The following is a 111,843-nucleotide window of genomic DNA, read 5'->3' as shown; positions in this document are numbered from 1 at the left end:
ATCCGTTGATCAATTTGTTATCATTTGATGTCAAAAAATATATTTTTTATTATAAATATGTGTTAGGATTTAACCGTTTCATAGATTACGATCCGTGAAACTGTCTCACAAGATAAAAACTTATGCGATATATTTATTTTTTCATTTTTATGAAACTTTTTTATTTTATTTATTTCCTTCCTCTAATGTTCGTTGTAAACTATGTTGCCGTACAATCGTAATCTAAAAATCAAAATATAGCACGAGTAGATTTGGAATATTCACCAATGAAAAATTACACTTTCACAAACTGTTGAGTATGAAACAAAATAACCAATTAATTAAATGTTTACTTTTTGAGGTAGGTAGCAAAAGAGGGTAGGTAGTGGAAAATGCAAAAACTTGGGCTCTAAAAATTAAAATGAGCAAGAAAATGATGGGATCTGAGAGTAGAGTAGCCATAATATTAGAACCCTATGGAAACCTATCGTTGAAAATGTTGTTGCTCTTTTAGGGTTTGCCAAACGTCATTAAATAGTCGTTGGTTTCTTTACAAATATTATTTGTTTTTTTAATACTATTTCAAATTATTATTATTATTATTATTATTATTATTATTATTATTATTATTATTATTATACCTAAAATGTACAATCCAAGAGTCTTTAAACCGCTAACATGAGAAAGACTTCATATGTCGATACCATTTGATTCAGGTGATGAGATAAATAGTATATGGATAAGTAATGTTATGTAATAAAAAATAAACAAGAAATGATAGTTAATATAATATTTGATTTGATTGATATATTATAGTTTATTTGATTTGATTGATTAAATTTTACATAAAAATGATAAATTATCATTTTGTTTTTTTAATAATAAATAAAATATAAATAATATTATTCATAAGGGATAATATAATAATTTATATTCAATTAATTGATTAATGTGAGATAAATAATTAATGATTTGATTGATGTAAAATAAACAATTAATAGATGGATAAATAATATGACGAAAAAAACGCGAGATTGGACAAGATAAATTATATCGAGATTACTAATAAACGTATCAAACGACCTAAATACATTAAATTCAATTATAAGAAATTTTATTTATTTATTTTTTATTTTGACAGTCTTAATTTTAAAAAATCCTTAAAAAGGCTTCTTAGTTTTTTCGTTAACAAAAATTTAAAATTTTGTAAAATTTTATTAACGAAAAATTGAGAAGTGCTTCCTAGAAGCTCTCCCAAACACTACCTAAATATATTTATATTAGCAAACAAAGAACGGAATGCATGCTACAAAATATAGACATTTGGCTACATATGTTTGAAATAAATCAAAAAATAAAATATATAGACAAGAAAATATATAAACATCTAGGTGATGAACTGAATGACATATACCTCAATTTTGAGATACTATAATTCGTGAAATATTATCGATCCATTTAAACGAGAATGAGGATTTGGTTAGAAAATAAATTCTTTTGGCGAAAATCTTCGAAACGTAAATATACTCTACTTTTGCACCAATTAGATGCCATAATAATTTTTTTGTTAACCAAATTAAAATTAAAATTATTATCTAGACCGCTGCAAAAAATCTAGTAATTTGAAAAGTTTTGTGTAGCCCCAAATTAACATGTGATTGCTCTAACTTTTATATTATTTTTTCATTAACTATATTGTTCTAACATTTAATACGTCGACAAATATAATAATGTAATAAATTGTATTTGCATTTCATGTCTCGCGTTCTTTCTTTCTATCTTTTTTATTTTTTGGAGGTCTCTATCCATGAAAACAAAAAAAAATTAAAATTATTCTGACATGTTGTGACTGGTCATATGAAAACAAAGACAAAACGTATCTGACTTTTTTTATAAAAAAAAATGCAGAGGCAGAATTCCAAACACAATAATTATAATAAAATAAATAAAATAATAATAACTCATCAAACAAATGAAGATACATTTCCCCAAATAATTAAAAGGTAAGTCGTGTTGCGAATGGGACATGTTTTAAATCGTCAAAGTCGTCATTTGCACAGTATATATATGTTATTATTTATTATAAATTGATTGAAATTATATTAAATTCCTCCATTATACAGTTTATTATTTCTTATCAATGTTATTTATGAAAAGTATTGGTAGACATATGTCAATCTTTATAATATGAACTGAAATCAACAACATAATTACATACAAAAGCGAAGAATTTACACGCTCATATAAAGAGTAGTAAATAAATAAAAAAATTTCGTCCTCTAATCCATTGCAGCATGATTATATCCAAAGTAAATCCCTGAAAAAATAAGAACAAAAAAACCAAGAGAGAAACAATAATTTAACCAGTAAATACTATATATATATAATATACCTCCAAAATGGGTTAATTAAAGATCGTTTACCAGCATCAATGACTTGCTCCAGAAACCAAAAATGGCAAAGTAAATCTACAAGTAGATTCACTGGAGTTTCCATGCAGAGAATACAGTTGGAGGTTGAAGTTTAAGCACACAACTGCGGCAATAGAAATTAATCTTTTTGCTGATAATACACAAAAAAAAAAAAAAAACAAACTTACCCTTTAAATTTGAACATGACAGAAGATTAATGGTTGACTAAAACAAGGCAAAAGTGTAGAGCTCCCTTCAATCCAAAGAAGGTGCAAGTAAATGGGCTAATTTCAAGCTCCTGATATATGCAAACCACAAATCCATCCAATGAAAATCAAGAAATATTGGATGGGGCTGAGGGATCCATAGATCAGCAGCTTAATCTTCCCACTAATATCCTCTTTTGGACTTCAAGGAGCTCCACGCTCTTACTCTAAATCTTCCAAGAAAACTGCACATGGAATCTTGGAAACAGATGGGGAAAAAAAAATCAAGGGTTCGAAGCAAAAGTTCTAAATCTCTAGCATGGATACAAAGATCTTCCAGATCTAAGTGATATTGGAAATGAAAGCAAGAGATATATAGAACTCCCCCATGTGACTTGTGATACACAAAAGCCATTGGCTTCTGGAGATGAAAGATTCCAAGAAACATGTAATATAAATTTATAGACAGCGTAGCTAGCTAGCTAATACCCTTTGGGCAAGGCAAACCCTAGGGAGAAGAGTGATAAATATTTATTTAATTTGAGTCATAAATCTTTCGTAATAATATTCAATCAAACCCTAACTATTTTTATTATATATTTTTTTGGAAAAAAAATGATAGTTTGTTAAAACTTTTATTCCCATGTCAAAATTGATATACCCATTGTCTCCATTAATACTTCACGAAAAACAGTTAAATATCAAGTTTACGTTATATCTACGATGAAGTTGACACATACGATACGACTATACGTACGTTACATCTGAAAATTTAAAAATATTTATACAATAAAACATATTTATTGAAATAATTTTATAATTTAAAAAATAAAGTGTAATCGAGTGTATAACTAAACACCGTAAATGTCATGGGGAGACGAGAATGGGTAGTGATTGTCTGATTAGATTCCCTTTTGCTAGAAAATCACATGCGTTTGTCATAAAAATACATGATGATGATGGCCCCAAGAAAAGGAAAAAATTTCAGATGTCGATTTAATTTGACTTGCAGGGAATAGTTGTGAATAATAAATACCACTGTATAATATGGAGTACTATCTTTGAATGAACGTTTGAATTCACTTTATGGTAATAATACAGTTTCACGTTTGCTTGGCCCGGTAAACCATATATTAGTTAGAGTAACACTTTTGTGAGACGGTTTTGTTTGTGAGATGGGTTAACTCTACCCATATTTATAATAATTAGTAATACTTTTGACATAAATTGTAATACTTTTTAATGGATAACCCATACAAGAGACCCGTCTCATAAAAATAACCCTTGAGACCGTCTCATAGGAGTTTTTGTCTATTAGTTATTAACTTTTTTTTATATATAAAAAAGAAATATATATAAGAAAGAAATTGTATTTTTCTTGTTGTCTCACAATTTTTTTTATATATATTTGTGAGATTATTTTTTTTCAGATTTTTTATTCACTTTATAATATTATCCTCGTTTTTGTGATATTTTCTCAATCATTATTGTAATTTGTAAACTATATGAAATTTGAGTAACACTCCTGTGAGACGATCTCATTCGTGAGATGGGTCAATAATATTCATATTTATAATAATGAGTAATATTTTTGGCATAAAATATAATAATTTTTAATGGATAACTCATATAAGAGTCTCATCTCAAAAAAAATAACTTTTGAGACCGTCTTATAAAAGTTTTTGTCATGAAATTTATACTCTAGTAGCTATCTATTAACGTAATACTTACTGGTTAGTGGTTATAATCGATAAGTCATCAATTAATTTAAATTAACCGAATCTGATTTTGTCGCTTTAATTTTATGATACTTATTTATTTGTTCATCTCCATCTTTCAGATTAGCAAAATTCAATAAATAAATTATTCATGGGTCGATCATCGGGGTTTATTAAACAAGTTCAATTTGGAAACTAGGCCCAAATCTGAAATGGGCTAAACAACGTCTGTCGCGATTGTTAACGTTTTATTGGACCAGCTATTTCCGACCGTGGGCCGAAATCCGCAATTTTATTTAGGGTTGCATAAAATAATTATTATATTATATTATTCATAAAGTTAAATTTTTTGTAGTCATTTTTAAAATTAAAGAATTTTCAGAATAATTTATGGACCTTAAAAGAAAAGGAGTCGCATTTTCATTATTACTTCGTTAATAAATAATCTTCCTCCTCTGGCCATCGGAGGTGGCTGCGGAAAAATGAAGAGATCAGTTGTCCTAAACAATCTCCACTAGAACCATGAGTTTACAGAATCTTGGAATTCAGGTGAAATTTCCTAGACCCATCAAGATTTTGGCATAATTGGAGCCGGAGCGTCGCCTGAAACGAGAGATTCGGAGGGAAAATGGCAGAAGTGGAGCAATTACTGAGCAAGAAAGTAGCCGATCGTTACCTGAAGCGGGAGGTCCTCGGTGAAGGTACATACGGTGTCGTTTTCAAGGCCATCGATACCAAGGTATGGAATCCATTCTCTTTTGTGCTGTCCCTTTTTTAAAGTTATGCACAGTATGACTCTAGGGTTTTAGCTATACTTTGGTTAGTTTTGGAGTACCTTGTTGAATGCTCAATTGTCATGTGTTGGTTGGGAAAAATAGATTTGATTCGTTATATCTAAAGTACATTCTACTGAATACATCAAGTGGATAGATTAGCTCAAATGAGACGCAGCAAATTGATTGAAGTTATTGCCTTGTGCAGACAGGACAGACAGTTGCTATTAAGAAGATTCGGCTGGGGAAGCAGAAGGAGGGGGTGAATTTTACGGCTTTAAGAGAGATTAAATTGCTCAAGGAGCTTAAGGATGAAAATATTATCGAGTTAATTGATACCTTCCCACATAAGGGGAACTTGCATCTCGTGTTTGAGTTCATGGAGACTGATTTAGAAGCAGTTATCCGGGATAGAAATATAGTTCTTTCCCCAGCTGATATAAAGTCATACATTCAGATGACCTTGAAGGGACTTACGTTTTGCCATAGGAAATGGGTCCTGCATAGGTGCTTTGTTGTTCCAGGCATTTATTTTCGAATTTTCAACTTGCTCAGGATCTTTTTGAGCTTCCTCTATTAACTTGAGCAGGGATATGAAACCAAACAACTTGCTAATAGGATCCCGTGGGCAGCTTAAACTTGCTGATTTTGGTCTGGCTCGTTTATTTGGGAGCCCTGATAGGAGGTTCACTCATCAGGTATACCCATGTCCGACCGATTCACCCTGAGACAGGAAGTTATGTGCAACACATTTTAGATTAACCGAAAATGACATGTGCGGAAATCCATGTAATGAAGCCTGTTTATTGAACTGGTACAATTTTTTGAAATATTATTGTCTGTTGGCATTTAGTGAAAGTTTACAGCCTTTTGTTTAATGCAGAATGCAGTTATTTCGGTCTCCAAAAAAAAAAGAAAAGAAAAGTAAAAGAATTCGCTTATTTCTGGGTTTGATACAAATTTTCTGGTCTTTGGGGTCATTCTGATGAAACTCCATTTTCAGCAACTCGTTACGTTTATCTTGTGGCTGTTAGTGTTAATGTTTTTTTTAGAGTTGTTCGTGTTAATGTTAATTAAGTAATGATGACTAAATTATTACAAATTAAGCTTGATGTGGAACTTATTGCGCAAATTCATGAACAATTGTTTTTTATTTTCAGGAATCTGCGTTCCTTGCATTTTTTTTTAAAAATCAACAGTCTACTAAACCTTTTGAATTCTGTGCAATCATAGGTTTTTGCTAGATGGTACAGAGCACCTGAACTGTTGTTTGGTGCTAAGCAATATGGTCCAGGGGTAGATGTATGGGCTGCAGCTTGTATTTTTGCTGAACTACTCTTACGTCGACCATTTCTGCAGGTGACTCTTGCTATCCTTGTGGTTATTTATCAACTAAACTGTTAACCACTGTTGCTGCTATATTTTCTTCGAGGACTTCTGTTATGAATGTGAGTTTTGAGTGTTACTGATTACCCTTGTTATTCGACCCTGTTAAAACAAACCTTTGATATATAGGAATTTACAAATGAGGTAGACATGCAGATCATTTATTATATTTGAGTGACTGAAGATCTGATTTTGCATCTTTTTAGCTTGTGGGCTGTTAATCATAATGGTGCAAAAGTTTGTCTTCGATGGAGATCTTTTGAGAATGTGATGTTGCAATTTTGTGTTGGGACTGCATGATCACTGATGCAACTCAGCTGTGCATGATATTACCTAGTGTTAACAAAAGCTGTTCACCTCCTTTATTCTTTTATGCTAACTGTGATTTGTTTGCTGGGAAACATTCTCATGCTCATAGTTTGCAGATATGCTGTTCGTTTTGCACATTTACTTGTTTTAGTGGTTAATTATGGGTTAAAATGAGTTGATGTAGGGTAATAGTGATATTGATCAACTGGGAAAGATCTTTGCCGCTTTCGGGACACCAAAGCCATCTCAATGGCAAGATATGGTATATCTTCCTGATTACGTGGAGTATCAATACGTTCCTGGGCAACCATTGCGCACATTATTTCCCATGGCTAGTGATGATGCCTTGGACCTTTTATCTAAGATGTTTGCATATGATCCAAAATCAAGAATTTCGGCACAACATGCCCTGGAACATCGGTATGTAAATTAATGTTTTTATGGTTACGTTGCAACATGGGATTGATTTTCTTTTCTATAGGTATTTTTCTTCCATTCCTCCACCTACCGAACCTGCTTTGCTGCCAAGGCCTCCACCAAAGAGGGAGTCCGTCAATGCTAAGGTTTCAGACTTCAATCCCCAAGAGGGTCCAACTGTATTGTCTCCTCCAAGAAAGGTAAGAAGAGTGATGCCTCAGCGGGAGGGATTTGATCTAAATGCTCACCACATGGATAAAATGGATGTTCGTGGCAATGAGATAAGACCAACAGCTGGAGAGAGGAGTGGACAGGCTCCAACATCTCTAGATTTTTCAGTTTTTGGAATGAAGCCACCTAATAGACCGACTATTAACAGGTATCTATCATCCTGTTGGCATTCGGTAACCTTGGATTTCTGAACATACCAGCTTGCACTTGTGAACCGTTGGCCATACTTTATCTCTTGAATAAACTAGCATGGTAGAATTGCATCAGCTAATTTCTCATCCTTCTGATGCTTCTTAAAGAGAAATATTCTTAACTAGAGAAAAATCTTCCCATCGACACCCCTTTATGTTTATTATTTATTTGGAGGGAAATTATTGGAATTATCTAACTCGCAATTAGAGTATGCTATTTGATTTTTTATGCAATGAAACGGTGGCAAGGACCTAAATTCTATCAGGCTAAAATGTTAGGGAGAATACTGAGTCAATATCTTGTTTTTTTTAAAACAGGGGTGCCTTGGAGCATGTAACCCTCTATAAAGAAATCACAAAAAATATTATTAGGAATGGATTCTTCTTAAATTTACGGTTTACCTACGGCCTTCCAATTTTCCGAGGTTGATTAAAGGGCTCTTATATCCTTAAACTTACAGAAAGATAACTTTATAGAAAAAACTTCAGTTTTCAAAACTTTTTGTATGAGTTTTTTGGTCCCCTTTTTATTTTCGTTATGGTTCATTACCAGAGTCTCCCGTGGTCCTAATTTTCTAATTTTCTGAACCCCTTTGGGTCTTATTTCAGTTCTGACAGATCTCATTTGAAGAGGAAACTTGATCTTGAATTTCAAATTCCTGAAGAATAATTTGTGGACAACTATCTGGCATTTTAAGCTTTTGTGTACAAATCAATCCTGTCTACTACCAGAGGTTTGTGATGGCTCTCCAGCATAATCCTTCTTTTAGCTTCATTTTGTATTTTGATTCTCTGTTTTCACTGTTAAATTGTTGGTTCTTCTTTTTTTATTACCAGTATATCATAGCAACAAAACTTGTGTTGTGAAGAACAAGGTCAGCTATTTGATTCAGAATGAATACAATTGAATGAGGCGTCTGTCATGAACTCAGAATGTGTATCATATAGCAGGAAGAGCTATAATTTCTTTTACTCTGTTATTTGACAATGTACACATGATTTGAAACGTGAATTTTGGGTATTCAATTTGGAAGGTTATGTACTCGTGTTTTGAGTTGTAAAAGGAGATCCAATATTGTTTGCGGCAACCTTTTTCTTTTAGGGAATTTTTTTCGCAGAAATGTGCATCAAGATTTGACGTTGTATCCACTATCCATTTATTTTCAAGAATGTTATGTTAATTGCCCTATCCAAGTTTTATGTATGGATTGTAATGTGGCCGTTTTGGTGGTGATTAATATTAAGTGATTTTACCAGTTCATAATTTAAGAATATCACGTCAGTGCCAATTCATCGGTGAAATAATACTTTACTTTGTATTCGAGGGTCTTATGGTTGAATTGATGGCCATAGTGACTCTTCATTTTAAAGTTGGTCTCAATTTTATGATTGTTATAAAACGCAAGATCCGTCACCATTTTGGCCTCTCTGTCTCCTATTAAAAAATATATATTTCTTGTGTAATTTTCTTAAAAATCTTCTGTCTATTTTAGTTTATTTGTGCCTTCATTAAAACTGAAATTTCTTGGTTCGTTCTTGCCAACGAGTACCTGCACAACTTAATATATGATGCTTAGAATTCAGTTTTGTTTGAGAACAGAATGAATTAATTGTTTTTATGTTTTATTTGTCGCTGCTAACTTAATATTGGACTCAAATGACTTGAGCTTGTGAATAAAAAAATCATGAAATCATGAAATTTTTTATAATTCTAAAAAAAAAATCAAGAAGTTTTTTGTAGCTTTTAACCATACAAATGAGCTTGTGAATATTTCTTTATCCAAACAATTAATATTCCAGTTGCTTCATCAATGCATTAAATTTCATTATTCACAATTGTTATATTCACCATTAACCATAACACAGACGTCAAGCATAGGTTTACAAGTAAATAAATGTAGGTCTCATTTTTACATATTTTTGCCAACGAGTACCTGCACAACTCAATTAAATGGATACTGATATATTTAAATATGAAGTATTTGTGATAAAAGTAGTATTTTAACTAAAAAGATGTAATCAAGTAAAACATTTCTATGAATTTCGTACTAAATTAATACTCATGCAACAATTAATTTGTTTCGTACAAATACTATTTAATCAATAAATATCATAATAATTTGCGTACATAGACTGCATTTTTTGCATGGATATAATTATAGGATTTTCTGGGCCTAATCTAGCCATGGCGGAAAGGAGTCAAGTGAGACAGCTAATGTTCGCTTTGAATGAGAAAATATTCAAACTTTCTACCCAAAATTTGTTAAAATATGAAACATTCAAACTCTATTCTGGATTCCTTTCAGCAAGTTGCAAATCATATCTTCATGACAACATGTCCACAGGAACCGTGGAGTCGAAGACTCTATCTTCGGCCTTCTTTGCCTAAACAAGACAGTATAATTTTCCAGATCAAAATTAATTTTATGGTAGGTATCAAGAAAAATGGATATCTCTAGAGTATCAAGGACTTGAACTGTGAATCACATTAAGGTGAGAAGAGATGTTTACTTCGAGTTCCCAATTTGTGCGCGATACAATAGCAAGAAGAGATGCAACTTGCACCAGTAAAGCGCATAAAATCCCCAACCATAGACCCTACAAGTTGTGGAAACATATCAAATCGTCTGCGAAGAAATAAATGTGGAAAAAAGGTCGAGTATCATTAAAAATTTACCTTTCCTCCAATGTGTGAAACAAAGGCCAACAATATAGCCAACGGAACACCTAGAAGATAGTATGATCCAAGATTGATATACGCTCCAATCTTTTGCCATCCGCATCCTCTAACCGCTCCTATGCATAAAAATTAGCAATACCAATCACTTACTCGTGCCTCATCTACCAAAAGCTATAATTGATAATAATAGCACATCTCAAGTAATTTTGGCCTTGGAAAATCAAACACAGTGTTTCAATTATAGTGATATACTAGCAATCACCTGCTTCATCATTTACTCTAAGAACTCTTTAGAAATCTGTGGACTTAGTTTGATACCAACTCTGGGTCAGTGTAATGGAAACTATGGTTAGCAATGAATAATGATGCAAATCAAATGTTTCAAAATTTGCAATCAACAAACATTAGTTTTTTTTACCAATATGTCGACAATAAGAGAAATTGACGTTTATATAATGTATATCATCATCATCATCTTCATTTGGACAATGTAACAAGTGGTGTCATAGAAAAACCAAAAGAAAAATCATTCATCTGCTAGAGAAGTTTAAGATCTTGGTCTATTTAGAAGCGTATACCTGAAAGAACACACTGAAGCCCATCCACGAAGTTGGATGCTGCAAGAATTGGCATCATGATTCTAACGTATCTCACAACTTCTGTTTCGTTGCTGTAAGCATATCCCCACACATTTCGTATCAGTATCAAAATCAAGCCTACTAAGGTGCCCTCGCCGATAGCCATCACTAGGACTACGCCAACTGCTAACCGTGCGATACGTGGATGCCCAGCCCCAAGTTCATTTGAGACTCGTGTGCTACATTATAAAATACAGCAATTATCATCTTGTGTAGATTGTCTAACTAGATGAATGGATCAAGTGGGTACAAGCAAGGGCAGTTGTCACTTAAGATGATAAAGTAATCCAAAATTTAAGCATTCATAAGTTATAAGCTTCTTCCTTTTCCATCTGTTTATGGTTAATATTATTGGAGAAGAATATTTGTTGCATGACTGACCTGACTGCACAACTGAGTCCGAAAGGGATCATCCAAACGGTTGCAGCTGTGTTAAGGCTGGAGACGGAATATGTTGATTCAGATAGCATCATAAGTAATTTTCAACACAAAGAATTAAATCAAAGATTTATTGAGTAAATATGCAGAGAGGGGGAAAAGGTTCAAACCAGATTGAAAGCACCGATGTTTCTAACTCAGGATTTGGAAGTAGACCAGAAAGTAGAACCATCATTTCAAAAGACCATGCTTCCAAGCTGTTAAAATTGCAGAATAAATCTTCACCTACACGAAGTATTCTATTTGACATAATATTAATGCTGCGTACACTTCATACACGAAATGAATAATTAACATCCATTACTTCCTACGTGCCACCTATCCAAACATGTGGCTTAGGCTATTATTGTACATATTTGAGTTATATCTAACTTGGAAAGAAGAAGGCACTTACCAAACCATGATCGCTGAAGGAATGGCAAGTCTAACAAAAATAAGGACATCATGTAAGGCTTCTTTTGAAAATCCTTTCCAAGTCTTCACACATGAAGAAGAAAACTTGATGAAAAGCGACAACAACAAAACATTCATCCAGTAAGACACCGAATTTGCCACCGCAGCTCCTCGAGCACCAAGCCCCGACTTATAAACAAGAGCCCAACACAAAGGGATATGAAAAGCAGTGGTGATTCCCGAGCTTATCATCATGGGGAATACATTGTTTTGCGTTTGAAGGAATTTGACTTGACATTGAAGAAGGCCATACCCAAAGATGCTGGGAATCATGAAACGAGCATAACTTCCGGCCTCCTTTGATATATTTGGATTTTGGCCTAAAGCTGTTAAAATTGAAGTTGTGTTTGCCCAGATGACAGCGAGAGGTATGCACAATAGTAGAAGAACAAGCATGGCTCTTTGCACGTGGATGCCGAGCATATGATACTGCTTTGCTCCATAAGATTGGCCGCAAAGCGTGTCTAATGCACTAGCCAAGCCCATCTAGTTGGCCACCAAAAAGAGTCAAGTATAATAAGAGAATATTCAGGAATTACGATCTGCTAACAATATAGATTTGTTATCCCTGTTTTTCAAGTCAAGAAACAAAATCATTTCTCTAAGAGCTTGTTTGTTTTTCATTTGAACAAAGTGGAAACAATAGGTGTCCGTTGTATTTATCAGACACAAGCCAAATGGATATAGTTCACCACTCACTATCGAATATAATCTTGACTATACATACAAAAGCTACAAATCTTCGTGATATACCAAATGCTAACTAATGAACGCAGCATTTTCAGAATTATAATCAACCCACGATTATTAAGCTACTAAATACGAATACTTCCATAACAAGGGCGTTCCCACGAACCAAAACTAGTGTAAAGTTATCGCAGATGCGAAAGATAGATACCATTCATAAGGGGGATTTTCTAGTTCTTCAAGCTAGCCACCACCATTCAAAGATTTTGTTTAAATACCCAATGCTTACATCAATGTATGAAGCCAAAACATGCTACAGATTTCTCCAACTTTCACCTAGTAAATGTATATTTTCAAGTTAATTCATAATTAACCCCTGCCGCTTCTCATCTTGCTTAACTAGATTATCAATCTTGGGACCTCTCCTCTGCAAATGGCGAAGGGATTGAAATAAAGAGCTTACCAACAAGGTGAAGCCGGTGACGGAGGAAAAAGAAGTGGCCATTGAAGCGCCGGAAAGAGCTAACTCCCCCAAGTGACCCACGAACATCAAAGAGATGAGCTGCAAACAAAACTGCAACAAACTGACCAAAACCAGAGGACCCGCCAACCACAGCTGCTTCTTCACTTCGTTCCAACAACCATTTTCTCGATCTGGGATTTTCGCAAGCAAAGCTATGGTTTCATAATCTGTGCACTCCATGTGCTTGTTTGGATGATTCACTTGAAATCGATCACGATCAAGCAAATAACTTAATTGATGTAGCTTGAATTAGCGTGTAAATGGTCATTCTTCTAGAATTTGCAATCTGCATGTATGTGAAAAATGCCTTGATCACCACGGTTGAATGCTTGGTCACTATGAGGCGGCGTTGTTGGATGGGAGACGAGCAATCAAATTAATGGAAATCTGAACAGCAAAATGATTTTGTTCTCAATAAATTCGTCATCGTGTTTGTCTTCTTGTGGAACTGGCATATGCTCAATCATGCATATATATATGAGCTCACGTGTTTATACAAATTTTTTGTATATTAATTTGATTTATGTTAAAACAATGATAATATTATAATTATAAAAATTAATTATAACTCATATTGCAACTTGAGTTGAGATGAACAATATTAAAAATAGGTTTTTTTTTGATAAAATATTAAAAATAGGTTGAAACACCACATATAACACAAAAAATCTCACTTCTGCATTAGTTTAGAGTTTCTGCAGTGTGCACCGAAAGATAACGACTAGAGCTGTCAAACGGGCCAACCCATGGCGGGACGGGCAGGCCCACCAAAAACCCACCTTTTGGCGGGTCGATGGCGGGCTGGAAATCCTCAACCCAACCCAACCCAATGTGGGTTGCGGGTTAGGCGGGCCGGCCCGCGGGTTGGATCACGACAAATAAAAATAAATAAAAAATATTATAATTAATTATAAATATAATTTCATAAATAAATATTAATAGAAACATATTAATAAAATTTTAATTATTGATTTCATGTGTGTAAATTTTATATAAATTAATTAATACAAAAAAAAATCACAACTTTTATTAAAAAATACATATATAACAATAAAAATAAAAATAAATTATTAATTTTCAAGACACGCGGGCCAACCCGCGCGGGTCGCGGGCCTAGGCGGGTTGGCCCATCTAGGCCCACATTTTGTTGGGTTGAAAAAATTTCAACCCAACCCATTTAAATTGTGTGGCGGACTGGGCCAACCCAACGGACTTAACCCAAATTGACGGCTCTAATAGCGACTACGGTCATGTCATATAAAAAATCTCATTTAATATGATATATATTAAATAATATTTATGAGTCTCTTTGGTTAGAAAAGCCAAAGGATAAAATCATTTTTTTTTAAAATTAATTATTGCATTTGGTTACAAAAGCTTAAAAACTATAATTTCCGGTTTTTGATGTTTTACTTCTAAATACATTTAAAATAAAAATAAAAGTACTTTTAAATATTTATTCAAATATCAAAATAATTTTTGTTTTTTTTTTAATAAAACCATTTTAAAAAACTGAACTTATTTAAGCTTTTTTTTAAAGTTCAACTTCAACATCTAAACTGACTCTATAACATCTGAAGTTTGAAAAATATAAGTTCATGAACTGAAAATAAATGTGATAATTGAAAATATTGGTTTTTTGCACTGAAATTTTTTTCAGAATCAATTTCTGCATAGTTGGATTGATTTCAGGCATGATGAATTCGGACAATTGCACTACCTGCAAAACTTTGTACTTTGTAGGGTAATTGGACAAACGTCCATTTGCACCATATTGGGCTGGCCCAAATGTACGGGACTTACATACATGGGCTGAGCCCAATAGTTTGGCCCATACAGTCATTTCCTTTTCTTTTTTTTTTTTTTTTATTAATTTCGTTTACCATATACTCACATAAGCAAAACGGATTTGTACTTATAAATCAAAATAATATAATCGAATTTTCGAAAATAATCTAATCGAATATTTCGAAAACCAAAGAAAGAAAAACGACAAGGAATGTCGAAACAATTTTCTATGTTTTTCTTAATCCGATTTGAATCATTTTTTAATGTTTATGACTTTATGTAGCATAGAACTCTTATATTTTATAAAATTAGAATATAAAATTTGGATTTGTGGAACTAAATTAGGGTCTAGTGTTTCTACTTGACTTCTTTTAAAACGATTGGAATGTTTTTTAATTACCGATTTTAACAAAAAAAAAAAATATTTTGAATTTTTTTTAAAAAAAAATTCCTTCGAGATATACCCTGTTGAATAAATCAATTAAATTAACCTCTTCTTGAAAAATAAAATAGATAGAGTAGAGATGCCAAAATAAAAATATTATGATATGGATAACATATGATATATAACTTTAATCATTCATAGAACTTAAATACAAAATTAAATGAAACAAAAATGTACGATAATTAATGACATCTTTCATATTAAACGATGTCTTATAACGTGTTCGACATTTCGAGACTAACTTTTCACTGTAAATAAATTGAATGTAGTAATTAATGATTGAGACAAAGATTATCGTGTTCATTTAGTGCAGCTGTGAGCTGACAGCTGTTGAAAATTCCATACATTTATCATAGCTTAGCTTTAACAACTCCTCCTTCAAATGTCTATCATGTATTATGGCCCATTAACCCATTCTTAATTAATTGCACAATGAGGGGGGCCAATTAATGAAACAAATTATTTTGCACGTTACAACCATAATTATTAACAAAAAAAAACGTATGGCAAACCCTGTTGGGCCAAATTTAGATATTTATTTTGAGCAAGAAAAATAACAGAATATGCCAGATGAATTTTAAAAGAGAAGTAATAGTCATTAACAAATATTTACTGATTATAAAAGATAAAAAAATAAATTCAGTATACTGCTTTGCTTATCTCATGTGTACTATTTGTTATATAATGTTCTTAGTTACGAGTCAATTTATTTTTTCATTACAATTCATTCGTTGGATCGTACAAAATAATTTATTGTCGTCATCATTTTTGGAATAAATCATCTTCAAAAGACTCAAACATTTACGGTTTATCTTAAGTCTTTGATCCATATATCATGCAAAGAACGTTTGATCAAATTCAGAATATTTCTTGTGCTACTGTTTTTCATAAACAAATATAATATCTTTTGTAAAGTGTGAATAAGTTGTCATATGAGAAAATAATCTTTTCCAAAATTTTCAATATTGATTATCATAGTGTGTTGCTTGCTAGGAGTTTCAGTGGTCAAAGGTAAGATTGTTGAAGTAGATTTAATTTGTGCATCGTTTGTGTCTATCAATTTAGATATTGGGAACCAAAACACATAAATATGATATAGTTGATATTTTATTTAAATATATAATTTAAACATATAATTTATGGTTAATGACTACAAGTAGAATAAAGAAATTATAAAATTAGAAGATCTGAAAAAGACATATAATTTTATTTAAACATATAATTTGTAGCTAATTGTCACGAGTAGAATAAAGAGATTACTTCTTGTGCGGTTTAAAATATTTGAGTTACACCATTACCACCAGCTATAGTTTTTGGTAAAAAAAAAAAAAAAAGTGTTCGGGCTTATGATTATATTGTAATATTAACGGAAAAATAATACTGTGTAATAAATTATTAAATATATCTGTAGGAAAAATTAAATCAAATAAAAAAAGAGCAAATAATAAATATCTAATAAGATAAAGAGAAAATAATAAATAGTAGATGCAAAATATGAAAGTGTACGTACAATAGAAAAATAGTGTAAAAAAATAAAAAAAATACTTAAGTTAATTTGCAATCGTTACTCATATGTTTATAATAGTAAGAAAATAGATATTAGATAGATTATAAAAATTAAAATAAAATAGATATTAGATAGATTAGAAAAATTAAAGTACACTATACAACTTTTTATTTTAAATATTCATATACTATCTTATTATTAGTATTACATGTACTTGTTCATATGTGAATTATAATATCGAATAAAATAAATTAGAAAGTACTGTAAAAAAATTTAAGAGAATATTAATAGTTTTTTTTATATTTAAAAGAATGCATTATATAATTTTTAAATAAATGAGTGCATGATATGTTTTTTAAATAAATTAGTTAAATGTGAAGTCACATAAATAAATTATTGAAAGATAAAAATACATTGATTATTTAATAATGAAAAAAAGGTAGTCAATTGAACTCACATAAATAAATTATTGGAAGAGAAAAACACATTAATTATTTAATAATGAAAAAATAATAGTCAAGTAAATTCACAAATGAATTCACATATTTATATGTGTAATGTAATAATAGAATAATAAATAGTAGCAAAAATATGCAAGTGTATAATAGAAAAATAGTGTGTAAAAAATAAAAATATTTAATTTAATTCACAATTATTACTTATATTTAAATAATAATAATAAAATAGATATTAGATAGATTATAAAAATTAAAATAAATTAGATTTTAGATAGATTAGAAAAATTAAAGTACATTATGCAACTTTTTATTTTAAGTATTCATATACTATCCGTTTGGTTTGAGTGATAAAATAAGTAATACATGGATAAGTAATAAAATGTAAATTAAAAATAAATAAGAAAAAATAGTTAATACATTATTTGATTTGATGGATGGATTATAATTTATTTGATTTAATTGATGTAAAATTATTAATTAATAAATAGATAAATAATATGATGAAAATAAGGCGTAATTAATTGAGATAAGTTATACATAGATTAATAATATATCAAACCAAACAATGCCCATTATTAGTAATCCATGTACTTTTCATATGTGAATTATAGAATCGAATAAAATAAATTAGAAAGTATGGTAAAAAAAATTAAGAGAATATTAGTAGTATTTTTTTTATATCTGAAAGAGTACTACATGATATATTTTTTAAATAAATTTGTTAAATGAAGTGTCACGTAAATAAATTATTGAAAGAGAAAAACATATCAATTATTTAATAATGAAAAGAGAGTAGTCAAGTAAATTTATAAATGAACTCACGTGTTCATATATTGAATAGAAATAGATAGATAATAGATAAAATAGATACACGTAATACATTATCATCATAATTATAATAATAATAAAACAAAAAACACATTAATAAATTGAAGGCATTAATGAGATCCAAAAAAACATATGAATAAATTCACAATTCAACTCACATATTTAGATATGTAATAGATAATAAATATCTTACTATATTATTATTAAAGAAGAACACCACTTAGTAATCAAATTAAAATTGATTTGGTGAAGCCAGATACGAAATATCTAAAATACCCTTCAAAAGGAACAAAAATTTCTATTTCTATTTTGAACTTCATATATGTCCGTCATATTCTCCATTTTTCGTGCCTTCAGTTTTATTTTAAATTTAAATATGTTAGAAATAAAGTATAACAACAAGAATAATAATAAATATTTATGTTTTAACAACACACGCATTGTGTGTGCGGATGCGACTAGTATATTGTAATATATATGTATGTATTGTCTAAAATATTATTTGATAGAGTTCCTAAGAAGTACTTTTTAGTTTTTTCTTAATAAATTTTTAAAATTTTGTTAACGAAAATCTGAGAAGTGTTTTTTGAAAGTTCTCTCAAACACTACCTAAATCGAATTCTTCATCTTCAAGACAATATATATATAGCATGTTGGCTTGTTGCTACGCGGGATTATTGGTGGTAACTCTTCTTCAAAAATAAAAAAAAAACATGGGGAATTAAGTTTTTGATTTTGTAAGTCTATTTAGAATTTTTCTTATAATTTATAAAAATTTGATTTTCATCCAATAACTTAGATTTTTTGACTTATTTGACATCGGTTATCTTATTTGTGGTTCATAGTGCGATAATAAACCTTATATATATATATTAAAAACTAGGTAAGCAAAATGAAACTTTTTTCCTCCTGTTTTGAATTTTGCACGGCATTATAGTTTATTTTTATTTTTTATTTTTTCTAATATGAATTTTAATTTACGTAACACGGGTTTTATTTGTATCATATGATCCATTTAAAAGAGAATCGATATCAAATAATAAATATTCGGTAAGTTTAGTGGCTTACAGCGAAAAAGACCAAAAAAAATCTAAATTATTGGATGAAACTTAATGCTGATAAGTTATATGACTAAAATCCAAAATTTGTCAAGTTACCTGAAATGTACTTGCGAAATATTTGAGCTTTCCCAATTTTAAATTTAATATTTTATATTTCAAATTTCAAATCTAAGAGTTTAATTAGTTCTTAGAAATCGGGACAAACATGAATTACAGAATTAGAGGGACAATAAAATTTATTTAGATTTCATGATGTAGTGATGCAAATAAAATGGGGATCTGTTTAATTATATACTAGCAAAAAAGCACACACACGTTGTGTGTGAAAACTACATAAGATACAATAATTGAAAGAAAAATTTGAGTGAAAAAAGATAAAAAAGACATGAAATGTTTTATATTTTTATAATAATATGGATGAATGATTTGAGTATTACTCATATGGTAGGATCTCATTAACCATAATAAAGATGAGCGTGAGAGAGGTTGAGAAAGTGAGATAGTGAGAATGAAATATTACTTTCTTATATCCTTCTTGTATTGTTTTTTTTAAAAATTTAATTAGTATAATTAGTGGTATTTTAAGAGCTTCATATTAAACTAGCAAATGTAGTTGTTATGAACCACCCTTCGTTTATTAAATAATAATAGATAATTGGGTGAGAAGTTTTACACCTTTTTTACTATAAAAAGTTGCACACCTTTAGTAAATTAATAGACTCACTATTTGGCTGTCAAATTTAACCATTTAAAGTGTTATGTTTTAGACATTTTCTTATTCACCTTGTATCGATTTTGAGAAATTAAAGATAGATTAAATTTATCTAAAGAATTTAAGAAATTAATTTGGTTTGATTATGTGTCCGTAAAAATTTACGAATCTCACATATTCAAATCAATTTTGAACCATTAAATTTAAGAGTAAGATCCTATCCTTACCTTAGAATGAACTAACATGTATGCATATACACGTATTTGCCTGAACCTGTAAAAACTAATTTTAAATTAAACAAGGCAAACCTGTAAAAACTAATTTTAAATTAAACACAATGTTTAATTAATTGAAACTCAACCTACAACATGAACGTTATAATAAATATATTATATTGCCATTCGAATAATCATGTCAACGAATCAATTTGCAGATCGAACCGGCCAATGATATTAATATTATTAACTGCGGGAGATAATTAGTTATCATATTATAAAGGATCATAATTGAAAATATAATATCAATGGAAAGGCCTATAAATTTTACAATAACATAATTAACAATATAGCTATAATATTTAATTAATTCCACATTCGCAATTAATTAGGTCAGCAAATTCATATTGATTCAGCTTATGATAAAAACTCTAATCAAACCAATATTATTAGTTTTGCAAAATTGCAAAGCAAACCTCCAAATCAAACTAAACCAACTTAATTATGTTTTGGTTCGACTTGGTTTTGATGATCAATTTTTATTTCGTTTTTCGATCAAATTTTTTTGACTATTTTTAAACATGATTTAAAATTTCTAAACTAGTTATATAAATAGATAAAACAATTTAACATTATAATGTAATTAAGATAACGACATTATGAATATCGTAGACAAGTTCTCAAAATGAAGTAATTCAACTTTAAAATAGAATACCATCAACCGCTATCACTCTATGAAAAAGGAAATATATTTATATTCGATTTCCATTCTAACTTCGGTTAAATAATTGAAAATCTTAAAAGTTATAAATATTTGAAATTTCATATACCAGTAACTATATATTTATAAAATCAGTTTGGTTTGTTTTTTTTTAAATAAAATCTTTGATCAAAAACTATTTTTTCGATACGATTAATTTTAAAATAAATGTAAACCGTGATCGACTGAAAACTAATCCGAATCAACAATTTGATTTGACTTTATAATATCAACGTCGCCAATGACCAATTCATGCCATCCCACACCAACAAATACTTCTCCAATTATCTTTCTATCGACCGACAGGAGGTGGTTAAATTAATTATGAAGAAACTTCATAAAGTTGACAAAATTATATAATTTTAAAAAATATTTAAGATGGAATTGCACAAGAAAGAGACACACATGATTTTACGTAAAAAATTTCTTGAATTCTTGATCATGATATATATATATATCATATTGTCTCACCAGCTACCTTTTCGTGCTCTTCTATTTAGACTTTCTAATCATCATTGGCACGATCAATCTCGGAAATTATTCATTTCCCCATTTCTTTAATACCATTAGTTGAATTACTCCTTTCAATGGATTAAACTATTCAATTAAATATAATTATTCAGTAACCACCACTAACATAAGTAAACTAACAATAATAATTTTTTTTTAAAAAATTAAAGTAATATGATGAATTTCATCCTACTGATTAACTAGCTAATTATTAGTTGTTGGGTCTTCTAATTAAGCGCTGATTGCTCTCCAATTGGTTATTATTATATATAAGAATTTTTTAAATCTAGCAATAATTCGAATACCGTGTTTATAAGTTTTTAATATTTATAAATTTCGATTAAAAAAATAATAGAAAGGATGTATAAATATTAATGTCTTTGCAAAGATACGTGACATCAACTTATATATAAACATAATCTTTGAGTTATTACATAATTTAAATGATTTAAAATATTACAATAATATAATACAACTAAAAGCTACAATTTTGCATACATAAGCACACGCATTAATTCCATATGAGTCCACACCTTGCTCCAAATGTCATATTATTTATAAATTACTATATGATCACATTCTCACCATTACGAATCAATTAATTACATGATATATATATATATATATATATATATATATATATATATATATATATATATATATATATTCAATAAATGATGATGCATACGACTTCTTGTTCATCAATATGGGCTTCTGACTTTTTAAGTTTCGTGATTCCAATTAAGCAATATTTGTGAGTGGAATTAACTTTAGTCGTCGCCATGCTCGGATCATAGAAACTCCATGCATATTTGTTCTTGATCAAGCTGCAAATTAAAATGTACGATCCCATTTTATCAAAAAGTTTTAGCCGACACGAACGCAAAAGATTTGGGTTCATTGCGCTGATTTTGTGCTTGGTTTTCGCATTGAGTATTTGTTCTACATCTTTCAAGAATCCATTGCATCCCTTGTCACTGAGTAAGTCTTCTCTATACTTTCAAGAATCATGAATCTACGTCATAAAATTTTAGAAAAAAAAAAATTTCGTATCCGTTTCGACCATTTGAATATGTTAAATCATCATATATATTTTTTAAAATTCCCATCTTTAATTTTAGGGTCAAATTTTGTTTAATTTAACCTCAAATTTTGTTACGAATTATTGCAGTTGGCGATGGTGTTGACTTGGATTTGTCCATAAATGATGCAGAAGACATGATTTTAGAAGATGATCACAAGAGTAAATATTCCTCCGAGCCAATAGGTAATTAATTAACTGCATCACGAGCAAGATTTATATACATATATATTACATGGTAATTATAATTTTTTCATCTGAATATAATGCATGAAATTTGTTGGAATTATTTATATTTTTGGCATGGCTACAGTTAACAACGATTCAAATTTCCAAGCATCCATTGGGATTAATGAAAATCTAGTCCTTATTGTGAACACAAGTACTGCCATCTCCCAACAAACAGGTATGTAATATGTTCGCTATTGCTGATCAAAATGCATCCGTTTGTTCATTAATCCGTTAGGAGATGGGTTAAAAATTTTGGTCTTTAATTTCTATTGTTATTTTTGTTTTTCAACAATTTTTGTCATTTTTTCTAGTATTCGCTAGTTGATGTGCCGACGTTGACGTTTGTACTGTTAATTATATCAACGATTGCGATGAAAAATTACTAAAAATAGTAGTAATTAATTAGTGAACCCAAATTGCGAAGAACTAAATATACATGACTAAGAAAGTGCTTGCAATCACTAAAAAAAAGTTATTATTAGATTTTGACTTAAAAAAATCACTTTTGTGTGTTTATTAAACCCAAATTATGTGTTAGCTTATGCTTAACTTAATTAAAATCCAAAATCTAGTCATATGATGATTATGATTCTCCAAAAGTAGTTATAATAAAAAAAAGTCAATGTTAAAATCACTCTAATCACTTATTTATCAAACACTACCCATTTTGATTTTTAAATTTTCACATTTATTTCCAAACACTACCAACTTTTGATTTTTCTTAACTTTTTTATGGTTTATAAATTTAATTACTTCTACAAAAACATAATATTTTGCAAACACTCCCTAAATATACAATTTTTTGTAATAAATATATCACTATAATTATCTCTACTAATTTTTTTAGGTTGCGCTTGGATTGAAGTATTTCAAATCCATGGATTTCAAATGCAATTTTGTTTTTTAGAGAAGAAACACCATAAACATCAAATACACTTCTTTTATGTTTGTCAGTATGATTATTCATGATAGTTATGATGAATTTTAATTTCATCCAATAAAGTGGTGATTTGGAATCCATTTTACTGCATCTAAGTAATGTGTAAATAATTAAATTATGAATTTAAATTTTTTCTATGTTTCATTGTTAACACTAAAATAATAATCAAAATCCATGGATTTGAAATAATTATATCTCAGCGCAATCTTAGGGATTTCTTAATCTCAGTCCCTAGCATCTTTAAATTTTCCTCGGGGTTTAGTTGGTTGGATATAAATTGATTAAAATACAAGTTAGATAAAATATTATGGAAATCGTCAATATGTTAGGAGAATTTATTAGAGGACGGCAATGGAAAAATTTTAAAATTGAATTTTGGACAATATTTAGGGAATGGGGTTTTAAATTGTAAGGAATTAGATTTACTAATTTTCGTTCACTTGGAATATAGAGTACACGTGACTGATTCAATTCACTTTAACTAATAAATTCCTTAAAAGCGATCGATCTAATGTAATAGCTGCATGTACAAAATATCTTACATATATTTTCAATTTTTTTAAAAAAAAAATCATAAATTATACGAACTTGAAATCGCAAAATTCTTAGAATTTCATACTAAAAAATATATAATTTATAAGCTGTGGAAATATTTAGACGACACGATCCAAGAGTCAAATCTTGAAAATTAATTGAGGATATATATGCCCACCACTCATCTCAAATTCTTGATCTTTGTAACAGCTGTCAATTATACAAATTTGCCCATATCTACGACTACTAGTGAAACCGGAGAAAATGTGCTCGTTGTTAACGACACTAATAATGTGAATATCCCCCGTCCACAAGGTAAATATTCGCTCTCTATATTTCCATTTCATAACATTATATATAGATATATATTTGAGTACATGCAATATTATTTTTCACTTATATGTTGTATATGAAACGCGAACTTATAATATATAAATCTATAGAATTAGATTGAAAATTTCATAATTTAAATATCTTGAACATTTTTCTCATGAATTTATTTGTGAGAAATTTATCTTTTCCACCAACTTGTTCAATTTTAGTTTATGTTTTGGTTAAATAGCTGATGTGAATAATGTCGGGCAATACAGACATCATGATCATATCTAAACCCTATAATTGAAACAAAATAGTCGAAAATTGAAAATAAGTGTAGCAAAACAAAACTTTGAAATCTCAAACAACTAAACCAAAGATTGGATTGAGAAAAAAAAATTTAATTTTTCCTTGTGAATTTACTTTTGTAGATGCAAAATGGACAGATACCTTTTCTCGTCACATACGTGAAAGCAAATGACATATAATTCGGACTAATAATTAACCATGGCCTCTTGATTTTGCAGATATAGAAACAAAGAAAGTGGAACCTATATGCAGAGTACAAGAGACAATGGCTGATTATTGTGAGATGGAAGGGGACATTAGAGTTCAGCCCAATTCCACCACAATATATTTGGTAACACCTCCTTCCAACACACCAAATCCAACGAATTCTTGGACCATGCAACCTTATCCCAGAAAAGGCAATCCATACGTGAAACATTGGACTGTAAAACGGGTATCGGACGGGGACGGGGACCGGGACGGAGACATCCCGACATGTACACAAAACCACACCCATCCCGCCATAATTTTCTCGTTAGGGGGTTTTTCTGGGAACTATTTTCACGATTTCGCGGATTTGATAACTCCATTATACTCAACCTCGTACCGTTTCAAGAGGGAAGTTCATTTTCTAGCAAGCGATCACAAGTCGTTTTGGGTGGCAAAGTTCCAAGGATTGCTCAACAAACTAACGATGCATGAAATAGTCGCTATAGACACAGAAAAAGAAGTTCATTGCTATGATAAACTTGTTGCAGGTCTCATATACAACCAAGAGCTCATAATCAAGCCGGTTCTGAAGCAGTCTAATGAGCCCTCAATGGAGAATTTCAGGCGACTCCTACGAAGAACTTTCTCCCTGGAGAGGAAAAGCGCGATCAGGTTAAAGGCTAGAGACGGGACAAGGCCTCGGTTGATGATCATAACGAGGAAAAGAACACGAATCCTAACAAACGAAGGTGAAGTTTCAAGTTTGGCACGAAAACTAGGATTTGAGGTGGTCTTAGCAGAGGCAACTTCGTCTAGCAACATGTCAAGATTCGCACAAGTCGTGAATTCTTGCGATGTGCTGGTGGGGATCCATGGGGCGGGGCTAACTAACATGGTTTTCTTGCCGGATAATGCAGTGTTGATTCAGATAGTTCCCTTGGGGGGTATCGACGGATTTGCGAAGCTCGATTTCGGAAGCCCTTCTGCTGATATGAATATCAAGTATTTGGATTATAAGATACGAGCTGAAGAGAGCTCTTTGAGCGAAAAATATGCAAAGGATCACCCTGTTTTGAGGGATCCTTTTTCTTTCCATAGAAATGGTTGGGAATCGCTTAAAACTGTTTACTTGGATAATCAGAATGTGACTATTGATGTACATAGATTTAGAGGCACGCTTGCCAAGGCTTTAAAGCTTTTGCGTCACTAAGTTTACATTTCTTATTTTTTTAAATCGTTCTATTCTTGTCTTCCATCTTCTAAGTTTCTGCAAACTTTGCCATTAATTCTTCATCAGGTCAAATTATGCTTAGTGGGAGAATGCATTTCGTTAGCGTATTCACATAAATGAGACCTATACGCCAGCTAGCCTTGACTGAGGGGTTAAGTAGTCCACAATAGTCATGTATCAGTATCACTACAACAATAAAATGTGTAACAATAAACATACACGATCAATGACACAGGGGCGGAACAGAATACGCGTAGAAGGGTTCGTTCATCAGCTCCACACTAGCGCATAACATGTATCATGTGTCAAATTCCAATCTTAGTCCGATATCATTTCAGTTTTTACAGTTCTAATCTTTTTTAGTGCATGCTAATGCGACGACGCTCTTCATTAGAGACGTCTTCTAAAATTGAAAAAAAAAAATAGTGAACTAAGATTGAAATTTTCCTAGCCGCTATCATCCCCTTCTCGGCACTGTGTCTTGTGTGATAACCTTCGCCACAAGGTACACAACACATAATCGCTCCAATGGGCCATGGCAGTGTATAAATTACCTGTGTCGTACAGAAGGCCATACCAATGAATATGATTAGCCGCTTTACTTCAAGGACATCACACACTACAATACCAATGAATATGATTAGCATGTAAAGTAAATGAGATTTTGTGTACAAGTACAATTCTGATGACGTCTCCATCAACATTTCCATCTGTAAACCCATGTATATTTTGTGTCTAGACTCGATCACACTCGAACAAGAGTCGGAAGTGCTACATTGGCTGTCATTGCATTTACATGTGACATGCATGCACTTCTGACTCCCTTTGCTGGACAGATTTGGTTTCCAATCATCGAAATAGTAATGGTTCCAAAACAATTAAAATAAAAATTCGTCACTTCACTTAACCACTGCCTAACATGGACCACCTGTGCTTTGTCCCCCTAACAATGTTCAACTTTTAGTCAACCTGCAATCATGTGACATTTAAATCTACACCTTGGTGGATACGAGATTACATTCAAGATGAAGAAGCTTTAAGAAACGATTTCAACTAAAAATAAATAAACTAAATTTATTGTACGAAACAAATAATATATAGTTCAAACAATGCATTGTGGTAAATAATAATGGAATTGAATTATTGGTTTGCATATGCTTGCTCCAATAATACGAATAAATAAAATTGTCTCGTTAATATGTTTACATGTATATAAACAATTCTATCATGTCATACATTCGGAACACTTCATAACTAAAAACCCAAATCGAAGAAATGTGTGGAGGAAAAGTTGCGTCCGAGAAAATGAAACTTGTTATTTCAGTGCTCATCTTGCAGCTTTGCTTTGCAGGATTCCATATTGTCTCAAGAATTGCACTAAATATCGGTATCAGCAAAGTTGTGTACCCTGTATACAGAAACATTATTGCACTGATATTGTTGGGACCTTTTGCCTATTTCTTGGAAAAGTGAGTTCACACACACACACATATTGTGGAATATACTAGTACTAATATTTGCTATATTTATCATTTTTTTCAAAAAAAATTGCAGGAAAGAAAGGCCACCTCTTACAATCTCATTACTGGTTCAATTCTTCCTTCTGGCATTGGTAGGGTAAGTCGAACTCAAGGCTATCCAATCTCTTTTCTAACTGTCGTCATATCTCCTATATTGGCTATGTATTACACTTTCCATCTCCAGTGTTGTGCCTATAACTATAAGTCGATAGGATTACATATACCGCAAAATATTATCAGTCTGGTTAAACAGGTCGATTGGAGGGTAGATGAGCACTGCCATTTTCTTAATCATTTCCCATTCAGATATCAGACTTGATTCAAAGTCAAGCATATGTCCCAAAATATGGACAGCTCCACCGCTGGGCTGGCGGCGTGGACCACTAAACTAAAAACGTAGCTGCATGAACATCATTCAAGTATTTTTTTTTTTTTTGTTTATTTTGTTGTTGTAACTCAAAATTCTTTAGCCGGCTATGAATTTCGCTTCACAGAATCACTGCAAACCAGGGATTTTACATACTAGGGATATATTATGCAACACCAACATTTGCATCGGCAATGCAGAACTTGGTACCGGCCATTACTTTCATTTTGGCAGCACTTCTCAGGTACATATTGCTTGTTTAAGAGAAGGTCAAGGTACGTAAAAGACAATTAAAAGAATTTGCAATTTTCAGGCAAGAGAACGTTAACATCACGAGAATTGATGGACTAGCAAAGATTCTCGGAACAGTCGCTAGTGTAGGAGGTGCATTTATAATCACTATGTATAAAGGCCCTCCTATTTTAGATCAACCATCAGAAACAGCCGGGGGTAATGTCTTGGAAGAAGGCACGTTATTTTCTTCCAAAAGAGTACAGAGCTGGACATGGGGTTGTGTATTTCTTCTAGGTCACTGCTTGTCCTGGGCTGGATGGATGGTCCTCCAGGTATGCTAAAAACTATGGTACCACCATACAATTCTAATTCGTGTTATAGAATGTACAAAACACACGGTTAAATGTAAGTCTTTAGATGCCCAAACGATGCACAAGATGCAATTCGTTGGTCATTGTTTGGAGACCCTAGCACTCATCATACCTGAAGAGAGATCACAAGGTTGTAGCATGTAATTGAGCCGTGACAACTATATTCACTTCACCACCCATCTCTTGTATCATGAAAAAGTATAACTAAAAGAACCATGTTATTTAACCATGTGGAGGATTACATTATGTCTGCGTTCTGCAGTCTGCAACATACTTGACTGCAAAATTACTTGATTATCATAGTTATGTTATAAGGAATAGCAGATTAACTGCATACATCCAGATGTATTCACAGGCCATTTAATTTTCAGTGATGATGATGGAAGAAAGGGATAAGTTATCATTTCCGATGAAAGTCTGATAATTGTAGATTTGTAGCAAATCAAACACCTAGTTATCAGTGGAGCTATGGCAGTTCCAAGAAATAATTTTTATGACAACAAAAGTACTAACATGAAACTCCAAACATTAAACATGCAGGCTCCTATTGTCAAGAAGTACCCAGCAAAGCTCTCGCTCACAACATTCACGTTCTTCTTCGGATTAATCCAGTTTCTATTCATAGCAGCTTTTGTAGAAAGGGATCCGAAGCATTGGCAAATCCAATCCAGTGAAGAAATTTTCACTATCCTATATGCAGTAATACTACCTACACACTTCTTGTTTGAATACTAATGTTAGTGAACTATTAGCATCATTCTTCTACTGTAAATGGATTGCAGGGAGTTATATCTTCAGGTATTGTAATATCTTTACAGACCTGGTGTATTCAGAAAGGAGGCCCAGTTTTTGTTGCCAGTTTCCAGCCAGTTCAAACAGTTTTAGTCGCTGGCATGGCATTTGTAATTCTTGGCGACCAATTATACTCTGGAGGGTATGTTAAGACATTGGATGAAAAATATTGTATGCATATAATCAACGAACGAACTTGAAACAAGTTGAAGTTCATCCAGACAAAATTTTTCCCAAACTAAATAAATTTTCCAATCTGCAGGGTGGTTGGAGCTGTCCTCATTATGATTGGCCTCTATCTAGTCTTATGGGGTAAAGCATCTGCAGAGACAAAGATTCAAATCCAACACAATGATGAAACATTGACAAAACATCTGCTACGGAGCAACAACAAAGGCCAAGAGTGCCATGGTGAAGCTGATATTCCATAACATTCTTAAGCCAAGTCAACACATGGTGATTTGCTCAAAAGCTACAATCCAATTTCATGGAACATAAATCCAATTGTTCTCAGAAAACCTTATCATCAAATATCTTAACATGTGTATCTTAAATGGAATGTTAGAATTTTCTGCACTTCAGAAACATTACCCGTTTTCTGGCCTATAAAACAAATAAAAAAGGCCACAGCAATGAAAACGAGCTGCACAATTACAAACTTCAAATGAAATGAATGCTGCAGTTTTGTGAAGTAGCATCCAAGCTCGGATTTGAATTTTCGATTCTAAAACTTTTCATAGTTTGGGTCAAGGACAAGCACGAGGAATTTATCTGTTTGTCCAGTTGATTTAGATAAAGAAAGATTGTAGAGGACGTGCAGTCATCACAAGGGCAAAAAGTTCTTTTTAGATAAGTGATCACAGTTTACCTGTGAACTTCATAGAGACAATGCGTGTTGATTAAGTAATAACAATTCTGAATAAACAAAAGATCAAGATACCAATCACTGAGAAAAGAAAAAAGGACAGTTTTAATTCAAAACAACCCAACATACATTAAACTGAAAGAAAAGCACACATAAATGTAACAATAGTATCATAAAAAGCAGTTTTCTCAATGACCAAAACATTTTGAGGCACCAATCAACTCTACCTCACAGTAACTATGTCATCAATCTTCAGAATCATTCGAACACACTCCGCGGCCAATGTAATCGCACTTGTGCTCACCAAGAGAGGCTGCACCACATTCTCCTCCAAAATATTAGTGATCTGGCCCTTCCTCACATTGATACCTGCGTTTATCTCACCCTGTGCATGCCTATTCCTCAGCTCGGTCACAATAGCAATTGGGTTTAACCCTGCATTCTCAGCCAAAGTGTATGGGATAACCTCAAGAGCTTCAGCGAAAGCTTTCACGCAGTACCCTTCCATTCCGTGTAGCACCTTCGCCCATGCACCCAATTGCCTTGATAGCTCGATCTCAGGAGCTCCACCTCCAGCAATCAAAAACTTTTTGTTCACCAAACACCTCACCACACACAAAGCATCATGCAAACTTCTCTCAGCCTCATCAATCACCAATTGATTCGATCCCCGAACCAGAACACTTCTAGTCCTCCCCATTTCCTTAATCCCTGTGATCTTCACCAGCTTCCCACCATCTCCCAATGATACCTCCTCAACCAAATCAGCAAACCCCAACTTCTCAGCACGAAAATGCTCGATGTTGGAAATAGGCAAGCAATTCAGTGTCTTGGTAATGAACTCTATCTCATCCCTCTCCACATCCTTGAGCACCAAAATCTTTGCCTTTGCCAAATAATGCAATGACAAGTCTGTAACCGCATCCCTCAAAATACTCTTCTGAATCAATAATACGTTGCAGCCGGTGGCTTTAATTTTCTTTATCATGCTTAAGATATAGTTTCTCTCCTCCTTCAAAATCCGATCCATTTGTGTGTAGTCAGACACCACAATGCTCTGCTCAATATCAGTTTTGGGGGGAGAAATCTGAAACTGTATCACCCCAATCTTTGCATTCTCCACCCTCGTCAATCCACCAGCAGCGTGACTAACCTTCTTATCAAAAACCAAACCTTTCACCAACACCGTGTCATCAACAGTACCCCCAAGTTTCTTCACAATCTTTATATCTCTTAGGTCAACCAGATCCGGATTCTCAGAATCCACCACAGAAAGCACGGCATCAACAGCTAAAGGGGCTAATAGTGTGGAATATTGTGAAACCACCTTTGAATTTAATGATGTGGATGCAGATTTTATCAATGAATCACGGTCTGTTAACTCAACAGGCACAGCCATTGCAGACAAAATCTCGACAGCTTTAATCGAAGCCTTGTTTAGGGCGTCGGATATGACAGTGGGGTGAATGCCGGAGGTGAGAAGGGAGAGTGCGGATTTGAGTAGAGAACCAGCGATAACAACGACTGTAGTGGTTCCATCACCGGCGACGACATCCTGAGACTTGGACAGCTCGACGAGGAACTTTGCGGCGGGTTGGAGGACTTCCATCTTGTTGAGGATGGTGGCGCCGTCATTGGTGATGATGACTTCGCCGGAGGAAGTGGAAATCATCTTATCCATGCCTTTGGGACCGAGGCTGGTGCGAACGGCGTTAGCAACGGACTGAGCGGCCGCGATGTTGGCCATACGGATGTCATCTTTCCGCTTGTTGTCCATGAATGTCTCCGTCTTCGGCTTCGATACCGCGGGTGCCGCCATTTTTGGCTGGATCCGAAGTGCGAACAGTGAAGTGTAAAACCCTAGAGAGGGAGAGAGATTTGTTTTTTAGAACGTTTACACGAATTTTACTATTGGGGATTTTCTAACCAATAAATGTGAAAAGTGATATATAAATACTAAAAAAAATTATATTTGAATATTTTTTAAAAACGGTTGATCCCGAAGGGGACCCCATCTCATATGAGTGAGAGGCCCATTGGCTCATTCGGGGGTTAAATCGAGGGATGTGCACAAGTAGGCAGAGACCTGAGGGAGGGAACAATATTGTCCAACCCCCAGAGCATACCCCCAATATTTCAATGAGAAATATGCTCCACACGACCGCAACGCTGGGGAATTTCTTCCCATGTCACCTCAGGCCTTACCAACTCGGCTATGCCCCTGTGGGCAATTATATTTGAATATAAAGATTTAAGGGCGTGGTTTACATTATTAAAGTTTTTAACTTTATAAAAACGATGCAAATCGTCTATAACAACATTTATCGTAACACTCCTAAAATGATGGTGCTTAGTTAAAAATTTAAACTTCATTTTACTCTATTTAAAAATGATAATCAATAACTTAATTAAATGAAATGAATTTTATTGCACTATATATTGAGTAAAAGAAGCCTAAAATACATGAAATATGCTTCTAAATAATCCAAAATAAAATAAATAAATATTAAGTGAGAATAAATAAATTAATAAATATATGTCATTTTTTATTTTTTTTTTATTATTATCTATTTGAACTTGACATTTTTTAGAAAGAGTAAGAGAGAAGTAGATGAAAATTAAGTGTGGAGACAATAAATTCAAAGTAAAATACAAAATTTTATCCAAAAATCTCCAAATTTCTACACAATCACCCTATTTCACCAAGAAACATTTTGGTGAAGAAAATCCAAAACCCCATTTTCGAAATAGGCTCCAAAAATCATATAAAATCCAAACTTCGTTCTTTTTTCGAACCGACTTCGAATACATGATCTATGCTAGCTCAACCTATCATGATCATCAACCAAAATTTCAGAAATCGATCAAAATCACGGAGAAACTGCTGGAAATTTCCAAAAAATCATATTTTAGGTAGCTATTTATGTCTTGTTTTTATTCTTCTTATTGAACAAATTTTGCTTCGGTCACAAAACAAAAATTGTTCATAATATTTTCTAATTCAAAAACATGTCGACCGATCATCCTAAATGTTATCGGAAGTAATGTTTTTAGATGGCTAAAATAAGCTTGATCACCATCTTTGTTTTTCGAAATCTGGGCACGATCGGCTTGGGATTTTATAAACTTTTCTGAAGAAAAGTTGTAGGGCTGGCCAAGAAGAGGTTCCAAAATTTTTTTGGACCACGCGCCACTTCATTGGCAATTCTTTCGAATTCCAATCACTTCTACACTATTTTTAAGCATTTTAAGAAAGTTTGCTGATTTTTGAACTTTGCGTGTTAATTCATAATTGTTATAAATTTTTAAAGTTTTAATCAAGATTTCCGTTACAAGTCTTGCCAAAAAAAATGAGTTTAAAAGGTTCCAACATCCACTTCCAATCCTAACCAGTGTAAAATAAGTTATTGAGGTGAGCTTAATTACCGATTCTTTCGATATTATTATTTGGCATTAGGCCTGGAATTTACTGTAAAGTTTTATAAAATATAGTTTATTCATATATTGCATCATCTCGAGCATTTGTCGTCTTATTGATCATATTGACGGACATATTTCATATTTGATCTGTTGTTGGTTCATGTCTAGTTACCAATTGGTTATTGGCTACTAACTAAATGAATGATTGAATAACTGAATGAATGAAAGATTGGATGAAATGAGCCTGGAAAATGGTATATGTACCGAATTGTTAGTCTACTAAACAACGTGACATCAGTCCGAAAATGTGAGTTTATATTGGCTCGTAAATGATCGATTGTACATATCATACTTAGTACATGTACTGGAAAGTCAAGAATTGTACATGCTTCCGTTATTGTAAAGTTATTGTTCTGATTTTATCGCAAGACGGGGTCCACATTTATTAGCCAAAAAAGAAAATTGTCACGTTCTCATACAAAAGATGAGGGAGAAGTAAATAAAAAAAATAATAAGCAATTAAATTTGCCTTGCAACGAATATGATTCAGCTTTATGTAAGGGCGACAAAACCTAATAATATTGATAAAAGGAATACTAAAAAATCGTATTAAATGAATAAATAATAATAATTTTAAAATTTTAAAACTGGTGATGATCTTGAAATTTTAAGATCAATAATATTAATAATAATATCAAAATTAGAGAGAGACAAAATTCAAAGCGATATGAATGATATAAAGTTGGATTATAAAGCGATCCATTTGGGCTTCAACTTTCAGCTTGTGATGGCACCAGATGTTTGTATACCCATTGGGCCATTTGGGTGTTCATATAATGTTTGGGCTTCAACTTTCAGATATGGGCCCAATCAAAGCACAATTCCTCCTCTTTTTGGGCCACGACGGGACACAGTTTGGTTTGATCAAAATTTTTATTTCTTTTTAATGTATATATATTATAGAACCTACTTTAATTTGTATTTTTTTTACCTAATTAAAATTTTACACTTATTTTTATTTTTTTCTTGGTAATTGGGAGGGATTTGGTCTCTCGTGAGACAGTCTCAATGATCTTTATCAGACGGATCAAATCTATCCATATTTAATATTTACAACAAAGAGTTGTATGTTTGACTTAAAAAATAATACAATATAATGTGTGATCCAATTAAAATATTCATCGCACAAAATTTACCAGTTAGATTATCTCACAAGAGTTTTTTTGTGATTGGAAGAACCGATGGTTACTACGAGCCTCAAACCTCTTGTCAACAAAAGAAAGCTAATGTCACTCCGTTCGTACAATTAGACCTATATACGGACGGTAAACTAGCTACACAAGTAGGCAGCACATTAACTCGAAGCTTAGTCAACTCATAAAATTAGTTAGAAAGTGAATCTTTTTTTAGCTAATCCTATAGTTAAATGGATTGATAGGATTATTTGATAATCTTATATATTAGATATAAATTCGTCCAATGATATATATCATATTAATATGAAACAAGCCATTAAAATATCAAATACAAAATAAAAATACTAGTATATATTTCAAACATAAAAACTGGAAACTTAATCAATGCAGATAAAGCCAAAAGGAATGCTAATCATGTAGTTAGTATTTTATTACAAATACATTGGCCTATTGATTAAAGAGATGGAAACAACTTTTATCATTTTGAGCAGAGCAAGTCTCCCACACGATACGCAAGAAGACAAACCAAACCCCACTCACGATCCAGTCAAGCCAACCTAATTATGTCTGGATTTGGACAAAATTCGTTTCAAAAGTTTCATTGTTGTTATTATTATTATTATTATTATTATTATTATTATTATTGTTATTATTATTATATTACAGAATTATCTCTAAAAACTAGTCAAGTGTGAAATTAAGTAATGAAAACGTAATAATCATAGAACTATACATTAATTATGCACAACCACATCGCATTAAAAATATTGGAACAAAAATATCAGGAGTTCATTTTAAAATGGGCATGGTACTTCACCAAATTTAGTCAAAGAAGAATAATAAAGTACTTTTTTTTTTTAAGAGAGAATAATAAAGTACTTCACCGAGGGGTTCTCCCTGTTTTTCCTTTTTTCCATGGAAAAAAGAGGAACTTTACCAAAAATAACAAATGAATAGCTAGCTATATAGTAATATTCTATTATTGTATCCAATTATCTTTGTTCTTTGTATTTTATGGAGAAAATCACGAAGTTTATGTATAAGAGAGTGTTTGTAACCGTTAAAAAAATTAATTGTTATGTTTTGAATTTAAAAAAAATTACTTTGGTATGTTTTTTAAATCTATATTGTGCGTCAGTTTATGTAATTGAAATCCAAAAACTAGTATCAAAAAGTGATTCTAATAAAAATTTTAATATTAATCACTTTGGTTCTTTTTGGGCACGTACTTTAAAAACATTTAGTGTTTTATAAGTAAAAAAATTAAAGTATGTTTTTGGATAAATTTTTTGTAAAATGTTTTTGATTTTTTTAAAAAAAAATGTTATACAATTATAGTTTTTAAAGAACAATTGAGATGTATTTTTAGATGTTTTTAGAATAAAACTATGAAAGATAAAGATTGACAACATTAATTTTGTGATGCTAAAATATTTTTATATAATATTTGTTCAAATATATATTTATTTTAAAACAACTTTTAAAATATTTTATATAAAAATTTTAACAAACACTTTTATAAAAGAGTTTTACAAGTACATGCCCAAACGAAATCTTATTTATTAAACACTACCCAACTTTGTTTTTTAGATTTTCACATTTGTTTTCTAACTATACCAAGTTTTTGATTTTTCTTCACTTTTTTATCTATAAATTTAAATTCTGCAAAACACAATTTTTTTTTTTTGTAAACACTCATTGAGAATGAATATGGATTATTCGATACACTTTCAGCAATATCCAAATTTATAGGTTGGACTCAACCATTAAAACCGTCATCTTCTCTGGTTATTGTTATTTTAAACCCATTCCGTTGATTAAGCCACATTTATTGTTCTCTCCATCCAATGTTTTGTTAACATCATCAAACATTTATATCACAACAAACACGAAATATAGATTATAAAGCATCCATTTTGATGTTTACTTTCTAGAAAATATTTTGACTAGATAAAACATAATTTTAGAAAAGGTTGAAAATTTACAAGATTGTAACGGAGGAACTAGATGCAAATCAGCAAATGTCGAAAATAAAGCTCAATCAATCAATTAATTGATAATTGATATAGTTAACCGAATAGTATTACGCTAATCGTTGTTGACCTTTATTGTTTGTGGTGTTGTATTGTATCGACGAGTATTTATTATAATTTTTTAAATTAATTTATCAGTGTTAATTCAGAAGTCATTATGCGTTAAATTTTTGAGATAAATATTTTATTTATTTGACACAAAAAAGTATTATACACATAGATCGGATCGACCAAATTTTTTAAAAACAGTTCTTATTTTTGGCAATTATCAACAAATATATATAACCTCAATTTATATCTTTAACTTCCAAATTTCACACACAATAATAAAAAATTCATTAACTCCAATATACTTGCGTTTCATGTTATTACTTAGGCCCCGTTTGATTTTAAAAGCCAGGCCAAAAAGCACTTTTTTAAGTGTTTTTCAGTTAAAAAGGTGTTTGGTTAACCAAAAAAGTGCTTAAATAAGCATTTTTTAAAGTCAAAATTAGAGCTTTTTTAAAAGCAAAAAATTATACCTTTTAAAAGCACTTATTTTAAAAAATCACTACAAAATCCAAACGGGCTCTTAATATAATACTAAAATGGATGATCTTATCACAAATATCTCGACATTTAAAATAAACAACGAGTTTAATAAATGATAAGTGATAACTAAAAGGACAATTTTTTATGAAGGAAATTACAAAAATAAAATAATAATAACTATATTTAAAACTTTTTTCTTTTTTAAAAAAATGTGGATGTATTTTTACAGATACAGGTATCAGCATCTCTCAGTTCCCATCTTTCTTCCCTTCCCTACATATGACCACAAGCATACTCAGCTTCTGAACTCGCAAAATGTCTATGTTGGCTGCAGAAGACTCCACCATTGCTGAGCCCACCAAGTTCAGAAAGCCCAGAAACGCGAACCCACGAACAGATCCGACTCTTCTCCCTGTGAACCCAACCATTTCATCCATTCTCATCCCCGATAGGAAGAAAAACCTCACTTCTTCCGCTTTCAGAGGACTGGGCTGCACCTCCTCCTCACAGGTCTCGGTCCCCGAAGCCATTAGAGCATCGGCCAATTGGGAAGCCAAGAAAGTGAAAAAGAAAAGGCTCAAGACCACGAAAAGTAGCGTCAGCAAGTTGTTCTGTAATAACCATTCTGCTGTTGCGAATGATAGCAACAATAACTCCAACTCACTATCTCAATCTTCGTTCTCATTGACACTGTCATCAAGCTGTGTGGGTGTTCCTGATGTTTGGTGCGGTCCTGGAATTGGGCTGAGCACTGATGTTGCTTCTGTTGATTGTGCTGTTTCGAGAAGGCCTCCTTCTGTCCCAGCTAGAGGCAAAGTTGATGGCCATGGGGTTGACAGGATTGTTCTTGGTCAGAGGGAGGTGCTTATCTTTTTCCTTATGTATTTATTTTTCTAGGTTGTCTGGCTTTGACTTTCTGTTGTTCAATTGCAAAAATAAACAGTACTGAAGCACGTTTTTGGCTTTTCTGGTGTTCAAGCATCTGTTTTTGTGGTTCCCTATCTCGACTTATTACTGATTGCTGGTGTATATTTGGCTCGAGATCGAATTTTTATGAGTAGTCTATGTCTGTTCTTCAAGAAATTGTAGGGCAGTGCTGAATTTGTGATTCCCTTGTTGAGGTACCAAGAAAAGGGCCACCTTTGATTTATTGAGGAACCTATACGATATACTAATTGGTGAGCTTTGAGGTCGGTAGTACTACGAGCTAACATAAGCTATACAAGAAAACACTCAACAAATTTGTATCTTTGTCTTAGCTCCAGTTTGGACTGAAGTATCTTTCTTACCCGTCCTTCCGAAAAGGTGTTTGAAATGGCATTCCGGGGAGAGGTCTGAAGTGCTTTGAAGGAATAATATACCATCGGTGACTGATCTCACCATTGGAGTTGGGTATGGATAGCAAAACGAGAGATATGACCTACTAATCGCGGTGCCAGAAAGGCTTATCACTGTGATTTGGTGAACACTCTGCATTCTCCATTAAATTCTGGTGGAGTGGCATTGTTGCTGGGCCTATTGTTTTCTTAAGCAGACGAATGACAATTTTTCCCTTTTGACTTACTCATACCTGTGTCCAAGACTGGACATGTTCCTTTTGCGTAACTTATGTTCATTAGTCTTGTTCACAATCACTGGACCATTTTCCATGTCTAACCATTTCACCTGCATGCATGCCTTTATTTTGCATATATGTTCATGCTTTCAGTTTTTAGATAATCAAGGGTGCTTGGTTGCTTCCTTTAAAGCTACAGCGTTAAATATTGAACCCCACACTTTTACTTTTGGAGTGGATGCTACGGGCACGGGTCTTGATTCACTTTTGTAATTTATCAGCGCTCACCATGTTCCATGAGGAGATTGGTTGCCTCTGATGATATTCCTCTTACTGAATCTGACACAGCAGCAGGAGTGCAACGCTTTCGCTCCGATGTTACTGGAATTATACATCATCAGCATGCCAGACATGGTTTCAGTGAAGGTCTTGCTGAGGTTTGTCTTTCATTCAGCTTTTCCAGTAGGAATCAACCTGTTTTGCGTCCCAGAGGATATTTTCACATAAAATATATTTCATTTGCTGAAATTCATAGCACACAATTTTCTGCAATGAATTAATCCTACGTTAAATATCTTATCTTGTGATAAACCGAAGAGTGTTCAATTTTGTGATTGCTAAGATGAGTTTTCTGTGCAGTTGATCATCCTAATTCTTAGTCTTTATCAAGGTTCATACAACCTGCCCAGAGCTAGAAAGTTCTTACACCATGAAAAACTTTTGAATGTTTAAGATTTACGTTTGACTAGTTATGTTGTAGGACTGTGACAAGTCTTTGGTATAATTCTTGTGTATATTTGCTGAATAGATTTCTCCGCTACAAATCTTGGCAAAAATAAGAAAAGACATCTAATTAACTTACTGTCTTTCTGTAGATCTGTTGGGTTTGATGTTGCTTATTAGATGAGTGTTTGATTCATGCCTTTAACTTTTGGCCGGACTTTTTGAAAACTGTTAGAAATGAAACTTGGACCTAACTCACCTCAAAAGGTGGCTCAAGAGGGGAGGTTTGTCCTAGTCTATATATTAAACTCCCAGACAATTCATCCAACCGATGTGGGACAAACTAAACACACCAACACACCCCTCGCACGTCCAGGAATGAATTGACTGGAACGTGCAGATCAAATTAAATGGGTGGCCCAATTATGGGACGGGTGAGGCCAACTATGGGCCGTCCAACACATAACGATGGAACCCGGGCTTTGATACCATGTTAGAAATGAAACTTGGACCTAACTCACTTCAAAAGCTAGCTCAAGAGGGGAGGTTTGTCCAAACCTATATATTAAACTCCCAGGCAATTCATCCAACCGATTTGGGACAAACTAAACACACCAACAAAAACTAAGAGAATGAATTTGAATTCATCCAATAACCGAGATTTGAACTTGCAGTCTTAATGTGAAACCATCTGGCAGGATGCAATTTATTGTAATGGAAGTGTAGAGATCTTAACAAACACCTGTTGTGACGAAAAAATTATGCAAGTGGATTAACAACTCTCTTTTCTGTAGTGACTAGTGATGCAAGGCCTTAACAATCTCATGTTTGTTAAGGATCTTAAAATCTTACACTAAATTGATGCAAAGATGCTTTCTGTTTCTTTGGTTAGGTAAAAGAATTCATTCATAACATAAAATTTATAGAAATACTCTGGGCATACCTAGGTGTTACATCCGAGTCAATAATTATTTCCTGAAGAATTATTTGGTGTAAGGTAATCCATTGATTTCTATAATTGCACTGTGATCACGCAGATAGTGATGCTGCAAACTAGTCTTCTTGTTGGAGGACGGCCTTATGGACGTGACCAATTCAGGGATTTGAGGCTTGATGTCGATAACATGTCCTATGAGGTTTTTTTCATGATTCCATATTTAACTTTATTTATATTATTGACTCGCACAAATCTTAATAGATATCCCTATATACGCGTTAATGCAGGAATTACTGGAACTAGGAGACAGTATCGGATACGTGAATACTGGGCTACGAGAGGACGAGATGACAAAATGTCTGAGAAGTAGTAAACTTGCATTATCTGATCATTTGTCATCCCGTTTTGTCTTAGACATGGAAAGGAAATGCAGTATATGCCAGGTTGGACGGTCTTGCAAATTTTATCTATGTTTCTTGAATTTTAAATGGCAGAAATATAATGAAAAGATAATGCAACACAATGTCGGATTTACATGTCTCAGCCATGAAGACTAGATCCAGTCACAATGTCCCTAAAACTGTCACTTAAGAATACAATAACCCCATTTTTATGCGAGTGAATCTTGATTAAATACGATTGAAAAATGTTTTTAATCCAGGAGGAATATGAAACGGATGATGAGACGGGGAATTTGAACTGTGGACACTCCTTCCATATCGATTGCATAAAGCAGTGGCTTGTGCAGAAAAATGCTTGCCCCATCTGTAAAACAGCAGCTGTTTCTCAAATATGAGCTATGTTTCTTGCTCACCTCAAATTCTTGTGGCACTTAATTTTTTCTGTACAGTTTTCTGTATCATTGAATGAAAGTGTGTGAGATTATAGGTGCTGTGATGTATTGATGTTTCTGGATATGGTTGCCATTTTTTCTTTTGGTTTGTTGGAAGTATTACTCAAGTTAATTTGAAGCCGGTATTCATTGTAATCGAATGGATTGGTTTCTTTGAAGAATTTCCTCCATATTTGCACCTAATGCAAATTCATGTTCGTTTGAAGCACTTAGTTTCCAATCCGTTGGAGAAACTTTAATCTCTATCAGAAATGTGATATTTGACTGTCTGGAGACTATTGTCAAGTTCGACAGTTTCGATGCACAACGTACAAGAAATATCATTAAATTTGAACACAATTCGGAACAGAACGGTGCAAAGAAAAAAAAGGCCCGAGGCAAGATTAAAATAAAATTTTCTTATATTAATTTTAAAAAAATTGATATTTACGTTCTATTTTTTATTATTTAAATCCTATTTGTGAATAAATTTGCACTGTATTCTACATATGAGTGGAGTGTATGCAACACAAACTAAAGTGTAAATATCAACTCTGGTTTAAAAAATCAAATATAATTGAACTATATGAAGTTATCTTTATATTTGTGAATATAATTATGAAATTATCCAAAAAATCACATTGAACCACCAAAACTCACGATTTAAGTGCTAATTTAATTTAGAAGCAGTTAATTTAGTCATTCAAAGATAAATTAAATAAAAATTCCAAATTTCAAAATTAAGTTTTGAAATTCGTAGCTTCAATTTATAAATTTTCAACCACGACATAAAATTAATTATAAGTATTAAAATCTAACATTAAATCAAAATTAGATTGAATGAGTCATAAATCAAATTTTAATGTACACAAAAGCTGAGAAGAAATTGATTGAACATCAATCTATAAAACTCAAGACTAAGAAATTCGATGATCAAAAAGAGACAATGGAAGTGTCGACGAAAAACAACGCCAAAATAAGAGGTGGTGAACGAATTAAAAATTGAACATATGAGTTTAGGGGATAGCTTTGTAGTTGACAATACATAAAATTTTTTCTATTTTTTAATAAATATTATAATATAATAATTAATCAAGATAATAAATAATATAATATTTATAATACATATAGATATATAATAAAATTTTTTAATAAATTTGGGGCCCACCCATTGTGGGGCCCTGCCAGTCTCGCCCCTGATTCGGAAGAAAATAAGCCAAAAGAATCTCACGTTCAATTTTCTTTTTACCAAAAAAAGTTTATTTTTTCCTAAAAAAAAAAAAGTTTATTTTAAAAAATTAGTTCTTTCAAAGAGGAAAAAAAATTAGTTGAAAACGAACTAAGAAGGCCCGGCCCAGTAGAGTATTAAGCCCAACTGCGAAATGGTTGATGCATACGTCGGTCCAGTTCGATGTTAAGAGGCCTGCAAGTACTCCAACCTTCTCCACTGAACCCTCGGAAGAGCTTGTCCGCCATGAGAGGAGCTCTGCTCAGAAATTTATATCTATGCTCTCGCAACTTCCAAGTCAAATCTACTATTTCCAATTGTTGTACGAATTGTTATGGTGGCTACAGGACTGAAAATGCGCCGTTGATCCGCCGTTTTCCTGCGACAATTCGATTTTTTTCGTCTGGAAATGACAACGATGAGTCGGAATCCAGTGTGGGGAATTCAGAAGACAAGAAAGAGGCGGGGAATGATGCAGGAGATGTGAGCAACAAAGGTAAATGATATTTATCTTTTAATTAACTTCGTTGATTGATCTTTTCCGGGTGCTGATTGTGAGCTGCGTGGTTTGTTATATGTTGTGTGTAGAATTAAAGCGACAGATAGAGGACTATTTCCACAACTTTAACGAGGAGGCACTTCCGTCGATCCTCGAGTCTATTCTGAAGAGAATACTCGTACGGACGCATGAAGACACAGATGATGAGTTAATGGAAGAGCTCCGCCAGAAACCGTTGGAAAATGTTAAGGATGAAGATTTCGAATCTGATTTTGAGGAGGCTCATGAAACTGACGAAGAAATTGATGATCTGTATAATACACGGGAAATTGTGATGAAGCGGATGACTTCTGATCCTTATGGCAACATGGATGACCGGAAGTGGGATGAAATGATCAAGGAGGCTACGGAGCACGGTTTTCTCAAGGATACAAGGGAATGTGAAGAAATATTGGAGGACATGCTTCACTGGGACAAACTTCTACCCGGTACCATTTTGCTCGTATTTCCCATTTCCATCTTGCTTTGATAAAATAAGCATTAGTTAGTTTGTTCTTTTTCATTGTTTATGCTTGTCAATATCGATCAGTTAATGAAGGTAGTTGGGGCGGTGAAATCGTTTAGTTTATCTATTATGATGTGTGATTTACTGAATAGCTGAACCGTTTTTCTGAAATCGATCTAATTTGTTATTTTTTTGGGGTTTAGCTTCCTGCTAGTAATATGAATACACGATTTACTTTCCAGCCGTAGAAGTTAGTTGCATACTTGACTATTGTCCTTTTGAAGAGATTTAACTGGATTTGCCTATTCCTTTCAGATATCAGCTGCAATTATTAGGCTTGTTTTCTAACTCTTTGGATGATGTGTTCTTGTGACCAGACATGTTGCATGTTATTTGAATTTATATGTGATTATGAGCTATGTGAAACGCAATACACCGAATTTGGGGAATTTCTAAGAATGAGTTGCCCTTGGGGATCAACTTGACAAAATCTCAGAAAAATTCCTTTTTTATTTTTCATTATGTGATATGGAACTGTTTTGGTTCATCCGTGTTATTTGAATTTTAACTTTAGGATTTGAGCCTTCAATTCTTTGGCAAGATTGTTCTCAGTTGACTTCATTTTGTGGTACCTTGGCAAATTTTTATAGTTTTCCATGGATTTCAGTATGTTATAGTTAAAACACTAGTTATTTCCTGGTGATGGATTTTTTGCAGACAAGATCAAGAAGAAGGTGCAAAAGAAATTTGACGAGATAGCTGATAGGGTTGAAAAAGGTGAGTTAGAAGTTGAAGATGGTTATGCATTATTTAAGGAGTTTGAAGATCAAGTGGTGTTGGAATGTACGGAACTGATGGAAGCAGAGGAATCTCCACAGTTTGACGGGACTGTTCCTGATAACAAAAAGGAACTTGACGATCCACCAGGTGAGGGACCAATTCTTAGGTGGCAAACTCGTGTCGTCTTCGCTCCTGGTGGTGATGCATGGCATCCCAAAAATAGAAAAGTGAAGTTGGCTGTTACTGTAAAAGAGCTTGGCCTATCTAAGCATCAGTTTTTGCGGCTGAGAGAATTGGGTGGAAAACGGTATAATCCTGGGAAAGATGAACTTACCATCACTAGCGAAAGGTAAGTCCCATAGCTAGCATTTTACTTTATTTTGTACATCAGTTACTAGACAGTATTCTGAATTTCTTCTTTAATAATTTGACCTTTAAACTTGCACGTTCATGAGGCTCTTCTGTTTTGAGATCGTGTGTATTTATGTATACGTACTTTATGAAAAGTGTTGCAAAAGGTAAACACTATCACTTCTTTATAAAGTTCCCGCGATGGCTCAAAACCTGCATGATCAATTACATGCTTTGGCATAAGATGTTCATTATATGCTTTGGTTCAGGTTTGAACACCGAGAGGAAAACAGAAAAGATTGCCTAAGAACCTTGTTTGCTTTAATCGAGGATGCTGGAAAAGCTAGGAAGCTAGTGGAGGATGCTCGAATTTCAGAAGTGAAGAAGAGGCTTGTAGCTAATCCGAAATTCATGCAGAGGTTGCAGGCCAAGACAGGAATAGCAGAATCTAGTCCAGGAACTACATGCTAACAACTGGGCTAAAGGGACTTCATGAAGAAATTGAAGATCAAGCATCAGTCTCTGGATCGCCCTCTGAAATATTGGCTCATTCTTGCAGAGAATACACTTGGCTGTATTAATAAAGACCGGCTGTGAAAACTATGGGTTTTAATTGCTTCATGTAGCTTTTGTAGCAAATGTGAAAGTAGATGAAGATTAATTTATTTTACCTTGTAAAAATATTGGTGTCCTTTCGAATTTCTGGCCCTCTCTTCCGCTACCAAGCTATGCTATGGTTCATTTAATCTCCAATTTTTCAGAATTTTAGTCTCGAATTCTGAACGGTCGAGTTCATAAGTTTGTCCCTTTTTCATTGCCTTGTCCTTTTCCATGAAAAATCTAGTTTTACCAACGCCAATTGACCACCTACATGAAACATGATCTTATTGAATTCAGCCTTGTATTAATTGCTTTGTGTGTATTAAAGAATGTCACCATCAAATTATCTATCATGCATTATTGCAAACCGATTATACTTGGTTATTATATAAATTGATTATATTAAGTATTTTATAACAGATATGTAAGATATTTTATATCTATTATTTTTCTTTTGTAGTTCGACTTGGGTGTAGTGGGGATATTATTTGTTTCACTTGGCTTTAGAACGTAAAAGTCTCTCAGATTAGGTTTATCTTAACTCATCTACAAGATGGTGACATATTTAAATTTTAACCTATAGCCAGTCTACGCCAAAACGACAAGGATGGGGCCGAAATGGTTCAAAAAGGAAAAGATGAGGAAAATGATCTAAACCAGCTCAATTAAGGTCCAAAAGGCCAAAACACTAGCCTAGCTTAACCACTTTGTTCAAGAACCAGATATAAATAAGGCATATCTAGCCAGGGGCACAGCTGGACTGGCAAAGGCCTTGGTGAAAAAGAAGATGACGAGTGTTCGAATCCCGTAAAAGGTGTATTTGGCCTTGTTTATCGCGCTTGCGAGCCTTCCTCTCCCTGGGTACTTACCTGACCAAGCATAACCCTGATTTACCTCCCTTCACGCCGGGGCTTGGGGCGACTTTGTGTGGGGCCCTTGGGGTGGGGCTCACCCCCAGATATAAATAAGGCAGACCAAAAGAATCTGGAGAGGATTAAAAAATGGTCACACTCACCTCCACCAAATGGCCCGAAAGAAAATGTCTCTTTCAGGAAAAAGGACAAACAAGTGGTGTCAATCATTGTTTATTCAGGTGGAGACATCGACAATTATAATTGTTGTTGAAATAACTACAAAGTACAAGCAATGAACGATACCAGCAGCTCTTCGAATCATTCCCACCCGTCCAATAATCACAAAAAATGGTTCCATCATCCTTGTTTTCCCCAAGTTCCACCGTCAAAATCAAGAATCCCATTTCCCAGTCCATCAAATCGTGCATGGCCACCACCCCTCCAGCTGTGCAGCTATCTACATCATTTGGGTTCAAGAGTTTGACGGAGACGTTCACAATTGATGTTCACAAAGCAGAGGGGAGGCCATTGAATGTGCCTTTAATTTCCCCCTTCACCATTGCTTCATCAAGGCTTGATAAAGTGGAGAACGTGGCCATTCGAGTTGAGTTGAATAATGGGTGTGTTGGTTGGGGGGAGACTCCCATTCTTCCTTGTGTAACAGCCGAGGATCAGCCACTTGCTCTGGCAAAAGCTGCGGAAGCTTGTCAGTTCCTCAAGCGGAGTCGTGGCAAGACTCTGGGGCAAGTTTTGTCTGAGATCAATCAGATTATTCTTCCTGGCCATTCTTTTGCTTCTGTGAGTTTGTTTATGAGTTTTATTTATCTTGTGATCAACTAGTTGACCTTCACTTCCTTGGTTATTGTTTTGAGTGTTCTGTTTTATTTGGAACATTGTGTTTCGAGATGGCTATAAAAATTTACGGAAGACCGATTTTTTTTTTTTGGGTTTGGATCATAATTTAACAAAATTATAAATGAAATTTGTGTTTGTTTTTGCTTTGGGTGCATTCTGTTCAAACTGTAGTCCAATGGTTGATGGTTATTGGCCAGTGTATTTTGGCCTTCTGACTGTGCATATCCCATGGGTTTATTATATGGTCCATGTTTGTGTGTCCGAACGGAGGTAGAGGTAGAGGGGCTACCAGTCCAGTATACATCTCTAGAGTACAAAGTCTTGCAATAGTTGTCATAATCTTTTCTGAAGAGTGAAGAAATGCCTCATTCTTATGAAGATCGTTCTTTATAAAAAAAATTTAGATCGGCTTTATTCGGCTAACGTTTGAATTCCTTCTAGTTACTTCTGGGCTTGAGGTCACATCTTTGAGGAGCATTTGGTATTAATTATTGTAGTTTTTTTTGTTATTTTTTTTCCCATTCCCAGTTGCACCTATTTTCTTATCTCGAAAGGTTGCAAGAGCACACTTAGGGAAATGTTCATTATAAATTTATAAGACTAATTGATGCAACAGCTGTACTGTTGCATGAAATTATTAATTACTCACATTCACCAGAAATTCCTTTAGAATTATCTGATTTTACTGCACAAACTTGTAGTTGGACAGCAAAGTCTCGACTTTTTGGCTCAACTTGTTCATTTCTTTTTTAAACAGCCCTGTAGTGGGAATGTAATTTAGGTGAAATATGAGTTTATTGATCTTCCTTTTGTGTTCGATCAGAATTTTCTCACGCTAACAAATATGTATCCGATGATGAAGGTTAGAGCAGGAGTTGAGATGGCATTGATTGATGCAGTTGCAAACAGCATTGGACTACCATTGTGGAAACTTTTTGGTGGATTTTCAAATGAAATAACAACGGACATAACAGTATAGTTCATTTTTTAGTTTCATGTTTTTTCTCTAAAATGTGTGTAATCTTCTCAAGAAATCATAAAACTCTTAAACTAGCCAATATTCATGCAAATTTTCTAGAAGGAAGGAGTCCTTGAAAAGAATATAAGAAGAAAAAGATGATGTTGGTGGAGATAAAAGAATTTTAAAGGACAGGATGAGCATATCATTGCCAGTTCAAACTAATTGATTATTATTATTGTTTATAGATTCCAATAGTTTCCCCCACCGAAGCGGCTGAGCTGGCTTCAAAATATAACCGTCAAGGATTCAAGATTTTAAAGCTTAAAGTTGGGAAGAATCTGACGTCTGACATCCAAGTGCTTCAAGCAATACGCACGGTCCACCCTGATTGCTTGTTTATTTTGGATGCCAATGAAGGTTATAATTCTGAAGAAGCCATTCAAGTTCTGGAGAAATTACACGGTACTTTATTTCTTTCAATCAAAGTTTTCATGCAACTGAGATCTTGTTTAATTTTCTGTCAAGAAAGGTATCATTTTGTTATTTCTCTGCAGAAATGGAGGTGACACCCATTCTTTTTGAACAGCCAGTTCACAGAGACGACTGGGAAGGTCTTGGTTATGTTAGTGAAGTAGCAAGAAACAAATACAGGGTATCTGTAGCTGCCGATGAAAGTTGCCGTAGTTTAGAGGATGTAAAGAAAATAGCAAAAGATAATCTTGCGGATGTAATCAACATTAAACTCGCTAAAGTTGGAGTTCTTGGAGCTCTGGAAATTATTGATCTAGCAAGAGCATCAGGACTGGATCTGATGATTGGAGGGATGGTTGAAACTAGACTTGCGATGGGCTTCGCTGGCAATTTGGCTGCTGGTCTTGGATGTTTCAAGTAAGTAATATTTTGTTATTATAAAATTTGAATGCTAGAGTAATTTACTCAGTTCTATTATATTGTCTAAATCTATGAAAGCATGTCGACCTAAATAAATATCTTGATTTTATGTACAATCATCACCCTTGTACGTAGATTGAATAAAACATTGTCGTTCCAATTAAATCTTTATCCTACTAAGTACAAATCTAGCATGCCATGTTTGACATCTTATATATTCAGCACAGCAAAAAAAATGTGCATTAACGGTCAAAACAATATTGCCATGTCAATGCTACAGTTCAGCTCATCCTTACCTGAATTAGAGTTAGAAAATGAAAGCAACTTTTCCTTGTAAGATAAGAATTCGTGCCCTCCAAGCTGATTAATACGTTACCTTGCTATCATGCCTGAGAAATTGTTTGTTTGCAGATTCATTGACCTTGATACCCCCATTTTATTAGCCGAGGATCCAGTTCTCGAAGGTTATAAAGGTACTTGTAGTTCTCTGCCAAGTCCCACCTCTGTTGTTACAACAGTGATGTGCTAATTGCTGTGTTTCTAATAACTCATCATATCCTTTACTGTTAGTTTCCGGTCCAGTTTACAAGTTTTCGAATGCTAGAGGCCACGGTGGTTTCCTACATTGGGATGACACTTGGTGGTAAGTTCTACTTGGTGTTACAAAAAAAGAATTGGAAATAAAAGAACATGAATGTGCATGTACTTGTACACATGTAATAGTGGTATCAAATTCATGAAGATGACTCACAATAATATAATGTGTTTTAGTAAAAAAATAATCCAATATTTTGTGCTTCTGCAGAGAACAAGATGGAGCTCACCCCCTTCAAATCAACTGTGCGCCCCTGGATGGATTCATTCTTCTTTTCTTGGATGTGTAGGAGGTGTTTGTATTAAAGTTATTGCACCCAATTTGGAGATACGGAGCCCAAAATAATGTGTTAAATGCACATATTTGTGGGTTAAAACAAATAATCTACGGATATTGATAACAAGTGTTAAGATCTGAAAATCTTAATTTTTTATTATAATTTTTATGTTATGAGTGACACAGTCTAAAATTCTGAGATATAAATATTTGATACTTTTAAGGATCAAATTAACCCCATATTTTTAAGTACATCTCTAATGACCGTGTAAAATTTAGGTTATGAACTGGGGGAAATAAATTTGGTGTCTGCCACACAATAAAATTATTGGGGTCTGACCTGCTAATTTTGTGGGAAATTATTGTCAAGAGATAATGATGTGACAAAGCTAATCAGAGATGTATTTTATCACCGGTTAATTTGACAAGTATTAGGTACCATTTTGATACAAACAAGCGGGATGGAACAAAAACTAATTAATAAATAAACAATAAATATAAAATGGGTACTTTCTTAATTTCTTTAGTAAAAAAAAGGGAAATTTCCCCTTTTTTTTAAAAAAAAAAACATTTTTTTCCTTAATTTTTTTTAGAAAATTGGTAACCTAATAGAGATGTATTTTGGTTGGTAAATTCGACGAGTATTAGGAATTTTGATACAAACGAGAGGATTGAACAAATTAATATACAGACAAACAATATCTATTACTACTATCTCAATTTGTTTTCTTTTTTTCATTTAACTATTTATTCCATTTTTCCCAATTTTTGTATTTAATATATAGTACAATCATTTTATTTGACAATTTTAATTGAAATATAATTTTATTATAAAAAACGAATTGTTTAGCACGCAATGCGTGTAACAAGACGCTAGTATATATAAACAAACAATATTTTCTTTAAAAATGATATTTCCCTCCCATTTTTAACAGGTATTTTCCTTAATTATTAAAAACTTGGTACCACTTTGAAAAAAAAAAGAAAAAGAAAAAACTTGGTACCCAAAATACAGAGGGATGGAGCCAAAAAAACCATAAACAATACATATAAAATCGTTATTTTCTTTTATAATATACTAGTGGTAATGCACACGCATTATTTGTGTAACGTAATACATTAATATTATTTGTTGTGTGTATATTATATAACATTTATTTTTAAAGTGTTTGATTTTAATATGATATGCATTTTTTGTAATTTGACATTTTTATGAGTTTTTTTTTGTAATTTAAAATTGGGTATATCAAGAGATCAATTAAGATGCTTTTGTTTAATATATAGTACATAAGATATAGATATAGTCATATAGATATGTATAAGTTAAAAAAAGAGAGGTTAATTTCCTTTTTCAATTTTTTTTTTATTTTTAAAAATTGATATTTCCCAAATAAAAAAGCAAAAAGAGAGCCTGGCCATTTTTGCCTTATCCTGCAGACTCCTAGGCGATTGAGCGATACGTGCTCCACATTGTGAATCTTTTCTACCCAATTAGCCTCACGCGCGCGTGTGGAATATTTCTCACGCGCTTTGGGGAAATCTTTGCCCTAGTTTATTTCTCATTTTTATACGAACCACCGCCTGCGACTCCGACCACCACCTTCCCATCTCGCTCCAAATTTCTTCCTCCGTTTTTTGCTTTTCGTCGTCTTGTCCTGTTAGAATTTCAGATTCACAGCCTTCGTTTCACCTGTAAGTCAATGAATTTTACAGTTCTTCGTTTGGAAAAATGCATACGGTCAATTATTTATTTAAAATCATTATTTTCAAACTACCGCGTGTTGCTTTTCATGTTTGATCTTTAGTTTTTCTTTGGTTCCTTCTGATTTTGAAGGTCAATTATGGAACCTATGGATATTGTCGGCAAGATTAAGGAGGATGCTTCGCTTCCTAAAGGTTAGTTTTGTCCCCGTTTTTTTCCTTGTTACCCCTAGTTTACTCTAATTGTTCGTTTTTTGTGTTTGTTTATCTTCGAAGTTGGAAATTTCGTTTTGCTTAGTTTGATTCTTCTTAGCGTTTAGATTTTTCGTCTTATTTTCGCAAAATTTTAAAATTTTGTTAAGTAAAAGCCGAGAATAGCTTACTACAAGTCTACAAGCCTTCTCAAACTCTACCTAAGTATCACATAATAACAGTCAAAGCTGGTTTGCTTATCAGCTTCCCTCGGAGTAGGCGATAATTTTCATCTACCTTAAGTTGGAATTCCCACTGGTTTGACCGAAATTGTACCTGTTGTTGTTTATGATTCGAACTAGATGTGTCAGCGACCAGAATTTCAATAGCATTGAAAAAAGGTAATCAAAAGAAAATGGGACTATGTAAACTGAGCGGAAGAAGCGTGGAAATACATCTCATCATACATTTAACAAGGAATTGGATCATTCTTTGGCAGAACTTAGAAGCATTTAATGGTTAGGGATTCTTGCATGTCAAAGTGGGATTCTGTAGTTGGTTAAGTGGCATGCCTCAATGTATAATGAAAAATAGTAAATATTATAAAAGCAAATAGCCGAATATTAATCGGGGTCGGGTTATCCATGGCTGCTCTATCAAGGTGGGACCGGCCCTACTCGAATTAAGATTTTTTTAGCTTCTCTTCTCATAGTTGACTTATATTTTCGTAAAGCTTAGATTAGCTTGAAGATGAAATTAAAGTCTTATTGTAACATAACCGTGGTTTTGTTGCTTCTCTTGGCTGTGCAATCACTTACCAATTCTCTTGATATTGCATTGCTACGGATCCATTTAGTCCAACTTTGATTCCCTTTGATGTCTATATGTGTGTGTGTGTAAAGATTCATAAATGGTTGTTAATGGAGTTGATGTTTTCAAATACTGAGGAGTTGATATCAATTAATACCCAATTGATCCATTTATAGTTCCTAAAGCCTCAATTTCTAAACGATGCCCGGACAACCTGAGCATGATCTTGTAGACTGTAGACATGTCTGCCTAGGCGGCCGCCTCGACCGCCATTTAGAACACAGTGTAGACATAAGACATGATCAGGTTATGGAATTATAATTTGTTTTGCCAATATCAAGTGATTATTGTGTTTTATTCAGATTCCTGATTACTGCTAATAACATCAACAAAATAATTCCGAATGTCTGCATATTCATTTGGTTACTAAAATACTAACACAGCTGCTGTTTCATCTTTATTGGTACTGTTCTCATCCAAGATACATAAATGCTGTTCTTTCAGCGACTATGACAAAAATTATCAAAGAGATGCTCCCCCCAGATGTCCGCGTTGCAAGAGATGCTCAGGATCTTCTGATTGAGTGTTGTGTAGGTTTGTGTTTGGTGTTTGCTTCAATTCAGTGTGTAACATCTTTAAGCGATTAGATTGTGCACTTCATAACTGTTTTAGTGCTTCTAGATTATTTCATATTTTAAACGATTTCGATGTGATTGGCATCATAATCTAGAGATGTAAAACTCCATATGACTTGAATTTTCTTTTTAATAAATAGTGCAACCATGGCCTAATGTAGTGTTTGAGAGAGCTTATAGGAAGCACTTCTCAGCTTTTCCTTCACAATATTTTGAAATTTTGTTGAATTTTGTGAAGTAAAAGCTGAGAAGTGCTTTCTAGAAGCTCTCCCAAACACTACCTAAGTGTTGATTAGGATAGCAACAAACTTTTCCCTGCTAAGTGAGCAGCGTTTGATGCTCCTAACTATACTATAACTCCTTTTGTTCATTCACTTTGGGCGAAATATACCTAATTTTTGTTAAAAGTGACTAAGGTGGACTTGTTATCTTGTTTTCTGACAAAGTGATTTTTTTTTTAAACTGTGAGGACATTGAGTGGGTAATGAGGTTTGTTGGATGGAAACATAGATTTAAAAGTACAAATGTTTTTCTTTTATCCATGACTTTTTACTAGCACCAGTGGTGATCTACATCCTGTAAAGGCCTAGCTGTTTGTGGGTTAAGCGCCCATCCCACCTCTTATGATTGCTTCATGTTGAAAATTTCAGCCAGACCCAAGGCCCTGTAATGGCCGTTCTAGGTGGGGTCCAACAGTCAAAATAGTCAAATGTTGGACTCTGATGAGTTCGGTCAGGATAATTAGTTACCTAGCTATTGTTGTTTGTTTACTTCTCAGTGCATTGGCTCCAACAAGCACCATCACCATGATCCAAAAAAGTAAGAAATAAAAAAAATAAGCCACGAAGAAGTGATGATAATTGATATGTTATTAAACTGGGCCTCTTTTTTGGGGATTTTTTCTTGACGGTGTTATGAGTAGGAGATGTTTCTCTGGGCATCAGCGCAGTTCACAACCAACTTATTAACTGATATAATTCACTTCGGACCAAATTTTGATGTGTGTATTGTCGTTTTCAAATCTTATACTGCGTTTATTGGAGCTCTATCTTATGATTTATGATAAATGATTTTCATGTTTCGCAGAATTCATCAATCTAATCTCATCAGAATCCAATGAAGTTTGTAACAGGGAAGACAAAAGAACTATTGCACCAGAACATGTACTCAAGGCTTTAGAGGTTCTACCCTAGCGTTTCTTTCGGTTTTATCTCTTATGATTATTGTTGATTAATATCTCAGCAGTCAACATCATATAGAGTCTCTAAGGGGTTTTTCATGTTCCTCTGGAATGGAATCTTCTGATTTTGTTCTTTATTTTTGCTGAACATCATTTCTGGATTGGAATCTTATGATTCTACAAATTTGTCTAATATCTATTCAACGTTGAGCTGCTATACCGAGCAAGGGATTTTCGCAAGTCGCATGCTTTGTTGCTGTTGCATTTACGATATTTTTTTGTTTCATCTTTGATTATTGAAAATTTTAAATTATAATTAGCCATGTGAATTGGTATGTTGCACACTGAGATCCACATGAATCCAGCCAACACATTTTTAGGCATTTCTGGCCAAATCAATTGGGAAGCATCTGTCCGAAAATGTTATAGAAGTTACTGTTATCCTTCTTTATTTTCGAATTAAGTTGAATATAGATGGTATCATGCCTGACACCCATCTGACTGTACGACTCGTGATTTTATGTGTCATATTTTCTGAAGACAACTTTAGATTGATTAGCATATTGGTATAAATTTTTACTCGAACTTGATCTTCTTTTGATTAAATGTCTTGAGACAATTTTGTGGTATCTTTTTTAAATGATATCGCCTCAGTGTAGAGTATGCCATATTTTTGCAAATCTTAGGTGCAATATGACATGGATATTGTCATATGGTTCCTTGACACTTTATTTCTAGGCTGGATGGTGCATTTGAGTCCAAAAATTGATCTGATAATACATGCAGTCAAATAATCAGTGAAACCCCTGAATAAGTTTACCTTTTTAACTGTTAAATTTCCTATCTATTTTTGGTGCTTATTTTTCTTATCTGTACATTAACCTTGATATGCTGTCTTGTTTTCTCAGGTTCTTGGATTTGGAGAGTATATTGAAGAAGTTTATGCCGCATATGAACAACATAGGCTTGAGACTATGGTGAGTTTGACTCCCTATCCCACACTGACTTGGACCTTGTGTCTTTTAAAAACTCTTGAATAAGTTTATTCTGCATATGAAATTATAGAAATTCAATTTTTATGTTTATAAATCACCTAAATCTGGGAGAAACGATGTTCTAAAATTTTTGACCCTGACCAGAGCAGATAGACTCTCTTTGGTCAGTTTGTGTCAGCTTTCCTTCCTAGAGTATGCTCAGTTACATGTAATGATCATTGCTTCATGGGAACAATGTGGTTACCCTTCCTAAGATGCTTTTATTGCTTGTGGGTGAATGGTTAGACACAGGATACCATGAGAAGCGGTAAATTGAGCAACGGAGCTGAAATGACTGAAGAGGAAGCACTCGTAGAGCAACAGAGGATGTTTGCAGAGGCACGTGCTCGAATGAATGGAGGCGCAGTGGTTCCCAAGCAATCAGATTCTGAGACTCGACCAAGTTTGAGTAGCTAACTTTTATTTCTAAGTTTTCTTGAACTCTTTACTAGAGAATCCTCGACTCCATCATTTCTTTTTTAGCCTTGCCTAATGTACAAATGGTTCTTGCATAACATAGAGGGGTCTGCTGTGTACTATGTTCCTATGTATATGTAAGTAGTAATTTGTTGGCCTCTTTAAGCAGTCTTTCAAGATTGTCTCCGTATGTGCTATTTTAGTTAAAAGGTACGTCATGTACGTTTTTTCAAACGCGCTATTACTGGTGGGTAATCCTTTACCTCGATATATGTTTCTTTAATTCTTTATTTTCTCCAGGGGCAAATAATGATGATATTGATGAATATGTGAGCAATTCCATTAAATTAACTGAGGTAAAGTGGCTACAGCCTACAGGCAGGCATGGAAGACGAACTCGAAAATGGTATTAGGTGATTAAAAAAATTCAAGTTAAAATACCAAGTTAACTAACTAGTCCCACTGAGGATGAATTCATTAAACTTGGTGGATTCTTATTTTTGTATTTTGTTTAGATTTTATTGGGCTGTTTCTGGGGTATGGATATCATCCTTTGTTTTGACCATTTTTTGTAAGATGCCATTTGAATTTAACAAGGTTCCATGAAGGTATATTCTTGTATTCTCCATTATCTCCATCAGCAACAAACGGTGCAAAAGTGGGCTAACACCTAGAGACCAGTTGTGCAGTGCATACTTTTTGGTATAAACAGTTCTGAGGCAAACAAAATAGCACACGGCCTGAACGTAGAGACTAAAATCACTCACAGAATGAAGTCATGAACACTACAAATTGGTGTCATCCTGTATTTGCTGATTCAAAACATACACCATCACTCCATCAACCTTCATACATGCAATTTTTTTTTTTTTGGAAAGAATACATAATTAATAGTTTAGATATGTGTGTGTGTGTGTGTATAAGCACAGTATCCAAAAAGGAGGAGTTTCGAAAACTTATCCCAGCACATCTGAAATGCGCCCCAATAAATATGCAACATCGATGTAACTCTACAAAGTACAAACCTTCATTATGAGATTAAAAAACCAACAGTTCTCCAGTTCTATTCCTTCAATTTGAAAATTTTGAGATCAGCCTATCAACATGAATGATAACATCACCAATGCAGGGCCGAACAGCGGGCTGAGGCTGCAACATCCATGTCACAAACTGGTGTAATGCCTCTGGATAAGGAGGAGTAGGTCCAGTTGGCCATTTTATTTGGGCATTTACAATGGCCAATTGCAAGCTCCCGCCGGATTCTCCAAGTGCAAATTCAAATGGAGATACACCATACCTACAATTCAGATACGAAGCAAAAGACGTAAGAGGTTGCAAACAACACAAACTAGCAGAGAGCCTAGTAAAACATAATAAAGAAACTGGGCATTTTAGATCCTGGCAATTTTTTTGTAGGAATATAAGAATAAGGGGGTAAAAGGAGATGATAGGTACCTCTAAACTAGACAACTTCATTACAAGAAAATTGTATTAAACTTGATTAATGTAAAAGCAACCTGGCCTTGTCGATGCAGCGACCCAAATGCCATAGAGAAGTTAATTCTCTCACATAAATGTCGCATTGGTTACATTTATTTTCCTTAGCAGCATCCACATATCCAATTTTGATTTGACTTAAAGCAATACAATTTAAGATTGGCTAAAATTTTCTATGCACAATGCTAAAGTTAAAAACCTTCACTCGTATTACATTCTAATAATCTTCTTAAGATAGTAAGGGAGTGTTCGAGGTTGCAAACACTTCCTTGATATATTTCAGATTATCTAGGAAACTGGGATTAAACCTAAAATCTTATACTCAACGGTTTGGCACAAATAACAATTCATGCTCATAGTGGTTTCACAATGAGCATAGCTCACGAACAAGGTGACATTAGGTTTCTTCAAAAATAAGATGAAAAGTTCCAGAAATGAAGGAAACATTCTTACATGATGGCAAACAAAGTGCAGCCTAATGACCAGATATCAGTTCTCTCGTCAATGTCTGCATGGCTAGGACAATCCCAAAACTCAGGAGCACGAAAAGGAGCTGAACAATGCTCAGATGCCCATTCCTGCGTAATAACAAACACAGATCAAATCAAAATATCCTGATTAACCACAAAAAAAGGCCTGAGATGCAAAACTGGCACATCGAGGTAGCTTGACAAAGCAACAATGAAAACTATCTCTCTCTCTCTCTCTCTCTCTCTCTCTCTCTCTCTCTCTCTCTCTCTCTCTCTCATTTCTTTTCCTTGGGATTTGGAACCTTTTTGGAGCTCTCCTACTCTCCCTTCATTTCAAACTTCATAATTTAACTTTTTCTTGCTTATTAGTTGCAGTCCTTCTATCTTTCTGCCAAGTGGGACTAACATTTTCAAGTTCGCTATTTTTTCAGTTTTGTACTTCAAACCATAGAGTCAGAAAATATAGTTGCCATACATATTTATAAATTTTATACTAATTCACATATCAACACAAGTATAGTCGAAATACAGTACAACTTATTGCAAAACTATTATTGACTGCCACTCATTTTTGGTGGTATTAATGTCTGATAAGCGGTTGAGATTAACAACCACCTAGCCATTCTAACAATTCAATGAGTAATCTGGGAATTGAGCACTGCCTTGACACAAAGCTGATGGTATAAATCCATGAAATATCTGAAGTTCTAAAAGGAACCTGCAATTGTAGTGCTTCTGAACGAGAACGAATTTGCTTTCTTGCAGGACGAGCACTTCCAAAGTCCATTAATATTGCTATAGGTGGCTTTCCTTTCCTGTGTGTCAAAAGGACATTGCCAGGTTTGATATCATTATGGGCGTATGGAGGATCAAAACTGTGCATATGGTCAAGTCCTGCACAAAGCTGATCAACGGTTTCTTCAGTAATTTTAATCCTTCTTGAGCAAGAAAGTAGATGAGAACAATAATTTACTGCTCGGGAAACCACCAACCATAGTCACAATAAAATCTATAAATGGAAGTATAATTTCACTTCAAAATTTGTGTATACTATAAAAATGCCCATACAACATGTTTAAAGGAGACAGACGTTGGAATATAGCAAAAAAAAACTTTCATCATTAAAGACAAAAGTAGTGGTTTAAGTTCATACTACCTATGTAGTATATTGACACGACTTAGACAGGCATGCAGCACAAATAAAAATTTCCACTAAAAAAATAGTGCAACTTGTGTCATCATGAGATAGGAAAACTTGAATTATACACATAAAATGTTGCTTCAAACATATCCTTCGAAGAAAAGCGAATAAATCTTTATAAATCATGTATCAACGGGCACCAAAAACAACTCGATATATCCTTCGAAGAAATGTGAATAGATCTTTATCAATCATGTATCAACAGGCACCCAAAACAATTCATGTGCATCATAAGCTCATTAGTTGTACATGTTGCAAGCACAGTTCAACAAACCTATAAGTAGGGAGTATTTTCATTATCTACCTGGCGAAATATTTGAAGCACATCTGAGGTAGAAAAGAACTCTTTCTTAATTTTCATAGCTTTGGCATTATCCAATAATGTTCCATCTAAATGGACGGGAAACAATAAGTACGCTTCATTTTTCCAGGATTGATCTTGTGTAACCTGGCCAATTAAGATTTGATTTTGATATAAACAACCAATCTGATGAGGAATAATGAACTTAGTATGCAGAAAATACTAGCACATTTAAGTAGACAACAAAAATAAAATTCAACAACCACGTTCTTCTGCATGTTTTACTTCAGAAAATCTTGGCAGGATATTTTCCAAACTGATATTTCAAAAGAATTGTTTGATCATACATATGCTTTTTGGGCTATTCATAATTTCAGCATTAATACAAAATAGAAGTTTGCCCTTCAAAGCCTGAGATGGCCCAAGCCTCAATAATAAAAAAAGAAAATAGTACATCTTCAAAAGATTGCAGTTTTTCTCCAAAAAATGATGTAATAACTCTCCGTGCAGTTACCCTTATTGTGTGAAACAACAAAGATAGATAGTGCATTTCATCACTGCATATTTTTTTCCAAGAGCATCTAGAGGCAAGTGGCAACTATTCCATGCATACCAGACATGTCTAAGCCACTAATACAAAACTAAACACGCTATATTACTGGTTGTGAAAGAGTAAATATAAGACTTGGGGACAATGGATCAAAGAAAAATTACCTTGACTGCAATTATTGCATGATCAAGAAGAGGAAGCAGATTGCGGTGGCTAAACAAAGATGAAACACGAATTTCCTCTCTTACCAACTCCAGTTGTTCATTGTTTTGAATGAGAACCTTCTTGATTGCATATGTTCCATCATCTGCAAATAAAATGATCCAGAAGAGTACCAATCAGGTATTATTTAGTCCTATTTGGCTCAAAATGACCATCGCTTCCGAAAACATAAAGGAATAAACAATAAAAATGTCGGCAAATACTTGATTTGTACAGTTTCCTTTATCCCTCACCCTGCAACAATTTTTCCATTACAAGAAAGCTTTTCATCAGATATACTTTGCAAAATGGCAAGAGTGATCCTTAGGGTAATCCACATTTGCTTCTTTCTTGTTTGAAATTTTTTTCGATACCTTCATATCGTCTCTTTAAGATGCATTTAACTACTTTATATAGTAAGAGTACTTTGGGATCCCATTTCATCTCTATTCTATGTTGATGACAAACCTCTATACATTAAAAGCTAACTTTTATTCTCAAAAAAATAAAATTAAATAAAAGTTAACGACAATAAGAAACTTGTCAGACTCACTTGCATTGTATCCCTTGGCTTAATAGTAACTCTTTTGTCCTCCAAAAACATACTACAAAAAACTCTACTTAAATTGTAACTTGATGTACTTATCTTCTATATAAATCTATAACTCTTGTAATTAAATCAGGGGCAAGTAACATCATCAGACGCTTGCTACGTTTTGCTAATTGGCCTACAGACTACAGTAGTTAACCTTTTTTTTTTGTCGAGCGAGCAATATCTGCATATTTACTTATTTGAAGGACAGACGATTGATTGCAAATTCTGTAAACCCACCGATAAGCCTAGTATCTAAACAAATGGCACCATTGTGTCATCTCTTTTTTATGAACAATACATTTATGCATTGAGAAAATTCACCACAAATTTAATCAAGTCATACGACTTTTGGCATAGATAGACTTTCTATTTCCTGCTCAGTTCCACCACCAAAAAGAAGGCGACATTAAATCAGACCGATTACCACTTAATTCAAAATTTGCGAATCCAATTAAACCCAAATTGACAGATCCTGACTACAACTGAGTAAAAGGGCCTTACAAAAACAAACACATAATTCAATCACGGATCAGTGAGTACCAGAGATGTGAGAAGAGTCCTTGATCTTCTTCGCAATGCCAGTGGTCGAAGGATCAGCAAGCACCTCCTTGACAAGGAAAACGTAGGCGAAACCACCTTCCCCCAGCTGCCTCACAATCCTGAAACGGTTCTCGTTGATCCACACGTCTCCGCCACCGTTAACGGCGTCGTACAAGGCGTTCAAACCCGAGAACGAGCAGCCCATGCCTCCCAATATAGCAACGATCCTTCCCTCTCTACAAGCAATCTGAGAGAGAGAGAGACTGCAATTTTCTGCGGAGAATCAATCGATTATTAATTAGATCTTTTTCCATTGTCGTACGCCAAAATTAACTCACTACCTAAGCTGTTCGTGTGTGGTGTTGACTTTCTTTTATTCCCTTTATTTTTTCTTAGCTAGATAGCTACTGTGTGTTTCAAATTTATTTAAATTTATTGAATTAAATTAGAAAAATAACTTTTTTTTAATTGAAAACTTTTTATTAATACTTTATAGATTCTACCGGTTTTTTTATTTAAAAAATCACACGGCTATCATTCGATGCAAATGGGGTAAATCTTTGTAATAATGCAACAATCTGCAAATGACTCATTTGCACTGAATAAACAACATTTGATAAGCTCGTCCCATAAAGAGTAGTTAGGTCTCTTGTGAGAATTTGATACGTGAGATGAGTCAACATGCTCATATTTACATAAAAAATAATATTTTTTACGAGTGATCTAAATAAGATATTCGTCTTACAAAAATGACGTTTCACAAGAGTTTTTGTGCTAAAAAGAATATTTATAGGTTCTATCACCTTTTATATCATAAATTTTAAATATTTTGAGCTATCGAATGAATTATTAGGATGAATTATTAGGATGAATGATGTTAGCAAATTATTTAACTATTTGTAATGAATATATGTCATGCAGATGTGCACGTATTAAATGAAAATATTGAGTTAGGTAATGTTTGGGTGAGCTTCAAGAAATTCTTCTCAGTTTTTTTTAACAAATTTTGAAATTTGTGAAATTTTATTTAAAAAAAAATGAGAAATACTTCTTAGAAATTCTCCCAAACACTACCTTAACGTGTTTTGACTTAAGTTTTGCTCATGAGCTCACTTGAAATTCAAATGTATCAAGTTTAACAAAAATGAAATTATTATGGACCAAAAATATGAATTTCTCATTGTATTTTATTAGATGAAAAATATAGTATTTGTGCCACGATTCTATATATATAATATTACTCTCCAAATATACCCTTATTATATTTATATTTATATGTAAATAAATATTTTTGGGACAAGGCAAAGTTCCGGGAAGTTGGACGGCTTCGGCGGCGGCTCAGATCTGGCTCTCTCTGAGGCAACTCTCTCAGCTTAGCTTCAAAATCTAGCCTTGTATTTAAAAATCCCAACGACTCCATTTCACTTTCTCCGATTCCCTCCATTTTCTTTGCCCATTTCTCCTTCTTCTTCCTAATTATCTTTCCTTCCCTCTGATTCCCTTTCTACTGGATTGCTTTGACTTTTGTACAACTGCTGCGCCTCCGCTTAGATTGTTGGATCGGAGTTTTATCTCACGTCCCTGTTAATTTTCCCTGATGTTGTCTGATTCGATCCGTTTCTGAGCCGGTGAGTATGAGCAGCCTATCAGGTCGGATTCTGTGTCTGTTTCTTTTGGAATGTATAAGATAAGATGAGAACCTGGAACAGCCTGGAATTAGTTAAGGGCTTAGCGGAGTGTTTTTTTTTTTTTTTTTTGCCAAAAGTTTGCATTTTTAAACGATTGATCGAAAATTTTAAAAATATTATTTTAGATCGGCTGTCCTGCGCGCTATTTGGGTCAGTTCACTGATGAGAATTCTGAGACATTAAGCTGTTTAATGATTTCAGTTCTGGGTTTAATTCAGATTTCAGACAGGTATAGTGGGTGGAAAGGTTGCTGCCAGTGTTGTGATGGATTGGAGCGTCAATGGTTCTTATGATAATAATACCAATCAAAACTTAAAAGGTTGGCATTTTCTCTTAATGTCGCGCGTTATACAAAGATTCTATTTTAACGATTTGCCAAAGAATTGCAACTTGTTCCAATGCTCCTGATGTTGATATGTGTTAAGTTTATATCACATTACTCGCCCTCGTTTTACTGTTCTTTTACTTGTTTCAGAGATCATAAAGTTGTTGCCTTTGGTGTGTGCTTCGATGGTGCTACCATAAGAAAATAATGAAAAAGAAGATTTCTGTTTAACGATGTCACAACTACTTAATAATAATCTCAACAATGGCTCGAGAGCTTGCATCCTCAGCTCTGATCTCCGAGTTCTTTTATTCTAACTTCCCCAAAGAACGTGCTTTTTTGTCTGATACACTCTATCTGGGGCATTGTTAAAGAAATTATCAGGATAATAGGAAAGATATTGGATAAATATCTTTCAAATGAGCACATTGGCAAGCTTGTTTGATAAATTTGATCTTAAGGAAGTGTTTCTGTGCTTGAAATAGTCTGAGAGGCATATAAAGCAGGCAATGCCGGGTAGAACTTGTTCATATAAATTAAATATTCGAATGGGTATAAACTGTTTTTTGGAGAGGGTGATTTGAAATCACAAATGAAGTGATTAGAAAGGATTTAATTCCTTATCGTTGGACTTTAAAGGCAACCTCGCCATATTGGAGATGAATAAGACTATAGTTGACTATCCTTGTATTGACATTCGGATTTCCAGTTTATGCTCTTACCTCATAGTTTTTTTTCCCCTCTTCTATCAATACCATTATTTCTTTTGTTGAATGTAGCAGATTCGGATCCCAAGCCCCGGACAGTAATGACCACAATAATCTCCAACATTGATCTAGTGGATACAGAGCTGCATTCGGAAGAGAAGGGAAGTACTGTTCTCATGCCAAAGAACAGGAAAAAAACCATGACTTCAGTCTATCTGAAGTATTTTGAAACAGCACTAGATGGAAAGAGTCGAAGGTGCAAAATTTGTGGACAAAGCTATTCTATTGCTACTGCAACTGGTTAATTTCTCAACTGCTGTTATCCCCTTTTGGTTCATTTAAAACTATGCTTCATTAACTAAACCAGATATCAGCTGTCATCTGAGCATAGGCATTTTGAATACTTCTGCCATAGGATCAAGGTGAATGGTGTCTTAATGTTCTCAGCTCAAGTTTAGATAAATGTTGAGATTTTAACTCATATTAATTTCCAACTTATGATTTGATTTTATTCTTCCTGCTAATCCAACCAGAGCATCACCTTGGTTTGCTACTGTTGCAATAATTTTGCATTTAACTGGAAATGGTACCTTAATATTGACGACCTGACTCTGTTTGCTGAAGGAAATTTGGGAAGGCATCTCAGCAATCGACATCCAGGCTATGATAAAATAGGGGATTTTGCCAACAGTCCTATTCTGCAGCTTGTGACAGTTGCTAAGAAGCATCCGAGTCATGCCAACTCACCTTCAATGGAGCTGGATCATTTGAACTGGTTGCTCGTTAAGTGGCTCATTTCAGCATCCCTTCCCACGGCTACTTCAGCAGAAAAGTGGCTGACAAATGCATTTAAATTTCTTAATCCTTCGGCTGAACTTTGGCCATTGGAAAAGTTCCAAACAGTTCTGTTTGAAATTTTCAGAAGCATGCAAGAAGAGGTGAGGTTAATGGTGGAGCAGGTTCCTCCCAAGGTTTCTGTCTCTCTTGATTTCTGGACTTCCTACGAACAACTTCTATACATGGGCATTACATGCCAATGGATTGATGAAAACTGGTCGTTTAAGAAAGTTCTCCTTGATATTTGTCACATTCCAAGTCCCTGTGGGGGGCCTGAAATTTATTATGTTCTATTGAAAGTTCTAAGATTTTACAATATTGAGTCGAAAATTCTCTCTTGTACGCATGATAATAGTCCTAGTGCTTTGCAAGCATGCCATACATTAAAAGATGATATGGACAGTCAGAAAGTGGCTGCCTTTTGTTATATCCCTTGTGCTGCTCATACTCTGAATTCAATCATAAATGATGGGCTAAGTACTACGAAATCTGTAATTTTGAAGATTAGGGAGTTTTTGCTGGAACTGAATTCATCAAAGGAAATCTCTGATGATTTTGTGCAATTTACTTTGTCATACCAAGAAGGGAACTGGAAGTTTCCTCTTGATGCCTCAGCAAGGTGGAGTGGGAGCTACCAGATGCTTGATATCGCATTCAAGGTATATACTGCTGTGTCCTCTTAATCAATGAAACTTGAATTCAGTGGCACTGTTTAGATTGATGACCTTAGAATAAGCAAGAGAACTATGCAGTAAATTTTTTAGTTCAATGATGTTGTCCTCTCACTTTCTTTGTTCCTTATCATAGTAGTAGTTCATTAACGTTGTCCTCTCACTTTATTTTATTCCTTGGTGTTTAGTATTTAGATAACTGTTTAATTACATAATTATTCTGAGTTCTAGAGAGATCCGGGGAGACGCTACCATGAACTGTTCTTTTGTGAAGCTAGTGCTACTAGCTATGTCAGAGTTGAGGTACTAATCTGAGGTCACAAAAGCTTGCAAAAATGGTCGACGTTCTTGTTCTTGCGTGTCTATAGTTATTAGGAGTTGTAATGTGTAATAGCTCAAATACTGACTTCATCTGGTTGGTTCCTTTTGATCAAGTGTAGCCGTTTGGATGCTATTACCTTTATTAATAAAGTTAACATTTCAATAACTTTAATCGGGGTTGCTGAACAATGTTGAATTTATAGTCCTGAAGAGAACCATTTCTTGATGAATAAAGAGCAGAAAAATATCCTTTGTGGACTAGTTTTCAGTAAGGGGCTCTATTTTTTCTTTCAGGCTGGTAAATCAATGGAAACTGTCATCAGAAAGTATGAGGAACAACTGGGTAGTAGGTTGCTGCTGAATTCGGCCGAGAAAAATGTGGTTAAAATTATGCATAATTATCTAGAACCCTTTTATAAGACCATCAATAATATATGCACAAATCAAGAACTGACCATTGGACTGGTTCTCTTCTTCATGGAGAATATTTCTGAGACGGTTGCATTGTGCAAAGACTCCAGGCAAAGCCCTGATTGGCTTAAGAGTGCTGCTGAAGAAATGTGCACCAAGGCGCAAAACTACAGTGACCAGGTTTGCAATGTATTCATATACATGACTGCAGTTCTTGATCCGCGAATAAAACTTGAGCTCATTCCCGAAAGCCTCAACTCAGAAAGCTATATGGAGGAGGCGAGAAATCATTTCATTAGGAATTATTCCAGTCGATATTTTCCATCTATTCCCAATCCATACACTGCACAAGAGCTGGAAACCGATGGTAGCGTTTCTTTTGCTGAGGAAATCGCTCGTAAGAAACGAAGGGCGAGCTTGAACTCTGCTACAGATGAGCTTACCCAATATTTATCAGAGCAACCTGCTCCAATACAAACAGATGTTCTTGAGTGGTGGAAGGTGAATAGTCCAAGGTATCCTAGGCTATCTTTAATGGCACGAGATTTCTTGGCCATGCAATCAACTGCCGTGCCTCCTGAAGACATATTTTGTAGCAGGGGCGATGAAATTGATCGGCAGAAGTTCTCGATACCCCACCGCGATACAAAAGCTTTGCTTTGTGTAAAATCATGGTTGCAAAGTGGAATCAAGCTGAGTTACAAATCGACTGAGATTGACTGTGAAAGGATTATGGACCTTGCGGCTGCTTCAGCAACGGAGAGCAGCAGTAGAAGTTTTGACAGAAAACATATGGGATGACTTGAATTGGCAAGGAGTTGACATAATGATGAGGTGACACCCTTAATTTACTTATTATGTTGTGATAATGTATGCAGTTCACTCACACCTTTTAGCTGTAAAAATCTAGCAAAACAGCTGCACTTTCATTGTAAATTTCTTTTCTAATATCTAGACCATGATTCCACGGAAGGCTCATTAAATTGATAGAGTGGAGTCGGAATGGCTACATCTGCTCCAGCTCCATGTTCTTGAAAGTTAATTCATGTACAAAATGGAATTGTGATGGGCCAAAATCCGATGCCATGGTTGTGTTGACATGAAACAGCTCATAGCCGATGGAGCGGTCACTCATGTACAGAACGGGAAATGTTGATGAAAAACATCTTTTTTCCTCGATACAAGTGGAATTGGATGTTGTTTTATACATCTTCCTGAATTATTAGTTCGATGAAGTGAAGAATAATAGACTTTTTATAGTTATATGCTGCATGTCTGCTTTTGGTATTTACTGTAAAATATAATATCAGTTTTGTCAAATGCGATGATGAATGAAACACTGGTGATTGGTAGCTGCACGCTTGTATATGCTCCACTGACACAAGTAATTGTTAAAAAAATTACATACACTGAGAAGTGAAATTTGAGAACCAATATGCATAACAAGTCGAGCAGGAAGCATATGCATGGTCCCAAATATGGATCCCACTGCCAGCCAGATTTCACAAGGGAATCAAAAGCCATAATGTTTGTACACTGTAATGGAGGAAAGAACAAAAGTTTTGTCTTCAGACACTCCCCTCCATATCTACTTAGGCTTTTTCGTTTTTTTTTTTTTTTTTTTTGTGATAAAACTACACATTCAAAATCATCACTTCTGAAAATCTTGAAAATGAACCACTAACGCCATGGTTTTCAACCCCACAAGAAAACAAGTCCTGAAAATGCAAGCATTGTGGAGGATACGGTGCTTTTTCGGAGCCGAGTATTTCCACCATCACCCGCGTTGGTGTTGAATCCCGTAGGGCTCAATCCGTTGTTCGACCCTCCTAGGACTCCATTCGGCGAGGTCGTTACGAGAGGCGAGCCACCATTTGTCGTGGTCACGGGTGTCACAGATGAAGCACTAGACAGATGAACAAACAGTCAGAGTCTCACATGAGTTACTGTTTTGAACCAAATAGAATGGTCATAGAAACAAGTTCAGCATTGAGAAATGATTGAGAATTTTCATGTACATTTTGCAAACAACACCCATGGCCATGGGCATGGTCCATGTGCTTGTGACCCATCATCAATCACTTCATGATATGGCACAAATCAATTACAACCACATTATCATACATCCCCAATGAATTTCATTCACAAAATCATACCCGAGTCGCTATTCGACTAAGTTTTTTAGGTATTGTTTGAGAGAGCTTTTAGGAAGAAGCTTCTCAATTTTTCTTTTACAAACACTACCTTAGCATGTTAGATCTTATCAAGATGAAAACCCAAATCATGTTCATCCCATCTTCCATTCAAGCTAAAAAATTAAGCATTAAGTTTTTTTTATACCATTCATTTAAATTTCAACATCATCATAAAAATCCAATACAATTATTGGACCCAAATGATTTATCTATCCACCACACACATCGATTTTTGTACCATGGTTAACTTATTTTCTATGGGAAACCCGACACGAATATCGATGCATGGACATTAGAGACCCCTCTTTACAATGTGTATTGGTCACTGGACATTTAATCTGATGATATCCATCACAACTTTTTTGACCGATCGATCCAGAGTTATTAATGGGACATATAAATATAAACATAAATAAATAAAGTGGGTAAAAGGAGAAAATATCGTGGAATTCTTTTGGACAGCAGAGAAACTAAATATATATAAAATTTCCTAGGATTCTCTCTCGTGGAACTGTTAAATGGAGCATAATTCTCAAATGATTCAAAACTATCATCAAGTTATTTATACCTTGAACCCTTGAAAAGCTAAGATAATACAAGTTTTAGGCAGCGAATATTCTACTGTTTATCAAGAAAATTTTAGAAGCTTTTTTTTCAATAATTAAGCTTAATTTAAACTCATTCTGCGTTTTTTTTTTTAAAAAAAAAAATGTTTATGGTAGAAAAAATTATATATTTTTTAAAGCCATGCACGATTCTATATATATCCGAATTAAAGAGTAAATTGCACAGCTGAACAATAAATTCCGTGACCGATCTCAATTACTGAGACTCATAATTTGGCGAAATTATTGGTCCCATCCAACACAGAATAAGTTACCGCGTCAGCAACATTTGTATTATGATACCAAAAAATTATTTTTTAAAAAAATCTTGGAAATTACTAATGATGCCAAAATTCATCATGACTAAAGTGAGTGATAAATATGTGATTCAACGAATGAAATTGAGTGTAAATTGACCGTAGTAGAAAATATTGGGGCACTATTAGATCCTTATCCCACACCAAAGTCTGATAGGGACCCGACCTTTAAAAATGACACTCCAACTCTAAAACCATTTCCGAGATTTTAAAAATAGAAATGTTCTTCGCGCAAAATATAGATCCCAAGATGCTATGTAGGATCCATGCAAATTTTCATGCATCTATCCGTTAATGCTACACAAACTAATATTCTACAATATCTAAAGATTTATAATAAAATGTCATGTAATAGCCCCGTTTTCCGACCAAAAAAGTATAAAGAAGCCGAAATGGCAGATGAGTGGGTGGAGGGCAATTTTGGGTTTTTGTTGTCTTGTGATGGAAAAGGGTTCAAAATCAAGACATAATAGACGTAGAGACTGAAGTGTCACAATCAAAGAATTGACACCACACCACAATTAACCATATGCTGTAATGGCTTTTGATTGATTTTGTACTATACGTATAATATTAAGAAATTTTTCCAAAACCTTCAAAAGTTACCTTGCAGTAGAAGGATACGTACAGCCAGCTGCACCTGTAATTAAATCCAGCAGAAGACTAAAGATTATAACCGAGACAAGAAAAAATAATAATCTTGAGCCAGATCTAGTTGTCCAATGCCTGCATTTGGAACTCTCCCACAAATTCTTTTTGGGCTTTTTCTTAAAGTAATTAAAATGTCTGATATTATTTCCATATATCACATTTCTCTACTTTTTATTTGTTTATTCTAGATCTCAAGATTGGATTTTGGCCATTCTTTTGCATGAACAACAATGATATACATAAAATGCTGGAAATCAAGAAATGGCAAGTGGGTCAATAGATATATATATAGTACTCACTGGGGTCAGAATTGACGAGCATGGCAGAGCCTGTGAAATCACATGCACTCGGAGCTTGTCGATTTCTTTGGAAATAGCTGTTCACTGCATAGCTGCAATGAGCCCGAACGGTGTTGGGGCTAAAACAGGGTCCGTTTTGATGGGTCGGGTTGCAATCCGCCCCGGCTCCACAAGCGTAGTCCAGTGTCTTTTGCAGGACTGCTTCACTCATCCCATCTCTGCAAATGCACCAAGTGGCACCTACAATGCAAGTCAAAAATAGAATTAAAGAATTTTCTTTCTTCTTTAGAAAATCTTGGAACTTGGTCATGAGATTTGGGAGCTTTACTTCTCAAGCTTCAATGAATATATATCGATCTTTCCTTAGAAAGAACAAGTTATGTATAAAGTGACAGACACTTGTTGAGAAGAAGTAAAAAAAGGGTGGTGAAAATTAAATTAAAGCTTACTTGAATGGCCGGCCATGGCCAAGAAAAGCACCATGAACACTAAACCAGCCATGAATAATGGAAAGGGTTCGGTGTATATCAACACAAGTAGAAGAAGACAATAAATGCAGTTTGAGGAGAAATAGGATCCGAGTGATATATTTTCGTTGGAAAGTAAGAAGAGAATTTGGTGAATGCGTAGAGACGCAGCAAATTTTGTAGATAGAGAAACCAGGCTGGTGTGTAGTGTCGGTTTGTGACTCACATTTGATTTTAATTCAATCTTATAAATTAATTTTTTATGGAACAAGACTCATATTTGAAAGAAAATTAATCAAAAATATTATCTAAATTAAGATGATAATTTTTTTTAAGATTTCATTTTCCATTCCGAATAGATGTGATTAAGGTTTATCAAATCTTGAGTTTTTTTTTCTCTGTTCTACTTTTATTTTTCGCATATCGATATTTACATATTATATGATTGTGCGTAGATAAATCAACTTTAGTTCAATATTTTATGTTCAATTTCTAACATAACCAACTTCCCTTGAAGAAATTCTCAATGTATGAAATATATATTTGGCAAAATATTTACCCATATGAAAAAAAAACTAATATCTATAAAATATTAACTTGATGTGGTAAACTTAATAACCGATGAATGAACAACCCATCATTAATATACCTACCTACCAAACTCGAGTAAGTTCTTGTATATATACAGTTCCAAATGAACCATATCAGTAATTCATAAACTCATATAGAAAAGAATAATTACCAAACCCTTTTGTTTTAGCCTTGGCCTTAATCAATATAATTAAGGGGCAATTATTAATGAACACCTTCATCTATTTAAAAAACATTTCATGTTTGTGCAAAATGAATCAATTCCATGATTCGTTACACACTTAGAAGAGACGATGAGGAATATTGAGGACCACGATCCTAGACAATGACACCGGATCGGAACGAGAGATGATGAACGGAGATCAGGTGGTGGATTCAGGTGACCGAAATGTAGGGTGCGTGAGTTCTGAAAATTTTTAATGTAAAAAATATTTTTTTAGTCATGTATGTTTGTCATTTTAATTTGCTATATTTTGGTCCTTTATATTTTTAAATTTTAGTTTTAGTCAGCTATCTTTATTTCTTTGGCAATTTTAGTAATTTTTTTGATGTGGCGCTGATGCGGCATCAATTAATGCAGTACTGATGTGAAATGATGTGTATAGTGTCACGTAACCATTTCGAATAAAAATGACTGAAATTGCCAAAAATCGAAATATGCAGGACTTAAACTGAAATATAAAAATAAAGAGGACCAAAATCGCAAAATAACAAACATAGAAAACGAAAATGGTAGTTTTTTAATTTTTAATTTATAATATGATAGTTTCTCGAAAAACTTCTGGTAACCATTTCTCATCCTTAACAAAAAATTTCAAAATTCTGAAAATAATAATTTTTTAAGAGTTAATGGGGGGTGGCCTGCGTTTTCCGTTTAAAAGAAGCATGATATTTGGGCAAAATAGGGACTGATTTTATTCGGTTAATTTATTACATGATATTTTTATGCAGATAACAAAATGGAAACAAACTCGACATTACAGATGGTCCACGCATCTACTGCTCAGTACTCTTATATTATGTATAGATCACGAGAATTGGACGGGAGTTGGTGGAATTTGGAATTGAACCTTTTAGTGTTTGGCAACTTGGGATTTCAAAACGGGATTGGTATTTGGTGGGATTTCATAGGATTTCAATTAGTTAAGTTAAATCTTGACAAAACTGGTCGGATTTCACGGGATTTCACGGGATTTGAGTTTATAAGGCAATAAAATTATTTTTAATAATAAATTCATATACTTTACTTATAAATTTTAAGTTTTTTTTTTATAATTTTTTTATAAAATATCATTTATCCAAAATTTATACTATCAAATTCCAAAATATATTTTAACTTTTTGCCAAACACAAAATGGAATTTTAATTCCATGGATTTTAAAATCCAAATCCAATTCCAAATCCAAATTCAAATCCAATTCCAAATTCTATTTTTTAGACATCCAAACACACTGTTAGTAAACATGCATAATTCTAGCGAATCCGGCCCGGCCATGATTCGATTCTCCACAAGGAATGAAATGATACGCTCGCGCGATTATATCATATCATGGGATCCACAAATAGAGCAAGAATCTGTGACTTGATTACTTCTTCTGGATATGTAAACCCATCACCATTCTCCAAACAGGTTATTGCTAATCGACCATAACTGAGGAATGGCTTGAGGCATTGCCTTGGTACGAACACTGTTTCCACCCATTCTTTATTCATACTCATCCACATTTCTTCAGCAAGTTGAGCGAATTTATTTAGCGCTTCTTCTTTTGACACACCATATTGCTTCATATAGCAATCCACTGCAGTTACATTTTCGCCATCATTAATGCTCTTGCTCTCACGCTACAAATTAATTAAGGAAATTATAAATATCAAAGGTAAATATATTATTAATTAAATACACATATATTAATTTAATTTATACGTACGTACTTCGTTTGAAGCTCGATCGTTCATATATCGACCGAAATGAGCCATGGCGACTGCAGTTTGAGGTTTGCCCATCAACCATTCAAAATGTGGTTGTGTAGCAGAGCCAGTCAAGTAGGATGCAGACACAAGTATAAACAATAAGCTGGTGGCAAGCCCAAGAGAAAGAACATCTTCAAATGGCGGCACATGTTTTCTCCTGTACCAATTGGCCTCCTTATGATAAGCCAAATGCAGTTGTTTCATCTACGTCAAAATCGCAGCTTTTTTTATATTAGATTAGAAACTCATGTGTATAAAAACAAACTTATACCGGCCGGCCGGTTCATCACCATTAATATATATGCATGCATAAACAAATTCAACATCCTTAAAAATTGGGTTTATTATCTTAAAGATATATAATCATGATTTGATATAATTAATTTGTGTGAGTTGAATGAGAATTAATTTGAATCAGATCCAACTCGAAATTTTTTAAGATTATTAATATATCATTAAAAACAATTCATTCAAAATTTTAGAGTATCTATTACTATTTAATAAAATGAGAGGAGGTTATAGTAACTGTTGTGGTATTTTTAAGTGGATTTTTAAAATTACGTACCCTCCACCTAATTAAGTAATTTTTAATTAAAAAATCAAATGTGTCGATTTTCATATTTTGAAGAATAATTCTCACCATGTGCTTAAATGTTAGAGAATATTTTTTAAAAAATAAAACAACAATAATAATAATAATAACAACTATTACATATATTTTATCTTCTATAGTTTAATAATACATATATTAACAAACACACACATTGTGTATGCAAGTCGCTAGTAATAAATAATTAACCGCACTTACGCTTTCTTTAAAATAAGAGGATGCGTAATTTTTTTCATGTTTCGATGCCTCTCTGTCGAACTCCTCATACGTTTTCCAAATGAATTTATAAATTTCTTTTAGATAATCCGGGAGTCGATCGATTTCTCCAAGCTCTCCACTGAAGACACAAGAAATTAATTATTAGTTTATATATAAAACGCTAATTAATTAATTGATTAATTAATATTAATATATATATATATATATATATATATATATATATATATATATATATATATATATATATATATATTATTAGAAATTGACTTGGACCTAACTCAACTCAAAAGTTAGCTCAAGAGGTGAAGTTTGCCCTTGTTCATATAAAGAGCTCCAGGTTAATTAGACAACCTATGTGGGACATAGGTCAATACACCAACAAACCCCTCTCACGCCCAGGAATGAAACGATTGGAGCGTGGATATATTAATGGGTGACCAACTATGGGACGGGTGAGGTCAATTATGGGCCGTCCAACACATAACGGGAACCCGGACTTTGATAATATATTAGAAATTGACTTGGATCTAACTCACCTCAAAAGCTAGCTCAAGAGGTGAGGTTTGCCCTTGTTCATATAAAGAGCTCCAGGTTATTTAGCCAACCTATGTGGGACATAAATCAATACACCAACATATATATTACGCATCTTAAATATTATGTAGACCACTATATATATAAATCTTATAAGGTAGATAATCTCATTACTATATATTAAAAAAATGTAGATATTATAGGAAATGAGAGACACCTTCTCAATTTTAGAATTAATAACCGAAACTCATCCAATCAATTAATCTTTTTTCGCATTCAAAGATGGAATAACTTCCCAACACATTTTTTTTTATGTGGGAACCCGCAGCCGCTGACAATATACTTTTTTTTTTACCATAAAGATATATATCATCAAATACTACAAATTAATATGATTTGATCGAAATTCAAATTCTCATGCAATACACATTATAAAGATAGATAAATAATAAAGCCATCCATGATTAAACTAATTGCAAGCATATATATATATATACCTTTGTAATACTTGGGTAAATATCTCTAGGTCTTCAAGTGGAGCATATGTATCATATGTGTCATCTAATACAGTAGTCAGTTGTATGATTTTAGCAACAGCCGCTCGAGCAAAAGAATATTGAGGTTCATAATTCATACCCACTTCCCAAACATAGGATTCCACTATACGATCTCTCACGTAAGGAACTTTCGAACACATGTTCGAATCCCTCCACCATCTGTACGTAAGTGCAACAAACATAAATCGTTCATCAAATAAAGTGCTGAAATATAATTATATATATATATATATATCTGCACGCACCTTGTGAGATCAAATAGCTCTTTTTGATACAAACTTTGCAGATAGTTGAAATTTAGTTTGGCGAACCTAACGATGAGTTCGTTGCTTGATTCCTCTTTTTCATATATAGGGATGTAATATCGCGCCCCTATGATAGGAACTTCCCGATGAATGGATTGATGTAAGGCTCGTGAAACTTTCTCTCTAATTAGTAAATTAGAATCGATTTCGGATCGGAAACGGTTCAAATGATAGGTTGTGAAAGTGATTGCCTCTTCCAACACATTCTCCCCTTGAATCCTCACTCCCGTTGCCTCGTAAAGGCTTAACAAACCCTTTATATCACTTTTCAAATCAGAAGAGAATTCGTCGTCCGTGTCCTTCATGAACCTGTCGAAAACGCCTGTGGAAAACACCCAGTTTTCATATATAATATAATAGAGTAAGATATGTCATTATATAGTGCACGACAATCCAGTTAATATTACAAATAAGATGAGATAAAGAGCAAAATACCACAAGGAATGATATATCCATGTTGCCTAAACAACCGAAACAACAGCGAAGTATTGAACAAGTCATACTTCTCCATTGCTATAAAATTTGAAGCAGAAGATTCACGAAAAATCAGCTCCAAGTGTTCATCGATCTCCTTCTCAATCCCAGACGTTCGAGTATATCGATTAATGCTATTTTATCAGTACTGGTTTTGCTTTCTTTAGCCATCAACATTTCCCTCACTTCTTCCCTCAATGGCGCAACAGATTCATCATACTTCACTTGTACCTGTATAAAAATATATACATTGATCGAGTACTAATCATATATATATACTTCTTCATGCAACAATATGTATAGTAATAGTATAGACTTGTACAAAAGTGGAGAGTAATATTAATTTTTATGTAATTATAATTAGGTAAAGGAAATCGATAGAAAATATATATATAAAGGAAAAAATAATTAAAGGGTTCCCAAAACAAATCACGGATGAATAATATTATAATATTACCTCATGAGTATCTATGTTTTTAGAAATGAAAGTATCACCCCACATGCTCGGAAAACTCTGTGCCGGTTGGCCAATCTCGTTCTTGGAATGAAAACCTTCGGAAGCCATTGTATTTATGTATGTTTTCTTTTCGAAAAGAAGTATGTGTTATTTATGTTTTGATTGTAGCAAATTATCAAAGAAACCAGCACCAATTTATAGGCTAACAAGTTCTAGCAGCTTGACTTCTTGTGTATTATTTTTATCATGGTCCAAGATATATTAAATGATTAAATTTTACATGTTTTATCGATCTACATTTTAGGCTTGTCACGCATTTAGGTCATGTGTTACACATATATATTTTATAGAGGTTTTTTCAACTTTATACTGATTTATGCAAACAATAGATAAGAAAAAACTGGAATTTTGAGTAAATTGAAAAATTTTCAGTTTTAGAGTTAAATATATATCTTTCATTTTTTATATTTGTTCTTTTTCCGATGACGTAAAATTATATCTCTCCACGTCATTATTGCGCAATATGGAAAAATGACTGGTTAAAATTTCAAAAAAAATCAAAAAATAACGGACAAAAAATGGAAATTAATAATATAAACAACCAAATAAGAATATATGTTTCCTTATACTTAACAGACATATATAATATCATCTTGAGGTTTCAAGACTAGTATCCGATCGTTGAATGATAATATGGAAAAATTGCAAATTTGGTCTTGTATGTTTGTTATTTTGCAATTTTGGTCCTCTATGTTTTCATATTTTAGTTTTAGTCCTGCATGTTCTGATTTTTGCCAATTTCGGTCATTTTTATTCGAAAATGCTTACGTGGCATTGTACACGTCAGCTCCACATCAGCACTGAATTGGTGCCACGTCAGCGCCATTTCAGAAAAATGACTAAAATTGCCAAAAAAAATAAAGATAGCGGACTAAAACTGAAATCTGAAAATATAAATGACTGAAATCACAAAGTGACAAACATACAAGACCAAAAAAGCAATTTTTCCATAATAATATCGAAGGGTCTTATATACAGAGAGTTTACATAATTTTCGTAAATAAACTTTTATCAATTCCAAAACCTCACGAAACATATATTACACACATGTAAACTATTATTATTCTAGCGTCCCAGAACCCGTATTACGTGCTTGCATATCGTTATTTTGTTCCTATTTGTTTTTGTTTTATAAATTTTTGTAATTAATTAAGCGGTAAAATAAGAATATATATATATATATATATATATATATATATATAAGTCAAAGTATGGTGGGAAATAAAACTAAATAACTAAGTGCATTATTAGTATATTAAATTTGTTTACCAAATTAAATTATTATTCACTTCTGTCCCTTTATTAATAGTTTAAATAATTATATTTCTAGAATTGAAATATTTGTCTTGAGTTCGAGACCCAATTATTTCAAAAAAAATTGAAATATTTAATATCTATAGTTTTTGGTTTCCCTATTCAGTTTAATTATCTTCAAACATAACTTGAGTTGAATCCTCGTTAGGTTGTATTGCGGGGAAAAAATCATATGTTACGTACGTGCATGGATGGCTTTACAAAAAAAAGAGGGTAATAACTTATGTCAGGGTAGAGATAAAGTCAAAAGGGATCATTAATGCTTACATCCGCCTCTCGTCAACTTTATTCATTTTTTAAATTTTAGTTTCGTTTAGAACGTTTTAAATTTTAGGTTCGTTTAGAACGTTTTTAATATTTTATAAGTGAAAAAAATTTAATATTTTTGAAAATTATTTTATAAAAATATTGTCCAAATACATATGTTAAGTTTTTTTTTTCATTTATAAAATATTAAAAATGTTTTTAATGAGCAACTAAGAGGCGTTTCTAAATGTTTTTAGAATGTAACTATGGAAGACAAATGATGGACAATATTTAAAATTTATTTTAGTACATGAATTATTGATAAAATTTCAAATTGACATCGTACATAAATTATTGAAAATAACTTATTTGATATATGATCCAACTAAAAAATCGATTTTATCCTTTAATAAAATTAATTTTTATTCCAATTATTTTTAGTAAATTCAACTAAGTGTACATTTTATTTTAAAAGTAATTTTTATGATTAAAAGTGTAAAAATAAATTTATTTTAATTTAAAAATTATAAGAAATAAGTATCTTACTATTTTTTATAATATATTTATATTCTACTCATTAATATATTATATATTCAAATATAATATATTTTAAAAATATATAATAAAATGGTATAATTATCATTTTTTTTAAAAAAATTATATAAAAATTATATATTAATAAAATACACTCAATAAATAAATCATGTACACGACTAAAATATATTAATTAATACTGATAAAAATATAATAAAATAAATATTTATATTTATATGTAAATTCAAGTACGAGTAAAAAAATATAAACTAACAAATTCTTACAAATCGATCAAGTGGACAAATTTTAGGTCATTAGAATCATGTAAATCGAGACAATGTGTGATATTGTTTTTAATTATATGAGATTTATTTTTTTATGATCTAAAAATTTAATGTTGAACCATTTTTCGAATTCTCAACAGAACAATATCGAAACCCGTTATTTGCAATATTTGTCATCGTTGTATAATTGAGTTAACAATTATTTATCATGATATATTTTATAAATATGATATCTTTAAAATTAATCAATATTGTTAGAAATATAAGTATCTAAGTTTTGGTGTTTGACAATCTTGGACATCAACTAAACTCAACTAAGGCCTAGTTTGGAAGGCGAGATAAAATATAGATTAATTATTAATCTGCCATAATCTTTAGTTTGGTATTGAGACACAAAATGGGAGACTGCAATCCGCGCTGGTGCCCTGGTATTGTGATCCAATTTGGTACAGTAACCAAGATTAAAGGATAATTGACCTTTCTACCCTTCTCCCGAATATATCTATTCTCCTTCCCTTTTCCTTTCTAACCCATTGATCGAGACTGGTAGCTGTTCCCTTTTCTTTCTACCGCATGGAGACTCCATAATTCTTTCAAAATAGGTATGAAATCAAGCGCGTTTTCAATTTTCAATTTTTTATTTCTTATGCTCTTCTTGGTCACCTAAGTCACGACAAGTTTTCTTGTTACTACAAGCATCTTCAAATTTCTACTGAACGAAGTTGTGGTTTGAATGGAGATTTCTGGATCTCTGCATGTGGAGTAGGGTGTGATGTAGCCTAGCATGGATCGTTTCTCTCGTCGATTGCATCCTTCGTCATTTCCTGTTTTGGAATTTTTTTTTGAAACATTTTTTATCAAGGCTTGGACGGAGATCTAGGAACAAGGCTTGGACGGAGAAGGATTTTGCCGGACCGAGATGAGAGAATTTGTAGGACAACGGCGTGAGGGTCTTTGGTGAACACAAGCACGAACTTAGCTATTTACAGGGCATTGGGAATGATTTCTTGTTGGGCAAGTGGGTCATGAGATTTGGGAGCTTTGCTTCTCAAGCTTCAATGAGTATATGTCGATCTTTCCTTAGAAAGAACAAGTTATGTATAAAGTGACAGACACTTGTTGAGAAGAAGTAAAAAAAGGGTGGTGAAAATTAAATTAAAGCTTACTTGAATGGCCAGCCATGGCCAAGAAAAGCACCATGAACACTAAACCAGCCATGAATAATGGAAAGGGTTCGGTGTATATCAACACAAGTAGAAGAAGACAATAAATGCAGTTTGAGGAGAAATAGGATCCGAGTGATATATTTTCGTTGGAAAGTAAGAAGAGAATTTGGTGAATGCGTAGAGACGCAGCAAATTTTGTAGATAGAGAAACCAGGCTGGTGTGTAGTGTCGGTTTGTGACTCACATTTGATTTTAATTCAATCTTATAAATTAATTTTTAACGTAAAAAATATTTTTTTAGTCATGTATGTTTGTCATTTTAATTTGCTATATTTTGGTCATTTATATTTTTAAATTTTAGTTTTAGTCAGCTATCTTTATTTCTTTGGCAATTTTAGTCATTTTTTTTATGTGGCGCTGATGCGGCATCAATTAATGCAGTACTGATGTGAAACTGATGTGTATAGTGTCACGTAACCATTTCGAAGAAAAATGACTGAAATTGCCAAAAATAGAAACATGCAGGACTTAAAATGAAATATAAAAATAGAGAGGACCAAAATCGCAAAATAACAAACATAGATAACGAAAATTGTAGTTTTTCAATTTTTAATTTATAATATGATAGTTTCTCGAAGAACTTCTGGTAACCATTTCTCATCCTTAACAAAAATTTTCAAAATTCTGAAAATAATAATTTTTTAAGAGTTAATGGGGGGTGGGGTGGCCTGCGTTTTCCGTTTTAATGAAGCATGATATTTGGGCAAAATAGGGACTGATTTTATTCGGTTAATTTATTACATGATATTTTTATGCAGATAACAAAATGGAAACAAACTCGACATTACAGATGATCCACGCATCTACTGCTCAGTACTCTTACACTGTGTTTGGATCACGGGAATTGGACGGGATTTGGTGGGATTTGGAATTGGACCTTTTAGTGTTTGGCAACTTGGGATTTCAAAACGGGATTGGTATTTGGTGGGATTTCATAGGATTTCAATTAGTTAAGTTAAATCTTGACAAAACTGGTCGGATTTCACGGGATTTCACGGGATTTGAGTTTATAAGGCAATAAAATTATTTTTAATAATAAATTCATATACTTTACTTATAAATTTTAAGTTTTTTTTTATAATTTTTTTATAAAATATCATTTATCCAAAATTTATACTATCAAATTCCAAAATATATTTTAACTTTTTGCCAAACACAAAATGAAATTTCAATTCCATGGATTTTAAAATCCAAATCCAAATCCAAATCCAATTCCAAATCCAAATCCAATTCCAAATTCTATTTTTTAGACATCCAAACACACTGTTAGTAAACATGCATAATTCTAGCGAATCCGGCCCGGCCATGATTCGATTCGATTCTCCACAAGGAATGAAATGATACGCGCGCGCGATTATATCATATCATGGGATCCACAAATAGAGCAAGAATCTGTGACTTGATTACTTCTTCTGGATATGTAAACCCATCACCATTCTCCAAACAGGTTATTGCTAATCGACCATAACTGAGGAATGGCTTGAGGCATTGCCTTGGTACGAACACTGTTTCCACCCATTCTTTATTCATACTCATCCACATTTCTTCAGCAAGTTGAGCGAATTTATTCAGCGCTTCTTCTTTTGACACACCATATTGCTTCATATAGCAATCCACTGCAGTTACATTTTCGCCATCATTAATGCTCTTGCTCTCACGCTACAAATTAATTAAGGAAATTATAAATATCAAGGGTAAATATATTATTAATTAAATACACATATATTAATTTAATTTATACGTACGTACTTCGTTTTAAGCTCGATCGTTCATGTATCGACCAAAATGAGCCATGGCGACTTCAATTTGAGGTTTGCCCATCAACCATTCAAAATGTGGTTGTGTAGCGGAGCCAATCAAGTAGGATGCAGACACAAGTATAAACAATAAGCTGGTGGCAAGCCCAAGAGAAAGAACATCTTCAAATGGCGGCACATGTTTTCTCCTGTACCAATTGGCCTCCTTATGATAAGCCAAATGCAGTTGTTTCACCTACGTCAAAATCGCAGCTTTTTTTATGTTAGATTAGAAACTCATGTGTATAAAAACAAACTTATACCGGCCGGCCGGTTCATCACCATTAATATATATGCATGCATAAACAAATTCAACATCCTTAAAAATTGGGTTTATTATCTTAAAGATATATAATCATGATTTGATATAATTAATTTGTGTGATTTGAATGAGAATTAATTTGAATCAGATCCAATTCGAAAATTTTGGAGATTATTAATATATCATTAAAACAATTCATTCAAAATTTTAGAGTATCTATTACTATTTAATAAAATGAAAGGAGGTTATAGTAACTGTTGTGGTATTTTTAAGTGGATTTTCAAAATTACGTACCCTCCACCTAATTAAGTAATTTTTAATTAAAAAAATCAAATGTGTCGATTTTCATATTTTGAAAAATAATTCTCACCATGTGCTTAAATGTTAGAGAATATTTTTTAAAAAATAAAACAATAATAATAATAATAATAACAACTATTACATATATTTTATCTTCTATAGTTTAATAATACATATATTAACAAACACACACATTATGTATGCAAGTCGCTAGTAATAAATAATTAACCGCACTTACGCTTTCTTTAAAATAAGAGGATGCGTAATTTTTTCCATGTTTCGATGCCTCTCTGTCAAACTCCTCATACGTTCTCCAAATGAATTTATAAATTTCTTTTAGATAATCCAGGAGTCGATCGATTTCTCCAAGCTCTCCACTGAAGACACAAGAAATTAATTATTAGTTTATATATAAAACGCTAATTAATTAGTTATTATTAATATATATATATATATATATATATTATTAAAAATTGACTTGGACCTAACTCACCTCAAAAGTTAGCTCAAGAGGTGAGGTTTGCCCTTGTTCATATAAAAAGCTCCAGGTTAATTAGACAACCTATGTGGGACATAGGTCAATACACCAACAAACCCCTCTCACGCCCAGGAATGAAACGATTGGAGCGTGGATATATTAATGAGTGACCAACTATGGGACGGGTGAAACCAATTATGGGCCGTCCAACACATAACGGGAACCCGAGCTTTGATACCATATTAGAAATTGACTTGGATCTAACTCACCTCAAAAGCTAGCTCAAGAGGTGAGGTTTGCCCTTGTTCATATAAAGAGCTCCAGGTTATTTAGCCAACCTATGTGGGACATAAATCAATACACCAACATATATATTACGCATCTTAAATATTATGTAGACCACTATATATATAATCTTATAAGGTAGATAATCTCATTACTATATATTAAAAAAATGTAGATATTATAGGAAACGAGAGACACCTTCTCAATTTTAGAATTAATAACCGAAACTCATCCAATCAGTTAATCTTTTTTCGCATTCAAAGATGGAATAACTTCCCAACACATTTTTTTTGACGTGGGAAACCGCAACCGCTGACAATATACTTTTTTTTTACCATAAAGATATATATATCATCAAATACTACAAATTAATATGATTTGATCGAAATTCAAATTCTCATGCAATACACATTATAAAGATAGATAAATAATAAAGCCATCCATGATTAAACTAATTGCAAGCATATATATATATACCCTTGTAATACTTGGGTAAATATCTCTAGGTCTTCAAGTGGAGCATATGTATCATATGTGTCATCTAATACAGTAGTCAGTTGTATGACTTTAGCAACAGTCGCTCGAGCAAAAGAATATTGAGGTTCATAATTCATATCCACTCCCCAAACATAGGATTCCACTATACGATCTCTCACGTAAGGAACTTTCGAACACATGTTCGAATCCCTCCACCATCTGTACGTAAGTGCAACAAACATAAATCGTTCATCAAATAAAGTGCTGAAATATATATATATATATATATATATATATATATATATATATCTGCACGCACCTTGTGAGATCAAATAGCTCTTTCTGATACAAACTTTGCAGATAGTTGAAATTTAGTTTGGCGAACCTAACGATGAGTTCGTTGCTTGATTCCTCTTTTTCATATATAGGGATGTAATATCGCGCCCCTATGATAGGAACTTCCCGATGAATGGATTGATGTAAGGCTCGTGAAACTTTCTCTCTAATTAGTAAATTAGAATCGATTTCGGATCGGAAACGGTTCAAATGATAGGTTGTGAAAGTGATTGCCTCTTCCAACACATCCTCCCCTTGAATCTGTTAGGTGGGATGGTGGCAGATGGTAGGTGCTGGTTGGGGAAGGAAATTGAATGCGGTGCATTTAATTTCCAAGCGTAAGGAAGTCCTATAAATAGGCTTCCTCTCCTTTAGTTTATTCCATCCCAAAACGAAGCAATACAAAGCTTCTACAAATAGAGAGAGCATAAGAAAAATAGTGAGAGTTTTCTTAAGTGTTCTTTTGTGTGAGTTAGAGAATTATTTCTCGATAATACTCGGGATTTGGGTGTGGTGAGATATAGTGTTTTGTATACACTTGTAATATTTCTCCGGTTATAAATATTTGCAGCAGCTCCGTGGACGTAGCCTATCTTGGATGAACCACGTAAATCTTTGGTGTTCTTGTTGATTATTTTATTCCGCAATTATATTATCGTCATGATCATCCGGCATAATCCTTAACAACTGGTATCAAAGCTGTTACGGTGTTCGGGAGCCTTGGTGAAAATTTCTTAAAATTCTGAGTATGCTCTGTGGTTGCAGCTTTGTCTGATCTTCCACATCAGAAAAGATTTTTTGAAATTTTATTAAGGCAGGTGAAGCGATGGCCGGAAATGATGGATCGTGACCGGGAATCAATAAGTTCGACGGTACAGATTTCACGTTTTGGCGGCTACAGATTAAAGATTATCTGTATAGCAAGAAGCTACATCAACCTCTATCCGGGGTGAAGCCAGAAAAGATGGAGGATGATGAGTGGGAGCTTCTTGACCGACAAGTGTTAGGGGTAATACGATTGACCCTAACAAAGAACGTGGCCCACAACGTGGCTGAGGCAAAAACCACGGAGGAGATGATGTCCATTTTGTCGGACATGTACGAGAAGCCATCTGCAAATAATAAAGTGTTCCTCATGAAAAAGTTATTCAACTTGAAGATGGAGGAAGGTGCTTCGGTGGCGGCACACATCAATGAATTCAACACGATTGTTTCCCAGCTAACATCGGTTGAAATTAAATTTGATGATGAAATTCGTGCACTTATTCTTTTGGCGTCTTTACCAAATGTTTGGGAGCCGATGCGGGCAGCGGTTAGCAATTCTGCTGGAAAAGGAAAGTTACAATTCAATGATGTCAGAGATCGAATCCTTGGTGAAGAAGTTTGCAGGAGGGATTCGGGAGAAGCAACATCATCGAGATCTACCCTAAATCTCGAAAACAGAAGTAGGGGCAGAAGTGCTGAAAAGAATTCTAACCGATGGCGTGGCAGATCCAAGTCAAGGAATGGAAAAGACAAAAATACCTTTGAAAAGAAATTGAAGTGCTGGAGCTGTGGTGAAACTGGTCACATAAAAAAGGACTGCAGATCACCCAAGAATAATGCAAATGCTGTTACTGAGGATGTACATGATGCCTTAGTACTATCCATGGAAAGCCCGGTTGATTCATGGGTTATGGATTCGAGAGCTTCATTTCATACCACAGGTGATCGTGAGGTATTCAGTAATTACACTGCTGGTAATTACGGAAAAGTTTTTCTGGCTGATGGAAAACCGTTGGAAATAGCTGGTATGGGTGATATCAGTTTGAAAATGTCAAACGGATCCATCTGGAAGCTCAACAAAGTGAGACATGTACCAAAGTTGACCAGAAATCTGATCTCAGTGGGACAGCTCGATGACGAAGGCCATAAAGTGACCTTTGGTGATGGCTCTTGGAAAGTGAGCAAAGGAGCCATGATTGTTGCTCGAGTACAGAAGACTGGAACGCTCTACATGACTTCCAGTTGCAGAGATGTGTTAGCAGCTATGGATGCTGGAGCTAACTCAAGTCTATGACACTGTAGACTTGGACATATGAGTGAAAAGGGAATGAAGATGCTGATATCAAAAGGGAAGCTACCGGATTTAAAGTCCGTCAAACACAAGCTATGTGAAAGCTGTATACTTGGAAAACATAAAAAGGTTAGCTTTTCAAAGGGAGGCAGAGAACCAAAGGCATCAAAGTTGGAGTTAATTCATACTGATGTATGGGGACTATCTCCTGTGACATCCCTTGGAGGCTCAAGATACTACGTCACATTCATCGACGATTCGAGCAGAAAGGTTTGGGTTTATTTTCTGAAAAATAAATCTGACGTTTACGAAACCTTTAAGAGGTGGAAAGCCATGGTGGAGAATGAGACAACCTTGAAGGTGAAGTGCTTACGGTCTGACAATGGAGGAGAATATGAAGATTTTGAGTTCAAGAAGTATTGTGCACAGAACGGGATCAAGATGGAGAAAACCATTCCTGGTACACCTCAACAGAATGACGTGGCTGAAAGAATGAACAGGACCCTGAATGAGCGAGCCAGGAGCATGAGATTGCACGCTGGACTACCGAAATCATTCTGGGCTGATGCAGTTAACACTGCAGCGTATCTGATCAACAGAGGACCTTCGGTACCACTTGATTGCAGAATACCAGAGGAGTTCTGGAGCGGCAAAGAAGTAAACCTTTCGTTCTTGAAAGTGTTTAGTTGTTTCTCATATGTTCACATCGATTCAGCCAACAGAACGAAACTTGATCCAAAATCAAAGAAATGTTTCTTTATTGGTTATGGAGATAATGAGTTTGGTTATCGATTCTGGGATGACCAAAATCGAAATATTATTCGGAGCAGAGATGTCATTTTCAATGAGCAAGTTTTGTACAAGGACAAGTCAGACATTGCAGCAGGAGATAAATGTCCCGAAGTCCTGAAGTCAAATGAAGTGCCATTGATAGATATTCCTATGAATGAGTCGAATAATAGTAACCAGGAAGAAGAAACTGCACAAGAAGTTGATCCACAAACTTCGGTGATTGAACTCAGGAGATCATCGAGAAAAATCAGACCACCTCAAAAATACTCCACTGCACTTTACTATATTTTGCTGACTGATAAAGGTGAACCTGAGACCTTTGAAGAAGCAATTCAAAATGATGATTCAATCAAGTGGGAGTTAGCCATGGAAGATGAGATGGATTCACTGTCATTCAATCAGACATGGGAGTTGACGGAACTTCCAAAAGGCAAGAAGGCATTACACAATAAGTGGGTGTACCGGATCAAAGAAGAAGTTGATGGCAGCAAACGGTACAAGGCAAGACTTGTTGTAAAAGGCTTTCAACAAAGAGAAGGCGTTGATTACACTGAGATTTTCTCTACAGTGGTTAAGTTAACCACTATCAGAACAGTACTTGGACTAGTGGCTAAGGAAGATTTACATCTGGAGCAGTTGGATGTAAAGACGGCGTTTCTTCATGGTGATCTGGATGAAGAAATTTATATAAAATAGCCAAAGGGATTCGAAGAACGAGGGAAAGAAAAAATGGTATGCAAACTTCAGAAGAGCTTGTACGGTCTCAAACAAGCTCCAAGACAGTGGTACAAGAAGTTTGACGGATTCATGAATAACAACGGTTTCCTGAAGTGCCAGGCGGATCACTGTTGTTATGTGAAGAAGATTGATGGTTCATATATCATTCTACTGCTATATGTGGATGACATGTTAATAGCAGGAGCGTGTCTGGAAGAGATTGATAAGCTCAAGAGAGAGTTATCAAAAGAATTTGATATGAAGGATTTGGGAGCTGCAAAACAAATTCTTGGTATGAGGATCTTGAGAGATAGGGTGAACGGAGTCTTGAAGCTATCTCAGGCAGAGTACGTGAAAAAGGTGCTTAGCAGATTCAACATGGATGAAGCTAAACCGGTGAGTACTCCTTTGGCTAGTCATTTCAAACTAACCAAAGCCCAATCACCATTGACGGAGCAGGAGCATGCTTATATGAATAAGGTTCCTTATGCATCTGCTGTCGGAAGCCTCATGTATGCAATGGTGTGCACCAGACCAGACATAGCACATGCAGTGGGAGTTGTGAGCAGGTTTATGAGCAATCCAGGGAAACAACACTGGGAAGCAGTGAAGTGGATTCTCAGATATTTGAAAGGTACTATCAGTTCATCTCTGTGCTTCAGAAAGTCAGATTCAGGCTTACAAGGTTTTGTAGATGCTGACATGGGTGGTGACCTAGACGGCAGGAAGAGTACTACTGGATATGTGTTCACATTAGGTGGTACGGCAGTAAGCTGGGTGTCCAAGTTGCAAAAGATTGTTGCACTTTTGACTACTGAAGCTGAGTATGTTGCAGTGACAGAAGCTAGCAAGGAGATGATATGGTTGAGATCATTTCTTGAAGAGTTGGGTCAGAAGCTTGAATATAGCACATTACACTGTGACAGTCAGAGTGCTATACATTTGGCAAAGAATCCTGTTTATCATGCTAGGACGAAGCATATACAGGTTCGGTACCATTTCATCAGATCGATTCTGGAAGATGGAATCTTGATGCTTGAGAAGATTCCTGGAAGCAAAAATCCGGCTGATATGTTCACAAAGGCAGTGACACTGACAAACTGAAGTTATGCTCGACTTCAGTTGGACTGCAAGTATAAGAGAGTGAGCCTGAGCTGCTGCATTGACTGTGTGAAGCCATGATTGATATCAAGTCTTCAAGTGGGAGATTTGTTAGGTGGGATGGTGGCAGATGGTAGGTGCTGGTTGGGGAAGGAAATTGAATGCGGTGCATTTAATTTCCAAGCATAAAGAAGTCCTATAAATAGGCTTCCTCTCCTTCAGTTTATTCCATCCCAAAACGAAGCAATACAAAGCTTCTACAAATAGAGAGAGCATAAGAAAAATAGTGAGAGTTTTCTTAAGTGTTTTTTTGTATGAGTTAGAGAATTATTTCTCGGTAATACTCGGGATTTGGGTGTGGTGAGATATAGTGTTTTGTATACACTTGTAATATTTCTCCGGTTATAAATATTTGCAGCAGCTCCGTGGACGTAGCCTATCTTGGGTGAACCACGTAAATCTTTGGTGTTCTTGTTGATTATTTTATTCCGCAATTATATTATCGTCATGATCACTCCGGCATAATCCTTAACAACTGGTATCAAAGCTGTTACGGTGTTCGGGAGCCTTGGTGAAAATTTCTTAAAATTCTGAGTATGCTCTGTGATTGCAGCTTTGTGTGATCTTCCACATTAGAAAAGATTTTTTGAAATTTTATTAAGGCAGGTGAAGCGATGACCGGAAATGACGGATCGGGACCAGGAATCAATAAGTTCGATGATACAGATTTCACATTTTGGCGGTTACAGATTAAAGATTATCTGTATAGCAAGAAGCTACATCAACCTCTATCCGGGGTGAAGCCAGAAAAGATGGAGGATATGAGTGGGAGCTTCTTGACCGACAAGTGTTAGGGGTAATACGATTGACCCTAACAAAGAACGTGGCCCACAACGTGGCTGAGGCAAAAACCACGGAGGAGATGATGTCCATTTTGTCGGACATGTACGAGAAGCCATCTGCAAATAATAAAGTGTTCCTCATGAAAAAGTTATTCAACTTGAAGATGGAGGAAGGTGCTTCGGTGGCGGCACACATCAATGAATTCAACACGATTGTTTCCCAGCTAACATCGGTTGAAATTAAATTTGATGATGAAATTTGTGCACTTATTCTTTTGGCGTCTTTACCAAATGTTTGGGAGCCGATGCGGGCAGTGGTTAGCAATTCTGCTGGAAAATGAAAGTTACAATTCAATGATGTCAGAGATCGAATCCTTGGTGAAGAAGTTCGCAGGAGGGATTCGGGAGAAGCAACATCATCAAGATCTGCCCTAAATCTCGAAAACAGAAGTAGGGGCAGAAGTGCTGAAAAGAATTCTAACCGATGGCGTGGCAGATCCAAGTCAAGGAATAGAAAAGGCAAAAATACCTTTGAAAAGAAATTGAAGTGCTGGAGCTGTGGTGAAACTGGTCACATGAAAAAGGACTGCAGATCACCCAAGAATAATGCAAATTCTGTTACTCAGGATGTACATGATGCCTTAGTACTATCCATGGAAAGCCCGGTTGATTCATGGGTTATGGATTCGGGAGCTTCATTTCATACCACCGGTGATCGTGAGGTATTCAGTAATTACACTGCTGGTAATTACGAAAAAGTTTTTTTGGCTGATGGAAAACCGTTGGAAATAGCTGGTATGGGTGATATCGGTTTTAAAATGTCAAACGGATCCATCTGGAAGCTCAACAAAGTGAGGCATGTACCAAAGTTGACCAGAAATCTGATCTCAGTGGGACAGCTCGATGACGAAGGCCATAAAGTGACCTTTGGTGATGGCTCTTGGAAAGTGAGCAAAGGAGCCATGATTGTTGCTCGAGGACAGAAGACTGGAACGCTCTACATGACTTCCAGTTGCAGAGATGTGTTAGCAGCTATGGATGCTGGAGCTAACTCAAGTCTATGACACTGTAGACTTGGACATATGAGTGAAAAGGGAATGAAGATGCTGATATCAAAAGGGAAGCTACCGGATTTAAAGTCCGTCGAACACAAGCTATGTGAAAGCTGTATACTTGGAAAGCATAAAAAGGTTAGCTTTTCAAAGGGAGGCAGAGAACCAAAGGCTTCAAAGTTGGAGTTAATTCATACTGATGTATGGGGACTATCTCCTATGACATCCCTTGGAGGCTCAAGATACTACGTCACATTCATCGACGATTCGAGCAGAAAGGTTTGGGTTTATTTTTTGAAAAATAAATCTGATGTTTACGAAACCTTTAAGAGGTGGAAAGCCATGGTGGAGAATGAGACCAACTTGAAGGTGAAGTGCTTACGGTCTGACAATGGAGGAGAATATGAAGATTTTGAGTTCAAGAAGTATTGTGTACAGAACGGGATCAAGATGGAGAAAACCATTCCTGGTACACCTCAACAGAATGGCGTGGCTGAAAGAATGAACAGGACCCTGAATGAGCGAGCCAGGAGCATGAGATTGCACGCTGGACTACCGAAATCGTTCTGGGCTGATGCAGTTAACACTGCAGCGTATCTGATCAACAGAGGATCTTCGGTACCACTTGATTGCAGAATACCAGAGGAGGTCTGGAGCGGCAAAGGAGTAAACCTTTCGTTCTTGAAAGTGTTTGGTTGTCTCTCATATGTTCACATCGATTCAGCCAACAGAACGAAACTTGATCCAAAATCAAAGAAATATTTCTTTATTGGTTATGGAGATAATGAGTTTGGTTATCGATTCTGGAATGACCAAAATCGAAAGATTATTCGGAGCAGAGATGTCATTTTCAATGAGCAAGTTTTGTACAAGGACAAGTCAGACATTGCAGCAGGAAATAAATGTCCCGAAGTCCTGAAGTCAAATGAAGTGCCATTGATAAATATTCCTATGAATGAGTCGGAGAATAGTAACCAGGAAGAAGAAACTGCACAAGAAGTTGATCCACAAACTCCGGTGATTGAACTCAGGAGATCGTCGAGAACAATCAGACCACTTCAGAAATACTCCCCTGCACTTCACTATATTTTGCTGACTGATAAAGGTGAACCTGAGACCTTTGAAGAAGTAATTCAAAATGATGATTCAATCAAGTGGGAGTTAGCCATGGAAGATGAGATGGATTCACTGTCATCCAATCAGACATGGGAGTTGACGGAACTTCCAAAAAGCAAGAAGGCATTACACAATAAGTGGGTGTACCGGATCAAAGAAGAAGTTGATGGCAGCAAATGGTACAAGGCAAGACTTGTTGTAAAAGGCTTTCAACAAAGAGAAGGCATTGATTACACTGAGATTTTCTCTCCAGTGGTTAAGTTAACCACTATCAGAACAGTACTTGGACTAGTGGCTAAGGAAGATTTACATCTGGAGCAGTTGGATGTAAAGACGGCGTTTCTTCATGGTGATCTGGATGAAGAAATTTATATGAAACAGCCAAAGGGATTCGAAGTACGAGGGAAAGAAAAAATGGTATGCAAACTTCAGAAGAGCTTGTACGGTCTCAAACAAGCTCCAAGACAGTGGTACAAGAAGTTTGACGGATTCATGAATAACAACGGTTTCCTGAGGTGCCAGGCGGATCACTGTTGTTATGTGAAGAAGATTGATGGTTTATATATCATTCTACTGCTATATGTGGATGACATGTTAATAGCAGGAGCGTGTCTGGAAGAGATTGATAAGCTCAAGAGAGAGTTATCAAAAGAATTTGATATGAAGGATTTGGGAGCTGCAAAACAAATTCTTGGTATGAGGATCTTGAGAGATAGGGTGAACGGAGTCTTGAAGCTATCTCAGGCAGAGTACGTGAAAAAGGTGCTTAGCAGATTCAACATGGATGAAGCTAAACCGGTGAGTACTCCTTTGGCTAGTCATTTCAAACTAACCAAAGCCCAATCACCATCGACGGAGCAGGAGCATGCTTATATGAATAAGGTTCCTTATGCATCTGCTATCGGAAGCCTCATGTATGCAATGGTGTGCACCAGACCAGACATAGCACATGCAGTGGGAGTTGTGAGCAGGTTTATGAGCAATCCAGGGAAACAACACTGGGAAGCAGTGAAGTGGATACTCAGATATTTGAAAGGTACTATCAGTTCATCTCTGTGCTTCAGAAAGTCAGATTCAGGCTTACAAGGTTTTGTAGATGCTGACATGGGTGGTGACCTAGACGGCAGGAAGAGTACTACTGGATATGTGTTCACATTAGGTGGTACGGCAGTAAGCTGGGTGTCCAAGTTGCAAAAGATTGTTGCACTTTCGACTACTGAAGCTGAGTATGTTGCAGTGACAGAAGCTAGCAAGGAGATAATATGGTTGAGATCATTCCTTGAAGAGTTGGGTCAGAAGCTTGAATATAGCACATTACACTGTGACAGTCAGAGTGCTATACATTTGGCAAAGAATCCTGTTTATCATGCTAGGACGAAGCATATACAGGTTCAGTACCATTTCATCAGATCGGTTCTGGAAGATGGAATTTTGATGCTTGAGAAGATTCCTGGAAGCAAAAATCCGGCTGATATGTTCACAAAGGCAGTGACCATTGACAAACTGAAGTTATGCTCGACTTCAGTTGGACTGCAAGTATAAGAGAGGGAGCCTGAGCTGCTGCATTGACTGTGTGAAGCCATGATTGATATCAAGTCTTCAAATGGGAGATTTGTTAGGTGGGATGGTGGCAGATGGTAGGTGCTGGTTGGGGAAGGAAATTGAATGCGGTGCATTTAATTTCCAAGCATAAAGAAGTCCTATAAATAGGCTTCCTCTCCTTCAGTTTATTCCATCCCAAAACGAAGCAATACAAAGCTTCTACAAATAGAGAGAGCATAAGAAAAATAGTGAGAGTTTTCTTAAGTGTTCTTTTGTGTGAGTTAGAGAATTATTTCTCGGTAATACTCGGGATTTGGGTGTGGTGAGATATAGTGTTTTGTACACACTTGTAATATTTCTCCGGTTATAAATATTTGCAGCAGCTCCGTGGACGTAGCCTATCTTGGGTGAACCATGTAAATCTTTGGTGTTCTTGTTGATTATTTTATTCCGCAATTATTATCTTCATGATCACTCAGACATAATCCTTAACAGAATCCTCACTCCCGTTGCTTCGTAAAGTCTTAACAGACCCTTTATATCACTTTTCAATTCGTCGTCCGTGTCCTTCATGAACCTGTCGAAAACGCCTATGGAAAACACCAGTTTTCGTACATTATTAGTACACATATATATGTCATTGTAATTATAATGCATGCATGACAATCCAATCCAATTATATATAAATATTACAAACTAATTAAATAAGATCATCAGATAAAGAGCTAGCAAAATACCACAAGGAATGATATGTCCATGTTGCCTAAACAACCGAAACAACAGCGAAGTATTGAACAAGTCATACTTCTCCATTGCTTTAAAATTTGAAGCAGAAGATTCACGAAAAATCAGCTCCAAGTTTTCATCGATCTCCTTCTCAAAGTGATAGGATAATCCCAGACTTTCTAGTAAATCGATTAATGCTATTTTATCAGTACTGGTTTTGCTTTCTTTAGCCATCAACATTTCCCTCACTTATTCCCTCAATGGAGCAACATATTCATCATACTTCACTTGTACCTGTATAAAAATATATATATATATATATACATCGCGCGAGTACTCATCATATATATATATACTTCATGCGCCAATATGTATAGACTTGCACAAAAGTGGAGAGTAATATTAATTTTTATGTAATTATAATTAGGTAAAGGAAATCGATAGAAAATATATATATAAAGGAAAAAATAATTAAAGGGTTCCCAAAACAAATCACGGATGAATAATATTATAATATTACCTCATGAGTATCTATGTTTTTAGAAATGAAAGTATCACCCCACATGCTCGGAAACTCTGCGCCGGTTGACCAATCTCGTTCTTGGAATGAAAACCTTCGGAAGCCATTGTATTTATGTATATATGTTTTCTTTTCGAAAAGAAGTATGTGTTATTTATGTTTTGATTGTAGCAAATTATCAAAGAAACCAGCACCAATTTATAGGCTAACTTAAGTTCTAGCGCTTGACTTCTTGTGTATTATTTTTATCATGGTCCAAGATATTAAACAATTAAATTTTACATGTTTTATCGATGGAAGAGTTTGAAAAATGACCTTGGTCAACCAAATTTTTTGATTTATGACCTTCTTTCAAAAAAAATTTGCAAAATGACCTTCAAATACAAAGAAAATGCAAAAACAAAATAAATGAAAAAAATTGAGAAGGTTATATTTCCAAATCATGGTCAAACGAAGGTTATTTAGTTAAATAAATCCTTTTATTTATCGATCTACATTTTAGGCTTGTCACGCATTTAAGGTCATGTGTTACACATATATATTTTATAGAGGTTTTTTCAACTTTCGTATACTGATTTATGCAAACAATAGATAAGAAAAAACTGGAATTTTGAGTAAATTGAAAAATTTTCAGTTTTAGAGTTAAATATATATCTTTCATTTTTTGTATTTGTTCTTTTTCCGAGGGCTAATTGTATCCACACCCCCTGTGAAAAGTCTAAAAGGCATAAAACCCCTTTAGAAATATTAATAGGCTAATGCATCCCTCAGTTTTTTAAAATGTAGCACATTTCACCCCTATTTTATATAAACTCGGGCACATTTATACCCTCTAATAGGGGTTTTTATGCTAATTTTTTTAAAACATAGGGTCTAACATGCTATTAATTTTACACAGGGGGTTTTATGCCTTTTAGACTTTTCACAGGGGGTGTGGATGCAATTAGCCCCTTTTTCCGATGACGTAAACTTATATCTGTCCACATCATTATTGCGCAATATGGAAAAATGACTGGTTAAAATTTCAAAAAAAATCAAAAAATAACGGACAAAAAATGGAAATTAATAATATAAACAACCAAATAAGAATATATGTTTCCCTATACTTAACTGACATATATAATATCATCTTTAGGTTTCGAGACTAGTATCTGATCGTTGAATGATAATATGGAAAAACTGCAAATTTGGTCTTGTATGTTTGTCATTTTGCGATTTTGGTCCTCTATGTATTCATATTTTAGTTTTAGTTCTGCATGTTCTGATTTTTGCCAATTTCGGTCCTTTTTATTCGAAAATGCTTACGTGACATTGTACACGTCAGCTCCACATCAGCACTAATTTGGTGTCACGTCAGCGCCACTTCAGAAAAATGACTAAAATTGCCAAAAAAATAAAGATAGCGGACTAAAACTTAAATCTAAAAATATAAAGAACTGAAATCGCAAAGTGACAAACATACAGAACCAAAAGAGCAATTTTTCCATAATAATATCGAAGGGTCTTATATACAGAGAGTTTACATAATTTTCGTAAATAAACTTTTATCAATTCCAAAACCTCACGAAACATATATTACGTACATGTAAACTATTATTATTCTAGCGTCCCAAAACCCGTATTACGTGCTTGCATATCGTTATTTTGTTCCTATTTGTTTTTGTTTTATAAATTTTTGTAATTAAGCTGTAAAATAAGAATATAAATATATATATGTATAACTAAGTCAAAGTATGGAGGGAAAGAAAACTAAATAACTAAGTGCATTATTAGTATATTAAATTTGTTTACCAAATTCAATTATTATTCACTTCTGTCCCTTTATTAATAGTTTAAATAATTATATATCTAGAATTAAAATATTTGTCTCAAGTTCGAGACCCAATTATTGCAAAAAGAATTGAAATATTTAATATCTATAGTTTTTGGTTTCCCGATTCAGTTTATCTTCGAACGTAACTTGAGTAGAATCCTCGTTAGGTTGTGTTGCGGGGAAAAAAATAATATGTTACGTACGTGCACGGGTGGCTGTACAAAAGAAAGAGGGTAATGAACTTATGTCAGGGTAGGGATAAAGTCAAAAGGGATCATTAATGGTTACATCCGCCTCTCGTCAACTTTATTCATTTTTTTTAAATTTTAAGTTCGTTTAGAACGTTTTTAATATTTTATAAGTGAAAAAATTTAATATTTTTGAAAATTATTTTATAAAAATATTGTCCAAATACATACGTTAAGTTTTTTTTTTCATTTATAAAACATTAAAAACGTTTTTAATGAGCAACTAAGAGGTGTTTCTAAATATTTTTAGAATGTAACTATTTTAGACAAATGATGGAAAACATTTAAAACTTATTTTAATACATGAATTATTGATAAAATTTCAAATTGACATGGTACATGAATTATTTAAAATAACTTAAATGATACATGATCCAACTAAAAAATTGATTTTATCCTTTAATAAAATTACTTTTTATTCCAATTATTTTTAGCAAATTCAACTAAGTGTACATTTTATTTTAAAAGTAATTTTTATGATTAAAAGTGTAAAAATAAATTTATTTTAATTTAAAAATTATAAGAAATAAGTATCTTACTATTTTTTATAATATATTTATATTCTACTCATTTATATATTATATATTCAAATATAATATATTTTTAAAATATATAATAAAATGGTATAATTATCCATTTTTAAAAAAAATTATATAAAAATTATATATTAATAAAATACACTCAATAAATAAATCATGTACGCGACTAAAATATATTAATTAATACTGATAAAATATAATAAAATAAATATTTATATTTATGTGTAAATTCAAGTACGAGTAAAGAAATATAAACTTACAAATTCTTACAAATCGATCAAGTGGAGAAATTTTAGGTCATTAGAATCATGTAAATCGAGACAATGTGTGATATTGTTTTTAATTCTGTGAGATTTATTTTTTTATGATCTAAAAATTTAATGTTGAACCATTTTTCGAATTCTCAACAGAACAATATCGAAGCCCGTTATTTGCAATATTTGTCATCATTGTATAATTGAGTTAACAATTATTTATCATGATATATTTTAAATAAATATGATATCTTTAAAATTAATCAATATTGTTAGGAATATAAGTATATAAGTTTTGGTGTTTGACAAACTATCTCAGACATCAACTAAACTCAACTAAGAGATCATATTGATATCAATCAGAGAGCAGGTCAAAACACAAGCAGATCAATAGATAAGCAGACCAATTGAAGATCAGATCAATCAGTTAGAACATCCCCAAGGGGCAATCAAGTTGGGCGATCAAGTCCAACTTGATCACCCGTTTTTTCCTCGCCCCCTCCAAGTAGACCTGGCCACGGTCCGAGTCCGGGTCGGACCCGTCGGGTCCGGGTTGGCATTTAGCCAACCCTTAACCGGCCCGCCAATGGCCGGTTCCGGTCCGAGTCGTTGAACCGGCGGTTCCGGTCCGGTTAACCGCCGGTTCAGGGTCCGGGATAAACCGTGCCATTTAAAAAAAGAAAAATAAATTGCAGCGCCCCAGTGCTGCATTGTCGGCGCTGGGGCGCTAAACCTTTGAATTATATTGGAAGGGCAGCGCTGGCAGTGCTGGGGCGCTGCACATTCGAAATTAAATTTTTTTTAAATTTTTAAACAAATATTTAATAAGACATATTCTTTAAATAATCTCAATCAAATATTTCATATCTCCATAATAAAAATCTATTACATTTATTAAATAAACAATATATTAGAATTTCAACATCTTAATATCTTATGACTTAATATTACAAATCTATTACATTTTATTCTACTTCACTCGCATTTCCTCCCGTCGTAGTTCCGGATGTTCCTTCGGTATCATCTTGGTCTTCTTCATCACTTTGAATATGTTGTGTTCGAGTAGCGGCTTTTGACCAATCATTGAGAAAACATTGGGCTTCCAAGTTTTTCGGCCTTAAGCTAGAACGTCTCTCGTCCAATGTATTTTCTCCAATACTAAATGCTTGCTCCACTGCAACTGTTGAAACCGGACAAGCAAGAATTTCTTTTGCCATTATAGCCAAAATTGGATATATTTGTGTTTTTTGCGACCACCATCTCAAAATGTCGAAGTTTTCCTCATCTGTATCACTAAAATCAAAAGTAGTGGTAAAATAATTCTCAAGTTCTTGACTGGAACTTAAGGATCCTCGTGGACGTTTCGCCCGTTCCCTTAATAAAAGTTGTGCTTTAGTAAGTTTAGAAGTAATATTACTAGTTGCAGTGGATTGTGTTTCATGTGAAACAATTTGTCCACCATATTTGATGTTATATTAATTATAAATATCAATTAAATGAGTTTTAATATTAAACAAAATTAATGAGATAGAAGGAATCGTTTCCGCAATAGGCTCCAAAGATTCATAATATAATGTTAACATATCGCTTAAGCCATCTAATTTAAGTCTAGGATCTAAAACAAAAGCACATAAAAAAATTTCAGGAATGAGCAAAAAATATTTTTCCCATTTTGCTTTCATGACGAGAATACATTGAGATAAAACACTATCATTAGAATTAACATGTCCATGAAAAATACAAGCAATGTTGCAACAATGTGTTAAAACTAAATGTGAAGTAAGGTAATAAACACCGGATAATTGGTCACTAGCATCATTAAAAACTTTTAAAATTTCACAAATACTAGTGCATATGTTTCATTGATTTGAAAACAAATAAATATCACGAGCTTGAACAAATTGATGAAAAAATGTACATAATAAATCTTTATATTCAAAAGAGGATAATAACAATTTATATGTTGAATTCCAACGAGTTGGAACATCTCGTGCAAACCGCTTAGGATTCATACCATTTACTCTACAAAATTTTCCCCATTGCTTCATAACTTGAGGATGCGTCCATAAATAATGAATAGCGTTCCTAATTGGTTGAATATGTATGCCTAAACTTTTTAGTCCATCTTGAACACACAAATTTAAAATATGACATGTGCATCTAATATGAAAAAATTTGCCACCTAGTGATGGTTTACATATTTCAATAAGCTCACTAATACTTGAAGTATTTGCACTAGCATTATCAAAAGACATTGAAAAAACTTTGGTAGTTAGACCATATTCTTCTAAAATAACAAATATAAGTTGCGAAATATTTTGTGCCGTGTGTGATTCGTTGAAACATCTATATGCAAGCAACCTTTTTTGAATGTTCCAATTATTATCAATCCAATGACATGTAATACCCATATATGAACAACTTTGCCAATGATCACTCCAAATATCGGAACACAAAGAAACTTTATTATTTAAACTATAAAATTCCTTAATTAATTCTTTCTTTTGATCAACGACTAACTTTTTCATTGTGCGTTTGAGACTATTTCTTGGAATACGTCTAATAGAAGGATTTGCACTTGTAGAAAGCCAATTTTTAAAAGATAATTTATCGCTAAAACTAAAAGAAAGTTGTTCAACCGCACAAAATTTAGCTGTTTCTTCTCTAAATCTAGCTTCGTTATATTTAAATAGTTGAGATTCATTACCCGATTGAGAAGAGAATGCCGGAATTTGAGTTTGACCACGATCAATACCAATTTTCACCGGATGATTTTTCTCGATATGCCGCGTCAAAGTTCCATAACCACCTCCTTGTTTAAATTTGTAACATTTTGAACAATATTTGCATTTGGCTTGCAAATCACCAGAGGGAAGCGTCACCTTGTCGAAATGTTTGGTGAAGATATCGGATGTCGGGCGAGGCACCGCTCGAGTTTGTCTTTGAGAGGCCGCCAGATCGTTCATACTTTCTTGACTTGCATGATGACGTGGTGGTGGTGGTGGTTGTTCAACTTGTTGTCTTTGTTGCGCCTCTTGTCGAATTTCTTGAATTTCATCATCGGAATATTCAAGATCAAATCCATCGACATTGAATTGAGGATACTCGATCTCCGGTGGTATGATGCTCTTTTCCTTTCCTTTTTCTTTGTCACCCCTATGACTTGATCCCTCTCCGGATATTTGTAATTGTATAAATATGAAAATAAATCAACAATTGACAATAAACCAATAATCGAAACTTGATATTTTTGATAATTCAAGAAATTAAAAGGAATTGAGAATAGAGAGAATGAAGAGAGAATTGTGTAAAAAAAATGAAAGGAGGTTGGGGTATTTATAGATAAAAAATAGGTTTTTTTTTTTTTTAAAAAAAAAAAAAGCCGGTTGACCCGCCGGGTCGGGCGGGTTGACAACGGCCACAAGATCGTGGCCGTTGATCTCAACGGCCACGAAATCGTGGCCGTTGAATGATCCAACGGCCACTTGCTAATGGCCGTTGGATATCAGGGCGCCACTTGGACCCGTTCAACCCAGCGGTTTGACCCGCCGGGTTGCCAATTTTCCCTTGGGAAAACCGGGACCGGACCGCCTAGTGACCGGTCTGGTCTCGGTTCCGGGTCGGGCCCGTTGACCCGGTTAATCGGCCCATTGACCACATGCCGATTCCGGGCCCAACCCGGCCCTTGGCCAGGTCTACCTCCAAGTAGGGGTGTTCATCGGTCGGTTAGGTCCGGTTTTCGGTTTTTGTTTTCGGTTTTTTCGGTTTTCGGTTTTAGAAATATATAATCCGATATCCGAACCGTTTTACTTCGGTTTGGTTCGGTTTTTTACTAAATCGGTTCGATTATTTCGGTCGGTTATTTCGGTTTTGATATAATTTGTAACGCCCGGAATTATTTAATTTTGATCCAAGAATATTTAATTTGGGAATATTTGGAGTTTTGATTTAAATTCTAATATTCTTAAATTATTTAGGATTGAAATTGAATAAAATGAGAAGTTAAGGACTGAATTGCAATTATTGAAGTCTTGAGGGGCTAAAGTGCAAAATTCTGAAAATGAGCAAGACACTTGTTATTGTTAAGTTGACTCACGTGTAGTATCAATATTTCATCAAATTTCCAGAGTCAAGAACCGAGAGCAAAACCTTCAAAGAACTCCAAGTTTTTTCTTCATTTTCCAATTGAGATATCTTGAGTTACGGGTATCCGTTTTCAATTTCAAAAGATGTTCTGGAATCCTCGCAATGAAACCTTCGAATTGATGTAAGTTTTCTCTTAGTTTATCAAGGTTTAAGAATTCGAAATGGACAGAGATCAGACTTGTGTTTGAATTGTTGTTGATGAGCTTCTATCTTTTGTAATATTGAAGTTGGGTTGAGGATTGATTGTTGTATCATGTTCTTATGATTTTCCAGCTATGATTTGATCTATATACCTGATGATATATTGGTTTCGAAGCTTCAACAGCTGATATGCATGTTAGATATGTTATAGATGTGTTCGGAATCGCCGAGTTATACCGATATGCCGTCAAACTCATGATTTGAAGTGATTTGCTATTGTTCTTGGACTAAGAAGTGGCTGAATTATTAGCTGATGATTCCTTGCTTGTTATGCTGTGATTTCAGTATGTAAACAAGGCATTTCAACTCATTGATTTTGACTCCGAAACCGATACAAGAACGCACAAGGTTGGTAGCGTTTTGCTTTGACGTTTGGGTTGAAACTTGAGCAGATTTTGAGATAGGTTTGGTGGTTAACTTGTACAGATTTGGAAAAGCTAAAAGACATCCTAAACATCACATTTGAAAGGTAAAAGTGGACGACTATTTGATTGGGATTATAACTCGAGATGGTTTGTATCGAGTTCCCCTAAATCACAAACTTATTTGCTTAGTTGCTTTTATATGCTCTTCTATGCTATGTTGAATGAGTCTTTGATATAATGAATGCTTTGATTATGATATATGTTGCATTCATCTTGAAGACTTGTTCCTTGATTTTGAAATGAACGGAAACGTTTGAATAGACGATTTGAGGGATTGTATATGTATGGCCTGGGTGGTTGTTTTAGCCTAGCGTCTGATTTACATATATGATGGCTTCAAAGTCTAGAGAAGTGAGATAAGTAGCCCCACCTCGATCGGGAGAGTCGGTGGATTAGTTATGATATCTACTTTTCGAGATCCCAACCGACGAATGAAGAGATGAACCTTGTTTTAAAACATGCATTGAAGTTATGTTCTTTATATCATGATCTTGATATATGTTTGTATGCATGTTTAGTTGCTTTTACTGGGAAATCTATTTCTCACCGGAGTTATCCGGCTATTGTTTTGTTGTATGTGTCATTGCAATAGGAGGGAGTGGAACCGGGCAAAAGCGAACGTGAAGAACAAGGGATAAGAAGATAGCGTGATGATCCGAGTCTAGATGGTTGTGTGAGCTGTCATGATGTTGTTGAGTGTCTTAAACTTGAGCATGTTAGAGCTACTTGCACCAAGACTTGTTGATGATTAAGTTGTGGTCTTGTTGTTGTTCATAGGATTTGAATGGGGATATGTAAATCCTTGAGACAATATAATGTAGCTTGATCTTGAATATATAACATTGCTTCTTGCATGCTTTGTGGGCTTTTTGATTATGTTTATAAGGCCTTGTAATGATTCAATTCTATCAACTTTATCATGTGAGAATGCATGTTGGCTTATGATAGTTGAATAGGCTTTGTATGAGTTGATATTGGATGAAAATGCATGAAGGAACTTGTTTGGACATCAGCAACGTTTCTGGTTTTATTCTCTGGAAACTGCTCTCGCTCGATCGGTGAAATATCACGGATCGAGCGAGGCTTTGAAATCAGGAACAGAACCATGAATATGTTGGGCTCGCTCGATCGGTGATATTCTGCGGATCGAGCGAGGCAAACATAAGTTGCACCCGAGAGTTTGAGCAAAGTGCTCGCTCGATCGGTAACTTTTTACCGATCGAGCGAGGTGCTCACTCTTTAAATAAATTTTTTTTTTAATTTTGTTTAGACATTGATTCTTGTCTATTCTTTTTGATGATTTGATTATTGAGAGATTAGAACTCGGGTCGTCACATAATTATTTTAATTAATATTATAAATATATTTTAAAATATAATATGTTATCTTTTAAATGATTTTTTTGTAAAATATTTAAATTCAAAGTATAAATGACTTAAATAAACAACAATCAACTAAAAATTATTTAAAATAATTCTTTATTCATTAGGTATCATCTCATAAAATATATAATATAAACAATTATATAAATAAAATTATTAATTTAATAAAATTTCGGTTTTTTCGGTCGGTTCGGTTTTGAGATATATAATCCAAAACCGAACCAATAAATTTTGGTTTTAACATTTATATTCGAATTTCAAATTTTGGTTTTCGGTTCGGTTCGGTTCGGTTCGGTGTTTGGTTTTTCCGGTTTGGATTTCCGATTTTTTTGGTTTTATCCGAAGTTTGAACACCCCTACATCCAAGGGGCGAGAAACTTCCGCGTGCGGTCATGTGGGTGGGGAGGGGCTATGCCCCACCGAGTGTACTTCACCCGGAGGGATCTTAGCCCTTCATTGGCCCGGGACCCACACAAATTTGTGTGGGTCCCGGGCCAATGAAGGGCAGATGCTGCACCGGGTGAAGCACACCCGGTGCAGCATATCCCGGGCCATGTGGGTGGGCTGCTCCGCGAGGTCAAGCCCACCGTTCTTCTTTTTTTATTTTTACGTGGGACCCACCATTATTGTTTTTCTTTTCTTTTTTAATTTTTTTTCACGCGAGGCCCACCATTATTTTTTAAAAATAAATGAAATAAATTGTAAAAAAATCAAAAAATTTAAAAATAATTAATAAAAATATTTAAAAAGTTCAACTACTATAATTTTTTTATTTACTTGTGTCAAGTTTAATTCATGTGTATTTTTTTTCATGTTTGTTTTTTTTTTTAATTTTGGAATATTATGTATGCTTTTAAAATTATTTTTTTATGTTTTAAAAATATTATTCTTATTTCTTATATTTATGCGCATTTTTTAATGTAATTTTAAATTTAATGAAGTTTATTTTTGATTTGTTATAAATTTGTGTATTTTATTATGTTTTAAATACATTAATATTTAATATATTAAAAAATAATATTTCAACGTCACCACTACAACATCACCACACCATTGTAAAAACATACAATGAAGTTATTAACGCTGACATCATCATGCGATCTAGTTGTCAACTTGACCACACCAACTTCCTCACATCCTTGTACATGCTCTTAGCAGATCAAAGCACAAACAGGTCAATTGGAGAGAATACCGAAGCACAAGCAAATCAATTGATGAGCAGACCAATTGGAGATTAGATCAATATATAAGCAGACCAAAGCACAAACAAGAGCGGATCAATAGAGCTTATCAATAAACCAGGTTAAGCTAACAAACTTTGGATAAGATTTCCCGTACATCAAACAAAAGCAGAATGTGCAGCGCACTAACAGTGTACTATTGTCGAGAATGATGGCGTGGAAAATGACAAAGAAACGGGCTTTCAATGGGTAAATAAATAAATAAATGCGTTAATTTAATGAATAAGTAACATAATGATTTCTAAAAATTCAATATCCCAAAGTTGACCATAAATTTTACACCATTTTTCAATTGATCATGCTCATGCAATTAATACAAGTCATTCATATATTTTTGGGCAATGTAGTAAATACAAATGAAAAAACTTTGTCTACTATTCATACTTTTATAATAGAAATAGATGAATTCGAAGAGCATCAAATTTAAGTACAATAACAGAAACAGACATTTAAAATTTCAAAACCTGGTGTTCGATATTCAAAAATTCATAAGTCATCGTACTATCATGAGACTGCATGATTTGACGTCGTTCATGTTCGTAGTCTTGGTGTCTTCAAATTTCAATTCAAGAACAAACATAATTCGTCTTAAGATTATTGATATGAGACTTCTCATAAACATCTTGACGGGATCTGCAACCTGAAGATAACTCAAAAATTATGTTAGCAAACTCGAAGTCGATGCAAGAGATAACTCTTTGTCCTTAAAATGAATTTACCGCACACATGGTATTAACGGAATATGACACTTATAAGATGACATTTGCTTAATTTCGATTCATATATAATTAAAATATCAAGAGTTCTGTTTGTTTATTTTCGATTCATTAAGCTTAAAAATTCCAACATTTTTTTGTTTCCCGTTTAAGTTTATCTTCATTCGTAATTTGGAGTTGAATCCACGTTTGCTCAATGCATGTGCTGCCGAGTATACGTATGTCATTTTCACCATATTTGAGAGTATTTTGGTATTGTCTCATTGTCATTCCGGAAACAAAAAATTCCAGTTTTTCTCTATCTTATATGATATCATGTAAATTTTATTGATCACATGGACGTATTATTATTTTAAACGTTGAATTAAAGCATAACTGAACCAGTTAAAAATTTTGACCTACGAAAAATTAGAATATTTATTATTAAAAAAATGATTTTTTTTCGTCCTATATATTAATAACTTGTCTATTTTTAAGTTTTGGTCCATACTTATCATCTCTTTTTTGGTCCATAAATTTTTAAATTTTGATTTTAGTACACTAACTTTTAATTTTGATTATTTTGGTCTAATTGTTGATGTGACAGCTTGACATATCAGTATTCTCTAATATCACGTCATCAGTTTCCAATGTTACATCAGAATTTTTCGGTGCCACATCAGCGCCAAGTTGGACCAAATAATTAAAAACTAAAAATTATTATACTAAAATCAAACTCTGAAAAGTTATTAGACCAAAGAAAAAAACAAAAAGTTAATGGATGAAAAAATTATTTTTTATTTATTATAATATTATATTATGGTATATTATATTATATTATATTATATTATATTACATACAAATATCTCTACTGCGTCTTTAATATAGATGACTATTAATTATAATTAGTATATGGTTGTGCAACATCCAATAATCCGGTTGAGTCTTGTGTGATTTTCGTGATGTATTGCATTGGAAAATTGAATGTAATTTTTGTTTTGTAATTTTACCTCACAACGGGCACTATAATAAATTTAAAGAAAAAACTTGCATCAAAATCGATTTGAATCATAATTGAACCATCAACAATTGGAACCAAATTGTATTAAGAGTTTCAGTATCCGAATGAGTTTTTGTCTATTCTTACAATTGAGTCTCAAACTCATTTGAAATTTGAAATCTCGACGTCAGATCAAATTACAAGTGATCGGAAAATAATTTTATTTTTCAGTTTTCATTTATGTATGTATATATATTTGATTTTATGCACAGATTTTCGTGACGATCACTAAAATTCACTAGTGAGTTTTAGTGATTTCAAAAAAAAAAAAAGTGAATGTCAACTCAATGATAGCCAAGCAGAATGTCAAAATTGTATACACGTGTTCAAAAAATACAAAAGGAGAATATATATATACATACAAAACCTATTCTAATTCAAAAAATACAAAAGGAGAAAGGGCTCCACTTAAAGCCTTTATCTTCCGCCACGTGTCATCCAAAAAATATTCCAGTCTAAAGAATAAATACCCTTGAGTTGTGGTGTCTATTTTCTCCGAAGACTGCACAGGGAATCTAGATCTTACGCAATCTCCGAAATAATCATATAAGGCTCCATTTGGGGGAAAATGGGGGATATGGACCCCATCTTGTTTTTATTTGAGCAAATAGACCTCAGAATGAAAAAGACAATTTTACCCTTAAGTAAAAATCTTAAGTTGAATAAAAAAAAAATCCAAAATGAGATACAAACCATTTTAACACTCGTCGACTCGGTAATGATTTTTCGACTGATGTAATTAATTGGTTTATTGCAATTTCAATTTTTCCTCTGTGTGCTTTTCAATTTTTAACGGAACCATCGGAACGGAACCCTATTGAACCGCCGTTGAAGCCCTCCCTCGTCGTCGTCATAGCTCCTTTACTCCCCGTAACCTCTTTCGTTCTCGACAATCAGCATTGCAGCAATGGCAGAGGAAAATGTTACTGTAAGTCATCGAGAAACCTAGGTTTTTCTATTTTCATATGTTTGTCCATTCCTAGGGAAACAATAGTACAGTCATAGTAGATTTCGACCATTTTCGAATGTTTTGTTTCATATCTCGACTTATGTTGTAATGAATCTCGACTGTATTACGTAGCACGATGATATGAATCTCTCCTGCATTACGTTGGACGAGTCTCGACTATGTGCCGATCGATTTGCTTCATATATCGACTGATGATGTTATGAATCTCGACTGTATTACTTAGCAGGAATTATCGACCATGTCCCGACTGACTTCTTTCTTACCTCGACTGTATCATATTTTAATCTCGACTGATTCATTTAACTTATTATTTTGATATTGACTTTTTTTTGAACATTTATTTCTTCTGATTTCAGTCGTAATTAGGTATTCATTGATTTAATACATTTTCAGGTTGTTCTTAAAAGGAAAGGGTTCAAAGTTGATCGTTTTTCTTGCAAACTGACTACATTGGGACGGTACGTAGATGTTTCTGAAAAGATAATGAAGTATCTTAATCCTGCCGAGATGGAAGTCATGATGAGCAGAACACAATTTGGTCACCTGATATGTAGTGCAAATCGTTATAAATTGTCTGGGAGTTTGTTATGGTATTTGATAAGTAGGCAGACATTAGACTCACCGAAAAATGAATTCTGGATGGTGATTCGAAAGAGGCCTATAAGATTTTCAAAACTAGAGTTTTGTTTGATCTCAGGACTTAACTGCTCCAAAGATATTCTTGAGATTCCAATGAATTTAGATTTTAAATCTAGACATTTTGGGGATATGAATGTGGTCTTTGTGCAGAACTTGGAGGATAGGCTTGGTGTGTTGAGCAGCGAGGGCGGTGATGAGGTCAATCTTGAGAAGTTAAAACTAACGTGCCTTCTTTTTGTCGCTGGTGTTCTGTTGACCAAGAGAACTTGGCAATCAGTGACCGTGGGCACCGAGTGGCTTAGGTTAGTGGAAGACTTTGATGTTTTTAATAGATATCCTTGGGGGTCTTACGCATATGATGTAGTCCTTGCTAGCTTGCAGTCGATGAATTTAAGTGACAAATTGAAAGAAAGGAATGAAAAAAAACAGAATTCGCTCACATACACCATTGCAGGTTTCATCAATCCATTACAAGTAAGAAGTCATCTTGATTTGTCATTTTTTGTAATAATATCATTTGAATCATATTTATATATTAAATAGAAATGTTATATAATTGCAGATCCTGTCCTACGAATGTATACCTGGCATTTTGGACAGTTTTGCAACTCATTTAGATGAGGCTGGTCTACCACTTCCGTGTATGTGTCGTTGGAGAACAAAGGACTGGAGCAGCAAGAATGCTCCTAATAAGGAAGAAATTAATTCATGCTTCAAATCCCTTGAAAATGTAAGTAAAGTAATTGTTTTGTCTCTTAGATATATGGTATTCATTCATAAATCCATTACTCTCATTAAATTATGAGTATTACTTGTAGGCTGACATTGTCGGGATCCTTGCTCCCACTGACGAGGAGCGTATGTCAGCACACTTCAGCACTGGAATATTTGAAGACCCTTCTCCAGATCATATGATTGATCAAATCGTTGATTTTATGGCCCAGGGGAAGAAGGTGTACTGCTGCCAGCGTCCCCCTTCCCGTTTTGTTCATACACCGGATGTGAATATTCCTCCGGGGAACCCACTGTCACACATCCATGATCGGTCACCTGATACCCAAAATGAGATGACAAACCCTCTGGTTTCCAATATCCCCAATAATTCCACGATCCCGCCACCACCTCCAATCAATGCCAGTGGCTTGCAGCCGCCTAAGCCAAATGAAATTCAGATGTTAGGAAACATGATGCGTGCCATGCAGACATCCATTGATTTCATGGGGACGGTGATGCAAAATTCAATGAACGAGATGCGAGCCGAGTTTGCTGAGGTGCGAGGTGAGGTCGCTGAGATGCGTGGTGAGTTTGCTGATATGAGACACAAGATGACAGAGTTGGAAGATATATTGCGAGCCCATCTTGCTGTCTTTTCTAGTAGCACTCAGCAGCAGCCAAAACCTCACCAGTCACGTATGAATTTGTTTTGTTTGTGTCCAAATACCATACCATTCGTCTAAATCCTAACAACATGCTAAAATGACATGTTTATTTATTTTTCTATACAGAAGAAATGTCTTCCAATGAGGGAAGAGAGAAGGATCCTCAGTCACCACCTCACCATGAACCACATACATGTTCGTCATGTTAGAATCCCTTACTTTTTTGTACTCCGAACAACATTCTTAGATCAATGGCATCTTTCGATCCTCAATGTCAAATTCCTTACCCTTTTTTTGATCCTAACAACATACTAAAATCACTTGTTTTAATCTTTGACGATTAGTCGTCACTCCGGCTAATGCGCAGCTTGGAACCCGGACAGATGAAGAAGCGGATGTTGATGCAGATCCGAAGTCACCCCCACATCGTGAGCCATGTATGTGTTCCGACGTATTAGAATCTCCAAGTTTTCTGTGATCCTAACAACATCCTAAAATCACTTCTTGTAATATTTGATCACTAGTCGTCAGTCAGGCAAAAAATCATGAAGAAGTGGCTGCAGATTCTACACTGCAATTACGACGAACACCACCTATCGGTATGGTTTAAGTCCTTAATTAAATATGGTTTGGGCGATTTATTTCATCTAGTTGACTTGTTTATTTATTTCTCTATACAGAAGGAATGTCTTCCAATGAGGGAAGAGAGAAGGATCCTCAGTCACCACCTCACCATGAACCACGTACGTGTTCGTCATGTTATAATCCCTTACTTTTTTGTACTCCGAACAAAATTCTTAGATCAATTGCATCTTTCGATCCTTAATGTAAAATTCCTTACCCTTTTTGTGATCCTAACAACATACTAAAATCACTTGTTTTAATCTTTGATGATTAGTCGTCACTCCGCCTAATGGGCAGCTTGGAACCCGGACAGATGAAGAAGCGGCTGTAGGTAGTACAATGCAATTTCGACGACCACCACCTACCGGTATGGTTCAAGTCCTTAATTAAATATGGTTTGGGCCATTTATTACATCTAGTTGACTATTTAATTTATTCCAATGTGTTTAAGAATACTCTGTTGAGGATGAGCCGAAGATGATTGTATTCAGTCACCTGACACCCGAGTGCAGGAGGAAGGTGCTGAGATCATCTGCCGTTTCAACCCCCTTTCATGCACCCATGTATGGCGCCAACACTGCACTTCAAGTTCAAGAGTTTGAGAAGCGGTACTTTCTTAGAGTCAGGCGTGATTGGCCTAAGGTTGAGATGGAGATAAAGAAATTGTGGGCCAAACAAAAAAATGGAAAATATGATCGAAACTTTTTTCGTATTCTTATTACCCCTGGACAGTGGTTAGAATATGATGTGAGTGCCCCATGTCAACAGATTTTGATTCAATTGTCATTACATGCATGTGTATTGTGTTTTATATATACCTTTAACATATTTTTATGATCCAGCATATGACAGAGTGTATGCGTGGCCTCCTGAGCTTACAGAAGTTGTACCCCAAAATATTAGCTGAGAACGTTTCTTTGATGAACTTTAATTTCGCACAGTTGTTCCAAACAGAGTACTCAAGCATGGACAAGCCAATTGACGTTGAGCAACTCACAAGCCACATTACTGGATGTGTATAAGATTGGCCCTCATCCTCTTGGTGGTCATCGAGTTTGGTTCTAGCTCCTATCCATATACCCAACCATTGGGTTACGATGATGGTTTACGTCAAGGAACAACTAATTTACTTTCTGGATTCAGATATAAGTGCGACAAAACAGAGCAACTTCGACAAAGTTGTGAAGGGCGTCATTAGCTTGGTCCCGGAAACTTTGAGATCCTGGGATTTTGAAGGTGCAAAAGGAGTTGGACATGCGTTAGGTTGTGTGCATTTCCCCAGCAGAAAACAAGGTCTTCCATTTACGTTACTTCTCATCAATGTTGTGTACTATAATGTTTAAGTAATATTTGGTCTATAGTGAAAGCTAATTATCTTCTTTAAGTGCAGTGGCGAGTGTGGTTTGTATGCTTTGAGGTCAATTGCTGCTGAGATGACCAATGGCGATCCATATCAACTGAATGATGATGTCATTGCCGATTTTAGAAAATTTTTGACCATAGCGATTTGGCTCAATGACTGGTCCCTTCCAGCTATTGATGAGATTTGATGTAAGCACAATTAATTTGTTCATGCGAACAATATAAAATTGGCATTGTACGATATATTTATTTGTAGTAGAAATCAATTTTGTTAGTATGAATGAGTTTTATAGCAAAACTTGGAAGTATCTATTCGTTCGATAGCAAAATCATCGACGATCG

General features: G+C 34.1%; 14 protein-coding genes across 23 annotated transcripts; 8 read left to right on the top strand and 6 right to left on the bottom strand.

Annotated features, from left to right (window-relative positions):
* The first annotated feature begins 4,727 nt into the window (after positions 1-4,727).
* On the top strand, positions 4,728-8,828 carry LOC140892231 (cyclin-dependent kinase D-3-like). Its single transcript, XM_073301051.1, has 8 exons — positions 4,728-5,053; positions 5,296-5,594; positions 5,677-5,785; positions 6,321-6,446; positions 6,967-7,202; positions 7,264-7,578; positions 8,231-8,355; positions 8,459-8,828. Exons 1-7 carry the CDS (start codon positions 4,943-4,945, stop codon positions 8,289-8,291), a joined length of 1,257 nt encoding a protein of 418 aa, XP_073157152.1. The 5' UTR covers positions 4,728-4,942; the 3' UTR covers positions 8,292-8,355; positions 8,459-8,828.
* A 1,060-nt stretch (positions 8,829-9,888) lies between these two features.
* Positions 9,889-13,459, bottom strand: LOC140890564 (protein DETOXIFICATION 16-like). The gene is made up of 8 exons (XM_073298442.1): positions 12,981-13,459; positions 11,772-12,316; positions 11,488-11,574; positions 11,321-11,377; positions 10,880-11,118; positions 10,299-10,417; positions 10,133-10,219; positions 9,889-10,006 (listed from the first exon to the last, which is right to left on the bottom strand). The coding sequence occupies exons 1-8, from the start codon at positions 13,218-13,220 to the stop codon at positions 9,947-9,949; spliced, it is 1,434 nt and encodes a 477-aa protein (XP_073154543.1). The 5' UTR covers positions 13,221-13,459; the 3' UTR covers positions 9,889-9,946.
* An 8,559-nt stretch (positions 13,460-22,018) lies between these two features.
* On the top strand, positions 22,019-26,133 carry LOC140875900 (beta-1,2-xylosyltransferase XYXT1-like). The gene is made up of 5 exons (XM_073279730.1): positions 22,019-22,305; positions 22,496-22,591; positions 22,719-22,811; positions 24,321-24,425; positions 24,953-26,133. The coding sequence occupies exons 1-5, from the start codon at positions 22,164-22,166 to the stop codon at positions 26,131-26,133; spliced, it is 1,617 nt and encodes a 538-aa protein (XP_073135831.1). The 5' UTR covers positions 22,019-22,163.
* A 556-nt stretch (positions 26,134-26,689) lies between these two features.
* LOC140878647 (T-complex protein 1 subunit delta) lies at positions 26,690-32,206 on the bottom strand. 4 transcript variants are annotated; one of them, XM_073282278.1, is made up of 2 exons: positions 30,531-32,206; positions 26,690-26,708 (listed from the first exon to the last, which is right to left on the bottom strand). In XM_073282278.1, the coding sequence occupies exons 1-2, from the start codon at positions 32,120-32,122 to the stop codon at positions 26,705-26,707; spliced, it is 1,596 nt and encodes a 531-aa protein (XP_073138379.1). In that variant the 5' UTR covers positions 32,123-32,206; the 3' UTR covers positions 26,690-26,704. The 4 variants fall into 4 exon arrangements, with proteins under 4 accessions (XP_073138379.1, XP_073138363.1, XP_073138370.1 ...); XM_073282262.1 differs by lacking the exon at positions 26,690-26,708 and adding an exon at positions 27,432-27,562; XM_073282269.1 differs by lacking the exon at positions 26,690-26,708 and adding an exon at positions 29,552-29,573.
* On the top strand, positions 27,430-29,869 carry LOC140878667 (WAT1-related protein At3g18200). The gene is made up of 7 exons (XM_073282283.1): positions 27,430-27,623; positions 27,709-27,771; positions 28,169-28,285; positions 28,355-28,607; positions 29,187-29,345; positions 29,429-29,580; positions 29,701-29,869. The coding sequence occupies exons 1-7, from the start codon at positions 27,430-27,432 to the stop codon at positions 29,867-29,869; spliced, it is 1,107 nt and encodes a 368-aa protein (XP_073138384.1).
* Positions 32,207-37,721: 5,515 nt separating the features above from the next.
* Positions 37,722-41,724, top strand: LOC140874621 (uncharacterized). The gene is made up of 5 exons (XM_073277955.1): positions 37,722-38,344; positions 39,320-39,475; positions 40,799-40,897; positions 40,986-41,141; positions 41,360-41,724. The coding sequence occupies exons 1-5, from the start codon at positions 37,799-37,801 to the stop codon at positions 41,492-41,494; spliced, it is 1,092 nt and encodes a 363-aa protein (XP_073134056.1). The 5' UTR covers positions 37,722-37,798; the 3' UTR covers positions 41,495-41,724.
* A 1,236-nt stretch (positions 41,725-42,960) lies between these two features.
* LOC140874878 (uncharacterized) lies at positions 42,961-45,634 on the top strand. Its single transcript, XM_073278342.1, has 4 exons — positions 42,961-43,254; positions 43,347-43,745; positions 44,480-44,891; positions 45,163-45,634. Exons 1-4 carry the CDS (start codon positions 43,005-43,007, stop codon positions 45,362-45,364), a joined length of 1,263 nt encoding a protein of 420 aa, XP_073134443.1. The 5' UTR covers positions 42,961-43,004; the 3' UTR covers positions 45,365-45,634.
* Positions 45,635-46,497: 863 nt separating this feature from the next.
* Positions 46,498-50,082, top strand: LOC140875049 (L-Ala-D/L-amino acid epimerase). 2 transcript variants are annotated; one of them, XM_073278596.1, is made up of 7 exons: positions 46,499-47,145; positions 48,065-48,175; positions 48,409-48,625; positions 48,718-49,051; positions 49,466-49,527; positions 49,625-49,697; positions 49,860-50,082. In XM_073278596.1, coding segments are annotated over exons 1-7 (1,248 nt in total). In that variant the 5' UTR covers positions 46,499-46,695; the 3' UTR covers positions 49,861-50,082. The 2 variants fall into 2 exon arrangements, with proteins under 2 accessions (XP_073134696.1, XP_073134697.1); XM_073278595.1 differs by lacking the exon at positions 49,860-50,082 and having other exon boundaries at positions 46,498-47,145; positions 49,625-49,701.
* A 1,388-nt stretch (positions 50,083-51,470) lies between these two features.
* LOC140880312 (protein Dr1 homolog) lies at positions 51,471-56,164 on the top strand. 2 transcript variants are annotated; one of them, XM_073284647.1, is made up of 6 exons: positions 51,471-51,617; positions 51,760-51,821; positions 53,133-53,222; positions 54,350-54,444; positions 55,352-55,420; positions 55,724-56,164. In XM_073284647.1, exons 2-6 carry the CDS (start codon positions 51,767-51,769, stop codon positions 55,892-55,894), a joined length of 480 nt encoding a protein of 159 aa, XP_073140748.1. In that variant the 5' UTR covers positions 51,471-51,617; positions 51,760-51,766; the 3' UTR covers positions 55,895-56,164. The 2 variants fall into 2 exon arrangements, with proteins under 2 accessions (XP_073140748.1, XP_073140757.1); XM_073284656.1 differs by having other exon boundaries at positions 51,537-51,617; positions 53,110-53,222.
* A 521-nt stretch (positions 56,165-56,685) lies between these two features.
* Positions 56,686-61,622, bottom strand: LOC140880304 (uncharacterized). The gene is made up of 6 exons (XM_073284635.1): positions 61,250-61,622; positions 60,078-60,220; positions 59,367-59,510; positions 58,580-58,765; positions 57,845-57,969; positions 56,686-57,191 (listed from the first exon to the last, which is right to left on the bottom strand). The coding sequence occupies exons 1-6, from the start codon at positions 61,452-61,454 to the stop codon at positions 56,966-56,968; spliced, it is 1,029 nt and encodes a 342-aa protein (XP_073140736.1). The 5' UTR covers positions 61,455-61,622; the 3' UTR covers positions 56,686-56,965.
* Positions 61,623-62,549: 927 nt separating this feature from the next.
* LOC140890661 (zinc finger BED domain-containing protein RICESLEEPER 1) lies at positions 62,550-67,474 on the top strand. 4 transcript variants are annotated; one of them, XM_073298625.1, is made up of 5 exons: positions 62,550-62,877; positions 63,167-63,256; positions 64,045-64,269; positions 64,594-65,465; positions 66,093-67,474. In XM_073298625.1, the coding sequence occupies exons 2-5, from the start codon at positions 63,202-63,204 to the stop codon at positions 67,008-67,010; spliced, it is 2,070 nt and encodes a 689-aa protein (XP_073154726.1). In that variant the 5' UTR covers positions 62,550-62,877; positions 63,167-63,201; the 3' UTR covers positions 67,011-67,474. The 4 variants fall into 4 exon arrangements, with proteins under 4 accessions (XP_073154726.1, XP_073154720.1, XP_073154709.1 ...); XM_073298619.1 differs by having other exon boundaries at positions 63,163-63,256; XM_073298608.1 differs by having other exon boundaries at positions 63,156-63,256.
* A 141-nt stretch (positions 67,475-67,615) lies between these two features.
* On the bottom strand, positions 67,616-80,242 carry LOC140886233 (PLASMODESMATA CALLOSE-BINDING PROTEIN 2-like). 2 transcript variants are annotated; one of them, XM_073292754.1, is made up of 4 exons: positions 80,066-80,242; positions 70,277-70,516; positions 69,933-69,966; positions 67,616-68,115 (listed from the first exon to the last, which is right to left on the bottom strand). In XM_073292754.1, exons 1-4 carry the CDS (start codon positions 80,115-80,117, stop codon positions 67,905-67,907), a joined length of 537 nt encoding a protein of 178 aa, XP_073148855.1. In that variant the 5' UTR covers positions 80,118-80,242; the 3' UTR covers positions 67,616-67,904. The 2 variants fall into 2 exon arrangements, with proteins under 2 accessions (XP_073148855.1, XP_073148846.1); XM_073292745.1 differs by lacking the exon at positions 80,066-80,242 and adding an exon at positions 70,726-70,950 and having other exon boundaries at positions 67,620-68,115.
* On the bottom strand, positions 73,408-76,569 carry LOC140875097 (beta-farnesene synthase-like; the record flags this gene model as incomplete). Its single annotated transcript, XM_073278643.1, has 7 exons — positions 76,462-76,569; positions 76,154-76,235; positions 75,966-76,043; positions 75,471-75,852; positions 75,166-75,384; positions 74,114-74,252; positions 73,408-73,509 (listed from the first exon to the last, which is right to left on the bottom strand). Coding segments are annotated over exons 1-7 (1,110 nt in total), but the record flags the coding sequence as incomplete, so codon positions are not given.
* A 1,242-nt stretch (positions 80,243-81,484) lies between the features above and the next one.
* LOC140868435 (gamma-cadinene synthase-like) lies at positions 81,485-85,145 on the bottom strand. The gene is made up of 4 exons (XM_073272919.1): positions 85,083-85,145; positions 84,043-84,320; positions 83,735-83,942; positions 81,485-81,784 (listed from the first exon to the last, which is right to left on the bottom strand). Exons 1-4 carry the CDS (start codon positions 85,143-85,145, stop codon positions 81,485-81,487), a joined length of 849 nt encoding a protein of 282 aa, XP_073129020.1.
* Positions 85,146-111,843: the final 26,698 nt, after the last annotated feature.

The sequence above is a fragment of the Henckelia pumila genome, chromosome 1, assembly GCF_033568475.1.
Source record: "Henckelia pumila isolate YLH828 chromosome 1, ASM3356847v2, whole genome shotgun sequence".
Lineage (NCBI taxonomy): Eukaryota > Viridiplantae > Streptophyta > Magnoliopsida > Lamiales > Gesneriaceae > Henckelia > Henckelia pumila.
Note: the sequence above shows the minus strand (reverse complement) of the source record. Positions and strands in the feature narration are given on the sequence as shown.

What these genes read in the sequence shown, in the direction of transcription:
- LOC140892231 (XM_073301051.1), top strand. Translation starts at nt 4,943, where the DNA reads ATGGCAGAAGTGGAGCAATTACTGAGCAAGAAAGTAGCCGATCGTTAC. An exon ending in AGGAAATGGGTCCTGCATAG is followed by an intron (nt 5,595 to 5,676) that starts GTGCTTTGTTGT and finishes TAACTTGAGCAG; the next exon opens with GGATATGAAACCAAACAACT. An exon ending in TACGTCGACCATTTCTGCAG is followed by an intron (nt 6,447 to 6,966) that starts GTGACTCTTGCT and finishes GAGTTGATGTAG; the next exon opens with GGTAATAGTGATATTGATCA.
- LOC140890564 (XM_073298442.1), bottom strand. Translation starts at nt 13,220, where the DNA reads ATGGAGTGCACAGATTATGAAACCATAGCTTTGCTTGCGAAAATCCCA. An exon ending in GGACTCAGTTGTGCAGTCAG is followed by an intron (nt 11,119 to 11,320) that starts GTCAGTCATGCA and finishes TTTATAATGTAG; the next exon opens with CACACGAGTCTCAAATGAAC. An exon ending in TTTCACACATTGGAGGAAAG is followed by an intron (nt 10,220 to 10,298) that starts GTAAATTTTTAA and finishes CACAACTTGTAG; the next exon opens with GGTCTATGGTTGGGGATTTT.
- LOC140875900 (XM_073279730.1), top strand. Translation starts at nt 22,164, where the DNA reads ATGTACGATCCCATTTTATCAAAAAGTTTTAGCCGACACGAACGCAAA. An exon ending in ATTGCATCCCTTGTCACTGA is followed by an intron (nt 22,306 to 22,495) that starts GTAAGTCTTCTC and finishes GAATTATTGCAG; the next exon opens with TTGGCGATGGTGTTGACTTG. An exon ending in ATATTCCTCCGAGCCAATAG is followed by an intron (nt 22,592 to 22,718) that starts GTAATTAATTAA and finishes GCATGGCTACAG; the next exon opens with TTAACAACGATTCAAATTTC.
- LOC140878667 (XM_073282283.1), top strand. Translation starts at nt 27,430, where the DNA reads ATGTGTGGAGGAAAAGTTGCGTCCGAGAAAATGAAACTTGTTATTTCA. An exon ending in TTTGCCTATTTCTTGGAAAA is followed by an intron (nt 27,624 to 27,708) that starts GTGAGTTCACAC and finishes AAAAAATTGCAG; the next exon opens with GAAAGAAAGGCCACCTCTTA. An exon ending in TTCCTTCTGGCATTGGTAGG is followed by an intron (nt 27,772 to 28,168) that starts GTAAGTCGAACT and finishes TTCGCTTCACAG; the next exon opens with AATCACTGCAAACCAGGGAT.
- LOC140878647 (XM_073282262.1), bottom strand. Translation starts at nt 32,122, where the DNA reads ATGGCGGCACCCGCGGTATCGAAGCCGAAGACGGAGACATTCATGGAC. An exon ending in GATGACATAGTTACTGTGAG is followed by an intron (nt 27,563 to 30,530) that starts GTAGAGTTGATT and finishes TTCTGTATACAG; the next exon opens with GGTACACAACTTTGCTGATA.
- LOC140874621 (XM_073277955.1), top strand. Translation starts at nt 37,799, where the DNA reads ATGTCTATGTTGGCTGCAGAAGACTCCACCATTGCTGAGCCCACCAAG. An exon ending in TCAGTGAAGGTCTTGCTGAG is followed by an intron (nt 39,476 to 40,798) that starts GTTTGTCTTTCA and finishes GTGATCACGCAG; the next exon opens with ATAGTGATGCTGCAAACTAG. An exon ending in TCGATAACATGTCCTATGAG is followed by an intron (nt 40,898 to 40,985) that starts GTTTTTTTCATG and finishes GCGTTAATGCAG; the next exon opens with GAATTACTGGAACTAGGAGA.
- LOC140874878 (XM_073278342.1), top strand. Translation starts at nt 43,005, where the DNA reads ATGAGAGGAGCTCTGCTCAGAAATTTATATCTATGCTCTCGCAACTTC. An exon ending in AGGAGATGTGAGCAACAAAG is followed by an intron (nt 43,255 to 43,346) that starts GTAAATGATATT and finishes TGTTGTGTGTAG; the next exon opens with AATTAAAGCGACAGATAGAG. An exon ending in CTGGGACAAACTTCTACCCG is followed by an intron (nt 43,746 to 44,479) that starts GTACCATTTTGC and finishes GATTTTTTGCAG; the next exon opens with ACAAGATCAAGAAGAAGGTG.
- LOC140875049 (XM_073278595.1), top strand. Translation starts at nt 46,696, where the DNA reads ATGGTTCCATCATCCTTGTTTTCCCCAAGTTCCACCGTCAAAATCAAG. An exon ending in CTGGCCATTCTTTTGCTTCT is followed by an intron (nt 47,146 to 48,064) that starts GTGAGTTTGTTT and finishes CCGATGATGAAG; the next exon opens with GTTAGAGCAGGAGTTGAGAT. An exon ending in AGTTCTGGAGAAATTACACG is followed by an intron (nt 48,626 to 48,717) that starts GTACTTTATTTC and finishes ATTTCTCTGCAG; the next exon opens with AAATGGAGGTGACACCCATT.
- LOC140880312 (XM_073284647.1), top strand. Translation starts at nt 51,767, where the DNA reads ATGGAACCTATGGATATTGTCGGCAAGATTAAGGAGGATGCTTCGCTT. An exon ending in GGATGCTTCGCTTCCTAAAG is followed by an intron (nt 51,822 to 53,132) that starts GTTAGTTTTGTC and finishes CTGTTCTTTCAG; the next exon opens with CGACTATGACAAAAATTATC. An exon ending in AACATAGGCTTGAGACTATG is followed by an intron (nt 55,421 to 55,723) that starts GTGAGTTTGACT and finishes GTGAATGGTTAG; the next exon opens with ACACAGGATACCATGAGAAG.
- LOC140880304 (XM_073284635.1), bottom strand. Translation starts at nt 61,454, where the DNA reads ATGGGCTGCTCGTTCTCGGGTTTGAACGCCTTGTACGACGCCGTTAAC. An exon ending in GGACTCTTCTCACATCTCTG is followed by an intron (nt 60,221 to 61,249) that starts GTACTCACTGAT and finishes TTTTATTTGCAG; the next exon opens with ATGATGGAACATATGCAATC. An exon ending in TGCTTCAAATATTTCGCCAG is followed by an intron (nt 58,766 to 59,366) that starts GTAGATAATGAA and finishes ACCGTTGATCAG; the next exon opens with CTTTGTGCAGGACTTGACCA.
- LOC140890661 (XM_073298625.1), top strand. Translation starts at nt 63,202, where the DNA reads ATGGATTGGAGCGTCAATGGTTCTTATGATAATAATACCAATCAAAAC. An exon ending in TTCTATTGCTACTGCAACTG is followed by an intron (nt 64,270 to 64,593) that starts GTTAATTTCTCA and finishes TGTTTGCTGAAG; the next exon opens with GAAATTTGGGAAGGCATCTC. An exon ending in TGCTTGATATCGCATTCAAG is followed by an intron (nt 65,466 to 66,092) that starts GTATATACTGCT and finishes TTTTTCTTTCAG; the next exon opens with GCTGGTAAATCAATGGAAAC.
- LOC140886233 (XM_073292754.1), bottom strand. Translation starts at nt 80,117, where the DNA reads ATGGCTGGTTTAGTGTTCATGGTGCTTTTCTTGGCCATGGCTGGCCAT. An exon ending in GGCCATGGCTGGCCATTCAA is followed by an intron (nt 70,517 to 80,065) that starts GTAAGCTTTAAT and finishes CTTGCATTGTAG; the next exon opens with GTGCCACTTGGTGCATTTGC. An exon ending in ACGTATCCTTCTACTGCAAG is followed by an intron (nt 68,116 to 69,932) that starts GTAACTTTTGAA and finishes TCATCTGTCTAG; the next exon opens with TGCTTCATCTGTGACACCCG.
- LOC140868435 (XM_073272919.1), bottom strand. Translation starts at nt 85,145, where the DNA reads ATGGACATCATCTCCTCCGTGGTTTTTGCCTCAGCCACGTTGTGGGCC. An exon ending in GGGCCACGTTCTTTGTTAGG is followed by an intron (nt 84,321 to 85,082) that starts GTCAATCGTATT and finishes CCCACCTAACAG; the next exon opens with ATTCAAGGGGAGGATGTGTT. An exon ending in ACCTAGAGATATTTACCCAA is followed by an intron (nt 81,785 to 83,734) that starts GTATTACAAGGG and finishes ATTAATTTGTAG; the next exon opens with CGTGAGAGCAAGAGCATTAA.